Here is a 144,179-nt window from a genome sequence, read left to right as displayed (position 1 = left end):
TCTCGTTTCTGTGGCCCTAACTCTGTCCCTGTCCCTAGTACAGAGCGGTCTGCCTCTGTTCAATGACTGCAGGCAAATGAAGATTTCCAAAATGGCCGCTATATATACCTCGACCATTACACAGTGCTGGCTGGCTGGCTGCTGATTGGCTGATGCGATCACATGTCGTTGAGGAATGCATTATGGGGCAGCGCGCCTTGTCTGCGCGCCTTCCCCGACATCCCCGCTCCGTCGCCGCACATGTCAGCCGCCATTTTCGGAAAAATTTCGATTCGCGCGTCCGAATTAGGCTGTTTTTCGGATTCGGCACGAATCGAAATTTTTCCGATATTCGACTCGAATTCCACTTCGGATACTTCGATTCGCTCATCTCTACTTATAATACAAGAGAGGATTTTGCTCACTTTAGAAACTGCAGTTTAGGATTGCATGCCATTATGAAGCTTGTGATCTACCAGAACCCCCATATCCTTCTCCACCATTGATTCAGCCAATTGTACCCCCCCTAGTATGTATGATGCATGCATATTCTTAGCCCCCAAGTGCATAACCTTACATTTATCAACATTAAACCTCATTTGCCACATAGTTGCCCAATTAAACAGTGCATTGAGGTCAGCTTGTAAATTGAAGACATCCTGTAAGGACGTTATTCCACTGCACAGCTTGGTGTCATCTGCAAAGACTGAATGGGATTTATAATCCCAGATCCTATATTGGTTATAAATATATTAAAAATTAAGGGTCCCAAGGGTACTGAATAGCAAAAAATGGCCTGGTCATGAAGAGGGTAAGTTCTTCCAGAGCTTAAAGAACAACTAAAGGCAGCATGCTCAGTTTAGTAAACACCTCAAAGTTACACATGGTAATAAATATAAGAAGTGAGATTATGATTTTCCTAACATATCAATGCAATTGGGGTCTCTAATCCCCCCACCAATCCTCCTCTGTGTGATAATGCTAGTGATGGTGGGAGGAGTTCTGCAGAGCTAGCATGTCATTTCCTTTCACTGTGCATCTCCTAAAGGAAACTACAGTTCCCATGACTCCTTATGCTTTCCACCATGCTGCAGCAATGCTCTCAGTGAAAAGCAGAGCAGTCACTGATCCTTAAGTTTTTAAAGTTGATTTTCTTTTAATTTGACCTAATATTTTTTACGGTTTCAATATGTTTTATCAATATTTAAAGAGTAAGAATGAGAGAGAGAAAATATGAGAGGAAAAAAAAGAAATAAAAGAGGGAGAGAGACAGAAGGCAGGCGTGAGAGAAGGCAGGAGTGAGAGAAGGCCGGAGAGAGAGAAGGCCGGAGAGAGAGAGAAGGCCGGAGTGAGAGAAGGCAGGGGAGAGAGAGAAGGCTGGAGTGAGAGAAGGCTGGAGTGAGAGAAGGCAGGAGTGAGAGAAGGCAGGAGTGAGAGAAGGCAGGAGGGAGAGAAGGCAGGAGTGAGAGAAGGCAGGAGAGAGAGAAGGCTGGAGAGAGAGAGAGAAGGCTAAAGAGAGAGAAGGCAGGAGTGAGAGAAGGCAGGAGTGAGAGAAGGCTGGAGTGAGAGAAGGCTGGAGTGAGAGAAGGCAGGAGTGAGAGAAGGCAGGAGAGAGAGAAGGCAGGAGTGAGAGAAGGCAGGAGAGAGAGAAGGCTGGAGTGAGAGAAGGCAGGATTGAGAGAAGGCAGGAGAAAGAGAAGGCAGGAGAGAGAGAAGGCAGGAGAGAGAGAAGGCAGGAGAGAAAGAAGGCAGGAGTGAGAGAAGGCAGGAGTGAGAGAAGGCTGGAGTGAGAAAAGGTAGGAGAGAGAGAAGACAGGAGAGAGGGAAGGCAGGAGAGAGAGAAAAGGCAGGAGAAAGAAAAGGCAGGAGAGAGAGAAGGCTGGAGTGAGAAAAGGTAGGAGAGAGAGAAGGCAGGAGAGAGAGAAGGCAGGAGAGAGGGAAGGCAGGAGAGAGAGAAAAGGCAGGAGAGAGAAAAGGCAGGAGAGAGAGAGAGAGGGCAGGAGAGAGAAAAGGTAGGAGTGAGAAAAGGTAGGAGAGAGAGAAGGCAGGAGAGAGAGAAGGCTGGAGTGAGAAAAGGTAGGAGAGAGAGAAGGCAGGAGAGAGAGAAGGCAGGAGAGAGAGAAGGCAGGAGAGAGGGAAGGCAGGAGAGAGAGAGAAAAGGCAGGAGAGAGAAAAGGCAGGAGAGAGAGAGAGAGGGCAGGAGAGAGAAAAGGTAGGAGTGAGAAAAGGTAGGAGAGAGAGAAGGCAGGAGAGAGAGAAGGCTGGAGTGAGAAAAGGTAGGAGAGAGAGAAGGCAGGAGAGAGAGAAGGCAGGAGAGAGGGAAGGCAGGAGAGAGGGAAAAGGCAGGAGAGAGAGAAGGCAGGAGAGAGAGAAGGCTGAAGTGAGAAAAGGTAGGAGAGGGAGAAGGCAGGAGAGAGAGAAGGCAGGAGAGAGAGAAGGCAGGAGTGAGAGAAGGCAGGAGTGAGAGAAGGCAGCAGAGAGAGAATGCTGGAGTGAGAGAAGGCAGGAGAGAGAGAAGACTGGAGTGAGAGAAGGCAGGAGAGAGAGAAGGCAGGAGAAAGAGAAGGCAGGAGAGAGAGAAGGCAGGAGAGAGAGAGAAGGCTGGAGTGAGAGAAGGCAGAGAGAGAGAAGGCAGGAGTGAGAGAAGGAAAGAAGAGAGACCTTATTTGTATGTAGGGATAAAATATGCTCATTGTGTAAAAATGTGTTTTTTCACTGAAGTTTTACTAGACATATTTGTAGGCATGGAAGTAGCATTGCTAAGGAAGAGCTGCATTGATGTGCTATGCTCTTTTTGAGGCTAACTTTGCACACAGATTTTTCACTTCATCTTTATGCTTTTCTCAGCCTGTTTTCTTCTGTTAAATGGAAAAGCCAACCAGGAACTGGCTGTATACCTTTAGGTGGGAGCTGGCGAAACACAGGCACAGGCAGGAGTGGGTGGAATATAAGCAGGAGTTGGCAGGACATAGGCAGGAGTAGGCGGGGCATTGTATGTCAGTCGTGAAGGGGGAGTGGGCGGAGCCTTGGTGGGACCTCTGTGTTGATGGAGATACCGGGGCTTTTCATGGATGAAAGAGCAAGTCCCCTAATGACGTCAGGGTGGCAGGTTGTAGTCTGTACAGAGCAGCATAATGCAAAAGAGGACAACAAAGGCATTCAGAAAGAGAGGAAGCAGTGTTGTCTCCTGAATACAGGAAGTTTACATAACAGCTTTCATCAGCAGGAGAAAAGATAAATTTGTGAATATCCTTACTGTTATTTGCAAAACATCAGTGAGGTATTTAACAGATTACAGATTTACATCACATATTGATTTTTTCATTTTGACCATAGTTCTTCTTTAACTAGTTAAACAATTTAAAAGAACTGAACCTGGTAAAGAGAAGACTTTATTCTCACATACTCTCCATGGTCCTAGGATATTCGATCTATTCTAGAGATATAGCTACATGGGGACTCTTCAAATTCGACACTTCTGGTAGTGTCAAATGCCTGCATTCCCTGCACCGAGGATCCTTATTTTGACCACTACATCTCTAATGTCTCCTGTAGTTACACAGTGCCAATGGGATGAACGACAGCATGCAAGGGGGGGGGGGGGGGGGGGTTGTTGGAACAAGAATCCATCATAACCCCAAAAAAGTGTGTCATGTAGAAAAAGGCCATTGCTCTGCATGCGATTTAAGATCAGGATGTACAGTGGTACAAGTGTGTGTATAGCATCTTCTTTAAGAGATCTCATTTTTTCTCATTTTTCAACTTAGTGACAGAGTTGCTTTAAACTATAGACAGACATGTAATATACAGTATACCTAAATGCATATGTGGGAGTTGGTTTAACTGCAAAAGAAGTTGTATTTTTTTCCACCCAGTTATGAGATTTACTATAGATTTACTGTAGAATTATAGGCAAAACGTTTTTTTCACTTTGGATAGAGTAAGGGAGGGTTATAACCCCCTGTCTGATTTTTTTTGCCATCTGTGTCCAATTGGGGAGATTTGCCTTCACTTCCTGTCCCATAGCCAAAACAGGAAATTGGAAAATCTCTGTAAATTATGGGAATTCCTTGGGGACCCGACTACGTGTGATCAACTATGCCTGTCCTTTTTGACCAACTCCTCCATTCATTGGAATCATACTACAGCTTCTATAATTAAATCATGATCTATGAATGGATGACAGACAGGTGATTGAAAGGTCCACCCCCTCCAATCATACTGTAGATCCAGTTTCACAAGATCACAATGTAGGACCCATTTCCCCTGGATCCAGATGCTGCCAGCTGAGATAGTCTGCCTGCCAATTGTCCACACGTTATGTTAAAGGCAGACATGGATGGAATGTAAAATTCGGTCCAGGAGAAAATTATTTCTACCTTTTATTACAGCTGCAAAATTTCTGGTACGCCCCTGATAGTTGATGCTCACTACTTCTATGGCATTGTCTGATTGGATCCTGATTGGATGACCTGCCAGTCGGGTTGTCCAGCATTGTAAGGAAATATCTGTCTTTTCACAATGGTCTTTCTAAGCCTGGGAGCCATGGAAGGTGCTTGTGACTCCTCAGGAGCAACATCATTTATCAAGGTTTTCTGAAACTCCTTGTCAGACAGTCTTTGTGGCAGATGGCTTAGTGGCTGCTAAGGCAGCAGGCAAATCAGATAATGATTCTGCAGGGAAGACATAAAGGTATGCTTAAACCCTCTATGGTCAGTCAGCAAACAAAGATGCAATATGGCCCATGAAATTCTGCATAACTGCAGGTCAATCCTCCTGGGATAGAACCCAGGAGGTGGCCATGCCTGGCAGTGCTAAGGGAGACTCTGAAGTGTGTAGGGATTCAAGCAGGGAACAGCATTCCGGGGGGGGGGGGGGGCATGCCTGACAGGCCTTTAAGAGGGAGCACTGCGTGCCTTAAGAGGGAACCAGGGGCGGACTGACCATTTGGAAACTCGGGCACTGCCGGAGGACCCAGGGTCAGTAGGGGGCCCCATGAGATGCCCCTGGTACCTTTTTCATAGGCTTTTTTGAGTTTGGGCAAGGACACAGGGGCCCCATGATCCCCTATTTCCCGGGGGCCCCATGAGTTTTCAGTCCGCTCCTGGAGGAAACTAATACTGAATCATGAACTGGAGGGACACAGTACTGCGAGACTGCTGATACCAGATTGTTCACTGTTTTTTGTTTTCCAGGAGTCCAAATCCAAGTGGCAGTATAACCCAGTAGTCTCTGAATCTTGTGTCCTTCATTGATAGAGAAAGAGAAAAAACATTTTATTACATTCAGAATGAATAGTTTAAAAGAGATCCTTCAAACTCTGTGGAAATGCTCTAGACATTGATAAGCAACATTTAGACACAAACACGAGTCACTAACTTTCTAAAGCGTCATTTTATATATCTATGTTCCACCCATGACCTTGGACACCATAATAACCCAAAAGGTATGTTTTAGCAATTTATCACCAAAGTACAGAAAGCCTTTCTGACATTGTGAAAGCTTTTTCCATTCATTCAACTAAATGCAACATTCTCAATGAAGTATACGGAAAGTTACAAGGGTATGTGCGGCAATGTTTTCCATGTAATGATTGGTGCGAGAGTTTTTCTCATTGCAATCTAAAGTTTGCCCCATTGTATTTTTTAAGATTTATTACAAGTGTTACACAACATTGTACATACGCCATATTCAACAATTAACTTAGTTGTAGCTATGGTGTGATATATTCTACTTTTTCATTCTCCTTTTATTCTTTACCAAATATTTTCCTATTAAATGTCAAGAACTTGTCAGCCTCAGCACTTGCAATGACTCAGTGAGTTCTTTACTTGACTGTTTCATGACTTTGTCACATCAATATTTACAGTGCCTTGAAAAAGTATTCATACCCCTTGAAATGTTTCACATTTTGTCATGTTACAGCCAAAAACATAAATATATTTTATTGGGATTATATGTGATAGACCAACACAAAGTGACACATAATTGTGAAGTGGAAGGAAAATGATAAATGGTTTTCAAACTATCTTACAAATAAATATGTGAAAAGTGTGGCGTGCATTTGTATTCAGCCCCCGGAGGCAGTACTTTGTAGAATCACCTTTCACTGCAATTACAACTGCAAGTCTTTTTGGGGATGTCTCTACCAGCTTTGCACATCTAGAGATTGAATTTTTTGTCCTTTCTTCTGTGCAAAATAACTCAAGCTCTGTCAGAATGGATGGGGAGCGTCTGTGAACAACAATTCTCAAGTCTTGCCACAGATTCTCAATTGGATTTAGGTCTGGACTTTCTGACACATGAATATGCTTTGATCTAAACCATTCCATTGTAGCTCTGACTGTATGTTTATTGTCTTTGTCCTGCTGGAAGGTGAACTTTCAACCCAGTTTCACATATTTTGCAGAATCTAACAGGTTTTCTTCTAAGATTGTTCTCTATTTGGCTCCATCCATCTTCCCATCAACTCTGACCAGCTTCCCTGTCCCTGCTGAAGAAAAGCATCTCCAAAACATGATGCTGCCACCGCCATGTTTCACGGTGGGGATGGTGTGTTCAGGGTGATGTGCAGTGTTAATTTTCTGCCACACAGTTTGCTTTTAGGCCAAAAAGATCAATCTAGGTCTCGTCTGACCAGAGCACCTTCTTCCACATGTTGGCTGTGTCACCCACATGGCTGCTTGTAAACTGCAAATAGGACTTGTTATGGCTTTCTTTCTTCTTGCCACTCTTCCATAAAGGTCAGACTTGTGGAGTGCACGACTAATACTTGTCCTGTGGACAGATTCTCCTCCCTGAGCTGTGGATCTCTGCAGCTCCTCCAGAGTTACCATGGGCATCTTGGCTGCTTCTCTGATTAATGCTCACCTTGCCTAGCCTGTCAGTTTAAGTGGACAGCCATGTCTTGGTAGGTTTGCAGTTGTGCCATACTCTTTCCATTTTCAGATGATGGATTGACCAGTGCTCTGTGAGATGTTCAAAGCTTTTTTTATATTTAGTTTTTTTTATAAACCCTGCTTTAAACTTCTCCACAACATTATCCCTGACCTACCTGGTGTGATCATTGGTTTTCATGATGCTGTTTGTTCGCCAATGTTTTCTAACAAACCTCTGATGGCTTCAAAGAACAGCTCTATTTACTAATTAGGTGACTTCTGAAGGCAATTGGTTCCACTAGATTTTTGTTGGGGGTATCAGAGTAAAGGAGGCTGAAAACAAACGCACGTCACACTTTTCAGATATTTATTTGTAAAACATTTTGAAAACCATTTATCATTTTCCTTCCACTTCACAATTATGTGCCACTTTTTGTTGGTCTATCACGGAATTCTTCGAACTATGGCTCTCCAGGTGTTGAGAAACTGCAAGTCCCATGAGGCCTTGCAAGACTCTGACAGCCACAGGCAAGATGGGACTTGCAGTGCTTCAACAGGTGGAGGGCCATAGTTTGGAGACCCCTGGTCTATCACATAAAATCTCAATAAAATACATTTAAGTTTTTTGTTGTAACATGACAAAATGTGGTAAATGTCAAGCGGTATAAATACTTTTTCAAGGCACTGTATATGCAAGAAATATATACTATTTTGATGTGAATTTGTTTACATTTTTGAGATATATGAGCCATGACTTCTCTCTGGGGTCTCCAACCCTTTTAAACAAAGGGCCAGTTTTATGTTTTTCTGGCTTTATAGGGGCCAGGCTGTGGCCATGGCCAGTAGTTTTAGTGGGAGGAATAGTGCCCCATTGTTGGTATTGGAGGAATGGTGCTCCATCATTGGTGTCAGTGGGCACAATATTGTCTCAAGGGCTGGGTAATAGAAAGAAAAGGGCAACAGTTTGGAGACCACTGCTCTAGAGATATAAAACAAGGGATTTATCCAAATTCTGATGACCCCAGCAACTCCTCTATGACGTGTTTTCCTATTGGTGTGGCCAGTGCTGGGACAAGGTCATCCAATGCCCAGGCAAAGATGCCAAACTGCCCAGCCTTGTAATAGAACTAAGGAGGCTTACTTCTTTTATTATAAAAACACCGATCCAAATAGCCAAACAGTAAACAGCAGTGCAGCTATCTTTTCTCTTTGCGGCAGCTGTCAGTGTGTTTTAAATAGAGGCCACTCTCACAGTACCGGCCACTGCGGATACACACTGCTCGTCCCTGCTGTCAGACACAAGACGCAAAACCACGCTAATAACGCGCTTCACCGATCATAAGACGTTCTCATAGGCCTATGTTTGGGGGCTTGGTATTGCTGCATGTGTCTGAGAGAGGTTTGTTGCTTGGCAATTTTTTATAAAAAGAAAAGAAAGTTTTTTCTATTGTATCACACTATTGTAGTTTTAATATTTTTTGGGATATCCATGTCTGGTGCTTAATGAGATGGTGCTGTGACACACCTGGAGAGGAAGCAGAAGGAAGGTATGCTGTGAAACTTTGGCCTATCCATCCATTCATTTATGTGAAAGCTCATTTTGTTTGATCCTAAATTGGTTGACTTTGGGCACCTTTAGCTGGTGAGTGTATGTCCATGAGATGTTGGTGGGCTCCATTATTCACAATGGTGAAATTAAATAGGAATATAAGAACTCTAATCGAAGCTTTTGAACAAGGGGTTAACCACTTGAGCTCTGGAAGGTTTTACACCTTTCATGACCAGGGCATTTTTTGCTATTTGGCACTGTGATAATATAACTGGCAATTGTGGGGTCATGCAACACTGTCTGCAAATTAAATTTATAGCATTTTTTCAAACAAATTAAGCATACCTTTGGTGGCATTTGATCACCATTGGGCTTTTTATTATAAAAAATTAGACTGAAACGTATGAAAATAAATTATTTCTACTTTCTTTTATGAAACATCCAATAAAAAAATAAAATAAAATCTAATTTCTTCATGAATTTAGGCCAAAATGTATTCTGCTACATGTTTTTGTTAACCCCCCCCAAAACAATACGTGTATAATAATGGGTTTGTGTGAAAGTTAGTGTCTGGAAACAATGGTATATATACTGGAATTTGCCTGCAGTAAATATACTGCGTGTACATCTGCAAATAGGTAAAGTCACTCTCTTGCGGTAAATGGACACTTTGCATTTCTGTTTGCACAGTTTGTTACATGGTATATAGTGTGTCTCCATACACTGAGTGCTGTCAAACACAGTTATATGTAGTGAGGTTTTTTTTTCTTTTATATATAAATTGCTTTTCTTGTTTCCTTATTAATATTATTATATTATTTTAAAACCTATGGTGAGAGGAACATGTTGATTCCTACTGTTGAAATTTACCTGAAAAAATGCCTTACTGCCATGTGATGGCTTTGATGCTTTTTGAGTCACTGATCCAGAACAAATCAGGATTCCTGACTTCACTCTGACTTTACTGGCTGCATACTTACTCTGGATCACTCAGAAAGCACTCAAGCCAAGGACAGCGAAGCAACACATTTCCAAAAAAAAAAGTCAGCAGTGACAATCTACAGTGTGTATTTCATAAAGTTTGTTTCCTTCCTGACCTTATAATAATAGTCATTAATAGAATAAGAAACTCAACTAGTTTGTTCTTTAGGTTCCAGTCCTTTTAATGCTAACCAGTGTGTTGTATATATTTTGCGTTCTTGTTAACGCTCACTTCAGCAAAACTAATGAGGTTTACTGTTAGAACTGTAAACATCCATCAACAGGTTTATTTTGTAGCCTTGGATTGCAGTTTTTAAGTCACATTTGCAGCCAAATAATTACACAAATGCAACCGCAGCCCAGAAAGAGGCACGCTCCAATTGTGAAAGCTGCTGTTTGTTTGCATTGGATGGAGAACAATCCTGAGGTCTCACATTGTACCTTTTCTCCATCATTATTCATAGGATCTGGGAAGGCTTATTGTTCCGTGTTTTCACAAGAGACAAAGAGGCGCATGCCTGGAACAAGGTCATTTGTTGATGATAACTTAAGTATACAGTGTTGGATAACATTCTCATAACAATACTTACTTTCTGGTGGTCTTAATTAGGCTGGCCTTTTCCACTGGGTTCTAGAAGAACATGATATTTAGATATTTAAACCACTAAACGCATTCATTTAAAAGCCAATTCCAGGCAAAACTTTTTTTAGTTTTTGGAAAGGATAGAGAAGGGTTAGACTAGGAGTGTCCATCCTTTTGACTTTAAAAGAATGAACCTCCTGCGCTAGAAATGGGGCCCTATCGTTAAAGCTGCTGACACTTAACCTCCTACCAAAGTGAGTGAATGAACAATAAATAATATAAAGTGCAGCGCTAAACCTAAAATACTGTATACAATAATAGATATATATATATACGTGCTAAAAAACTGTGTAAAATATATATCTGTGCAATAAATAATACACAGTACAGCGCTAAACCTAAAATCCTATAAATAATAATAAATATATAGATAAGTGCTAAAAATCTGTGCAAAATGTGCCAATAAAGTAAAGTGCAACACGTGTATTCCCGCCGGGAATATTAAAAGTGTTCAAAGTGATAACAATCAATAATTCAAAATCACTGCAAATATAAGTTACTCAAAATAAGTCCATATGAAAAATAGTGTCCAAACAAGACAAACAAACTCTCAATCTTCATGCATGTGATAACAAGTGACCACACTGTGTGAATCCAAACAATGGCTGCAGTGGCCCCTCACCTCCTTACATAGACCCCATCCTTTTGACTTTCCTGGGCTGTATTGGATGAAGAGGAATTGCCTTGGGCCACACCATCAATAAGGGTACCTGATGAGCAGAAAAAGTCAGGCAGATCACAAGTTAATGAACACTGAAATAGATAATGTACCTATCTGAGTAATAAAACTTTTTTTTGTCAGATTTTTTTATTATAAAAGTAAGAGGGCAATATAAAACTAGTGCAATATTTACAGGTACTCAGGTAGTCCCTGAGTTTCAAACATCCGACTTACATCTGACTTGTACTTAAAAACGGAAGCAGCGTGGGCGTCACACTGATTCTGGAAAGCACTGGGTGGCCATCTTGCTGCTCACCGCATGCTGCCACCTACTGTCCAGCGGACCTGTCACCAATCACATCACTGCATGGCCATGGCCATGGCATTTCCTATGCTATCCAAAACGTAAAAATTTTTTTTGGCTGGAGTTACACTTAAAAAATGTACCTGTTACAACTTACATACAAATTCAGCTTAAGAACAAGCCTAAAGAACCTATCTTGTCCGTAAACCAGGGACTGGACTGCCTGTAACAGAAATTCTCAAGGTGCTCATTAGATATTTTGGCTCTAATTTTGCCCTTTGTGTGATTTATCCTTGAAAATAGTTGGCTCACAAATATAGGTGCTGCCGAAAACTGTTTAAATGAATACGGTGTGATTGTGGAGAGTGGGATATTTTTCTTTGGGAAGATAAAACTTATAAATGTTCAGTAAAGAGACAATTTTTCTTTGGCCGCATGTGCTCATTAAGTGTAAACGTATTTTTACAAAAAATTCCCCCCAAAAAATTTTTTTAGGAAAGGTTCCAATTTGGTGTTGGACTGTTCTCATTGCTGCCTTGGGCCACAGGCTGGTCACCCCTGGGTTAGACTTTCTGTCCTGCACCTAAATCTCTTCCTTCTTTAGAATGGGTGCACTACAGGGCGTAACTACAGATCATGGGACCCAATAGCAACATTTTGATGGTGTCCTCCGGTGACCTCCCTACTATTATTAATCTTTTTGGTATGCATCTTCCCTGGTGCTGGAGTGTTGCAGTTGACCATGCTCTTGGCTGGACCCATTTTAGATCTCTGGCCTCTGCATTTACATTTGTCACTTTTTCCCCTTTTGGGACCATTTTACAATGGGATCGCCACAATACCAGGCTTATTATTTTTTTAACCTTCATCTGTAGGCTTGCAACTGTTAACCTGTATGTTTTCAAGTGCATTTATGTCCCTGAAAAGGAGTGATACTCGAAATGCACTGGGCAGCTTCCACATCAGTAATATTACACTTAAATCTGTGAGTTGTATATGGGATTTTGTTCCTCTATGACCTAAGACTGCAATGTATGTTTTAAGATATGGTTTTATGTTTTGTAGTAAAGATGTAGTAAGCTGTTTTTGTATATTTTTCTGTTTTTGAATTATATATGGTGCTGGGAATGTCCCATACACAGACGATAAAATTTGTTGAAATATCTTAAAGTATGTCAAAATCAAGGGCAGGTAGCAGGAGAGCTGTCATTTATAGCCAGTACACTGAAGGGACTTCAGCTGTGGCCAGGAGTTGTTGAGGAAGAGAGGGGCAGCAGTGCAGGGATTAACTTTTAACCACTGACTTTTAATTTTCCAACCAACTACGCTGTCCTCAATAGCTAACCAACCTTTTTCAGCATGTCAGGGCCTTAGGCTGTAGATGGCAATAAGTCCTTGCTCACCAGCGATATTGCCTGTAGGGAATGTAAGTTTAATCCACAACAACGTGCTGCAGATATGATTGCTGGATTCCTCTCCCCCTAAGTTCTTAAAATAGAGTCTGGGCTCCCAGAATGCACCTGTTTCTTTTTCTTAGAAAGAAGGATGGTGGGAGCTTTTACTAAATAATAGATTCTGGTTTCTACAAAACAGTAAATATATTCTGGGTCCAATCTAGTGGCCACATTTAATATTACAGGCTGAATTTCCCTGCTGGAGGCAGAACAGTAACTATAGAAGCAACACTGCGCAGACAAACAATGGGAAGTATTTATTAAAACTGCAACATGTAAATCTGGTGCAACCATGCATAGAAACAAATCATCTTCCAGGTTTCATTGCCAGAGCTTGATTGAACAAACTGAAGTTAGAAGATGATTGGCTACTAGGCACCGTTGCATTAGATTCTGAGTGCTCCAATTTTAGTAAATCTCCAGAACAACCTGGCCAGGTTCACAAAGGACTTTTTTAGGCTTGAGGCTCAGCAAGGACCCACAGTCCTGCCCTGCCAAGTGCAAGACATTCTCCAAGTTCTTCTTTCAATATGCACTGTGCAAGAATGCCTCTGTAATCAGCCAATTTACACCCTTGGGTCACATTTAGAGATGAGCGAATTATTCAAAAATTCGATTCGGCTGATTCGCCGAATTTGAGGAAGAAATTCGATTTGATGCGAATTTATTCGCTGCAAATTTAACTTATAAAAAGGGTTTCTAGGCTTCAGAGAGCCTTTATATTAGTGCAGAACACTGTACCTTTAATTTAAATGCCCTTGGAGATGAGGAAGGAGAAGGAGAAGGAGAAAGAGAAGGATGAGAAGAAGGAGAAGGAGAAGGATGAGAAGAAGGAGAAGGATGAGAAGAAGGAGAAGGATGAGAAGAAGGAGAAGGATGAGAAGAAGGAGAAGGAGAAGGATGAGAAGAAGGAGAAGGATGAGAAGAAGGAGAAGGATGAGAAGAAGGAGAAGGATGAGAAGAAGGAGAAGGATGAGAAGAAGGAGAAGGAGAAGGATGAGAAGAAGGAGAAGGATGAGAAAAAGGAGAAGGAGAAGGATGAGAAGAAGGAGAAGGATGAGAAGAAGGAGAAGGAGAAGGATGAGAAGAAGGAGAAGGAGAAGGATGAGAAGAAGGAGAAGGATGAGAAGAAGGAGAAGGATGAGAAGAAGGAGAAGGATGAGAAGAAGGAGAAGGAGAAGGATGAGAAGAAGGAGAAGGATGAGAAGAAGGAGAAGGATGAGAAGAAGGAGAAGGATGAGAAGAAGGAGAAGGATGAGAAGAAGGAGAAGGAGAAGGATGAGAAGAAGGAGAAGGATGAGAAAAAGGAGAAGGAGAAGGATGAGAAGAAGGAGAAGGAGAAGGATGAGAAGAAGGAGAAGGAGAAGGATGAGAAGAAGGAGAAGGAGAAGGATGAGAAGAAGGAGAAGGATGAGAAGAAGGAGAAGGATGAGAAGAAGGATGAGAAGAAGGAGAAGGATGAGAAGAAGGATGAGAAGAAGGAGAAGGATGAGAAGAAGAAGGATGAGAAGAAGAAGAAGGATGAGAAGAAGGAGAAGGATGAGAAGAAGAAGAAGGATGAGAAGAAGGAGAATTCCAAGCCGGCAAAAAGTGTATCTGCAGAGCTCAGCTATTTCTTAGCGGAGCTCTGCAGATACACTTAGCGGAGCTCTGCAGATACACTTTTTGCCGGCTTGGAATTCTTCTTATTTTCATCCTACTTCTTCTTCTTCATCCTCATCCTCAGAAGAAGAAGAGGATGAGGATGAAGAAGAAGAAGAAGTAGGATGAAAATAAGAAGAATTCCAAGCCGGCAAAAAGTGTATCTGCAGAGCTCCTCTATTTCTGACAGATACACTTTTTGCCGGCTTGGAATTCTTCTTATTTTCATCCTACTTCTTCTTCTTCTTCTTCTTCATCCTCATCCTCTTCTTCTTCTTCTGAGGATGAGGATGAGGATGAAGAAGAAGAAGTAGGATGAAAATAAGAAGAATTCCAAGCCGGCAAAAAGTGTATCTGCAGAGCTCCGCTAAGTGTATCTGCAGAGCTCCGCTATTTCTGACAGCTTCAGAGAGGCTTTATATTAGTGCAGAACACTGTACCTTTAATTTAAATGCCCTTGGAGATGAGGAAGGAGAAGGAGAAGGATGAGAAGAAGGAGAAGGAGAAGGATGAGAAGAAGGAGAAGGATGAGAAGAAGGAGAAGGATGAGAAGAAGGAGAAGGATGAGAAGAAGGAGAAGGAGAAGGATGAGAAAAAGGAGAAGGAGAAGGATGAGAAGAAGGAGAAGGAGAAGGATGAGAAGAAGGAGAAGGAGAAGGATGAGAAGAAGGAGAAGGAGAAGGATGAGAAGAAGGAGAAGGATGAGAAGAAGGAGAAGGATGAGAAGAAGGATGAGAAGAAGGAGAAGGATGAGAAGAAGGATGAGAAGAAGGAGAAGGATGAGAAGAAGGAGAAGGATGAGAAGAAGAAGAAGGATGAGAAGAAGAAGAAGGATGAGAAGAAGAAGAAGGATGAGAAGAAGGAGAAGGATGAGAAGAAGAAGAAGGATGAGAAGAAGAAGAAGGATGAGAAGAAGGAGAAGGATGAGAAGAAGGAGAAGGATGAGAAGAAGGAGAAGGATGAGAAGAAGGAGAATTCCAAGCCGGCAAAAAGTGTATATGCAGAGCTCCGCTATTTCTTAGCGGAGCTCTGCAGATACACTTAGCGGAGCTCTGCAGATACACTTTTTGCCGGCTTGGAATTCTTCTTATTTTCATCCTACTTCTTCTTCTTCTTCTTCATCCTCATCCTCAGAAGAAGAAGAAGAGGATGAGGATGAGGATGAAGAAGAAGAAGAAGAAGTAGGATGAAAATAAGAAGAATTCCAAGCCGGCAAAAAGTGTATCTGCAGAGCTCCTCTATTTTTGACAGATACACTTTTTGCCGGCTTGGAATTCTTCTTATTTTCATCCTACTTCTTCTTCTTCTTCTTCTTCTTCATCCTCATCCTCATCCTCTTCTTTTATGGAAACAAATAGATACAATGTTTCAACCGCTGTATGGAGTGAATGTCAGAGAACTGTCAGAAATAGCGGAGCTCTGCAGATACACTTAGCGGAGCTCTGCAGATACACTTTTTGCCGGCTTGGAATTCTTCTTATTTTCATCCTACTTCTTCTTCTTCTTCTTCTTCTTCTTCTTCATCCTCATCCTCAGAAGAAGAAGAAGAATGAAAAGAAGAATGAAAAGAAGAAGAAGAATGAAAAGAAGAAGAAGAAGAATGAAAAGAAGAATGAGAAGAATGAAAAGATTCTTCTTCTTCTTCTTTTCATTCTTCTTTTCATTCTTCTTCTTCTTCTTTTCATTCTTCTTTTCATTCTTCTCATTCTTCTTTTCATTCTTCTCATTCTTCTTTTCATTCTTCTTCTCATTCTTCTTTTCATTCTTCTTCTTCTTTTCATTCTTCTTTTCATTCTTCTCATTCTTCTTTTCATTCTTCTTCTCATTCTTCTTTTCATTCTTCTTCTTTTCATTCTTCTTTTCATTCTTCTTCTTCTTCTTTTCATTCTTCTTCTTCTTCTTTTCATTCTTCTTTTCATTCTTCTCATTCTTCTTTTCATTCTTCTTCTCATTCTTCTTTTCATTCTTCTTCTCATTCTTCTTATCATTATTCTTCTTCTTTTCATTCTTCTTTTCATTCTTCTCATTCTTCTTTTCATTCTTCTTCTCATTCTTCTTTTCATTCTTCTTCTTCTTTTCATTCTTCTTTTCATTCTTCTTCTCATTCTTCTTTTCATGAAGAAGAAAAGAAGAATGAGAAGAATGAAAAGAAGAATGAAAAGAAGAATGAGAAGAAGAATGAAAAGAAGAATGAAAAGAAGAATGAGAAGAATGAAAAGAAGAATGAAAAGAAGAAGAAGAAGAATGAAAAGAAGAAGAAGAATGAAAAGAAGAAGAAGAAGAATGAAAAGAAGAATGAAAAGAAGAAGAAGAAGAATGAAAAGAAGAATGAAAAGAAGAAGAAGAAGAATGAAAAGAAGAATGAAAAGAAGAAGAAGAATGAAAAGAAGAAGAATGAAAAGAAGAATGAAAAGAAGAAGAAGAATGAAAAGAAGAAGAAGAAGAAGAATGAAAAGAAGAATGAAAAGAAGAATGAGAAGAATGAAAAGATTCTTCTTCTTCTTCTTTTCATTCTTCTTCTTCTTCTTTTCATTCTTCTTTTCATTCTTCTCATTCTTCTTTTCATTCTTCTCATTCTTCTTCTCATTCTTCTTTTCATTCTTCTTCTCATTCTTCTTTTCATTCTTCTTCTTCTTTTCATTCTTCTTTTCATTCTTCTCATTCTTCTTTCCATCTTCTTTTCATTCTTCTTCTCATTCTTCTTTTCATTCTTCTTTTCATTCTTCTTCTTTTCATTCTTCTTCTTCTTCTTTTCATTCTTCTTTTCATTCTTCTCATTCTTCTTTTCATTCTTCTCATTCTTCTTCTCATTCTTCTTTTCATTCTTCTTCTCATTCTTCTTATCATTCTTCTTCTTCTTTTCATTCTTCTTTTCATTCTTCTCATTCTTCTTTTCATTCTTCTTTTCATTCTTCTTCTCATTCTTCTTTTCATTCTTCTTCTTCTTTTCATTCTTCTTTTCATTCTTCTTCTCATTCTTCTATTCATGAAGAAGAAAAGAAGAATGAGAAGAATGAAAAGAAGAATGAAAAGAAGAAGAATGAGAAGAAGAATGAGAAGAAGAATGAAAAGAAGAATGAAAAGAAGAATGAGAAGAATGAAAAGAAGAATGAAAAGAAGAATGAGAAGAATGAAAAGAAGAATGAAAAGAAGAAGAAGAATGAAAAAAAGAATGAAAAGAAGAAGAATAATGAAAAGAAGAATGAGAAGAATGAAAAGAAGAAGAAGAAGAATGAAAAGAAGAATGAAAAGAAGAAGAAGAATGAAAAGAAGAAGAAGAAGAAGAATGAAAAGAAGAATAAGAATGAAAAGAAGAAGAAGAAGAATGAAAAGAAGAATGAAAAGAAGAATGAGAAGAATGAAAAGATTCTTCTTCTTCTTCTTTTCATTCTTCTTTTCATTCTTCTTCTTCTTTTCATTCTTCTTCTTCTTCTTTTCATTCTTCTTTTCATTCTTCTCATTCTTCTTTTCATTCTTCTCATTCTTCTTCTCATTCTTCTTTTCATTCTTCTTCTCATTCTTCTTTTCATTCTTCTTCTTCTTTTCATTCTTCTTTTCATTCTTCTCATTCTTCTTTTCATTCTTCTTTTCATTCTTCTTCTCATTCATTCTTCTTTTCATTCTTCTTCTTTTCATTCTTCTTTTCATTCTTCTTCTTTTCATTCTTCTTCTTCTTTTCATTCTTCTTTTCATTCTTCTCATTCTTCTTCTCATTCTTCTTTTCATTATTCTTCTCATTCTTCTTTTCATTATTCTTCTCATTCTTCTTCTTCTTTTCATTCTTCTTTTCATTCTTCTCATTCTTCTTTTCATTCTTCTTTTCATTCTTCTTCTCATTCTTCTTTTCATGAAGAAGAAAAGAAGAATGAGAAGAATGAAAAGAAGAATGAAAAGAAGAAGAAGAAGAAGAATGAAAAGAAGAATGAGAAGAAGAATGAAAAGAAGAATGAAAAGAAGAATGAGAAGAATGAAAAGAAGAAGGAAAAGAAGAATGAAAAGAAGAAGAAGAAGAATGAAAAGAAGAAGAAGAATGAAAAGAAGAATGAAAAGAAGAAGAAGAATGAAAAGAAGAAGAAGAATGAAAAGAAGAATGAAAAGAAGAAGAAGAATGAAAAGAAGAAGAAGAAGAAGAATGAAAAGAAAAAGAAGAAGAATGAAAAGAAGAAGAAGAATGAAAAGAAAAAGAAGAAGAATGAAAAGAAGAATGAAAAGAAGAAGATGAAGAATGAAAAGAAGAATGAGAAGAATGAAAAGAAGAAGAAGAAGAATGAAAAGAAGAAGAAGAATGAAAAGAAGAAGAAGAAGAATGAAAAGAAGAATGAAAAGAAGAAGAAGAATGAAAAGAAGAAGAAGAAGAATGAAAAGAAGAATGAGAAGAATGAAAAGATTCTTCTTCTTCTTCTTTTCATTCTTCTTTTCATTCTTCTTCTTCTTTTCATTCTTCTTCTTCTTCTTTTCATTCTTCTTTTCATTCTTCTTTTCATTCTTCTTCTCATTCTTCTTTTCATTCTTCTTCTCATTCTTCTTTTCTTTCTTCTTCTTCTTTTCATTCTTCTCATTCTTCTTTTCATTCTTCTTCTCATTCTTCTTTTCATTCTTCTTCTTTTCATTCTTCTTTTCATTCTTCTTCTTTTCATTCTTCTTCTTCTTCTTTTCATTCTTCTTTTCATTCTTCTCATTCTTCTTTTCATTCTTCTCATTCTTCTTCTCATTCTTCTTTTCATTCTTCTTCTCATTCTTCTTTTCATTCTTCTTCTCATTCTTCTTTTCATTCTTCTTCTTCTTTTCATTCTTCTTTTCATTCTTCTCATTCTTCTTTTCATTCTTCTTCTCATTCTTCTTTTCATGAAGAAGAAAAGAAGAATGAGAAGAATGAAAAGAAGAATGAAAAGAAGAAGAAGAAGAATGAAAAGAAGAATGAGAAGAATGAAAAGAAGAATGAGAAGAAGGAAAAGAAGAATGAAAAGAAGAAGAAGAAGAAGAAGAATGAATTGAAGATCTAGAATGAAAAGAAGAATGAAAAGAAGAAGAAGAATGAAAAGAAGAAGAAGAATGAAAAGAAGAATGAAAAGAAGAAGAAAAATGAAAAGAAGAAGAAGAAGAATGAAAAGAAGAAGAAGAAGAATGAAAAGAAAAAGAAGAAGAATGAAAAGAAGAATGAAAAGAAGAAGAAGAATGAAAAGAAGAAGAAGAAGAATGAAAAGAAGAATGAGAAGAATGAAAAGAAGAAGAAGAAGAATGAAAGAAGAAGAAGAATGAAAAGAAGAATGAAAAGAAGAAGAAGAATGAAAAGAAGAAGAAGAATAAGAATGAAAAGAAGAATGAAAAGAAGAATGAGAAGAATGAAAAGATTCTTCTTTTCATTCTTCTTCTTCTTTTCATTCTTCTTCTTCTTCTTTTCATTCTTCTTTTCATTCTTCTCATTCTTCTTTTCATTCTTCTCATTCTTCTTCTCATTCTTCTTTTCATTCTTCTTCTTCTTTTCATTCTTCTTTTCATTCTTCTCATTCTTCTTTTCATTCTTCTTTTCATTCTTCTTCTCATTCTTCTTTTCATTCTTCTTCTTCTTTTCATTCTTCTGCTTCTTCTTTTCATTCTTCTTTTCATTCTTCTCATTCTTCTTTTCATTCTTCTTCTCATTCTTCTTTTCATTCTTCTTCTTCTTTTCATTCTTCTCATTCTTCTTTTCATTCTTTTTTTCATTCTTCTTCTTTTCATTCTTCTTTTCATTCTTCTTCTTCTTCTTTTCATTCTTCTTCTTCTTCTTTTCATTCTTCTTTTCATTCTTCTCATTCTTCTTCTCATTCTTCTTTTCATTCTTCTTCTCATTCTTCTTATCATTCTTCTTCTTTTCATTCTTCTTTTCATTCTTCTCATTCTTCTTTTCATTCTTCTTCTCATTCTTCTTTTCATTCTTCTTCTTCTTTTCATTCTTCTTTTCATTCTTCTTCTCATTCTTCTTTTCATGAAGAAGAAAAGAAGAATGAGAAGAATGAAAAGAAAAATGAAAAGAAGAAGAATGAAAAGAAGAATGAGAAGAAGAATGAAAAGAAGAATGAAAAGAAGAATGAGAAGAATGAAAAGAAGAATGAAAAGAAGAAGAAGAAGAATGAAAAGAAGAAGAAGAATGAAAAGAAGAATGAAAAGAAGAAGAAGAATGAAAAGAAGAAAAAGAAGAATGAAAAGTAGAATGAAAAGAAGTAGAAGAATGAAAAGAAGAATGAAAAGAAGAATGAGAAGAATGAAAAGAAGAAGAAGAAGAATGAAAAGAAGAATGAAAAGAAGAAGAATGAAAAGAAGAAGAAGAAGAATGAAAAGAGGAATGAAAAGAAGAAGAAGAATGAAAAGAAGAAGAAGAAGAATGAAAAGAAGAATGAGAAGAATGAAAAGATTCTTCTTCTTCTTCTTTTCATTCTTCTTTTCATTCTTTTTCTTCTTCTTTTCATTCTTCTTTTCATTCTTCTCATTCTTCTTTTCATTCTTCTCATTCTTCTTCTCATTCTTCTTTTCATTCTTCTTCTCATTCTTCTTTTCATTCTTCTTCTTCTTTTCATTCTTCTTTTCATTCTTCTTTTCATTCTTCTTCTTCTTCTTTTCATTCTTCTTTTCATTCTTCTCATTCTTCTTCTCATTCTTCTTTTCATTCTTCTTCTCATTCTTCTTATCATTCTTCTTCTTCTTTTCATTCTTCTCATTCTTCTTTTCATTCTTCTTTTCATTCTTCTTCTCATTCTTCTTTTCATTCTTCTTCTTCTTTTCATTCTTCTTCTCATTCTTCTTTTCATGAAGAAGAAAAGAAGAATGAGAAGAATGAAAAGAAGAAGAATGAAAAGAAGAATGAGAAGAAGAATGAAAAGAAGAATGAAAAGAAGAATGAGAAGAATGAAAAGAAGAATGAGAAGAATGAAAAGAAGAATGAAAAGAAGAAGAAGAATGAAAAGAAGAATGAAAAGAAGAAGAATGAAAAGAAGAAGAAGAATGAAAAGAAGAATGAAAAGAAGAAGAAGAATGAAAAGAAGAAGAAGAAGAATGAAAAGAAGAATGAGAAGAATGAAAAGAAGAAGAAGAAGAATGAAAAGAAGAAGAAGAAGAAGAATGAAAAGAAGAATGAAAAGAAGAAGAAGAATGAAAAGAAGAAGAATGAAAAGAAGAATGAGAAGAATGAAAAGATTCTTCTTCTTCTTCTTTTCATTCTTCTTTTCATTCTTCTTCTTCTTCTTTTCATTCTTCTTTTCATTCTTCTCATTCTTCTTTTCATTCTTCTCATTCTTCTTCTCATTCTTCTTTTCATTCTTCTTTTCATTCTTCTTCTTCTTCTTTTCATTCTTCTTTTCATTCTTCTCATTCTTCTTTTCATTCTTCTTCTCATTCTTCTTTTCATTCTTCTTCTCATTCTTCTTTTCATTCTTCTTCTTCTTTTCATTCTTCTTTTCATTCTTCTCATTCTTCTTTTCATTCTTCTTTTCATTCTTCTCATTCTTCTTTTCATGAAGAAGAAAAGAAGAATGAGAAGAATGAAAAGAAGAATGAAAAGAAGAAGAAGAATGAAAAGAAGAAAGAGAAGAAGAATGAAAAGAAGAATGAAAAGAAGAATGAGAAGAATGAAAAGAAGAATGAAAAGAAGAAGTATTCCAGTACAGCAAAAAGTGTATCTGCAGAGAGGTCCGCTATTTCTGACAGTTCTCTGACAGTTCCTTCACATGTACAGCGGTTGAAACATTGTATCTATTTATTTCCGAATAAAAACATCTGTATCCTAAATGGAAACAAATAGATACAATGTTTCAACCGCTGTACATGTGAAGGAACTGTCAGAGAACTGTCAGAAATAGCGGAGCTCTCTGCAGGGACACTTTTGCCGGCTGATCGGGAAAAATCCGATTCGCGCACCCGAAGTATGCTAATATTCGGATTCGCCGCGAATCGAATTTTTCCTGAAATTCGAAACGAATTCCACTTTGCCTGGTTCGATTCGCTCATCTCTAGTCACATTCACTGTGATGACATCAGCAAAGGATGATATCCATGCTTAGCAACTGATAGCTGCAGTCTACAGCACCTTCACTGTTTGCCTTTGTCCCTTAAAAATTACACATCCATACGAAAGAGCATATTTACATATATCATCCTTGTTTACATATAGAACATTGTTGTTATATTATAATACATTACTGAATTAATATGTCTGCACCACTAAAGTGTGATATAATGCTCTCGCTGTCCAGTTTCAAGGTTATTTCAATCTATGAATCACAAATGTGAGCATAAGTGCAATGCCTAATTGAATTGTGGGACTTTGTGCTGCGACTGAGCTGCACTCTGCAGTGTCTCCCAGACCATGTTGATACAGTTGGCTGTAGGTAATAGGATTACAGCTGGATTATGGCTTGCAGACTTTATAGAGGTGCCAAGAGCTAGAAGGCAGCCCATGACTGGGTTAATGGACTCTTAATTTGGTGCCAATTTCATTTTATACCACCACCTGCAACGTGTGAACGGATTAGATCTTGTTTTAATGTACTGATCCTTTCGTGCCAGATACCAAAGCAGATCCGATTGATTAAGCAGTTCATGGCTGCCTGTAAGTGGTCATCTTGTAAAGTGATGTAATGCAATGAAAAATCCACAGAGATCAGAATAAAAAAAAAATAGGATTTATACTTTGCTATTTGCTTTAAAAGAGATGGATGGTGTTTTTAAAGTTTTATAATTATACATTCCGATATTATCTGCTCAGAGGAAACCTATACTGAGTGGGCATGAGCAAAATGCAGTTTTCACTTTGCTGAAATTCTGGTGAAAAATTAGGACATTTTAGTAAAACTTGGCTTTTTTTTGTCAAAATGTATCTGCCAACACAGAAGCGGAAATTAAGGTGTGTTTTAAAGTGCTTGTAAAACCCTGAAATAAAAAAATGAACAAAGCATATCCTTCTATAGTGTGTACTTAACTCAATCCAAACCACTAGCTTCTCTCATTTCTCTATCTGAATCAGTCACTTCTGATATTCTATATCGACATCAGACAATCCCAGGAGACGGCCCTGCCCTTTCCTACAGCACACATCAGGTGATTGATAGCCTCAGTTGTAAATGTTTCCCTATGAGACTGTGTAGAGGGGGGTGTGTCCTTACCCTCCAATCAGGTCTCTGATTCCCCTCTGCTCTCTACTCTATGCTGTGAAGTGTGTGACATCAACCCCCCCCCCCTTCTGAAGCTCAGAAATGCTGTGTAAATTCTGGACTTTAAACTGATGTAGAGCAGAGAGGGCTCAGATAGGCAGGCACAACCTATGTAGGAGGATTTGTTTCATCTCTGTGTACTGTGTGCGTTTACTTATTGTAACAGAACCGACCCCAGACAGCGCTTGGGTACTTCCGTTAGACTACCGCTTCCCCGTCCGAACACCGACAACAGACACCACAGCTGACCATACAAGACTAGATGACACCAATCTTGAAGTAAACCAGAAGGTGGACTACTTTATTTGAACACAGATACAAGATATATACACTCAGGGGGCAAAGGGGCAATCCCCCCTCCCTGCATAATGACACAGGACAGGGCAATCTACATTAAGTAACAAGAGACACACAGGTATTCAAACTTCACACCAGCAGACAGTTCCATCAGGAAGAAGGGCTGCTGGAGACACCCCCCCCCACACACACTAAGCTAGTACACATAAACACATACATCCCATAATAGTTTGCTCCCAAGCAAGACAAACAATAGAACAATGGGATGCAGCCACACAACACCAAACAATCCACAACCCCCACCCCACCTATCTCCTGTACATGTTTACACAATATTAGGACAGATCACCCTGCACCCCTAACAGGCACAGGGTGACTTACACATAAGAGGGATATGGGGAGCAGAGACAGGTGTCTCTCCACCTTTCCAAAGTGAGCTTGGTTCCATGGGCCCCCCACCCAAAGTGACTCCAGTCACACTTATAATGGCTGTGTTTTGTCAAGAGTAATGCCTGCTGAAGTGGAAATGGCGAGTTAAAACTAGTGTGCCGCAAAGAGACACAAGCATGCTAGTCTGAACTGTCCTATTCAGCATTAAAGCGCTAGTAAAGTCAGCTTTATAAATATTACCTACAGGTGAGCTTATAACAAAGCTTACCTGTAGGTAAAATGAATATCTCCTAAACGTGCCCCGTTTATGAGATATGCGCTCTTTCGGCACCCAGTGACGTCATGGACACACGCTCTGAAGGAAGTGACATCAACGCGGCTCGGCCATTCAAGCTGCTGGAGCCCATGAACCTGGAAGGAAGACCGGGTAAAGATGGAATGGTGACAACACACCATTGGAGGGCTTTGTACTAAGGTAAGTATTTCATAATGAGCTAGTATGCGATGCATGCTCTCACATTTAGCCATTGCCTTGCAGGGGATTTGTTTTTTTTATATGTCGCAGTTTACTGCCACTTTAAGATAAACAACAGATGCTGACAATTTAGATGCATTTTTTTTTTGCTGCAGCCTCCTGCGTGTGTGAACTCAGGCTAGGTTCACATCTATGCGTATCAGGAACATGCATAAAATCGCATACTTTCCCAACACACAGAAACAAACTGCATAGTGCTACAGTACCATGCGGTTCTGGGGGGTACGATTTTGTAAAAAGCAAACTTGGCAAACTTTACTATCTGTTCTGAACAAACCAAAGTCTGCTAGCTCCTTCCTAAGGCTTGGTTCACATCTGTGCAGTTGCATAGTGCGTGTAGGGCAATCCATTAATTTCAACAGGCTGCCCTACCTGCAGAAACATCATTGTCTCTTCCATGACCGAATGAAGAAGCATGTAGATATGGACTAATTACTATTGTATTTATGTTTATATTCATATTTAGTTTTGATTTTATTCACATTGACTAAGCAGCGCTTACACAGTCAATTCTAGTTTTTAGGCAGATGTTGTATATGTGTACAGTAAGTACAGGTCAATACATATCTGTACAACCTCGAATTAAACACAGAATCATAGCATGTATCCAGTACAGAAAACACATGACTATGCATACAGTAAATAACTGCAAGCTATACACAAAAACAAGCTTTTTAAGTGCATGTCGTTTACAACAAAGGGAAATTATACACTTTGGTAAACAAATATTATAGATATAATTTCTGTATGAGGCATATTTAACCACTTGCCCTCCAGAGGATTTACCCTCCTTCCTGACCAGGCCATTTTTTGTGTTACAGCGATGCGTTACTTTATCTGACAATTGCGCTGTCTTGCATCGTTGCACCCAAATGAAATTGACTGTCAGGGCTCCCGGTAAGACCAGAGATGCGTGAACTGACACAGGGAAACGCAGGCTCAAGTATGGTGTAACAATATAATTTATTAAGGGTTATACACAAATATAACGCACAATATAACAAAACCAAACCTCCAACTGATAACGGAATGTACACAGAGCAGTCAGGGCTGGTAAGGTGGAGTGGTCAGGCGGGCCGGGTCAGGAATCATCGGGCAGACAAGACACAAAGGAGTAGGCAGAGCGTAGTCAGACGGGCCGGGTCAGGAAGAATCAGGCAGACAAGGTACCAAAGGAGCAGGCTGGAGAGTGGTCAGGAATAGCCAAAGTCAGGACAGGCGGAGTTCATTCAGGATCAGGATCAAAGCAGAATCAGGAATCAGGCAGGAAGCAGACAGGATGCAGGTACAGGGGCTCATGGGAAACATACACCAAGGCACTGACTGCAGGTCTGGCCATTCCTTAAATACACCTCCTGCAATCAGCCTCAGGTGATGGCCGACTGCAGGAGTGAGCATCTGGTTGCTGAGAGCACCCGCTGGCCAGCCCTGGTACTGCAGCCCACAAGGCAGGTGAGTCCCACCACCATTGGCAAGTCCATTCCTGACATTGACGTACTTTTTTTCCCACAAATTTAGCTTTCTTTCAGCGGTACTTGATCACCTGTGCGTCTTTTATTTTTTGCGCTATAAAAAAAAAGACCGACAATTTTGCGGAAATTTTTTTTTTTACTTTTTGCTATTAAACATATCCAGTAAAACAAATCTAATTTCCTCATAAATGTAGGCCAAAATGTATTCTGCGACATGTCTTTGCTAAAAAAAATCCCAATACGTGTAAATGAATTGGTGAAAGTTGTAGCGATTACAAATGGCGGTATATATACTGTGATTTTTACAAATTTTTTTACTAGTAATGGCGGCAATTAGCGACTTATAGTAGGACTGAAGCGGGCATTCTGACACTGGGGGGAACTGACTTGGTGTCACTGACATCCCCAGTGACACCAAAACAGTGATCAGTGCTAATAAAAAGCACTGACACTGTACTAATGGCACTGGGCAGGAAGGGGTTAACATGTGGGGCAATCAAAGGGTTAATTGTGTGCTGTGTTTGTACTTTCAACTGTAAGCACACTGCTTTGCATGGCTCTGCTATACAGAGCCATGCAAAGCACTGTGCAGGAGCTGACAGAGGAGATAACTGTATTGTTTACATACAGTTCTCTCCCTCCATCGGTAATGCTCCGCAATCACCAGGAGCCGGCGAGTAATCACCGGCCGGGACCCGGTGATTGACAGCCACGGCCGCACCCCCTACCCGGAAATGCAAAATCACGTATATATATATATATATATATATATATATGTGTGATTTTCGCACCCCTGTCGCCCTGTAGCAGTATATCTATATATAGGGTGGCGGGAAAGTGGTTAAGGGATTTATTGTTATTTAAAGTGTATGTATGTCTCTCTGTATTCAGTTTTCTAATTTAAATTGTTTTTTTTTTTTTTTTTGCAAAGTTGCTTACCTAAGGACTCTGCCAGTAACAGAACTTCCCGTTTCAGGCTAACAATGATAAACCACCATCATGTGATTAGCAGCAAAGCAATGTTGTTGGGCTGCCATGTGCATGGCTACAGCTGCCCTTTGTACTACCTATCACAGCTGTCAGACTGGCATCCTAGTGGCTAACTGAAGGAGCTCACATGGCAGGCTGACAACCCTGCTGTAACTTGTGAGTCAGCGGCTTAGCATTGTCAGCCTGTAACAGGAAGTGCAGTAACTGATAGGATCTCCAGGTAAAAAACTTACAACAGATGGACAAAAAATGATTTGCTTAAAGCTCAACTCCATGCAGATGAAAAAATACATAAATGAATGCAGCCCTGTAATCTTGATTACATCATTAAATATGGTTTTTAAATTCAAGCAGTGTAAGTACTGGAATTTAACCAGGTATCAGGTTTTTGCAGTCCCTGTACAGCAGGGCTGGAGTGTAAGCGGGAGAAGCAGCACAAAGAAACAATCAGTTAATACTGTATGCTGACAAGAAGTATGGTAATAGAAGGAGAAAGCAAAGAGATAAGAGATGAGCTAATCACTGTGCTGCTTCTTCTTTCATTGTCCAGTCACAGGATAGGGGCGGGTACACGATCTGGGCTCAGAGGAAATGGGCTGAATGATTCTGGCCATCCAACAGCAACAAATATTGCAGGTGAAATCCCTGGCTTGAAGGTGAATGTTGCAGCAAAAGCTGGTTTATTTCTATATTAAGGCGGCTTAATTATTTTTATTTTGTTTTTTTTTTATGGAGTTTAGCTTTAATAAAAATGTGTACATTGAGGCATGATGTCAAACATACTGAAAACTAGATTTAGGGCTCATGTACACGGGGCATTTGAAAAACTTTTCTGACCGCTGGAAAATGACTTCTAGAAAACGTAACTTAAGAACGTCAGTTTAGCCACGTTTACCTATGTTTCTGCGTGTTTATGCACGTTTGCATTTAGAAGCGGTTTTAAAAGATAACCTCAGGAGACCCTCCCAAATGCCCAGAATGCACTGAAAAATAGTAAAGAATTAACTATTTCAGACATTTTGTGAGAAATAGAGAGAGCAGAATCAAGGAGAGCAGAATGATTTGAGATGACCTGTCTTTTCTGGTTGTATTCACTATGGATCCCATCATGAGCATAATGCGGCACGTTCTACCATTTTTTCCTTCACGCGAATCCTGGAACTGACTACACTGGTGTACTAGGCCCATTTGAATACATGGAAAACGCTTTACATGCATTTTTGATGAAGAAAAAAGGCTCTGGACAGCATCTGGACATGGACAAGCCCAAAAACGCATCTAAACGCAAACGCGCATAAACACGTTTACACGCATTTACAAGTGCCTGGCGTTTGAAGCTCTACTAAACGCGATTTTTGTGCTTTCAAAAAAATGCCTGTAACCTCAACTGCCTGTAAACGACTATATGTACATGGACACATAGGAAAACATTAGGGAGAGTTCAGGGGCTGCTGGGAAAAACGCAGAAAAGCTCCTGAACGTGAGTTTATCAGCTGTAGTGTACATGAGCCCTTAGTGTTTACATACACTGTAAAACTACCTATAGAAAGCATAGTTGATGCAGCTTAGAAGATAGTAAAATGCAGGTTAACTCCACCTGTGAATGAACTGTGAGTGATCTCAAGTGCATCTGATCTCAAATGCAGACTGAATGCATCAGAAAGCAAGCTGCATTATTCAGTGACACAAGTTCAAAGTCATCCAGTGATCTACAGGAAACACTGCAACCATGCTAAAATTAGAGTCCACTCAGGATGCAGCGGGATCATGTTCATCAGTATGATTGTAGTGAATGCTCCCCTGTCTTTATCAGGGATGTCTGCTGACAAATCACAGAATAATCAGTCCATTGACAATCATGCACATGAGCTTGATGCTGACTACACAGAGAAAAAGCAGTTGCCTTTAGCGCTCTCTAGTGTCTGTTTTGGGGTGCTGCAAGATATAGGTGAGTGCTTGCATTTCCACACTGATTCAGACAGCTACACGTGTTTGTAAAGCTGACCTAAGCCATTTGTTTTACTGTCGTTTGACAGATGTTAAAAAGAAATACATATTTTGCAGTTGTATAAATCCAGATCATAATGTTTATACCATTTTTCTGTTATAAACTATATATATAGTGATGTCAATTTTATCACTTCAGTTCAAATCTAAGGGCCCCATCCAGGGGCGGACTGACAAATCGTGGGGCCCCCGGGCAATAGGAATCATGGGGCTCCTGTGTCCTTGCCCAAACTCAAAAAAGCCTATGAAAGGTACCAGGGGCATCTCATGGGGCCCCCTACTGATCCCGGGCCGTGCCCGAGTTTCCAAATGGTCAGTCCGCCCCTGGCCCCATCTCACATTCATACATACACATACTAGGGCCAATTTAGACAGGAGCCAATTAACTTGCCATCATGTCTTTGCAGTGTGGGAGGAAACAAGAGTACACAAGGGACACCCAGGCAAGCACGGGGAGAAGTTGGAGACTCTATGCAGTGTCCCGATAAATCTTTTTAAATTCTGTCCTTTATGCTGGTTTTATTGCAAATTTTTGTCAATGTGTCCATTTTTTCACATTTATTTTTCACATCCTTCAGTTTTGTATTGAGCTTTATTAGGGGGTTTAAAAAATAAAACACATTGTAACAAAAATGCAATTCCTAGAGACATGTTCTGTCCATATTCTTATGCTAATGTAATATGGGAAAAGACAAAAGGGGGGATTTACTAAAACTGGAGCCCTCCAATTCTAGTGCAGCCAATCAGCTTCTAACTTCAGTTTGCTCAATTAAGCTTTGACAATAAAACCATTGGTTTCTATGCACAGCAGCACCAGATTTTGCACTCTCAAAGTTTTAGTAAATCTCCCCCATATGTAAAACTATCATGACACTCAGGACCTCATACAACAAAAGCTTTTACAATATGTAAACCGTCTAACAATATTGGAGTTGCCTAGTCTATTCATTCTTCCCATGTAAAAAGATACCAAATTTACAGTTGTATGAAATTCTGTTCCCTCCCAGTTGCCCTTTGACTGGGTCTTGATGCTGGGAGACAAGACGGACTTCTCAATCACGCGGATACTGTGATCACAGAGGTCCCATAATGGGGAGCCCATCCTGCTGACTCTCAATCACAGTTATTGTGCAGGGAGCACCCTCTCAGCACAGAACCTTCAACCACCATGGGCATTAAGTCTCTCCCTCCCTGCTGCTGCACGTATGTGTTAAAGCAGAGTTCCAGCTGAAAAAAGAAATAAAAGTCAGCAGCTACAAAACCTGTAGCTGCTGACTTTTAAAATACAGACACTTACCTGTCCCTTGGTCCAGCGGTATCCTCAACACCACTGGTTTCACTGGCCATCTTCTCTCCCTGGCATCTTCAGTGTGGGCACCCAGCTGTGGCAGCTTACGGCTTCACAGCTGGGTGCCCACTGCGCATGCACAAGTAGCGCTGCGCTTTGTGGATGGCCCTGTAGTCTTCTGGGACCTGCCATGTGTTCCAGAAGACTACGGGGAGGGGGGGGACAACTTTTGCTTCCGATTGAAACTGCAGTGGGAGCAGGTACCTGTCAAATTTGGGTACCTGCTCCCCAAAGGTGCCAATCCTTAATGGGGAGTGGGGGAAAAAGGCTTAAAATGCAACTTCCCCTTTTGGGTGGAGCTCTGCTTTAAGTGGTCGGCAAAACGTTAACATGTGATCAGGGGCGGACTGACTATTTGGAAACTCGGGCACTGCCCGAGGGCCCGGGGTCAGTAGGGGGTCCCATGAGATGCCCCTGGTACCTTTTTCATAGACTTTTTTGAGTTTGGGCAAGGACACAGGGGCCCCATAATCCCCTATTGCCCGAGGGCCCCATGAGTTGTCAGTCTGCCCCTGCATGTGATCAATTGTAAGCTTTTGCTGCCACATAATAGCATAATATTCACTTTGCTCTCTCTCATGCACCACTCCATTTAACCAGGAGCAAAGAGAACTCCTGGTTTGGAGCTTATACAGGACTGGGAACTCTCTGCTTCACCTGCAGCACACATGCAGTGCAGAAGAACCTGATTGGGTCCTAGTGCTGGCCTTACCTTTTTACAGTCTGAGTGCTGCTATGGAGTATTATAGGCAGCAGATATAAAGACAAATTCAAGTACCTTTACTAGTTACATTTAAACATGCATTTGAACCTGATTTCCTGGCAAATTTTACATAGTTACATTGGACCAGCTTGGATCAGTGTGAGTATGTATGTGCTACACCTGTTGGGTCCCTGTGGAAGTTGTAAATCGCCAATACTACAATGTACAGTGATTGCTGCTAGCTGCCAGGTCTTGTGCTGAACGACTGACTGCTGCTTAGTAATATAGGAGCAGGGGCGGACTGACCATTTGGAAACTCGGGCACTGCCCGAGGGCCCAGGGTCAGTAGGGGGCCCCATGACATGCCCCTGGTACCTTTTTCATAGGCTTTTTTGAGTTTGGGCAAGGACACAGGGGCCCCATGATCCTCTATTGCCCGGGGGCCCCGTGAGTTGTCAGTCCGCTCCTGTATAGGAGGTTACCTGCTTGGCATGGGTGCCGTTCATAGAACAATTTCCTTCTTTCTTGATGCAAAGTGTTCTCTGAATGGACATAGTGGGGACTGTGACATCACCAACCCACCTCTCCACCTCTTTCAGTCAGAGAATGCTTTGCTTTTATTGAGCAAATGCAAAGTGCTTCCAGAATGGTGTCCATGCTCCTGTGACCTCCTGTGTTTACAATGCAATAGATCACTGTGGTAGAGATGCCTACTACAGTGATTTCCAGCTTCTATGGGGATCCCACAGTTATGTTTCCAGTGGTGTAGCTACAGGGGTCTCAATGGTGGCACATACATACTTACACTGGTCCAATGTAAACATTGCCATATCTAAACTTCAGCTTTAATGGTTTTTAGAACATATAGGACTGCAAGTATGTTTGTGATGTCAGCAGTTCAGCTTTATTGTTTCCAGTGGTGTAGCTACAGGGGTCTCAATGGTGACTCCGCCCCTGCTCCAGAGGGCCCATGCAGCTGGTACAGAATGGCTGTCAGACCGAACTCCCCATTTTCAGCCAAACTGTACATTGGTATTGAGAGCTTGATCAGACCATGAATACACTCAGCAAAGTGAGAGCACAGGAGGGAGAGGAGTCTTCCTGAATGCTGGGCTCCTTGCCTCCCCTGCAGTGCAGTACCCGGCTGTGTGATAAGGCACTGTACTGCTGATTTTTTGAAAGGCTGTATATACAGCGGGTAAAATAAGTATTGAACACGACACCATTTTTTTTAGGTAAATATATTTCTAAAGGTCAATATGTGATAAAGTAGGTAGGTGCTACATATACAAATAAGTGAAAAAATGTGCAATCATTGGGGGGACTATTATCACTACATGCCCCTATATTAAAACCATTGAAACTTAAATGTATATCTCAAGGTGCAGACTATATTCCCATAATTTGTACGAATATCAAAAACAAGTGTAACAAATAAATATAAGTCCATGAAATAAAGTGACAGTCCTTGCGGCTTTTTAAAACTGTGACCCGAACCAAACAAGGAGAGAGTGACTTGAATCTTCACCACGTGCCAACAGGAGAAAGTAAAGATTGCTCACTCACCGGACCTTTTCACCCCAATCAAGGTGGTCCAATGCGCTTTTTGGTCATAAATGAGACCATCCTCTCAAATAATATCTCCCCTCCAGCAATTCTCCGCTTGTGACCATATACTAAGATATAGGGACTCCCAACATTCCTCCAATATTTATGATGTTCGATATGGATAATCCTCACGCAGGAATAGTGCCGGACCATTCAGATAAATCAGACAAGTGAAATACCTTGTGCAGTAATTTTATTAAATGAGCAAAGAAAATTAAAAGCAAACACTATTGCACTCACATGGTATGGTGCCTGTAGACCGGCACCAGTGTTTTCAGCCTGTGTGAATTTAAGATGGCCGACAAGCAATCCACGCCTCGCTCTCACTAAGCCTGGACGTTCCCAGACCCAGAAGTGACGTTGTGAAGCTTCGACGTATGTTTCACCCAGTGGCATCTTCAGGAAGTGACGACATATCCAGGTGGATTATGCAGGAGTGTTTGGCTTCTGATTGGATAACAATCAGTGATACCAAAGAAATTTGATTGGACGGCTCCGGGAATATGTTGATCATGTAGATTAGATATGAAGAGAAGGATTATATAGGTGTATCTGCAATATCAACTTAGATTATATTAGCAGGCTGAGTACACTGGTCCGCTATCCTGTAGCACCTTCCCTGGTAACTGTTGGTTATGTGTTAGAGAAGACACTAGTAGCTTGTGATGAGGCAGAACTTGGTTTACTTGTGTGGCTTAAGTTGCAAACATACAAAACATTTCAGCAAACTGTAACAGCAGACATCTTGGTTTTGAAGAGAGAGAGAGAAGAGAAAGAACCAACAAGTTTACAGATATGCACAACTGGTAACCTTAGTGTACAGTGCCATCTACTGGTCAAGTGATATTAACACACAATACTGTATATAGTACATGTTGTTGCAACCCCAACAGTAACAACTAAACTTCTAGTTGTTATTAGCCTAAATGTCATAATAGTATTCTCAATTTGTATGCACCGATTGTTGTACAGTTATGGCTATATTGTTAGCCTTATTACCAGGGAAGGTGCCACAGGATGGCGGATCAGTGTATGCAGCCTGCTAATATAATCTAAGTTGATATTGCAGTTACACCTATATAATCCTTCTCTTCATCTAATCTACATGATTTAGACTGTGAAGCCTGATGTATGTAATTCATACTCTGTATAACATTATAACTACTTGTATATACTGTAGCTTTTACAGTTTGAGGTCTCATGCATATGGTTGTTTATTAGCTCCTGTGTGCTTAAAGCGGAGTTCCACTCACGCTGTCAAAAAATAAAAGTCAGCAGCTACAAAAACTGTAGCTGATGACTTTTAAAAAACATCACTTACCTGCCCCTCGGTCTTGCGGTGTGTCCCCTGCAGCCCGTTTCACCGGCCGTCCTGGATTCCATCTTCAGTGTAGGCACCCGGCTGTGATAGCTTGCGGCTTCACAGCCGGGTGCCCACTGAGCATGCGTGAGTAGCGCTGCGCTTCATGAATGTTCCTGTAGTCGTCTGGGACCTGTTAGTGTCCCAAAAGACTACAGGGAGGGAGGACACCTTCCACTTCCGATTGCCTAGGCAATTGGACCGGAAGTGGGAGTGGGTACCTGTCAAATTTGGGTACTCACTCCCGCCCCCCAAAGGTGCCAATCCTTAATGGGAAGCGGAGGAGCAGTCCTTAAAGCGGAACTTCGCCTTTTGGGTAGAGCTCCGCTTTAAGCTTTCCTGTGTCTTGAGTACTGCAGGTACTGTGCTTGGCCAGCAATACAAATGAATGGCTGTATGTCCATCCATACCCCTTTAAATCCTGAACACTTCTGCATTTACCCACTCATGTGCGTATTTCCCTAAACACACCATTTTCACATTAGGGGAAATATGTCATACACGCATGTGTGGGTAAATGCCAATACAGAAGCAATCTGCGTTTACAAGAGTATGGCTTCATATAGCATTTACTTGTAGGCAGGTGCAGTTAGCTGCTTCGCCACTAGGTGGCTCTGCACCAGAATACTGTTTGGTACAGCAGGTAGTGATACCAGGTGTTAGGCTCCTTTTGGGTACAGCCTTCCCACAGTGATGTCAGGGTCAGCACCCACCTATAGGCCATGTGGGGAGGAGCACACACACACACTTGGGGCATGGGAGCTGAACACCTCACATCTATGAGAATGTAGCCAGCATACATTGGCCCTGGACAGGGCAAGAGGCCAGGTTGAGTGGACCTGTACAAAGGAGGGGCTGGCTGTAGTCTTTATCAGCCTTATGGAGATGGGCTCTAGGGTGGATTGCAAAAGCCCTTTTAGGTCAGGCTGGAGATCCCTGTGGAGGATTCCTGGGAGAGATGAACCTATCAAGGAGGCGACTACTGAGAACACAGTACTATAAGTTCTAATTACCCTAGGCAAAGAAGAGACCATAAGGGAGATGGCTGCTAAAGTGCTGCACATGCTTTCACTTGTGACTACTGCAGACTGTCCACTAAACACATCTGACTGTGTAATATCAAGTCACTCAGGAATGTACTCTATGTCCTTGAGGTTTGACTGTAAGGCTGTTTCCTGGATATCACCAGTAAAGTGCAGTAAAACTATTTCTTGTGTGGACATTTCTTTTTTTGGGGATACAAAGGCCTATTGCAGGCAATGTCGTGAGCGAGCTTATGGCAAGAAGCAAGGCACAAGATGGTGGAGGGTTTGGCCTCAGGAGGAGGACAGTGCTCTAGCAAGGCTCAAGACTTGTGCTCTTGGCGCCAATACTAGCTAACCACTAACTTGTTTTGGCGGCTGTACATGGGACCTGTAGCTCCCTGGGTATGGGAAAGCACCAGGGATTTTATGCTTGAGGCCACAGGAACTAATAATCATCCATGTGCATTAGGCTTAAATTGTCTCTGGCTCTATATTTGAAGACGAGTAGGTGGGATTAATATCACTGTGGACATTTTTCCCTATTGATGGCAGGAGTGTGTAGTGTACTTAAGGCCTGCTTACGGAACATACACAATTTAATTCAGTTATAATGATATACAGGACAAAAAGAAAGAAGGCGATTCTCCCTATTGGGGACACAAACAGCAATAAATACCTGACAGATATTTTAATCTCTCTCCACTCTATCCACTCTAAAACAAAGTTTTACCTTTAGCCACAAGGCAAGCGGCTGCAGCAGGGGTTGATCTGTGTCAGATATTTGTGAATACAGCTAAATTTCTACAGTTGCGTTCAAAATAATAGCAGTGTGTTGAAAAAAGTGAATACAGCTCAAAATCCTTCTAATAGCTTTTATTTCCATACACACAAATGCATTGGGAACACGACACATTCTATTCCAAATCAAAACATGAAGAAAAATATATCACATTTGTGTTGTTCCTCTAAAAAAATTAAAGAATAGTGAATATTAGACTGTTCAAAAAATAGCAGTGTTTGTATTCTTCTTTACAAACTCAAACATTCACTATATAAACTGAAAAATGTTTGAAGATTTTGCTTTCCTTTGAATCACTTAATGAATATTTGGTTGTAGTCGCACTGTTTCTGAGAACTGCTGTACATCTGTGTTGCATGGAGTCAACCAACTTCTGGCACCTGTGAACAGGTATTCCAGCCCAGGATTATTGGACTACATTCCACAGTTCTTCTCTATTTCTTGGTTTTGCCTCAGAAACTGCATTTTTTATGTCACCCCACAAGCTTTCTATTGGATTAAGATCCGGGGATTGGGCTGGCCACTCCATAACGTCAATTTTGTTGGTCTGGAACCAAGATGTTGCACGTTTACTGGTGTGTTTGGGGTCGTTGTCTTGTTGGAACACCCATTTCAAGGGCATTTCCTCTTCAGCATAAGGCAGCATGACCTCTTCAAGTATTCTGATGTATTCAAACTGACCCATGATCCCTGGTATGCGATAAATAGGCCCAACACCGTAGTATGAGAAACATCCCCATATCATGATGCTTGCGCAACCATGCTTCACTGTCTTCACAGTGTACTGTGGCTTGAATTCAGTGTTTGGGGTCGTCTGACAAACTGTCTCCGGCCACTAGACCCAAAAAGAACAATCTTACTTTCATCAGTCCACAAAATGTTGCACCATTTCTCTTTAGGCCAGTCAATGTGCTCTTTGGCAAATTGTAACCTCTTCAGCACATGTCTTTTTTTCAACAGTGGAACTCCCTGCCCCAACCCATCAGATTATCACCTACTCTCCTCTCCTTTAGGTGCACCCTAAAAACCCATCTCTTCAGGGAAGCCTACCCCACCCCCTGCTAACCTGCTGACCTCCTCCACTCTTCCTACCACTCCATCCCCCACAGCTAACTCCTCCTGTACCACTATCCCCTCCCTCCTAGATTGTAAGCTCCAAGGAGCAGGGCCCTCGATCCCCTCATGTTTTGCATTGTATTGGTATTGTTCTGTCACATGTTCTGTCCCCCTTTGTAATGTACAGCGCTGAGCGAACTATTGGCGCTTTATAAATACTGTATAATAATAATAATAATAATAACAGTGGGACTTTGCGGGGGCTTCTTGCAGATAGCTTGGCTTCATATAGGCGTCTTCTAATTGTAACAGTACTCACAGGTAACTTTACACCTTCTTTGATCTTCCTGGAGCTGATTGTTGGCTGAGTCCTTGCCATTTTGGCTATTCTTCTATCCATTCAAATGGTAGTTTTTCGCTTTCTTCCACGTCTTTCAGGTTTTGGTTGCCATTTTAAAGCATTTGCGATCATTTTAGCTGAGCAGCCTATCATTTTCTGCACTTCTTTATATGTTTTCCCCTCTCCAATCAACTTTTTAATAAAGGTACGCTGTTCTTCTGAACAATGTCTGGAACGACCCATTTTCCTCAGAATTTCAAAGAGAAATGCACTGTAACCAGCATGAACAAAATTTGCTGCCTTCCTTCCTTAAATAAGGGCAATAATTGCCACCTGTTTTTCAAAGAATGAATGACCTCACTAATAGAACTCCACACTGCTATTATTTTGAACATGCCCCTTTCAATTAGTGATTCAATTACACAGAATCAGCAGCATGCATGTCATGACTGTTGGGTCTGTTGGATTTCTATTACTCTACTACACCTGCTAGTAAATTATCTGCCATGTAGAAATATCATTTCTACCAAAAACAGTGATTGACCAGGTTAGTGATGTCTGACTGCTATTATTTTGAACACAACTGTATGTGTCCCTGTTGCAGTTTTTCCCTCATTCCCTGTCTGGTGAAACTCTGGTCAGTAAGACAGGAATTGAGGGTAAATTTCTCTAATGGAGCCCCAGATAGCAGCAGTAAAAAACAAACCACAGTTCTAATCTTACTCTGATCCATCTAAAACATGTTTTGGCTTGACATACACTTTAACATGGAGTATACATTGATGCTATGGCCACTTTAACCGCTTGCCTACAGGGCACTTGTACCCCCTTCCTGCCCAGGTCAATTTTCAGCGTTCAGTGCTGTCACACTTTGAATGACAATTGCGTGGTCATGCAACACTGTACCCATATTACATTTTTATAATCTTTTTGAGACAGATAGAGCTTTCTTTTGGTGGTATTTAAACCCCTCTGGGTTTTTTATTTTTTGCTAAACAAACCAAAAACAACTGAAAATTTTGAAAAAAAAATTTTTTCTTAGTTTCTGTTATACAATTTTGTAAATAAGTGATTTTTCTCCTTCACTGATGTGTGCTAATGAGGCTGCAGTGATGGGCACTGATAGGCGGCACTGATGAGGAGGCACTGGTAGGTGGCACTGATGGGCATTGACAAGCATCACTGATAGGCGCTGAAAGGCAGCACTAATATATGGCACTGATAGGTGGCACTGACTGGCACTGTTAGGCAGCACTGATGCGCACTGATAGGTGGCACTGATAGGTGGCACTGATTGGCAGCACTGATAGGTGGCGCTGACTGGCATTGATAGGTGGCACTGACTGGCACTGATAGGTGGCACTGAAAGGCAGCTCAGATGGGCACTGATATGTGGCATTGATGTGAACTGGTAGGCACTGATATGTGGCATTGATGTGGCACTGATGGGCACTGGCAGGTGGCATTGATGAGCACTGACATCTGGCATTGATGGACACTGACAGGTGTCACTAATGGGGCTACACTGATCATCAGGGCACACTGATCATCAGTGCCCTGATGATCAGTATACATATACCCCTCTGAGGAATGCCGATTACCGGCTCTGCTCTCCTCTTGAGCTGTCAGAGTAACAGCTGGTGAGGAGAGAAATGGCGATAACTGTCATTTCCTTATTTACATGCGATCAGCTGTGATCGGACATAGATGATCACATGAGAGCCGTCTTCGGCTCTTTCCGCTGATCTGTGATACGCTGTGTCCAAGAGACACAGCGCACCACCGATCGCCGCGCTGTGCTCCCCTGGAGCCACGCGCGCACGGTTAGAGTGGGAGGACGTCCTATGATGTCCTCCCAGAACGAGAGAACTGCCTTGCGACCGTCTTTTCCTTATAAGGCGGGCGGGAGGCAGTTAATGACATTAAAACAGAACTCCAGACTAAAATAGTTTGGTCTAAATACCAGAGGGATATGTATTCTTACTCAAATCTTGGTGTCCTTTGTGTATTTGTAATCCAGCATAAAACAGCTTCTCTACTTTCCTGAAGCTTCCTGTAATAAAGACCGGTCACTGCTGCTCTCTCTCCTTGTGCAGGGTGACTGGTCTTGTATCCACCTCCTTCTGTAGTTTTCTACAGTCAGCCTGTAGGCAGGTGCAACTAGCTAGTCAGCCACTAGGTGGCTCTGTTTCAGAACAAGACAGAAAGCAGTGCCATCAGATGTTGAGCCCTTTTTGAATAGACCTTTCCTGAAGTGATGTCATAGGTGAATCCTTCCTACAGTGATGTCATAGTTGAATCAGTACCCCGTTATAAGTCAGGTTGGGAGGAGCTCTAGTGCCGATGAGACATGGAAGCCAAATACCAGCACAGATGTAACCAGCTTATGGAGGCACTGGACAGGGCTGGAGGCCAGGAAGAAGTAGACCTGCACCCAGGAGAGCCAGCTGTAGACTTCTTATACTTATGGAGGGGGGGGGCTAGGGTGGGTTGCAAAAAGCCTTTTAGGCCAGACCAAGAGTGCCCTGAGTAAGGCTGTTACCCTGGAGGGTCCTGGGAGAGGTGTACCCATAGAGGAGGTGACTACAGAGATCCTATTGCAGTGAGTACTAATGACCCCAGGTGGAAAGTTACTGTTACGGGAAGATTGCTGTTACGATCCACCTGGTGGAACCTCTGGCAGGAATACTCAGAGCGTGGAGTCTAAGCCCTGGACTGCGTTTTCACCAGGGCCCCTGATGGTGGGCATGGACTTGAAGCAGACCAGGACCAGGTCACGACCTCCGAGCACTCCTACCTGTGGCAGAGGGGTCCACCGGGGACGACTACAGGGGAGAGCCTGATGTGAAGAGACCGGCAGGGCCCGGCAGGATGGATGGATGGATAGATCACTCGTGGTCAGACAGGCCAGATCGTTACCATGGGAGCAGCGAGGTACAGAATCGGCAGGCAGAGGATAGTCAGGGCACACGCAGGGTCAATACCAAGGTAGTCAATCCGAAGGGAGATCCAAGAGAGAGGTCAGACAAGCCAGGGGTCAGGACAGGAGAAGGCAGCGTAGTCAGGGCAATCTGGGTCAGCAAACAGCAGAATAGTACAGGCACAGAGCACAGGAACGCAGGGGAACACAGGGAGACCTAACGGCAATTGGTGACAGCACAGGGCATCTTTAAATATGGCGCCCTGCGCTGTTATTGGTGCTCGGCGTGCACCCGCGGCGCCTAGTGCGCATGCGTGAGTTTCCCCCTGCCGCGGTCGGCCGGGACCTAGTGCCTGTGTCCCGGAGTGAGCCGGCGAAACTGCGCATGTGCCGGGACGGACGCCGCGACGGACCCTGACAATTGCTTACTGAAAGTGCTGCATGATGCTTTCACATGTGACTGATGCAGATGGTCCACTAAATGTGATTGACAATGTACTGTCAAGTGACCCGGATTGTATGTCGATGTGATGTGACTGTTTATGATATTTTCCAAGTACCTCCAACAAAGTGCAGCAACCCAATTTATGTGTGGACATTCCTTCCTTAGGGATATAAATGTCAATAGCTGGTAATGTCGTAAGATGCCTCTGGCATGGAGAGGGGCACAATGTGTGTCCGAGGGTACAGCCTCAACAGGAGTGTTAGTGTTCCAGAAAGGGTAAGAGTGGCACAGGGACTTTGGCACCAACGTCTAGCCAGTTGAAAGCCCCTACTTACAAGCCAGTATTGGATGGGCCTACCAGGTCCCTTCCAAAGCTTTGCTCTCTGCATAGGCTCTACACAGCACAGTGATTATGTCACTGCTACCTTTACAAGGTACTGTCTGGGTATCTAAAGTCATTTGATGCACAAGAAGTAGCTACTGAAGAATACACTTACATTAAAGTTTTTGTGCCTGGAGTTCAGCTTTAACATAGTTTGCATAGGAATGTTATATTTTTTTCTATAATGCTGAGTTGCCCTCTAAAAAAATTCCATCCCTTCATCTGATGAGAATTTATTACATCCTGATCTCAGGTGAACCAGGTGAAGCATTTTTCCATCTATAAAACACTGCCAATGTATTGGTTTATCAAAGATTTGTGTGTCTATGCTGACAGCTCTGCTGCAGGTTAGAACCAATCTCCAGGGCTTTAGGGCTGGTTTCTGCCGAATGAGCCAAACAAGTCCCCACAAGTCAGAAATGAAAACTATTTTTTTGTTTATCCAGAACTGAAATGTAATTGATAAGGAGACCTTTAATACAAACTCTGACCGCCCTTTAAACAGCCAAAGAATTGAGTTACACATTGGCAGCGCTGCGACTCTTAATGGACCTTTCGCAGATGGTTGGAACACTGGACGTCTCTCAGTTATACAGTGCCGACTCAGAATGCCGCTTGTTTCCCAAAGCTCAGCCTATTGTTTGTACAGTAAATGACCCCTTTCTTTTACATGGATAATTCTTTAAATCCACTCTTTGTTACTACGGAAAGCCGTGGAAGAGACATTGCCGAGAAAGATCACTAAATTCTGTTTCTATTGAGTGCAGATTCAAAAGGCTGGACAGAAGTAATTTTAAGGCTGAACTCTAAGCCAAAAACATAGATTGAAATATATTCCTCAATAGCTAGAAGGGATATAAATCTACTTTGTATGCACCAAATACCCTTAAAAACTCAGATATCACCTTGTAAAACTGGCAATAACATCATCACTGTGCTGTACACACAGCAGGGTGAGTAGAAGTTTAGATTTTAGGGCGTTGTCTCTGGGAAAACATTTCTTCAATTTCATCCTGGTTAAAAGAATGTGTCCACGGTTTCTTTCTGGCTTTAATAATGGAATCCCCTGCCTTGGCGGCTTCAGAGTAATCCATCTTAGTAACATTTCTGTCATTGGCCTGGAGCAGGAGGAAGGGTGTGTGTGTATGTCTTCTCCCAGCTGTGTTTGGAGTTACTGATGATGCCCCATGCCAATATTAGGTGGTCTTCCCAGTCTGACCCTAATCTGCTTCTGCAGATTTCCTTGTGGAAGAGAAGGATGTGGATCATTTGCCATCTTACCCTTGCTTGTGATGGTGGCCTACAGTGGACACTTGGGCCTGCACTCTTTACTTGAGTTAAACCATACCCCTTTAAGCCTCTCCCAATGTTAGCACAATTTTCCACACACATTTGGTGTGGCATGCTTTGCCCCCACCCCTGCTCCTACCCTGTCACACATCCAGTAAAAGTAGGAATGGTCAGTAGGGTGTCCCTGGATTTTATTTTGGTCACCTTAGTACATAGCTGGTGCAGAAATCAGATCTCAACAATATAGGAACTTCAGTTAGGAAAAAAAAAGCTGTGCTGAGAAGAAATACAGAAGGCATTGCTACCCTCCTTCTAAATGTCGGTCACCAGAAATTACTGAAACATTTTGAACATGACAGCCAGATACTTTGATTTTTTAAAAGGAATGGCAGCCTACATATTTTCTCAGTTCTTTTCCTTTAAATATGTAAATTGACACAGGGATCTCGCGTGCCTGCTTTTCATTTTTGGTTGCATAATTTCAAAGAATATTACATGAAACCTTTTTCAAGTGATGCAATGCATGGAGAAGAAAATAGAGCCTGTGACAAAATTTCGCCCTGTGGGTTTTGAATAACCAGTTAGCTCTAGCTTTGAAAGAGCTAAGGCTAGCCATATATGAACTACTGTTTCACTGAGAATGATGTGCAGTGAGGTATCTGCCCATTCATGAGCCATGGGAACACCAGGTCCTTCCAAAATCTTCTTCCATTCTCAGCTATTAGTCATTTCTTGTGTACTGAGAAGCATCTAAAAGAAAGATTCATCCCACTTGGAGGACTTTTTGAAAAGCTGTATGTGATGCTCTTAAACTATCAAATGTTTCAAAAAGTCCTTCAAGTGAGATGACCTTTTGTACCAGGCGCTCCTCGGAACACATCCAAGAATTTACCATCTGGCAAGTGCTTCCTTTGTCGCTGTCGGAGAGGTAGCGGACTAGGACCAAAACACAGTCCACCTATATTATATTTCAACCATGGATCTGCTTCTTTGACGGAAAAATCACTTTATGCTAGATTGCCTGGAACCAACTATTACTTCTGTTGGTCCAGCGCTATCACACATGTAGCAGGCAGCTCTTAGTAATGACCAACCTGATAGTTCCAGCTTTGATAGAACTAAGGGTATCCATATATGAACTGTTGTTTCACTGAGAATGAGGGGCATTGAGACATCTACCAATTCATGAGTCATGGATGTACCAAGTCCTTCCACAATCTTCTCTCATTATCAGCTATTAGTAATTTCTTGGATGCACATCGAGGAGCACCTGGTATGAAACTTCATCTGACTTAAAAGGACTTTTTGAAACATTGAACAGTTAAGAGCAGGAAATATAGCCAAAGGCTGAATGTTGGGGATTGTTGTCAATTCCCAATTCCTAGGGATCAAGACTCCACCTGCAGTTAGGAGGAAATGGAGGAAGCCCTTCTTGGCAGTGGTAATTGACCCTGAGAAGATAAATAGTAAGGCCACTTCTTGGGTCTTTGGCCACGCAGTACCTATGATCATGCTGGAAATATTTTCTCTACCTTCTTTTACATTGACTGGGTGTCCCACAGACCTGATTAAGGTGAACGGATATCTCTCTAAAGAGACTGTAGATGGCAACATAAGCACCTTATTTTCCCTACCCCTGGGAGCAGATGTTAACTCCTAGTGGTCTGGTAGGCTGACATTTCATCTCTGAGCAGAGTGCTTGATGTATAGTACGGTTGTGGACAGATGAGATTCAGTCATTTTAAGATGTATAAAGAGTTTAACAACCACCATAAAGTTATGGGATTAGTGAACTGGACACACATACACACTTAGATTCTCATAGTCTTTACAGGTAAAGGACCTTTAAGCTAGAATGGCATCCTGTGACTCTTGAGCACATGACTGTAGAACATATGTTCCATAAACTCCTTGGGTGATACACCAGACTCCCTGTAAGGTCCAAGTCAAAATCCAGCTTTTCAGACACCTCCAGTCAAAGTTTTGCCCTTTTGTTCCTTCCTAGGATTGGTTCCACTTTTCCTGGGAAAAGTCACCTCCAGCAAAGCAGTGCGAGCCTAGACTCCAGACTCAGGCCTTGTCTCACAAGTACATGGGTGCCCTCCTCAGCAGGTCTAAGATGACAAAACTTCCAGCAAACACTGTCTACCAAGGAGGGAAGAGTGCTTCACCAGTTCACACCCAAGGGAAAGGTTAGAGCATCTGCCAGGATTTTACTGCTCTCTTTCTTGTCCCGATGACACCTGTGTCCTTCCACGTACTGGTGTCACTTAGTGAGGAAAAATGTCATTATAGAGTCATTATATTAAGAAAATAGGTTGGAGTTAGGCCTTTGTAAAGGTTTTGTGAAGCTTGGAGACATTTCTGAGCTTTGTAAATGCTTGACTGATAGACCAGAGATGCATCAACATTCTTTTAATGATTTTAAGTGGCTATCACCATGAAAGCTGGGAGGCAAAACCAGTGGCAGCAGCCAAGATCCCTTGGGGATTAGTGATCTGTTCCCAATAAATAAGCTCATACTGATTGGGGGTGTCCATGTCCCCTTTATGTAATTATCTATACACCAACAAACAGTTCTGGGACTTTGAAGGACATCCACAGTAAGTATAAGATTTTACAATCATAGTACATGCACACACAATGTATTTACTATCTTTCAATTATCAAAAAAATAAAAAATATAAAAAGTTAACATTCTCTAGTGTCTAAATAGACATTTGGGATTAATTAGAAGTGAGACTGCCGTTTATTTTACAATCTCCAATCATAATTACCAAAATGTTCATATAGCACCCATGGCTCATACCCAGGCTTGTGAACATGATTTACAATCATTAATTTTGATAGAATGTAGATTATGTCCGAATAATCTTAGGAACCTCTGAAGAAGCTGTTGTGGGCTGCGAAACATGTCAGAACAAAAATATCTTGCGATCAGCCACCATTACCTCCATGTTAACACATTTTTTTTTTGTCAATGCTTAATTGAACATGCTGAAGTTAGAACCTGATTGGCTACCATGCACTAGATTTTGTACTCTCTAGTTTTAGTAAATCAGCCCCGCTGTATGTATATTTAAGGTCAATCCGATTAAATTCAGATGTACCTGAATATCTACTGAAGAAAATGACAAAAACTTTAGTTTCTCAATAAAAAGTTTACTGATAAGAAGATGAATGGTGCTATCTAATAGTCAATCTCCCAGACATATATAATGAACTTGCTGTAATTAGCTATCTATGCTATTTTCTGTTTGGCTTAATATCAAATGACTCATAAAATTAATTTGTGTGTACTTAGATGCACCCGTACTGTAAGAACATGTAAAGTTAAAAGTACACATCTATTCAAACATGAGAGATTTGCATTGAATTTCTCTCAGGGGACACAGCTTATCTCTGGAGTGGCTCTTATTCTCTCCATGACATAAATGTTATGCGTCTTTGCTGAATTCCTGCAGTTCTCAGTAATTTTATTTTTGGAATAACCCTTAAAGCATATTTCCACTTTTGCAGCCAAATTGGGATAACACCTACTTTATATTTATTGCATGTCCCCATTCACTTAGCATTAATTTAAAAAAAAGAATTAAAATATTGCAGCTTCTTTTTTTTATATACTCTATTCTAGACTCTTCAACAAGGAAAAATTGAACATAGTTCTCTTTGTTTAAAGTTGTAAATTCTATATATTTTTTTAACTACTTGAAGTCCGCCATATAGTAGTTTTACTGCTACAGGGCAGACTCCCTGCGCAAAATCACGTATATAAACGTGATCCGTGTTCCCGGGCCTGGACCTGCTGATCAGTTGTACCGAATCAGAAATCATCCTGTGCCCATATTTACAGAACACAGGCACAGGAAATGATGCAATCTTCTCTTCCTGGAGCACATTCCATTCCAGAGAGAGAAGAAAGCAGATCTATTTGAGTATAAGCACTACACTGACATCTAAAACGCATAGTTAGGCACATTTTAACCCCCTGATCGCCCCTATTAACATTTTCACTATACTATCATCAGTGTCATTAGTACAGTGTACAATTTTTTTTTTACTGATCACTGTGTTAGTGTCACAGGGGACTTCAGAGAGCATTAGCACCCCTCCCAGATAGTGTCAGATTGCCTGCCACTACATTACCATCACATTTAACCCTTTGATTGCCAAGAACACTCGTACATACACACTATAAACCTCCATTGCTAGTATAGTGTCTGAGCAGATCAATATCTTTGATCAGATCATAACTATACTAGCATTCACAATAGTTTAGTGTCCCCAAAAACGCAGTGTTAGCAGGATCAGCCACGACACCTGCCAGCACCTGCATTTAACCCCTACGCCCCCCCCAAGCAAATGCAGTGTCAGTAGATCACTGTCACCTAATACATTACACACAAAACTGCAGCATTAGCAAGATCAAGCCTGATCTCTTCTAGCACTAGCAGGTAATTTATTTTGTAGTGGTTCAAGCAGTCCCTGACAGCCAGGTGCACTTTTTCCCATGAGTCACACTAGATACCTATAAATTTAGTGGCCAAAATGTCCTGGGTTTTACAGATCTTAGGGCTCAGTGAAGATAAGAAGACAGGCACATAATCTAAGGACCAGGAGCTGCTTTTGGGAAGTAATAACCTTTAATTCTTAGCCTGAGAGTTTATTTCCAGGTGTCCTGATCACTCCCTATAAGTACTCCTTACAGATGGAGGTTTTTATTTAGCCATTTTCCATGGTCATATAGCAGCAACATATTATGCAGAGTACATAGAGCTGTCCTTCATCTAACAGCACACGTTCTTCTAAAGCTAGAAAATCATCCTCATAGATAAGGCTCCACTAAATGGCGGACCATGTCAATGTCCTGCCCAGACCACCATCCTGCCTTTTAGGAGCTGGCTGTTCCCCTCAGCCTTTGTCAAAGCTGATTTCCCCACAGGCTGCCATCAGGAGGCATGACATTTCTGGGCGACGGCGGGAGCAGGTGAGCTTAAGCAGCAGGTGATTGGTTGCTAGGACACAGGGTGGTCATAGCAACCTATCACAAGCTAGTTTACAGGAAATGTGCAGCTCCGGTGCTCCACCCAGAACTGTCCTGCCTCCTGATGTCACCTTTGGACTTGCTGTGTCTCATGTCCTCAGCCCTTTGTAAGATAGGACAGGCGAGATGAGGGCTACTGCTGTGAAGGATGGGGAGGAAGCCGGAGGTGATATAAAGAGGGGGGGCTGGAGACAGGAAAGTGAAGGGGGGGGAGTGATACTGTATTAAAGAAGGCTGAATACTGGAATGCTAAGGAACTGGGGAGTGATTTAAAGGAGGGTCTGAGGACAGAAATGTGAAGGAGGAGGGGGGTGATATAAAGGGGGGGTGGGGAGGGTGAGGACAGGAATGTGAAGGGGGAGGGGTCATAGGGAGGGGGGAGGAGGGTGATGTGCAGGGGATACTGAGAATACTGATGTACTAATGGGATTGTGATATGAAGGATGAAGGATCTGGGGGTATGTTTACATCATTGCAACCTCTGTTGTGCGTGTAGGCAGCCCATTCGTTTCAATGGGCTGCCTTACTTGCAGAAACACAGAAAAAGAAGTCCCTAACATTATTTTATATTGGAATATAGGAATAAAATTTTACTCACTGGACCTCTGTGGATTCTAATTCAATACCCCTGTCATAGATGAATTACCGGTCTGTGACAACTCACAGGCCATAGACTTGCACACGTATCTTGCACCGTTTGTGCTTATTAGTATTAGTTGGAAGCTTGTGCCAAGAAGGCCTCTGAGGAGGCATGGGGCCTCAGTTATACAGGAATTTCACCTTTATCATATAAATTACAACAAAGGCACCTTTAGAAATGTTTAGTAATAGCAATCTACAAACAGATAATCACAGGTAATTGCAGGCTTTTTATTCATAGCATACCTCATTTTTCTTTTCCTCCCCATTCTTCTCACAGTGGCCATTTTCACTAAGGGAAGATGAATCCATCCAATACCTTTATATCCTGGAACACTGGTTGTGCCGCCTGGAACATGTGACAAAACAGTAGGTGAAAAAACAGTAATTGTAAGTAAAAGCAATAAAAAAAAGTAAGATGATTTTGTATCAGCAAGCAGAGCTGTATGTTGTTGTACCACTTAGTGAGCCTAGGTTCATGCTTATGTGGGTGGCTCCGTACCCGTTCTCTCAGCCGCAACCACCTGCACAGTGAAACGCAAGAGATGCGTGTGGGTGCCATTAATCCTAATGGCACGCCACATGCACTGGAAATCACTCTAGTACTGGGAACCACACTGCACTTGCAGTTCCTGTGCGAGCAATTTCTGAAATGCTGCTGAGACATTTTCCTTGCATTTCATAAGGCATAGCAGCCCACTGAAATGAATGGGCTGTGTGCCCGTGCATATCCCAGCTTGCAGATCCATGATAGTGTGAAACTAGCCTCAATAGGGTAAAACATCCACTTTAAGGTGAATTATATCATGAAAGCCTGTATCCTGCAAAAGCTTTAGCTTTTGAAAAAAAAAGAAAAAAAAAAGGAAAAACCAGGACTGAATAATTTTTAAGTTGTGTAAAAACTCCATGAAGATATATGTTAACGGTCATAGAACATTCTCCAGTAATATTCCAGGAATTTCCATCCTCATGTTAACTAATGTTTGCAGCATCTGTTTCCTGGTATCATTTTTTGCCTAATCTCTGTTTGTGGTTTGTTCAGTTGCTGTGTCCCACGTATCTAGGTCTTTTCTGCTCAAGGGTCATTCCTATGCTGTCTTCTGATTGACATTTCCTTCAAGATATCAAGCACAGAGTTACAGTATACTGCATTGATTGCAGAGTCATTGTTCTGAAGGATTGTTATGCCTGAGCTGCTTTTTAACGTAAAACTAAATACAACAGGTAAACCCAGTTGTGCAGCACAAACACAAATATCACACACAAGAACATTACAAAGTATAAAAGCTGTAAACGTTATGCTCAAATATCTACCATGTAATCCATATGTAGCGCTTTCCCTACCTTAGGGGCCATTGATTTGCCCAAGGTTTTGTTCCCAAGCTAGTGTATCCGCAGCCAGCCACAGTCTCAGTCACTCTTCTGGCTCAGTAAATAGTCTTGGAGCAGGGGCAGACTGACCATTTGAGCACTTGGGTACTACCCGAGGGCCCGGGGTCAGTAGGGGGCCCCATGAAATGCCCCTGGTACCTTTTTTATAGGCTTTTTTGAGTGTGGGCAAGGACACAGGGGCCCCATGATCCCCTATTGCCCGGGGGCCCCATGAGTTGTCAGTCCACCCCTGTCTTGGAGTATCCTTTTTGATGTTTTATTATAACTTGAACTTGGATGGGGTGTAGGGTAACTGTGGGATACTCCAATAGCATTAAGTAGTAACTTAAGGACACTTGTCTCCTTAAAGCTGCCTAGCACATTCCTTGCAGCAGCAAATAATGGAATGAGCTACACAGGGACACCATGAGGAATGTACACTTTTAAGCACAGGCTGACACTGATGCAAGAGAGATAGAAGCACTACACAGTCACTGTAATTTCACACACCGGTCTGTATTCACAAATATTCCTGGATATTTGGATGCCTCCTTTCAATATCTGTCAGACATGTCTCCTGCTGATGCTTCAGACCACATTCCCAGAAAAATCTCTCAATCAGCTCCAGCAAAGTTCAGTAGAATAGGCCCCCCAGTTAACTCAACTGGGACCTCGATGAGCAAAGCAGAAATGCAGCTGGATAGCCTAGAAGGGCAGTAGCCCTTTAGCTAGGTTCACATCTCCGTGCTCCTGCGGGACGAATTTTGCGCGGGCACAAGAGCCCATTCATTTGAATGGACTCTTGTGCCCCGGGACACGCAGGGAAGAAGTCTCTGCACTTCTTCGGAAAAGGCAGCCCGCACGGGAACCTCAGTTCCCAGTACAGTTGCGATTTCCAGTATGGGCGGCGTGCCAGGTCCGCATTCCTCTGTGCGGGTGCACGGATTTTAGCGGCACCACCTGCACAGATATGATCCAGGATTAAGGTTGGGATTTCCTCCTGGACAAGAACCCCTCTGCTCTAGGGGTTTACAATTTATGCACTCTCCCATCCACCATTTGGGCACCCTTCCCCAGGGATTGGCTGAGACAACAAATATTCTTCTGCTGATTTGCTTCATCCAGCCCGCTATTTTACGGAACTCTCCTAGATTGTAAACTCCAAGGAGCAGGGCCCTCCTATCCCTCTTGTATTGAACTGTATCATTGCTGTATTGTCTCCCATTATATTGTAAAGCAAACTGTTGGCGCTATATAAATCCTGTATTATAATATTAATAATCCAGAAGGCAGGGAGAAGCAGTCAAACCCACAACCAGTGAAACTAGCGCAATCAAAAGTAGCTCCACTGATTACTGACGAGCTACAGAACTAAATTTACCTAATCTAGTTGGCACCTACAAGTAGAACTTCACTTTTTCTTTCAACTATCTCTACTATTTTGAATCCTTATGCTGCTAACATTAATAGATAGATAGGTAACTGTATCATACTTACTTGTTTTGAACTGTTTTTTTTTCTACCTTTCTTTAATTACTTCCTGGTTTCCATGTCTAGGCAAATGATGTCATACATCCTAGGAGTCTTTCGGAGGGGAGGAGGGGTTTTCTCAGCCAGGCACATCCTCCTGCATGCATGCCTGAGCCAAGGACAGATGGATTCCTGAAAATAAATTTTACATAAATCATCTGCCCCTACTAAATGATGACCACAGCCAGAAATGCTAGGGAGTGTTTTTTTATGTGATTTCTCAGCAAAATAAAGCATGGAGACATGAATGGATGGGGGAAATTAACTTTAAATAATAAAACTGAAATAAATAGCGCGTTTGGTTTGTGGTGCTCAGTTACAGTGTAGTTCTGCTTTAATTTAACTCGGAGGGTGCTACACATAAATAATATACTTCTCCAAAAGGAATTAAAACACCAAACCCTAATGGTCCATGTATCAGTTTCTGGTTTAAAAAAATGGTGAACCTTCTGCTTTAGTGTACGAATATCAGCATTATCATATATATATATATATATATATATATATATATATATATACACACACACACACATACATATGCTGCTCAAAAACAATTAAAGGAACACTTTTTAATCAGAGTATAGCATCAAGTCACTTAACAGACCAGTTCAATACCCCATGAGTTTAAGTAGCAGAGGGGTTTGTTAATCAGTTTCAGCTGTTTTTGTGTTAATGAAATTAACAACAGGGCTCTAGATGGGCAACGATGAGACGACCCCCAAAACAGGAGTGGCTTTACAGGTGGAGGCCACTGACATTTTTTTCCCTACTCATATTTTGGCTAGGGTCAGTGCCACTACTGGTAGCTTGAGGCAATACCTGGACCCTACAGAGGTTGCACAGGTAGTCCTACTCCTCCAGGATGGCACATCAATACGTGCCATTGCCAGAAGGTTTGCTGTGTCTCCCAGCACAGTCTCAAGAGCATGGAGGAGATTCCAGGAGACAGTCAGTTACTCTAGGAGAGCTGGACAGGGCCGTAGAAGGTCCTTAACCCATCAGCAGGACCAGTATCTGCTCCTTTGTGCAAGGAGGAACAAGATGAGTACTGCCAGAGCCCTACAAAATGACCTCCAGCAGGCCGCTGGTGTGAATGTCTCTGATCAAACAATCAAAAACAGACTTCATGAGGGTGGCCTTAGGGCCTGACATCCTCTAGTGGGCCCTGTGCTCATTGCCCAGCACCACAGAGCTTAAATGGCATTTGCCATTGAACACCAGAATTGGCAGGACCGCCACTGGCGCCCTGTGCTTTTCACAGATGAGAGCAGGTTCACCCTGAGCACATGTGACAGATGTGAAAGGGTCTAAAGAAGCTGTGGAAAACATTATCCTGCCTGTAACATAGTTCAGCATAACCGTTTGGATGGTGGGTCAGTGATGGTCTAGGGAGGCATATCCATGGAGAGACACACAGACCTCTACAGGCTAGACAATGGCACCCTGACTTCCATTAGGTATCAGGATGAAGTCCTTGGACCCATTATCAGACCCTACGCTGGTGCAGCGGTACTGGGTTCCTCCTGGTGCATGACAATGCCGGGCCTCATGTGTCGAGAATATGCAGACAATTCCTGGAGGATGAAGGAATTGATTCCATTGTCGGCCCCCATACTCCCCTGACCTGAATCCAATAGAACACCTCTGGGATACCATCATTTGGTCCATCCAATACCTCTAGGTTGCACCTCAGACTGTTCAGGAGCTCAGTGATGCCCTGGTCCAGATCTGGGAGGAAATACCCCAGAACACCATCTATCGTTTCATTAGGAGCATGCCCCGACATTTTCAGGCATACATACAAGCACATGGGGGCCATACAAACTACTGCACACCATTTTGAGTTGCTGCAATGAAATTTCAGCAAAATTGACTAGCCTGCTGCATCATTTTTTCACTTTGATTTTTGGGATGTCTTTGAATTTGGTCCTCCGTAGGTTGATAATTTTCATTTCCATCAAACACATTACCCAGTCCATATCAGTATAGATATCCAGCATGATATTTTTCCCCATTGAGATCTGATGTGTTTTCAAAGTGTTCCTCTAATTTTTTGGCTGTCAGTGTTTAAAACATAACAGCCTCTGCCCCTGAGAGAAAAGTCTTTGTATGAAATGGAGATCCATATTTACATCCCACAGATTCCGTCCGTTCGTTTACATATACAGAATTAAATGATGGATACGTCTCAGCAATAAGTCTGCATATTCATAGTGGATTGAATAATATTGTATATGAGGTGATTCCTATCTGGAAGGACAATACAGGATACACATATGATTAATCTAGGAGCAGGCTAGAGAATTTTGGGGAAGAGAAGCTGTTTGTGTTTTGTTTGTTTTTGCATTGCGTCTATGTGTAAAATAGGTATTGAACACGTTACCATTTTTTTAAGTAAACATATTTCTAAAGGTGCTATTGACATGACATTTTCACAACTTGTCAGTAACAACCCATGCAATCCATACATACAAAGAAACCAAAACAAATTGGTTCAGAAATTAAGTTATGGGTAATAAACAGGAATGACACAGGGAAAAAGTATTGAACACATGAAGAAAGAGAGGTGCAAATAAGCATGAAAAGCCAAGACACCAGCTGAAATCTATCAGTAATGAGAAAGCAATCCTGCCCCTTGTCAGCACAAATTAATATTAGCTGGTTCAGTCTCAACCAATGACCTGGTCTCAACTGATGGTGCCACACAAGAAACATCTCATGATGGGTAAAAGCATAGAACTCTCTTAAGACTTTTGCAACTTTATTGTTGCAAAACATACTGATGGCATTAGTTACAGAAGAATTTTTAAACTTCTGAATGTTCCAGTGAGCACAGTTGGGGCCATAATCCGGACGTGGAAAGAACATAATTTCACCATAAACTGGTCACGACCAACTGCTTCTCGCATGATTTCTGACAGAGGAGTGAAAATAATTATCCAAGAGCCAAGGTGTCAGGGATCACGGCAACGAATGGCTCCACGCATGCGCAGAGCGCCGATCCATTCTAGCCAGCGGACACTAGGACCTGGACAGCGGCGCCCGCGCATGCGCACTCGCGATCGCGGCTGCTTACCTGGCACTAATGGCAGGGCACACTATTTAAACCTGCCCTGCACTTACACTCATTGCCGTATGGTCTTATTCCTGTGTTCCTGTATTCCTGTTGTTTGAGATTCGTTGCTGACCTGCCTGGACCTGACCTCTGCTGACTTCTCCTGCTCTGACCCCTGGCTAGTTTGACCTCTCTTTTGGATATCCCTACCTGATCTGAACTACTGGTACCAACCCCGGCGAGTGACCTGACTATTCTTCTGCCTGCTGCCTTGTACTACGCTGACCTCTCTGTTACCGACCTGGCCTGTTGACCACACTCATCCATCCATCCATCCATCTGGCACGGATCCAGCCATCCCTGCTTCCGCCTTCTGCCTCTTCACATCAGGCTCTCCACCTGCACAGACCCCCGGCGGATTCCTCTACCGCAGACGGTTGTACTCAGGGGCCGCGACATGGTTCCAGTCTGCTCCAAGTGCATCCCCACCATCAGGGGCCCTGGTGAACAAGCAGGCTGGGGCTTAGACTCCGCGCTCTGGGGAATCCTGTCCTGTGGACTGCTAGAGATACCGCCAGGCGGTTGCTAACACAGGGACCACTTGTGGAGAGCTTCAGAAAGACCTGGAATTATCAGGTACAATTGTTTTAAAGAAAACAATAAGTAATGCACTCAACCGCTATGGCCTGTACGCACGTTCCCCATGCAAGACTTCATTGCTGAAGAAAAAGCATGTTGAAACTCGTTTAAAGTATGCTGCACAACCTTTATACATGCCTGTGAAATACTGGGAGAATATAGTCTGGTCAGATGATATCAAAATTGAACTCTTTTGATGCCATAATACACATCATGTTTGGAGGTCAAATGGCACTGCACATCACCTCAAAAAACACCATACCAACAGTGAAGTTTGGAAGTAGGAATATGATGGTGTGGGGCTGTTTTTCAGCATACGGTTCTGGCAAACTTCATGTCACTGAAGGAAGGATGAATGGAAAAATGTTTCAAGACAGTATTGATAAATAATCTGCTGCTATCTACCAGGATGATGAAGATTAAACAAGAGTGGACATTTCAGTAAGACAATGATTCCAAACACAAAGCTAAGGAAACTCAATTGATTTCAAAGAGAGAAAATAAAGCTGCTAGAATGGCCCAGCCAATCACCTGACTTGAATACAAGAGAAAATCTATGGAAATAACTAAAGAGTTCATAGAAGAGGCCCACGGAACCTTCAAGATTTGAAGACGGTTTTTGTGGAAGAATGGCTCAAAATCACACCAATGCATGCAACTAGTTTCTCCATACAGGAGGAATTAAATACATTTCAGTTAACATGTTCAATATTTTTTCCCTGTGTCATTTCATTTTATTACACATAACTTCAATTCTGAACTTATTTGTTTTGGTTTCTTTGTATGTATGGATTGCATGGGTTGTTGTGAACATGAGGTGAAAATTTCATGTCAATAGCACCTTTAGAAATACACTATAGTCCGAAAAGTTTTGAGACGCCTGCCTTTACACGCACATGAACTTGAATGACATCCCAGTCTTAGTCTGTAGGGTTCAACATTGAATTGGCCCACCCTTTGCCGCTATAACAGCTTCAACTCTTCTAGGAAGGCTGTCCACAAGGTTTAGGAGTGTGTCTATGAGAATGTTTGACCATTCTTCCAGAAGAGCATTTGTGAGGTCAGGCACTGATGTCAGACAAGAAGGCCTGGCTCACAGTCTGCACTCTAATTTATCCCAAAGGTATACTATTGGGTTTGTGTCAGGACTCTGAGTGGGCCAGTCAAGTTCCTCCATCCCAAATTCACTCTGTCATTGTGACGATCGCGGCATCAGACCCCAGCCCTTCTCACCAAATTCGTGACCGAAGGACTAACCAATCTAAAACCGCGCTGTCACGTGCGTAACAATGCCATGTCCAGCTGCACTCTGCACAAAGATTTTCCAGCTAATGGACCACAATCTGTGTATCTGCAGCCTGGAAGCGATTGTTACTGGGTCAGGTTAATTACGCAATTAACCCTTCACACTGCCACCACCTCCTTTTTGTACAAAGAAAGAGGAAACTCGGCAATATCAGCAATAACACTATGATGTTTGAATAATCTTCAGTATACCACTGTCACCGCAGGCAGAGATATACTGAAGTTTAAAACACACACACAGTAGCGCTTTTCAGAGGCAGGGATTCTTAGTTCGCATTAAAGAGCTTTAGAAACAGCTCAATACTTTCAGAAAGTAAGATTTATTACTAAATGGTCAAAAGGGTGCAATAAAAATATTTACAAAAAAAGATGTAGCCAATATATATATCTAAATATACAGAGAACAATAGCACAGCAAAGAGATAACAGAAAGGAATTTAGATAGATAAAGTACTTGCCGTCAGCCTGGGTTAAGCAGATCAGGTTTAAGAGCAAAAGGGCCGTCTCCCATGTGGGTTCCGATGTTAAAAAGGGAGAATTCTTCAACTTCAACTCAGCTTAGCTTAGCTTTTTCTAGGAACTCCACAGGGTGTCTCCCTGAAGCAGAGAACCAATCGCCTCATTTGGGGAGGGAGTTGTGTAGGCGGGGAGCTCAGGCTATGACCAAAGCCTTCACAAATTATACTATGGCCAATAACTTTTCCTAGGTACATATACCATTCTATCCACAAATAGATTAATACCCAGAATCATCAGCTGAACGGTTAGATATGAAATATGACATACCTGCTTGAATGGTTAAGGAGATATAATTTTCTGCTCTCCTGTGTATGACAGATAGGGGGTGTAATATACCAGGCAATTTGTATTAAAGTGAGCCATCCGAATATGTGCTCCATGTTTGTATAATTATTTCCTATTTGGAGATATAAAATTATATGGAAAACTGGGTTTTAAAATGTAAGTCTGTTTTACGACTCCCTGGAATGTCTTGAAGCTCAGTGAGGGCTCGGTTTATGGCTTTACGACCCCTTCTCCAGCAAGAGTCTCTCAGACAGAGGGGCACCAGCTAGGTGTGGGATTTATAACCATGATGCCCTCCCAATGAGTTTGCTGTCTGTGATCTGCATCAAACAGACCACATGCAACTCAACAGAGAGGGAGCGGGATATTGGAAGAATCTGATTTGGGAGAGAGAGATACAAAATGGAGGGGTTTGGAGCAAAATGGATGATCACGTCCATCTCTGTGTGCATGATTGCTACAGTCATGTCTTTATGGACCTTGATTTGTGTGCTGGTGCGCAGTCATGTTGGAACAGGAACGGGCCATCCCCAAATTGTTCCCACAAAGTTGGAAGCATTAAATTGTCCAGAATGTCTTGGTATGCTGACATCTCAAGAGTTCCCTTCACTGGAACTAAGGGGCCAAGTCCAGCCCATGGAGAACAATCCCACACCAAAATCCCCCCTCCACCAAACTTTACACTTGACACAGTGCAATCAGGCAAGTACTGTTCTCCTGGAAACCACCAAACCCAGACATGTCCATCGGATTGCCAGACAGAGAAGCTTGATTCATCACTCCAGAGAACACGTCTCCAGTACTCTGGAGCCCAGTGGCGGGGTGCTTTACACCACTGCATCTGACGCTTTGTATTGCACTTGGTGATCTAAGGCTTGGATGCAGCTGCTCAGCCATGGAAACCCATTCCATGAAGCTCTCTACTGTCAAGGTCCTACCTTTTCCCAGAGGTTATGTTACTCCATGTGCTGGCATCCATCTTGGATTTCTGCTGAGCATGGTGGGAATCCTTTATGCCTTCAGGTCTCTGAGGTCCATCCCCCCGAGGGGTGTGGCTGATGACATATAAGCCTGTGGTCCGCACATGCTCTTTGCACTTGTGTCTTGTGTCTTTGTGTTGCTATAACTCTGTTCTGACTCTCTTGACTCTCCTGGAATCTGACTAAGCTTGAGACTCGACTATTCTTTGTGTTCTCCTTTGATCTGACCCTCTGTTGCTGAACCCGGCTCGTGACCTGTGATTCTCATCTGCTGTCCTGTACCGTTTTGTCCCGTTGTTGTCGACCCGGCCTGCCTGACTACTCTATTGTCTTTTCCAGCAGCTACACGCCATTGGCGGCGGCCATTACTGCAACTGAGGTGTCTCGGGGGGCCCGACCTGGTTCCTGGCTGCGTCAAGTCCATCCCCACCATCAGGGGCCCTGGTGAAGGGCATAAAACATAGCAGCATGACAAGTGCAACACTGCTCAAAAAGAGTGGTTATTAGAAATCCAAGCAGAGTAATGTAATTTAAATGTTTAACAAACACATTTTATTTGATCACATGGATCATATTGAGGTTAGACAGAGACATGGTAAACAAATCTTTATAAAATCAACCATGTCTCTGTCTAACCTCAATATGATCCATGTGATCAAATAAAATTTGTTTGTTAAACATTTAAATTACATTACTCCGCTTGGATTTTCTAATAACCACTCTTTTTGAGCAGTGTTGCACTTGTCATGCTGCTATGTTTTATGTTGAGCTTTTGGGTTTATAAATCCACACTAATTATCAGTGAGACGGAGATATCTATATGACACATATCCACGCCCTGAGGAACTTCGGTCTGTGGGTGGTGGTTGTCGTCAGCCAGTGCGTTACATTGTTATTAGGCATGCCTGTCCGTTCCTCAGCTCCATTTATTAAGTGAAATGTTGCTGGAACTTGTATACACATAACCTTGAACTTTATAGGAGATAATTTGGCAGACCAAGCCTTTCCATGTTATTGGGATGTCCTTGTTGCTGTGGTCTTCTTGCAGGAACATATACTATTTAGTGTGCTCTTGGGCCCTCCCAGGATGGAGGCCCTTGGATGATTACAATACACCAGCAGTGGGATCTCAAGATACTAACATGCAATCAAGATAAAAACTGGAACAACATATATGAGATCCACAATTTTTCTTGCACGTGTGACTGTCAGCACTTGAAACATAACTGCCTCTGCCGCTGAGAGAAAAGTCTTTGTATGAGTTGGTGATCCATATTTACATCCCACAGATTCCATCCGCTTGTTTACATATACAGAATTAAATGATGGATACGTCTCAGCAATAAGTCTGCATATTCATAGGATTGAATAATATTGCATATGACAAATTTTTTATCTGGAAGGACAATACAGGGTACACATACGATTTATCTAGGAGCAGGGTAGAGCATACAGGGGAAGAGAAGTTGTTTGTTTTTATATATTTCTTGGCGAAGTATTGTATTATAGTGAATTTTGTTTTGATTTATAAATGTTAATAAAATTGTATTTTTATATAAGATTGCATTGGTCTGCATATTTATTTAAGCATCTATTGAATTCAATACATAGGGTGTTTGAGTTTCAGTCAGATTTTCATTATTTTTTTTCTTCTGGTTGGTTGGTATACAGATACTGTATATACCCGCAACTCCATCACCCTTAAGAGAATATGTTATATAGTCATACGTTGGGGAACCTTGAAGAATTGAACAGATTGTTGGGTAAAATATATATGTGGCCTTGTGACAATCAATCCTAGACTACATATCTAAAAATATGTGAAAACTCACATATGCACAAATTTTTAAGGTGTTTCCAGCGAAGGGGACTGTTTTAGACAGTTTGGCACTGTGCATTTCCAACCTTGTGGTAAAAGTTTGGGCCAGGCCCTTTAGTGTTCCAGCATGATGATGTCCTGTGTTATAAGCCAGCTAAATAATCACGAGTTTGGTGTGGAGGTACTTAAGACAGAGGGATCTCACTGTTGGAGTAGCCAAGACATACAGGAAACCAGGGGCTCTCTCAGCTCACCAGCTAATACTTTTAAATATTACTTTTAAGCAGACGGATCCTTTAAAATCCACCACACTATTAACTGCTTTAGGATCGCCCCATAGCAGATATACTGCTACAGGGCGACACCTGTGTGCAAGGTCACGTATATATACGTCATTCTGCATTTCCATGTAGGGGGCGCGTGCGAGCCGCGCACATGCCCTACCCACTCAATCATTCGCAGCTGCGGATGTCAACCACTGGGTCCCGGCTGGTAATTACCCACCGGGGCCCGGTGATTACTGAGCATCTCCGACGGGAAGGAAGTTTGTTTTGTTTACAAACAATCTTCCTACCCGTCAGCTCGAGCACACTGCTCAGGATGGCTGTGCACAGTACAGCCATCCCGATCAGTGTGCTTACAGTGACAAACACCCCCCCCCCAGTAAACACTCCCAGCACACAGTTAACCCTTTGATTGCCCCTCACATTAACCCCTTCCTGCCCAGTGCCATTAGTACAGTGTTAGTGCTTTTTATTAGCACTGATCACTGTGTTGGTGTCACTGGGGTGTAATTTACAGTTGGGTGCAGCATTGCATGACCGCGCAATTGTCAGTTAAAGTAATGCAGTGCTGTAACGCAAAAAATGGCCTGGTCAGGAAGAGGGGTAAATCCTCTGATGGGCAAGTGGTTAAATAGTGATATTGCCAATCATGGTGATGACAGAAGGGGTTCAGTGGATAAGTTCACCTTTTTTTTTTCTAAATTCCAGCTCCTCTATGTACCAACATAGCATTAAACTACTATAATCTACTACTTATATTGCAGAAATTCAAAAGCTTTCCATTTTCTCTACCCACCACCTTTATGTCAATGTCCAGATGGCTGTCCAAAAAGCTTCTCTATTACTTCTGCCTTACTTCTGGGAGAGACTTTAGGTCATGACACAAGAAGAAGTTCACCAGCTGACCGCATTGGCACACACCCTGCATTATCTACCCTCCCACCTCCCTTCCACTTCCCGGTGCACAAATATTAAACAAAAAGCAATCAATCAATCAGTGATCACTGGAGATATAACACAAGATATGAGGAGAGCGCAGATAATATGGTAGCCGATAGCACAAAAGGCAAGGTAACAAACCCACAGTAATCAATTCAAATGTAAGTGCAGTGCTAAAGCATAGGTGACAAATGCAATCATAAAGTGCTTATGTGAATAGAAGTGTTCATACAATATTCCAGTGAAATAAATCAAACGTCTCAGATTACATTGAGTCATAAAAAAGTCTAAAATTCTAAATATAAATAGTGGATAGTCCGTGGCACTGCAGGTCACAGAAGTGCCAAGTGATATATGTGTGCTTATTTAGCAACAATAATGGTGATTATACATAGTCCGTGGCACTACAGGTCACAGCAATGCCCGGCAGTCGTAGAACTACAAGTTGCAGCAATACCAGCTGGGATGCTCGAGTGCTTATGATCCAACATAGGAATCCTATGGATGTGCACTCACCAGAATGCTACTTGTATGATAGCGTTAATGCTGATCCTTATGGGGGGGTCTCAAGAAGCCACAAATAGGGACCGGACTTCTCCAGGTTCAGGATCCTCCTAGGGAGAGAAACTCACCACAGGAGCCAAAAGTATGGCAATATAGTGTAGTATTTATTGTAAATATTTAAAAACAATCCATGTGGATACAGCAAAGAGTTAAATGCATACCAAAATGGCCACCGCAGGCTCCAACCAACACGTTTCGTGCACATGCACATCTTCAGGGGCACACTTACTGGTACTGTACAGTACTGTTACAGTACAGTAAGCACATGCACGTATTCACGGGCACACTTACTGGTACAGTACAATAAGCACATGCATGTATTCACGGGCACGCTTACTGGTACAGTACAATAAGCACATGCATGTATTCACGGGCACGCTTACTGGTACAGTACAATAAGCACATGCATGTATTCACGGGCACGCTTACTAGTACAGTACAATAAGCACATGCATGTATTCACGGGCACGCTTACTGGTACAGTACAGTAAGCGTGCCCCTGAAGACGTGCATACGCAGGAAATGCGTTGGGTGGAGCCTTACATGCTGACGTCACGCCGCTGCGGCCGAAGCTTGGATCGGGTAGATAGGTGGGTCCTCGGCCGCATCAGAGTGATCGGGTAGATAGGTGGGTCCTCTTATTCCATAGTTCTAGAAAATCAAAAAGAAATTGAACAGAGAGTATAATCAGACGACATAGTGTATGGCCGTCTTTATACAAGTACATAGGAGGGAGTGGATGGAAACATTCAGCTGTCAAGCACTGTTCATATCCCTGCATAGCAGAGATGTGAACAGTGCATCAGAGATGTGAACATTGCATCACATTCCCGCATTTTTTCTTTGTTTGGCGTTGTAGTGCATTTTTGCTTGTCACGCATAGGGCAGCTCATCCACTTGAATGGGCTGCCGTATGTGCAATAATCGCTCAAATAAAACTCCAGAACTTTTTCTAAGAGTGGAGTGAGGTGTTTTTCTTACTGTGATTTTTGGTGCAGCGCATTTCTGAAATGCAAGGCAAAGCGCGCATTTTCTGTGCAGTATGCCATGCGTTCGGAAAAACACTGATGTGAATGGAGCCTCACTGTTCTGTGTAAACACACTGATTTTATTAACAAATAAAATATGCAGCGCTGCATATTTTATTTGTTTATTTATTATTAGCGCTGCATATTTTATTTGTTTATTTGATATTGGGTTTAGAGGTTCTTATTCTAAGTCCTCCTGCGCTTCTATGGAACACCCCTCCTAATTATAAGCTGCTAACACTCAAACTGATACCCAAAACAGTGCTCAAATATATATTTAAATTAGTGTAGCGCTAAACATTCATTAAATCAAAAAGCCAATATAATAAAAAATCATATATAATACATATACTTTGTGATTAGTGCTATAATCCTCTCAGTGCTCTTATATGCCACTTAATACACACACATATATTCCTATATCCCAAAAATCAATAAACTCATATTCCATTAATTATATATGGGTATTGTGATAGTGCCACTTCAAAAAATAGTAAATAAATAAATGGATAAATAAATCAATATCATGTGATGGTGCCACTTCAACTTAATTCAACGTCCAATGTTCAAATCCAAATCAATATATTCCAAGTGATCTTTATATACATGCAGTGTGTCTTTATATATATAGTGCCACTCGTGAAAAAACACACTCCTTTCCCCTTCGGCTGCAATGCCTGCTCACCTCCTTCCAGCGACCCCTAGGGGCCCACAAGCCTTTAGGATCACTCTGGATCCTCAAGAATCCTGGTTTGGTACCTCTCTGATACTCCTCCTATTAGGCCTCCTCCACACCTTCACTGCTGTGCCTCATAGGATCCTCACCAGCGACTTTCTGCAAACTCTCTCTCACATATTAGTGAGTGAAAAAAAGATCCTCCATAGTGTAGTATTTCCAATATGTCAGAGTTTAATTTAAAAAATAGCAAAAGGTAACTCACATTCGTTTGTACAGCGATTTTTCTGTCCCTATATGGGCAAACTGCACACATTTGTTTTTGCTTCCTGATAACCAGGAAAGTGGTGTCCCGCACCGGAAGTGCGTCACTTCGGTTACCGGAAGTTGTGTCTTAGCGTGCCTACGCGTTACGTCACATGGTCTCGAGATGTATTTCCTTCTGTGTTTGGTGTTCCATTAATAATTAATGACACTGAAAGCGCATCTAGTGTATAAAGGTGGCCATACGCAATGCAATCTGATCTCTGTACAATTTCCAGAACTATGGAATAGGAGGACCCACCTATCTACCCAATCACTCTATATCCAATCGGGCAGGCCCTTGCACTACATAGTTGATGGTAGATCTAAAGGAGATTGTATAGTGTATGTGAAATTTACAGAACCCAGAACACAATTCTCCTGTTTTCAATACTACAGCTCTATCCACATAGACTATTATCTGTTCACTCAGCACACTCTGCCAAATGAACAAATCTATGCAAGATGAAAGTTAAGGTAGAAAATTAAAAATAAAACTCAATGTCTGTGTGTTTAGTGAGAACAGCGATCACTGATAGATTGCATTTCAGTTAATAGTCGTGCACCTGGGGGAGGGGCTGGAACATGGCGCTCTGAGCAGCTCCAGGTGCTCGCCACTGACTAGTGCCTAGTCCCACTAGTCAGTGGCGAGCACCCACTGGCTGCGGTGCTCGGTGGTCACATGGTCCTGGCTGCGGCCTTGTGGAGGTGGGGGACCCTGCTGGAGCCGGGTCCCTGTGAGGCAGGATGGCCGGCGGTCCACAGGAGTGTTGGGATCACGGTCAGCTGGGAGCAGGAGGTGGCGGTTGGGAGTGCCCAGGTGACAGATGACTTCCCATTTGACAGAGACAAGGTCCGGGAGAGCAGGAGGCTCCATGGATGAAGAGGAAACGGCTCTGATGGGATTCCACCCTGTGCGGAGTCACTAACCTCAGGAGACCCAGAGACACCCCAGATCTTTGCCAAGTCATAGAAGCCCCCCCACAGGAGTGCATGGAAGTCTGGCTGGGACGCCACGGTTGGAGCCGAAGTGTAAACAGGGACTGAAGGGTTGGTCCGGAGGGTGATGGTGAGTTGCCGTGGGCAACAACAGGACATTTACATTTCTGTTGATCTGATGCATGTATGACAAATATACCTGAGCAGTAAGGGTGACAGAGGACTATATTGTGGGGTGTTCTCTTGGGTCGCTGGAACTGTTTAACTAATGTGGGCCCCAAAAGAAGTTGAATAGGGGCGGTAAAAATCACAGAAGGAAAAAGAGAGACTCTTCTAGGGGATGATAAATTTGTATTTTAACAGAGAAACTAGTGCCGGGATCCTCAGGCGATCATTTATGTGACAACTACTGGAAGCCTGTGATCATAGAAAAGTAACAAGAGTACCGAATAGTAATGAAGAGTAAATCAGCTAAAGGAGGGGGCTTAAAAACCCCCCAAACGAATGCAAATGACAGTACAATTAAAAAATATATGTCCCCTCAGGAGAAAAGCCCGGAGAAGCAAACCCAGGAAAAGCAACAAGAAAGAGTTAGAAAATTCAACGGAGATCAATCCAGATTGTCATCTGTGTCCCGGGAAGGGAACCAGACCAATGAATCGATAAGTCTGGACAGTGTCACAGAACAACAAGGAGCCATGTCACAAATACCTACAAAAACTGAGATGGTGGAAATGTTTGCGAAATTGGAGATGTTTATGAAAAATGAGATGGGGACACTACGCAAGGACTTGGGTCGGATATTAACGCGAGTGGAAGAAGTAGAGGGGAGAATGGAGATGCACTCTCAATTAATCAATAAATTAGAAACACAGTTGGAGTAGAGAACAGAGAAAGCTCTCATTTAAATTGGAAGACCAAGAGAGCCACAATAGAAGTAATAATCTAAGGATTCGGGGTCTACCAGAAGAACAGGGAGAGGATTTACGGGAGAAAATAGAGTGTGTAATCCAATAATGGGAAGATCGGTGACAGAAAATCTGAAAGTTGAGAGAGTACATAAGATCAGACGACCGCAAGGAGTGTCGGTGGAAAGCCCCAGAGATGTGATAGTTCGTTTTCATCACTATGAAGACAGAGAAAGGATATGGAAAAATTTACATGATATTATCGAAATAAAATACAAGGAGACAAAGTTGCACATTTTCGCGGGCATTGCTGCAGAGACACTAGCTAGAAGAAGATCGCTGAAACCGCTGCTGGAACATATGAGAGAGAAAAAAGTTTGATATAATTGGGGCTTTCCAGCATGCTTGATCGGATGAAAAGAAGGAAAATCAGCAAGACTGAGGTTCCCAGAAGACTTTAATGATTTTTGCGAGAAACTAGATTTACAGAAAATAGACCTTGAAGGGTGGTCAGAGGAGCCTAAAGAGAGTGGAGGGCAAGGAAAATGGCAATGGGTATCTAATAAGAAAGTGTAGGGGGGCATAGGGTGGTTGAGGGGGTGCGGGGAAGGGAAGACTTCGGGGATGGGAGAGGAGATTCCCTAGGTGTCACCCGGAGTGGGGTATGTCCTGGGGTGTGTTTGTGTGTTTTTTTTTTTTCTCCTTCTCTCTCCACCCCAACCCCCCCAGTCCTCTCCCAGCTGCACCGTGGCTCCTTAGCAACCGCTCCCTTCCTTCCCGGTTTGAGATAACGGGTGGGAGGGGGTGAGAGGAAGAGAGAACCTTTGATTTGGCGGGTTGCTTGGAGGCCGAACATGCTGTCAAACTCTAATCAGACTAATTACATGAGTTAGAGATTGAAGGGGGCGTGTGTGGTTTGACTCTCACTCCAACTTAGGAATCGCTAGTGGGAATAGCCCACGACAGATTCCAGGGCTACAGGTAGGAAATGAGGGTTTTAGGGGAACAGGTGGGAGCAAAGTGGGGTGGTGGGAGGGTGAACAGAGGGATGTGGGAGGGGTAGGGAGAATGTCCATATCTTACGTTTTCTATATCTGTGCCCCTCTGATGGTAAATTTGGTAGGGTAGTGGAATACCACCAGAAATGAGTTTATGACCTACAATGTGAAAGGATTAAACTCTCCGACAAAACGACATAAGATAATGAGGGAAACTCACCAACACTCCATAGATGTAGTGTTTCTACAAGAGACACATATAACTCCTGATACAAATGTTAAGCTGTATTCGAAGTACTATCCAATGTGGTACTATGCTGACTCTCCAGTAAAAAGGGCTAAAGGAGTAGCAATCGGGTTTTCAAAAAATGTTAGTTTCACCCTGTAGGGGAAATTGGAGGACCCAGAGGACTGGTTTCTATTCCCGAGAGGAAAATTACAAGAACTTGAATATACATTAGCTAATATTTACTGTCCGAATAAAAACTCAGTAACATTCTTGGAGGACTTTCTGATTTAAGAAGGGTAGTCTGGTTGTGGCCGGAGATTTTAATTTGTGTCTGGACCCTCAATTAGATACGTCATCCGGTACGCAGAGAGAAGGTGGTAGAAATTTAAAAGTATTGAAGAGTATATTATATCAATTTCAATTGGCTGACACTTGGAGAGTGAAGCATCCAAGAGAAAGAGACCACACCTTCTTTTTTGCAGTACATGGATCGTATTCATGACTGGATTATATAATGGACAACTGGACGCATTGGTCAGTTCTAACATAGAGGTTACATACAGAGTTTGGGTTTGCCTATTATTAGGAAATATTATTTAGCAGTAATATTATCACGAATAGTGGATTGGACATATATTGCACAAGGGAAAAGCTGGGTAAATATGGAAGGGTTTTTGAGTAAGGCACAGTTAGCGAAGATTGTTTGGATACCAAATAAATTCTGGATATTGGATGTGAATATTAGTTGATTGACAAAGAAATTTTAAGTGTGTGGGATATAATTTATAAGCAAAAGGGATGGAAATATAATTCAGTATTGGTGGGAACGGAGTATTTCCCCCCCAGGGAAGGACAATATTTCCGGGAAATGGATTAAAGATAAAAATGCACGTTTGAAGGATATATTAAATAAAAGGAAATTGTACACTTTTCATGATTTAACCACTTGTCTACAGGGCACTTATACCCCCTTCCTGTCCAGGCCAATTTCCAGCTTTCAGCGCTGTCACACTTTGAATGACAATTGCGCGGTAATGCAACACTGTACCCATATGAAATTTTTATCTTTTTTTTGAAACAGATAGAGCTTTCTTTTGGTGATATTTAATCACCTCTGGGTTTTTTATTTTTTGCAAAACAAACCAAAAACAACTGAAGATTTTGAAAGAAAATACATTTTTTATTAGTTTTTGTTATAAAAGTTTGTAAATAAGTGATTTTTCTCCTTCACTGATGTGCGCTAATGAGGCTGACAGCTCGTGAGGAGAGAAATGCCGATAACTGGCATTTCCCTATTTACATGCGATCAGCTGTGATTGGACACAGCTGATCACATGATTGAGCCGACATCTTCGGCTCTTTCCATTGATCGGTGATCCGCTGTGTCCGAGGGACACAGCGCACCACCGATTGCCGTGCTGCGTGCCCCCAGAGCCGCACATGCACGGTTAGAGTGGTTGGACGTCATATGACGTCCTCCTAGAATGAAAGAACCACCTTGTGCCCATCAGGAGCAGGAGGTGGTTAAAGAAGAAAAAATATTTATTTTTCACATTAGATGAGTGGCAGTATTGTCAATTAGGTCATTTTGTCTCAAGGCTCCCACAACCACTGAGGACGTTGGAGGATCTGTATCCATTTGAAAAATTGTTGAATGTAAATATAGCTCCAAAACAAGTCAGCTCTACGATCTATAAGATTCTTATAGATATGGAAGGAGCTGATCCTCCCCTGTTCCTGGAAAAATGGAAAAAGGAACTTGAAACAAAATTGAATGAGCAACAAAAGAATAAATTATTTAAACGATCACATGAGGTAATGAATATGAGCACAGTTGAAATGAATTACAAATGTCTGGCGGGATGGTATATTACACCGAGTGTGGCACATAAGTAACAAGTAGATGTTTCACCATTATGTTGGAGAGGTTGTGGGAATAAGGGAACAATGGCACATATATGGTGGGATTGCCCGAAAATACAGGATTTCTCGAAAGAAATAATTCAGTATATTCAGGAAATATTTGGGATTACCATACAGAAAGACCCATGGATGTGTTTATTTTATAACTTCGAGCCTTCAGTGAAACTACATAAAAATGGTGAGTTATATCAATTGATCAGTGCAGCTAAGGGCTTGATTCCCAAGTTTTCGCAAGCTCCGGAGCCACCAAGAATAAATGATTGGATGAATAGAGTTGAAAATATCTATAGGATGGCGGAGTTATATCATATAGAGGAGGATAAAATAGAAAAATTTAGGGAAAGGTGGAGGAGTTGGTTAGACTTTAAAACATCTAAAAGATATCTGGAACTGGTTGCAGTTTAGGGGGAAAAGTGTAGAGAGAGTTTGGCGGAGTGTTTGAAAGGGATGGTGGAGGTGGAAGGGAAGGAACATAGATATAGAAGTATGAAAAGAGATAGATATTAGGTAAGGGGATGTGGACAGGGGTAACTGAATGGGGGGGGGGCAGGTGGGAGAAAGGAGGGGTAGGGTATAAGGTGATGTAAAATGGAATTCATGTATATATAAAGTTTTGTGTGTGAGGTTGTTCCTTTTTTCTTTTGTACTGAAAAATTTCAATAAAAGATATAAAAAAAAAAAATAGTTGTGCACCTGGAAGTGGGTGAGAGGTAGGAGGGTAGATGATGCAGGGTGTGTGTTAAGGAGGTCGGTTGGTCAACTCCTTCCTGTGTAGTAGTGGAGAAACTTTTTGGACAGCCATTTAAACACTGACATAAAGGTGATTAGAAAAAATGAAAAGCTTTTGAATTTCTGCAAAAGAAGTAGATTAATGCTATATTGGTACATAGGGAAGCTGGAATTTAAAAAAAAAAGTTAACTCATCCTTTAATCTTCAGTAAGGACACATGAAGCTAGAAAAAAAAAAAGTTTGGGCTGCTGTTTCAGTTTAAATGGCCACAGAACATGCTTTTTATGGGTCAATTTGCATACATTTTAAGAGTTTACTGGAACGGAAGAGGGTTAAATATAAATAGTGGGAAATGATATTTTCCAGTAGACGCCTAACTTCCTGTTCACCGATTCCAAATTCATCTTCCAGATTTCCTTTACTAACCTACGGTTTAGCAAAGAGAACAGTCTGAACAGCAAAGTTACGCAAGTGTCAAATATTTTTGCTCAGATATGGGAACTCAACACAAAAGAGGTGAAAAATGTCAATACAAATTAAATGAGGTCACCTGTCTGAAATTCTTTCTCTGGTTTCTCGGAATTTTATGGACCACATTATGTGCAAAAATTATTTATGAATTGGTAAAAATCTAGAAAATTGCTGCAGCTTTTTTATTCACTATTTAAAGTCAACCTTTCCATTTGCCAGTCATGTAAACATTGGGGTACTTTTATGAACTACTCCAACAGATGTGTCAAGCTGACCATAGATGGATCAAAATTCCTTAGATTCAGTAGTTTTCATCCATCTATGGGCAGGTTGGTTCTATTGATCGACTTTAGTATAACCAGCCTGTCGGATTTTTTGGGTACGATCACTGCTATAACCACTAGCAGTGAGCATTGTATTCTGATGGCAGGGAAACCTCCCGGAGTCAGAATGCGATAGCGCAGCTGGAGGGAATCAAGCAATTTACTTTCCTTCAATCCATGGTCGAAGGAACAACAAATGCATAATGTTTGGCCAGAATAAAACACACACAATGCAGTCTAAGCAGAGTAAACAGATCCATTACTGATATGCAAATTTTGACATTTTGTCAAGTCAACAGCTAAACCTCCATTGCCATCTCTAATGATATTGTCCGGCAACCGATGTATGTACAGCACGTATGACTGTCACAGGAAAAGCAAAAAAAAACCCATTTTATATGAGGAGGCGTTCAAGTCAAACCAGGACTTTTGAGTTTATATAATAAAAGAAAAAAAAAAATAGGATAAAAAGGACAAATTTCAAGGAGAGGAGACTGCATTTATTTTTCAACATACTCCCTTGCTACATTTATACACTTATCCCAGTGTTTAACCAATGCCTGGAAAGCTTCACCATAGAAAGATTTGTCAGTAAACCTGAACCTTCCTAGGACAGTCGGCTTCACTTCGTCATCAGTGCTGAAATGCTGACCTCTGAGGAACTCTTTTCGGGGTCCAAACAGGTGGAACACACTCAGAGTTAGGTGTGGGCTGTAAGAGGGGTGTGGCAATACCTCCCAGCCGAGTTGGTGTAATGTGCACGTAGTGCAGAGAGCAGTATGTGGACGCCCTTAGTGATCAAACCAGGCTATTTTTTCCCCAGATGCGCATGCACATCACTCAGAACACAACAGTAATATTTGTCACGATCGCGGCGTCAAACCCCAGACCTTCTCACCGAACTTGTGACCGAAGGACTGGCCGATCCAAAACACAATGTGACGTGTGTAACAATACCACACCCAGCTGCACCCTGCACAAAGATTTTCCAGCTAATGGACTACAATCTATGTACCTGCAGCCTGGACGCTATTGTTACTGGGTCAGGTTAATTACGCAATTAACCCCTTCACACTGCCACCACCTCCTTTTTGTTCAGAGAAAGAGGAAACTCGCAATATCGCTATAACACTATAATAAATGAAATTTATTGACACAGGCCGGTTATACAGAGAGTTAAATCAAACAGTAGCGTCTCTTTAAAGGCAGGGATTCGTAAATTGCAATTAAGGGCTGTAGAAACAGTTCAACACTTTCAGAAAGAGAGATTAATTACTAAAAGGGTCAAACAGGTGCAATAAAATATTTACAGAGAAGATGTAACTAAGATATATATATATATATATACATAAAAACAGCACAGCAAAGAGATAACAGGGAGAAGTTAAAGGGTTAAGTTACTTGCCATTAAGCCTTGAATGGAAGCAGATCAAGTTTCAGAGGGAAAGGTCTCCCCAGGTGGTATATTAATGTTAGGAATGGGAGACGTCTTTTTTCTTCCTTTCTTAGGCCTGATAGCCTGTTTTAAAGTGTCCCAGCAGGGGGGTGGTTCTGAGTAACTGACCAATATACTGTTTAGGGAGGGATCGGCAGGCGGAACCCGAAATTGGAACCAACATCTTTCATAATTCATATTCTGGTCTATAACTTCCCAGCTGCACACGCGACAATTTACCCGTGGGTATATTATTATGCAGACAAGTCTGAGGATTATCTAGATATGAATTATGAAATTATATGTTGCACGGTTCACGAGTTATATGTTTCGGCTCCCCTGATGGTCCGAGATAGTTCAAATGACCCATGAAACTGTTCGCCTGCTCCTAGCTAATCTGACAGGATGTCTGGTTTTTATGTAAGTCTCTCATATTCCAAGATATGAGACATAGTGGAAAAATAGAGTTTAACAGAGTTTATGTCATTCTGTCACCTCCACTGAGTTAGGCTCATCAGGTCAGTATTTCTTTCAATTTCTGGGAAGGCTCGGTATCTGTTTTACGAGGTGTGAAACTACACAGGCACCTTGGTCAGTAAGGCTCCAATTCTCTTGGGAACCCTTGCCTTATCCTGGCCTAGGTGAGGCTACACTTTCGCAGACCGCTCGGCACCCAGCTAGAAATGCCTTGCCTGGCCAGTGACCCATAAACAGTACACATACACACACTGGCCAGAGGTCTCCTCTCAGTGAGAGGGAGAGGTGGAAAGATGAGGGGAGAAAATGGAGATGCCTAACAAAATGGTTGAACCGCGTCCATCTCTGAGGCGCACGTTTGTGACAATATTCACTGTTGATAGTGGCACCATGGGGTAGAAAATTGACATGAATAACGCCATGTTTCTCCCAGGAACCCACTTTAACTACAGAGGCAATCGTTCGGAATTGTTAAAAAAATTTTTTTGGTGGTGCTGAGTCTGCATACTTCCACTGCTTTGATGCTTTTTTGATTTTGGAGTGAAATGATATGCTGTGGGCTGGGAACCACCATGGCCAGGATAGTCACTGATGGACGTACGGCCATCTTTGAAACGTCTACACCATTCAAATGTCTTACTGCAGCTGAACGTCTTATCACCGTACTGTGCTTGAAGTCTTCTGTAGATACCTGCGGGTTTTACACCTTCGTTCACAAGAAACTTCATCACGACACGCTGTTCCATGCATGCACTAACACTGTTGTCTGCCATCTTGTTTAACAGTTTCTGGACTGGCCTGTGACATGTGTGACACCTATCAGTAATAGGACACACTTGCCACTTACTACTGCATGTAGTACTGCCATGCTGGCATCCCCAGGGGCGGACTGACCATTTGGAAACTCGGGCACTGCCCGAGGGCCCGGGGTCAATAGGGGGCCACATGAGATGCCCCTGGTACGTTTTTCATAGGCTTTTTTGAGTTTGTGCAAGGACACAGGGGCCCCATGATCCCCTATTGCCCGAGGGCCCCATGAGTTGTCAGTCCGCCCCTGAGCATCCCTTTTTATACTTGTAAAATTAAAAGTCCTGGTTTGACTTGAACATCCCTCATATATTTCAACTTTCCAGTTCTTATAATATGTGGCAGCTGCATTAGTTTTCTTATTTTTAACCTTTACTTTCACCTGGTAATTCAGCAAGTAGAGTTAGGACCACAGACACTCAGGGTGCCGTGATGTGGCTCTGTGGCTTACGTATGTATTTGCAAATGTGTGCTAACTAAACCCCTGTTTTTAAACGCATGTTCTTAGGTTAATTTGGTTTTTGATAGTTGGCTAACTGGCTGGCAGTTTGAACTGGCTTTCCTATCCCTCTCTTTTGATAGGTTATACTTATCCATGTTCCTTGCCGACAATAGCCATTATTAGACTGGGGTAGGCTGGCAAGTTGAACTGGATAGTCTTATTTTTTACTTTGTGACGCCTTCCATGTTCACTGTTTAAAAAGCCAGTTATAGACCTGGGTAGGTGACCAGTTTTTTCTTTGTAATTCAGCAAGTAACATATTCTGCCCTAGGGTGAATTTACTCACTCCCTGCACCCTACTGTATCAGGACAACAAAAACAAAAGAGGACTACAGACACATCCCCTTCTTCTCTTCTTCATAGCATTGACGTGTGGGGTTCTGTAGGCCTCAGACATAACTGGGTAGGAAACGTATCTGATAACAGTCAGCACAAGTAGAGAGCACAGAAAGGTATAAGCTGATTTCTGGTAATGTTAAGAGAGTTTGGAGGAAGAGGGTATATCCCTTGAAATGCATTATCTTCTTCCCAGATCTCCAGGATACCTTTCAGCAGTGAAGTTCCTTCCCCTGGTGCTTTAACAAGGCTCCAGCGTCATGCCTCCTGCATGGATCTTACAGAACAGCAGTGCAATCCCTTTAGGCCCATACTTGACTTTGCTCTCCCAAGGCAGCAGACCTGGGAGGCAGAAACCTCTGACACAACCTCATCTACTGGCAACAGCCCAGTAGGAAAGGGCAAAAGACCTTTCTGGAAGGTCAAATGTATATTATCCCCCAGGTTATAGCACTGGCAGGGGAATGCAAATATTCATAATTCAGAAGTATCTTATTGCCAGGTATACTCTCCAACAGCAGGCAGAAGCAAAAATAGTCTGGGGTAAAGGAAAATCCAACAAAAGAATGAACTATAACAATTCAGAGCTCAGGGTGGCAACAGAACTAAATTTAGGTTTGAGGTACCTCTACGTAGGGGAGGGTTCCTACCAGGGGCGGACTGACCATTTGGAAACTCGGGCGCTGCCCGAGGGCCCAGGGTCAGTAGGGGGCCCCATGAGATGCCCCCGGTATCTTTTTCATAGGCTTTTTTTAGTTTGGGCAAGGACACAGGGGCCCCACGATCCCCGATTGCCCGGGGGCCCCATGAGTTGTCAGTCTGCCCCTGGTTCCTACACACTAAAATGGGTTCTGCAGTCTCCTGTAAAAAAATAAAGTCAGCAGCTGTGATGGGGAAGGAGAACTACCACTTCCAGGCGAGTACCTGATATAATCGGGTTCCCACTCCCCAAATGTGCCAATTCTTCACGAGGAGCAGGGGACCTTAAAGCGAAACCTCACTTTTTGGGTGGAGCTCTGCTTTAACATGAAAAAAAATTTAATTTATGATTTAGGGTCACGGCTGAGTTTAGTATTACAGTAATTTTGCATTACTTTTTCAGATGTGAACAATCACCTTTTTTGGGTGTGAAAATTCCTGGGAGTGTAAATATATGCACCCAATAGTACCGTGGCAACTTTCTCGCCAGGAAAACTAATGCATCATGCCGAACTTTATATGCTAGTCAAAGGCCAAGAAATAAATTCTGTGTACTATTTTAGAGAAGGCAGTGACAATTACCCATGTATAGCTGTTGTGCTCATTAGAAATCACATTATACATCTCCAATAATGACAAAGTGCATTTTCTTTAATTGAATTGAATACAAATGAGAATAACACATTTCCTAAATGAGTAGATTTTTCATCACAATGACAATTATGTATAATGTTGTTGTGACACATAGAGAGGTTTTTAGTAATTCCTTATTTACCATAATTATAGCTCATGTCATCTATTCTTAGAAGGAATCCTTCTGGCAGGTTCGTTTTACTTTGTTATTTTTTTTTTTTTTTTACATTTGTAGAAAAAAAAATGTTGCTTTCTTTTTCTGATGCACAACTATAAGCAAGTCTGGGAAATATTTAATAATTGAAAAAATATATATTTGCAGAAGAAAAAAATATATACATAATGGGGTTTATTTACTAAAGCTGGAGAGTGCAAAAATCAGGCTCTCTTCTGCATAGAAAACAATCAGCTTCCAGGCTTTATTGCCAATGCTTAATTAAACAAGCTGAGATTAGAAGCTGATTGATATCTATGCAGACGTGAGCCTGATTTTTTCACTTTGCAGCTTTAGTAAATGAACCCAATATGTCATAACAGTAACAGCATTAGCAAATGGTACAAAAATAGGTTATTTTGTAAGATATCCAATGCTACTGTATATGCAGTACATTTAATTTACAATCAGAACCCTGTGGTATTTTAGAGGCTGCTCCAATGTCTATCATTCGCCCAGGACCAATAATGTATATGTGATTGATGCATGAACATATTTATGCGCCCACAATTAGCTGCGAGAGCCCTCAGCCTACCATTGCTTTCAATGAGGCTGCATCTTGCAGCTAACTGTGGGAACCCCTGCTGGGTTTCTTACATCTAATCGCAGTGTGGGTACATTTGCAGGTGTGAATGCACCCTAAAGTGACACTAAACCGTAATTTAAAAAAAAAGTCTATTTGTGTATGTATTTCCAACTCAGAAAGCACCTTCTATTGCTCTCAGTCTCCCCTAAACATGCAAACTCCATGCAGTTAGTGTTGTGATTGGGATTCAAAATGACTCTAATCCTAACCCCAAGTAAAAATACTAACCACTAAGCTACTGTGCTTCTGATGCTTAGGGCAAGTTTCCTTTAATGGGCATATCCTTTAAAGTGGTTGTAAACCTCAAACATGAAATATGAACAAAACATATCCCTCTATAGTGTGTATTTCTCTCAATCGAGAGCACTAAGTGTAATTTCTGTTTTCTGCCCCATTCCTCTGCTATCAGCTGAATCACTTTTGAGGGCTTTTCCTGACACCAAGAGAAAAAAAAGGTGACAAAGGAGGGAGCTCCAGCTGATTGACAGCCTTGGCTCTGTTCCTGCGTGAAGAGGGTGTGTCTTTACCCTCCAATGAGCTTTCAGAGCTCTCCCCACTGATGTAACTTCGGATCTCCACCCCCTGCTTTTCAGAGCTGAGAGATTCTGTTTAAATTCTGCACTTTGAATGGATGTAGAGGAAAGATTTCTATAGATAAACAGGTACAACTTATGTAGGATGATTTGTTTCATCTCTGTGTATCACCTGAGGCCAGTCACTTCACTGTGTCAATGTAAGGGTACTGTGAATCAATGAGCAGTGGGTTTATGGAGCTATTAACTTGAAATATGAAAAAACAAACATTTGTTGACTATTGCATTTATTTAAAAAAAATCCACAGCTCTCTATGCAACTAAAATTGTTGATTGCTTTTATTTTGTAAGTGCCCCGTAGCCTCACAAAGCAATTTTACAACTCGCCACAATTTTTTTTGAATGACTGGTCTGCCGAGCCAGCAAATTAAAGAGTAAATGATAATTGAAGTATGGGTTTTCTTGGTTTTAGATAACAAAACTTGAAATGATCAGGTTTTTTTTTTGTAGAGAAACTTCAGCTCTACATTCCATGGATACAGTTAAAATTTTAGTTTAAAATGAAATTGAATTACATTTGGTTTGCCAACAAACTGGGGTTGATTTACTAAAGGCAAATGGACAGTGCACTTGCAAGTGCAGTTGCACTTTAAGGGAATTTGCTCCAGGGTATAGTAAATGAGGGGAAGCTCTGCTGACTTCCATTATCCAATCATGTGCAAGCAAAAAGAGCTATTTTCTTTTTTTTCTTTGTCTTGCATGTGATTGGGTATTCTTTGCAAAGTGAAGCTTCCCCTCATTTACAAAGCTCTGGAGCAAATGCTCTTGCAAAGCTCTCAGTCTATTTGCCTTCAGTAAATCAACCTCACTGTGTAATTTTAATGCCTAACCCTGGCAATGCCCCCCCTCAGGGGCGGACTGACCATTTGGAATCCCGGGCTCTGCCCGAGGGCCCGGGGTTAGTAGGGAGCCACATGAGATGCCCCTGGTACCTTTTTCATAGGCTTTTTTGAGTTTGGGCAAGAACACAGGGGCCCCATCATCCCCTATTGCCCGGGGGCCCCATGAGTTGTCAGTCTGCCCCTGCCCCCCCACAAGGGTTAAATGTTCATTACCTTTAGGGGATGAGGAATGAGGTGTAATAATACCCAACCTACTCCTCACTCCATCAGGCTCCTTCCATCTGTGCAGCCAGTCCGCCAAAGCCTCTTTGCTAAGATCCTCTGAGCCGCCGCCACACGATAATGTCATCATGCATACCTTCAATCTTCCCTGGATTCCTTGAGACTGTCCCGGGATGTCAACAAAATCCTGGTGTCCCATGGATCTTAGGCTCCACTAATTCACCTGGCAGGGGTATGTTAGCACCAGGCACCCAAGGTGGGTGCCAGACAGCCCTGATCGCCCACTCTTTGGCGGCTGGCAACTCTCTCCTGTTACAAAAATGTAGGTTAGAGCCAAGGGAAGCTTCCCCTAGACTCCTCCTCAGCTCTGACGTTATGGTCCACAACAAAAGGGAGAGTCCAGGAGCAGGGACACCCTCCTGTATTGAGCGCACTGATCTGAGAACTGTAAACTAAGAGGGATGGAGACTTGCACTGGGGGGGGGGGGGGGTCACCTAGTACTTATTAACTTTCTCTCATTCTTAGCTGCATACCAGTGTTGCTAATCCTGTGCAGCTTCTTTGCAGCCATTTACATCTACATGCACTCCAGCAAGGGCCACATGGCAATTCTTAGGGTGGTTTCCTGATGGGCCATGCATGAAAAATGTGTGCTGTTTATTATTATTATTATTATTATTATACAGGATTTATTTAGCGCCAACAGTTTGCTCAGTGCTTTACATTATAACATTATAATGGGAGACAGTACATGAGACAGTACAGTAACAATACGATTCAATACACGAGGGGTCCGAGGGCCCTGCTCCCTGGAGCTTACAATCTAGGAGGGAGGGGATAGTGGTACAGGAGGAAATAGCTGTGGGGGATGGAGTGGTAGGAAGAGTGGAGGAGTTCAGTAATTAGCTGAGGGTGGGGTAGGCTTCCCTGAAGAGATGGGTTTTCAGAGTGCGCCTAAAGGTGAGGAGAGTAGGTGATAGTCTGATGGATTGGGGTAGGGAGTTCCAGAGGATGGGGGAAGCCCTGGAGAAGTCCTGGAGATGGGCATGGGAGGAGGAGACCAGGGAACTAGAGAGTAGGAGGTCTTGTGAAGAGCGGAGAGTACGTTTGGGTAGTATTTGGATACAAGATCGGTGATGTAGCTTGGGGCAGTATTATGAAGAACCAAAACAAAAAAAAAAGAACACCATAAAAGCAAATGCGGTGCGTTTTGCCATTCATTTTAATGGCAAGCTGCATTTTTGGTTTTGAAAACTAAAAGATCCACCAGGCAGGACCTTCCAAAATGCACCGCACCCGCAGTACAATAGTGTGAAGAATCCCATAGTATTTAAAGTGAAACATTTTTGTTGTAAGGTAAAAACGCAGGAAAAATGCATCAGTGTTAAAGGGCCCTAAAATCTCACATACAAAGATGCATTGTTTATTCTGATGTCAACCTTAAACTAGCTCAAAAAGGCATTAATATGTTTCAGATTATTAACCGATCTTTTGTCAAGTCAGGGTAGCAAAGGACTTTTGTAGCTCTCACGTGACAAAATATCGGTTAAAGAGTATTTATACTTCAAACATTTCTGATTGGTTTTGAATACTAAGAGTTAAAACCTTTAACACTTCAAATACTGTATATATTTTTTTGCTGTTTCCCATTGGTGATATTTCCTCTCATTTCCTGTCCCTAAAATGCAATATGAAGAGGGAAGAAATTAATATAAAGTGAGGGTATCACCCCTCTTGGACAGTCATCATTAAAACAGAGGTCACTATTGGATGATTTGCCCTTTGTTTTCCCATCATGTTCCATCTTTGAGATAATGATTCCAGGACAGATGTGGAGGGTGGATCTACTTTAAAAGAACACAGGCAGCAATAGGAAATTGGCAAGGGTATATGAGGGCCCCCTGTTGCCTGGGTTGTTACTCCAGTTCTGAGGTGGGGGGCCAATGAAACCGCAGCTTTACAGGGATAGTGAGCCAAAACTCTGACTTTGAACAACTGGTTACTAAAAACACTCAGGCTAAATTTTCTGGCCTTAGGACAGGCCAGGAGTTCTAGATAGATTCTACATGAGAGCTCACGGCTTTTTCTGTGGTTCCGGATTCAGTCCCTAAGTGATCACATCCTATGTCTGGGAATCATGCTACACAGGTGTCCAGGTGGTGTGGCAGGTGCACCGGAGGAACCTTCCAGGTCATCGACTGATGGACAAAAATCTATGTGATCATTTTTTGGTAACAGGTTCTCTTAAATAAGAAATCCAGGGTCCCCTGTGCTCCATTGAGTGTAATGTAATGCCGATCGCATTGCTTTACATTCTTTCCCGGGTATACTGGCGGGGAACACCAAGGCACAGACCCAGAAGGGATGTCAAACACGTCACGTCGCTTTCCGGGTCAGCAACAAGGAGCGGAGGAGAGCGGATGTTACCAAGAGGGGTGAGGAAGCAAATCGGGCAGCAGTGCAGCTGCCCGAATGTTTCCACTTGACAGGCAGGAGTCTGCTTGTCAGATTTACACACAATCCTGGTGGCTGGGGCCACCAAGAATGTGTGTAAAACCTCCCCCGCTGTCAGGTCCGTATGACGTGTGGACCTGGCAGCGAACGTTAATACCATTTTAATTGCAAACATTCAAAGCATAGACCAGATCCAAACTTAAATAGGTATGGTCCTAATCACATGGTCAAAACAATCCCAAATATAGTAATAGCAATAATAACAAATTATATAGAAAAAGTTCCAACTCAAGGCAAATTGCTGTCCTAACTGTCCCAATGTGGGTGCTACAGAGGAGTGCTGCATAGATCTCAATGCTTTTTCTATGTTTGTTATTCTATGGGTTCAAGGCCAGATTGCTCTATTTTTCCTCTCTCTGGCCGTGGACCTCTAACTAAATTCTCCCTCCATTAAATATCCCAGGGGTTGGACCTCCTTAAGCAGACAGAGGTAAGCTGCACTGCCCCATGGTGCGGATAAACCACAGCACTAAGTGTGAAAGCAGCCCTATACTATTATGCTCAGTGTATTGCTTCACACTGACCTGAAGATCTCTTTTCCTGCTGCTGGCACCACTCTGGAGACCGTTAGCCAGGGTAAGAGGTGGAGTGCAGTTGGTATCACTCGGCATGGGACAGGAGCCATCCCTACAGAGGAGGCATCTGCTTATACGGTTCTTGCTCCCTACTACAACTACAACTTTACAAGTAGTCCCTCTGCATTGCACTCTTAGATTGTAAGCTCCAAGGAGCAGGGCCCTCCTAACCCTCTTATATTGAACTGTATTGTTGCTGTATTGTCTCCCGTTATATTGTAAAGCGCTGAACAAACTGTTGGCGCTATATAAATCCTGTATAATAATAATAATAATAATAATTGCACTCTGTTTGATGCTCTGGGGTGGTGGGTTAGCAAGCCCAGACCACGATCTACCAGTCGCCTGGCCGCAAACTACTGGTAGATCCCGATCTATGGGTTGCTGACCCTGGGGCTAGAGCCTCTGCTGGGCTTTTTTTTTCATTGTAAAATATCAGCTCACTTCTGGTTCGGACAAGAAGTGATGAAAAACCTCTGCAACAGGAACACATTTATAGTTCAGTGAAGAACGATTAGAACTTTTGACTTTTTATTTATTTCTGTCTGTGTGATAACTCCACCCCCCTTATTTTGTACTTTGGTCATAGGCACAAAATGAGGACAATAGACAATGGTAGGTAGCCACAGTGCATGATTACATAGATGGAACCAAGGACAGCTGTGCAAAAATGTGGAAGATATTCAGAGCTGGTTTTGTTTTTCCTTTCTTTGTTACCTGGAGTGTCATCATTTTGCATAAATCATGAAAGGATAACTAAAAATACTGCATGGTTTTCCCTGCGTTATGACAATAGTTAGGGGAACAATGTGTAGCTTGAGCAGGGGCTGACTGACAACTCATGGGGCCCCAGGGCAATAGGGGATCATGGGGCCCCTGTGTCCTTGCCCAAACTCAAAAAAAGCCTATGAAAAAGGTACCAGGGGCATCTCATGGGGCCCCCTACTTACCCCGGGCCCTTGGGCAGTGCCCGAGTTTCCAAATGGTCAGTCCGCCCCTGAGCTTGAGCAACTTGCTTCTATTCGCACTCGGGGTACATTTATTAAACAGGAAATGCAATTTTAACCAAGCATTCACTGGTGGTGAATCAATCACTGTCACCTAAAACACGTGCATCAGGAAGATTCCCCTGCAGTAAATATTTGATGAATGTCAGAATATTTGCTTTATATATACTGTATGCGCCTTGCTGTTCATTTTGGTATGAATGTCCTAAAAAGCATCATGATTTTGTCTTGCTAGGAGAGGGCTCCCCCAGGTGGTAAAAATGTAAAATGCAGCACAAAAAAGCTCCAATTCAAGCATTTGTAAACCAATTTACCTAAAGGCTAAGTCACCTTGAAGAAAACAAATTGCAGGTAATGCTACAATGGTGTTTCTTCCAATTCACCTAGGGACAGACCTGCCCACTGTTGCCTCGGGCCACTATCTACCAGTCATAGCTGCGGGAAGGCTTGGGGCCTCCCCACGTTATTAAATATTACAACACAGCCCAAATGGCCCAGCTAATCAAACTCCATGCAACTACTGAAACCCCATTGTGGGTTAGTATAGAGACCTTGAAATGTGACCTGATAGCTATAACTACATTCCTATGGCTCCCACAACAGGCTCGCAAAATCCTAACCCAACCTATCACTCTGCATTCTCTCACCTTATGGGATCTCCTTAACCACTTGAAGACTTAGCCTTTTCTGACACTTCTCACATGTATGTAAAAATCTGCATTTTTCATTTTGAAAATTACTTGGAACCCCCAAACATTATATTTTTTTTATAGCAGAGACCCTAGATAATAATATGATAGGTGTTGAAATTTTTTTGGGAAAAAATACACTTTAATTAATTTTAGTGCATACAAGAATATAATAACCCAATTTTTGGTAAAAAAAGAAAAGATCACGTTACGCCGAGTAAACAGATACCAAACATGTCATGCTTTAAAATTGCGTGCATTTGCCTTGGAGTGTGAGCATAGGGAGACGGGGGTACTTTAATATTTTTAAAAATGTTATTATATATTTAACTACTTCCACTCCAGGCCAGTTCTGGCATTTCTCTCCTACATGTAAAAAAATAAAATAATGTTTTGCTAGAAAAAGACTTAAAACCCCCAAACATTACATACATTCATACATATACATATACACACACACTATATTGCCAAAAGTATTGCGACACCCCTCCAAATCATTGGATTCAGGTGTTCCAATCACCTTCATGGTCACAGGTGTATAAAATCAAGCACCTAGGCATACAGACTGCGTCTACAAACATTTGTGAAAGAATGGGTCGCTCTCAGGAGCTCAGTGAATTCAAGCGTGGTACCGTGATAGGTTGCCACTTGTGCAATTATTATACAGGATTTATACTGGCAATCTGATGGACGTATCTAGGGTTGGCGGTTGCCAGGAGAGCGATACTTGAAAGGAACTCTTAAGGTGTCAGCATACCAAAATATTTTTGACAATTTCATGCTCCCAACTTTGTGGGAACAGCTTGGGATGGCCCCTTCCTGTTCCAACATGACTGCGTACCAGTGCACAAAGCAGGTCCATAAAGACATGGATGAGCGAGTTTTGAGTGGAGGAACTTGACTGGCCTGCACAAAGTGCTGACCTCAACCTGAAAGAACATCTTTGGGATGAATTAGAGTGGAGACTGCAAGCCAGGTCGTCTTGTCTGACATCAGTTCCTGACCTCACAAATGTGCTTCTGGAAGAATGGTCAGATATTCCCATAGACACACTCCTAAACCTTGTGGACAGCCTTCCCAGAAGAGTTGAAGCTGTTATAGCTGCAAAGAGTGGGCCATCTCAATGTTGTACCCTACGGACTAAGACTGAGATGCCATTAAAGCTTGTGTGCATGTAAAGGCAGGCATCCCAATACTTTTGTTCATGTAGTTTGTGTGTATATAATACACACACACACAAACACACACAGTGGGGAAAATAATTATTTGATCCCCTGTAGATTTTGTAAGTTTTCCCACTTACAAAGAAATGAAGGGTCTATAATTTTTTATCATAGGTGTATTTTAAATGATAGAGATAGAATATCAACCACAAATCCAGAAGAAGCAAATGGTATAAATTGAGTTGCAGTTCAGTGAATAAAATAAGTATTTGATCCCCAAGACTTAGTACTTGGTGGAGAAAACCTTGCTAGCAAGCACAGAGGTAAGGCGTTTCTTGTGGTTGGTTACCAGGTTTGCACACATCTCAGGAGGGATTTTTGTCCACTCTTCTTTACAGATCTTCTCTAAATCCTTAAGGTTTCTTGGCTGGCTTGGCAACTCGAAGTTTCAGCTCCCTCCATAAATTTTCTATAGGATTAAGGTCTAGAGACTGGCTAGGCAACTCCATGACCTTAATGAGCTTCTTCTTGAGCCACTCCTTTGTTGCCTTGGTGGTATGTTTTAGGTCATTGTCATGCTGGAAGACCCATATTCTGTGTTCTGGTTGAGGGAGGAAGGTTCTCATCAAAGCTTTTACAATACATGGCCCCTCAATGTGCCAAAGTCAGCCTGTACCTTTAGCACAGAAACAGACCCAAAGCATAATGTTTCCACCTCCATGCTTGATTGTAGGAATGGTGTTCTTAGGGTCATAGTCAGCATTTTTCTTCCTCCAAACACGGTGAGTAGAGTTAATGCCAAAGGGCTCAATTTTAGTCTCATCTGACCACAGCACTTTCTCCAAACCATTCTCTGAATCATTCAGATGTTCATTGGCAAACTTCAGACAGGCATGTACTGAAGTACCCTTCTTGAGCAGGGGGACCTTGCAGGTGCTGCAGGATTTTAATCTATGCTGGTGTATTGTATTACCAGTGATTTGTTTGGTGACTGTGGTCCCAACTGCCTTGAGATCATTCACAAGCTCCTGCCGTGTAGTTCTGGGCTGATTCCTCACTTTTCTCATATTCACCTTTACTCCATTAGGCAAAATCTTGCATGAAGATCCAGACCGAGGGCGATTGATGGTTATTTTGTAGTTTATCCATTTGCAAATAATCACTCCAACAGTTGTCTCCTTCTCACCAAGATTCTTGCTGATGGTCTTGCAGACCATTCCAGCCTTGTGCAGGTCTACGATCTTGTCCCTGATATCCTTTGACAGCTCTTTGGTCTTGTCCATAATGGTATCCAAGAAAGAGATTCTGTGGACAGGTGTCTTTTATACACATAACAAGTTGTCGTTAGGAGCACCTTCTTAAATTGACAGGACTAATCTATGTACCACATAGCCAGTCTGTGGGAGCCAGAATTATTGTTGGTTGGTAGGGATTTAAATACTTATTTTACTCACAGAACTGCAACTCAGTTTATAACATTTGTATTGTGGTTTTTTTCTGGATTTTTTGTTGATATTCTGGCTCTCATTTAAAATACATACAAGGAGCTTGCTATGGGGGCACTCAGTGGGGGGAATCTGGGGGGGTTGCTCTGGTTACGGGCCAGAGGTGCCAGTGGCGGACCTGAGAAGAGGAAGATTGGGGCCGCTCTTTGAACCTTTGCAAACACTCTAATTTTAGTGTGTTTTTTCCCCTAAAAATATGCATTGATAAACAGTTGTGGAAATATTAAGCAACAAAAGAAAAATTGCAACTGCCACTATTGTATCTGTGCACATTATTTGAGGCTTCTCAGTAATTTGATTTAGCAAAAGAAATGTGGATTTTAACGTTTGAAGGATTTAAAAATTGTCCAGAATGCAAAGGATTTAAGGAGAGCCTGCCATCACCTGCTAAACTGCATACTAAAGACAGGCAGGGAATCTATATTAGGAAAACTTACAGAAACTGTACCTGCTGGAGCCATGTTGCACTGCTCAGCGGCATCTTAGTGGCAATCCTACAGCAAAATCATCACTTCTGGAAGTGTCAGGTAGGAAGCATTTCAGGGGCCTTCCATATTCTTTATCTAAAATTTCCGGAAGTGTCAACTTTTGCAGCAGGATTGCCACCAAAATATACAGGAAAACAAAGTCTAGCAGTACAAAGCAGGATAAAACATGTTACCTTTAGTTCTATATTAATGCAAGAAGTCACATACGGCAGTGAGAACACCCTGACGCTATGGGATTGATTTACTAAAGGTGGAGAGTGCAAAATCTGGTGCAGTTGTTCATAGTAGCCATTCAGCTTCTAATTTTAGCTTGTTCATGAGCCCTTAAGCTTTGACAAAAAAAACCTGGAAGCTGATTGGTTTCTATGCAGAGCTGCACCAGATTTTGCACTCTCCAGTTTTAGAAAATAACCCCTATGAGTATGTAGGTTTATGAGCGCGCACTGTAAAGCAAAACTTGTCCAAGCATACTCACCGCTGTTGTGGACCCTTTTTCATATTTGGTGTGTATACTGAGCTGAGCACTGATGTCAAGTCGGAGCAATCTGAAGGGGTGGATGCATACTGTTTAACTGAGCAACAGCACTTTCTTTCCTCTGCACACCAAGATATCTCTGCAACAGAGTTTGTAATTTCTCCTGGCAGCGGAAGGGTTAAAGGACCCTAATCAAGTTACCATATTCAATGTTTCAATTGTAAATACTAAAGTCCAACTCCAGCTAAAACTTTAAACAATCTATTTATCCAATGTGCAGTGCATGACATGTTTGGTAGATTTAAAGTAGATTGTACAAATTTGTGTTCTTTTAAGCAATTTTGGTAAGTTTAAAGGAGAAGTACATGAATTGAAAAAAAAAAATTAGACACACCTCCACCAGTTGATTGAGGTGGATGGGAGAATCCTCCCTGCTGGGCTATTGTCTGACGGGGTGGGGGCACTCCTCCATGTCAGAATACACAGATGATTGAGCGCTGCAGCCACTGATCAATCTGCTTTTTTCCAACAGGTCCATCTAACAGAAGTTGATCGATAGATCATATTCTGTTGAGCGGCAGTGGTCACACATGGATCGAAATTCGGCCGCTCCCTGCTGAACCAGCCGAATTTTGATTGTAACATGTATGGTCACCATAACACTTGTGTTCTTGTTGCGTTACAGACATCTAACCTGTATAAAGATGCCTCACCTGTTTCCACAGTGATGTTTCCTCTTTGGCCACATAAGTGAGTTGCAACTCTGTTGATAGAAACACTGCACAATTGTCCTTCACCAACGAGGGAGAGCATTACCGTCATCTTCCAGCCAGTGAGGGAGAGATGCTGCAGAAACAGGTGAGAAGTTCCTCTGTCCTCTAGTAACCCTGTGTGCAGGGGTGGACTGACCATTTGGAAACTCGGGCACTGCCCGAGGGCCCGGGGTCAGTAGGGGGCCCCATGAGATGCCCCTGGTACCTTTTTCATAGGCTTTTTTGAGTTTGGGCAAGGACACGGGCCCCATAATCCCCTATTCCCCGGGGGCCCCATGAGTTGTCAGTCTGCCCCTGTCTGTGTGACATCAGTACAACACTGCAAGGGGGGCGTAAACAGTTGCAGAAACATTTTTTATTATTTAAGTGGAAATAAACCCATCGATTTCACAGTTCCCAAAACAGATACATTCAAGGCATGCTGTGGAATAGCAAGATCACAGTTGCTTGTGCTCTAAACCAAACTGTCAAGCCATCAAATGGCTGGTGACATAACTGATCACGTGTAACACTCAGGCAACTTGCAGTTCCAACAGAGGCAAAGATAGCAGCTTCCCTGGCTGTAAACAACCAGGGAGTTTAACTCTTCTTTAGCGTCCAATCAAGAAACGTCCTCAATTGACAACCATAAGTGGTGTCCAATCAAGAAACGTCCTCAATTGACAACCATAAGTGGTGTCCAATCAAGAAACGTCCTCAATTGACAACCATAAGTGGTGTCAAAACAAAAAACGTCCTCAATTGACAACCATAAGTGATCTTTCATTTCGTCCTGGCTCACCAGGTGCAAAATTTTCAAATCTTCCAAGTGATATCATCCTCTTCCTCTTTTAGTCCTCAAAGAAATGTGTATAAACCACACATAGTGCATTACCTTTATCACATAAAATAAACTATAATAAATTACACTCACAAAAAGTGCTCAAAACCGTGACAAAAAAACTCAACCTACTGTCAGCATATAATATCTGTAATTCCTACCCTTACCCTCTGGGTATGCCTCGCTTGCTTTGTATATAAATTTCCAATGCATGGACTCTTCCTTGAATAATCCTCCTTGTGGATAATCATACCCTCCGAGAGATTTAAGAAATATAGTGTAATACTGTTAACAAATAGATTTCATATCATGCCACTCTGTTTCCTTTATTCCCAACAAGTGACCACCAGTATGAATAAAACAATAAACTGATCCACCACCTCACAGTCCATGAACCTTACCAAATTGTATAGAAAAAAAAGCCTTGAGCAGATAAACTCCTTCCAGACCAACATCGCTCTTGTCACTCCCACCACAATGCCAGTATGTAAATCAAAACTGAATGGGCAAACATCGCATAGCAAATCACAACCAGCAGATTTATTAATGTAAAAGTGCTTACAAGCATGGGATCAGCATTTGGTATACAGTTTCTATGGAACGGACCTCATCCAGAATGGTCACTGCACAACTTCCGGTTAGCGTCTGATGTCACTCCCTGCTGCGTTTTGTCATTACGACTTTGTCAAAGTCCGTCAGACCTGTGGCCAGCTTATATAGACTGTCCTTCCACCCTCTCATGGGTGAAGATCGCTATATTATTTGAGGGCTAAGGCAAAGAGATCATTGATAGCCTGTCCTACACATCTCCAATTTATTAAACAAGATATATAATAACACAGATAATATAAAAAAACTAACTCTAAACATTAAAATCAATAATAAGAGTAATAACAACCCCAATTTGTGAGACATATTGGGGGCAATTACCACTGATCTCTTTCTACTGACATCTAATGGTGAAATAAAAATCACCACAAAATATTATTGGTTAAATAAAAAAAAAAAAAAAAATCAACAATATAAAATGAATAAAATAAAATGAATAATAACTGGGTAATAAAGTAATCCCCTAACTTAAAAATAAATAGACCCCTTGGTTCTCCAAATAGGGTGTGGCACATAAAACTAGCCACTCCTCAAAATTAATTCCTAGTCTAGTGTAGACACCTATGTTAGTACTTAGTGCCAGGCTGTCATACACTAAATCTCCCACTCCATTATCTATAATGAGTATGACATTTGGACGCAAATATAATTTACCATGTTCTATTCTGTAAAGGACCAAATAAATAAGTAAATTAATATGGGCCATGAGGACGGGGAAATTACATCCTCTTAACTATAATAATATCCAACATAGACATCATATGGGTGAAACACATTATCATACGATGGTATCCTAGCTATGAATATTATCTATTCCTAAAACCACCTATGAGTTAACCCAGTTAACCCATAGTTTAACAATATGCACTGCGATGAAATGTTGGAAATAAAGCAGTTCAAGTCTAAATCTACATTTAATCCCTTAGGTTTCAAGGTATCAATCTCATAAATCCAAAAGGTTTCATGTTTGGAAATTTCCCTAGTTTTAATAAACCTCCTCCAATGATCCTCAGTCTTATCGATCCCACAAACATTTTAACAGAGAAGGGTCACAATTATGGACATCTCTAAAATGCTTAAATAATTTACCCTTCGTAATATAAGTCACATGTTCTCTTAATCTAATATACAACTGTCGTGTGGTTTGACCCACATATTGAAATTTACAGGGACATTCCAACAAATAGATAACATAAGGGGTAGTGCATGTAATACATTTCTTGATGTTATATTCCTTACATGCCGTTTGAAATATAAAGCTTTCTATCTGTCTTGTTTTATTCCTGTTGTTCTACAGATGGTAGATTTTCTACAAGGAAAAAAAACCTTTCAGGTCAAACTTCCTGTTATTGCATTTTTTAGGTGGTGAGGCAATGCTCTTTACTGTTTTTTAGGGAGAAGGGGACCCAGAATTCTATCTCTTCTTAATATAGGCCAGTGTCTCTTAATAATCACCTTCATATCCTTAAACTGACAACTGTAACTGGAAATAAATGCATAATCTAATTTATCTTTTTTATTATGTTTGTTTTTAGCCTTAATTTTTGCTCTTCTACCCCCTATATACTTTTTACTCACTTCAAACTGAACTTTCTCCAACTTTTCCGAGCCATTACCTTTTTGGATAAAGCACAATTTGATTATTTCTGATTGTTCTATGTAATCTACTAATCTGGAACAGTTTCTGCTAATCCTACAAAATTGACCTTTAGGGACCCCATTAATCCAAAGGGGATGGTGGCAACTGAAAGTTGCAATATAGCCATTATGGTCAGTGGCCTTGAAAAACGTTTTATTATATAACTTGCTATCCTCCTGGAATATGTTTAAGTCCAAAAAGTTAACCGACTGAGTGTCAAAGGTCTTAGAGAACCCCAGGCCATAAGGGTTATTCTCTATGTGTCTCAAGAAATCATTTAACAAATCCATAGCACCCTCCCAAATTACTAGAGTATCATTGATAAACCTTTTTCATAATTTTAACCCTTTCCATTCCTTTCCAAAGATTTCCTCATACTCCTATCTCGACATGAAAATATTTGCAAGGCTTGGTGTGAATTTGACACCCATTGCTAGTCCTTTCTTTTGAATGTAAAATTCACCACCATACCAAAAATAGTTGTTATGCATTCCAAATTTCAATAGTTGAATTATAAATTTCCTTTGTATTCTATGGATCTCTGTATATCTTCTCAGGGCCCATTTAACTGCACTAACCCTATCTACATGTTTGATACTTGTATACAGGAAATTGACATATATGATGACTAATATAATATCTTTACCTTCCTCCATATTCTCAATTATGTCAATTACATCCTGTCCATCTTTAAGATATGCTGGCATCTGTTTAACTATAGGCTGTAGAAACATATCAACATATTCTCCAGTTGTGGAGTGTACCGAGTCTATACCACTCACAATGGACCTACCCGGAGGTTGGGTCACATTTTTATGAATCTTTGGTAAAAAATAGAATATAGGAACTTTACAACAGGAGGGGATGAAATATTGTGCTTCCTTTTCATTTACTATTTTCATATTCTTAGCTTTAGTTATTAAACCACTTAATTCTTTTTTAAATTCTTTTGTAGGGTTACCTCATATTTTTTCATATTTATCTACATCACTCAAAATCGTGTCCATCTCTGTTTCATAGTGCTTTCTATCTAGAAGGACCACCCCTCCCTCTTTATCCGCCAGACATAAAATAACATTTTTCTTTTTTTCAAGCTGTTCCAACCCCTGATGAATTATGTATTAATCTTTATGTTTTTTAATGTTTAATTCTTTCAAATTATATTCACTATTTGTTTGAATACTTCAACATTTTGATTAGATGAAATAATTGGATTAAAGGTAGATTTATTCCTAACAACTTCATGGTAAATCTTTCCTTATTAATCACATTCGTAGATCCTGGGAGGGATGCAAAATATTTTTTAATATTGAGTTCTCTAACATATTTGTTAAGATCTATATAGGTCTGAAATTTGTTCAAATTGGACTTAGGTGCAAACTTCAAACCTAAATCCAAAACAGCTATCTTTTCCTCGGATAATGGGGCTGAACTAAGGTTATATATACCTTTTCCTATGTTTCTTTCCTTTTGCTGCTGCCTTCTCCCCCTCTTTTCTCCTCCCCTTGCTGTACTCTTTCTGGAGTTCGCCTGTAATCTCTCTCTTCTCCCCTCTGATACTGATGTTCTTCTCTGGGAACTTCTACCCTCTGATAATATTGTTGTTCTCTGAGGACTTCTCTTCCCCTACCTTGATGATAATTATGGGTTCTGGGCTGATGTCCTCTGGGTCCTCTGTAATCTCTCCGAAAAAACTCCCATTCTTTCTGAGGCTTTTCCCATAGTTAGGGTATTCCCTTCTCAAATCCTCCAATGGTTGGAATCTATTCTGTACTGGAATGTTATAAAAATGTCTCCCCTCCTTCTGTCTTCTAATACCCATAGGGCTTCCATATAGAATTCTATTATCTCCTTTCCACCCTACATCACTTCTGTGAGGTATCTTAATTTTTTTTGTTCCTGTGTATAAGGTTGGGAATCTTCTAAAATTCTCCTCCCTTTGTGGGATTCTGGGAGTATTGGCATTGTGATATACAATATCCCTAGACTTTAATGGAGACCTCATAAGGGATGTGTCATAGCCTGGGATCGAAGCTGGGCCTTCTGCAGTGGGAGGCAATGTCTCTTCTCACTGAGCTATCTGGAATGCTGGACAGCTCCCTTGACAATTCTTGGATAATCCTGCCTTGTGCCTTGATTTCTCTTGAACCTTGAACTCCTTGCTCCTCCCATGAACTTCCTTATAAAAGCCATGTCCATGCACTTCCTGGTTGCCAGATTATTGTGCCTTACCAGCCAATATCCCGCTTACTGTTCCTGCTGCTGTCTTCATCTACGTTACCGACCTTTGGCTTGCTACTGACTACGATTCTGACTCATCCTATCTACTACCATTGGTGACCAATCCTTGGCTTGTGACTGACTCCGCTTCTGTTTGATCCCTGAACTGTTTGATCCGCTTTTGGTTTCCAGCCTACTCATTCCCTGGTGGGGTGATCCTGAGATCTGCGACCTGGCATTCACACGCAGCCAAATCCATCTCCACCATTAGGAGCTCTGGGGAAGACCGGTGGATGCTTAGACCCTGCACCTCAGGTGAGCCTGCGTCATTCCCAGGGTGGGCCGCTGGTGTACCAATCCTGCTGGTTTCAGGTAAGCCTTGCAACTGCTGTAGCAACTGGTCTCTGAACCTGACCATATATCGTGACAGAATAATCTGGCCCAAATATGGAGGCCTCTATAGCAAATGCCATGGCTCCTGTCAGGCAGCAAATTTCAGAGCTGCAAGAGTTTGGTGTTACCTACCAAGAGAAATTTTCTGAACTGCAAGGTATAGTAGAAAGGCAACAGGGAGAGATTCAGTCTCTACAGAGACAACTGCTGAACCGAGATGATACTAGTTCACATATGCCCCAGCCCCAACCATCTAAGTTTAATGGAGACCGCCGCCACTACAGGGGTTTCTTTAATCAATGTCGTGTATATTTCCAAATGTACCCTGCTGCGTTTCCTTCAGAGAAAAAGAAGGTAATGTTTATTATTGGGCTTCTGACTGGGGAAGCTCTAGCTTGGGCCTCCCCTTATATAGAGCAGAACCATAGCATTCTGAATAATTTTGATACCTTTTTGACCGCAATGAATCAGGTTTTTGATGATCCCAACCGTTGTGCTACTGCCGAAGCAAAATTGCATAGTCTGCGGCAGGGTAGACGCTCAGTCACTGAATATACAGCCGAATTCAGAAGTTGGATGGCAGATACCACTTGGAACCCTGCAGGGTACCCTGATGAAGTCACGACGCACGTGACGCAACGCGTCGGAACGCCATTCCCAGTTCGAGATTACGTCACTTCCGGTCACGTGGGAACGTTTGTCCGGACGGAGCGGCCATATTTGTTTTCCCTCCCTGTATGTGAATGAGAATACACCCATGATGTGAGGTGGAAAGCGCTGTATTCAAAGACTACATGTGAGTGGGAATAAGTTTGTTATGCCGAATTACTCCTAAATAAACGGTATTATACTATGGGAAGCTTTTTGTTTGTGTCCTATATGACGAGGTGAGAGGAGGAGGAGTGGAAGTCCAGAGGTCCCCTGCTGAGCTATTTGGAGGAAAGGATTGCCTTTGAGGGGAGTTTTTTGCCTGGTGGCCCTGTGTGGGTCAAGGAGGGGAGGTGAGCAGGCATTTCTGCCTTTGGAGGATTCCTTTTGAGCACTAGAAGTGGAGATCACAGAGTGTTTTTCACAAATTTTGCATGGACTTTTTGAGTTTTCTTTGGACACTGAGTTCATTTGTTTATCACAGTATCAAGTAGCAATTCAATTTCATTTTGCTATAGGTTTATCACAGGATATATGTATTATATTATTTGTTACAGAATCACTGTTTTTTGATTTATAGGTTCTTCACATTCATCACGATTTGTCACCATTTATTATGTTATTTATTATGATAGTAGTATTATTATGTTAAGTGATGTATCACTGATATTTGAGGATTTATTATGATTTTTTATCACAGATTTTTTAAAGGCAAGATTAATTGATATATGAGAGGTGTTTATGTAATTTAAGTTTTTTATCACCGTACAATATTGATCGTTTTAAGTTCAGTTGGTAATTTAGTTACACACAGAGGGAATTGTTTTAGATAATTTGGGAGCGCTTCACTATGTAATGCATGTTATCCATTACCCTTAATCTCGGAAATGTTGGAAAGACTTCGTTCTGCTAAGATCTTTACCAAGCTTGATCTACGAGGGGCATATAACCTTGTCCGCATTCGTCAAGGAGACGAATGGAAGACTGCCTTCAGAACCAGGTATGGGCATTTTGAATCCTTGGTGATGCCGTTTGGACTCTGCAACGCCCCTGCAACATTTCAACACTTTATCAATGATGTCTTTCGTGATCTGTTGGACCAATTTGTAATTGCCTATCTGGATGATATCCTTATCTTTTCTGATAATTGGGAAGAGCACCGCAAACATGTTTGCACAGTTTTCGAAAGATTAAGGAAAAATAGACTTTACATTAAATTGGAGAAATGTGAGTTTGAACAAACCCGGATCCAGTTCTTAGGCTATATCATTTCTCCGGAGGGAGTGAGCATGGACCCCGAGAAGGTCAAAGCAGTGGTAGATTGGTCAGCACCCAGAAATGTTAAGGAAATTCAACATTTTGTCGGGTTTGCCAACTTCTACAGAAAATTTATAAGAAACTTCTCTAGAGTGATAGCTCCAATCACACAACTTACAAAGAAAGGGGTACCCTTTGTTTGGACCTCTGAGGCACAAGCTGCATTTGAAAAGCTGAAAACTCTTTTCACTTCCGCACCAATCTTGGTACATTCCGATCCTGAACTACCCTTTATAGTGGAAGTAGATGCTTCCAATTCTGCCGTAGGAGCGATCCTGTCTCAGCGAAGTGATGAAAAGATGCAGCTTCATCCTTGTGCCTATTTTTCCCGTTTTGATGTCTCCAGCCGAAAGAAATTACAACATTGGGAATAAAGAGCTACTGGCAATTAAGGAAGCCTTTTCTGAATGGAGGCATCTGCTAGAAGGGGCTAATCACCCTGTAACTGTTCTCACTGACCATAAGAATCTGGAATTTGTTCGCTCAGCCAAGAGAGTGTCTTCTAGACAAGCACGCTGGTCTCTATTCTTTTCTAGATTCAATTTTATCATTTCATATCGACCTGGATCGAGGAATGGCAAGGCCGATGCCTTATCAAGGATGCTGTCTGAGCCTCCCCAGGAGGGTAATTCCGAATGTTCGATCCTGACTCAAAAGAACTTTCTAGGGCCACAAGTGCAAAAACATTCTTGAGTCTTCTCAAAGAGGGGTATGAGAACGACCCACTTCTCAGTGATCCTCCTAGAGACATTAACCTTGAGTACAAGAACGGGTTTTGGACTCTAGAGCATCGTCTCTATGTTCCTGAGTCGGCTTGGGTGGAAGTCCTCAAATTAGTGCATGACTCCAAACTGGCGGGACACTTTGGGATGTCAAAAACAGAGGATCTTCTGGCACGTTCCTTCTGGTGGCCTTGTTATAAGAAAGATATCAAAAGCTACGTGGCCTCTTGTTTTACATGCGCACGTCATAAGACACCCCGAGCTTCTCCTTTGGGGTTGCTCCAACCACTTCCAGTTCCATCAAGGCCTTGGGGGTCAATTTCTATGGACTTTATAGTCGAATTACCTCCTTCAAGAGAAATGACTACGATCTTGGTAGTTGTCGACCGCCTTACTAAAATGGCTCATTTCATACCGGTTAAGGGGGTACCGTCTGCTGAACAAACTGCGGAGTTTATAGTTCGAGATGTTTTTAAATTACATGGAATACCTGATGATGTGGTATCTGATAGAGGAGTACAATTTACTTCAAAATTTTGGAAAAGCTTTTGTTCAGCTTTAGGGGTAACCGTTAACCTGTCCTCTGCTTTTCATCCACAATCTAATGGTCAGACTGAGAGGACCAATCAAACTTTGGAACAGTACCTTCGGTGCTTCGTCAGTTATCTTCAGGATGACTGGGTGGACTATCTACCTACGGCAGAGTTTGCCTATAACAATGCTAAATATAGCTCCACTTCCCAAAGCCCCTTTTTCCTCAATATGGGGTATCATCCAGTTTTTATCCCGGATCTCCCTATCACAACTCAAATTCCTGCTGTTTCCTACAGATTAACTACATTGCAGGAGATTCAGGCGAAGTTGATCGAGACCTTGGGGAAGGCTCAGGAAAATTATAAAAGGGCTGCCGACAGTCATCGCAGATCACTTCCTACCTTTCATGTGGGTGACAAGGTTTGGCTATCTACCAAAAATATGAAGGTTCATGTTCCAGCTGCAAAGTTGGGCCAAACGTTTGTGGGACCTTTCCAAATTTCTGCTCAGATCAACCCAGTCACCTTTCGCTTAAAACTTCCTGACAGTATGAAGATTCACCCTGTGTTTCATGTATCACTTTTCAAACCATTTCATGAAAATCCTTTCTCTGGAAGAATTCTTTCTCCTCCTCCACCTGTTGAGGTACAGGGTGAAGAAGAATATGTGGTAGAGAATATTCTTGATTCTAGGATGTTTAGAGGAAAATTGCAGTATCTTGTCCAATGGGAAGGATATGGGCAAGAGGAAAATTCTTGGGAGCCTGAGGAAAACGTCCATGCTCCTAGATTGACAAGAGAATTTCACCAGAGGTTTCCTCACAAGCCTGGTCCTAAGACGTCCAGGGGACGTCCTGTGAGGAGGGGAGTACTGTCAGAGCCTGGGATCAAACCTGGTCCTTCTGCAGTGGGAGGCAATGTCTCTTCTCACTGAGCTATCTGGAATGCTGGACAGCTCCCTTGACAATTCTTGGATAATCCTGCCTTGTGCCTTGATTTCTCTTGAACCTTGAACTCCTTGCTCCTCCCATGAACTTCCTTATAAAAGCCATGTCTCTGCACTTCCTGGTTGCCAGATTATTGTGCCTTACCAGCCAATATCCCGCTTACTGTTCCTGCTGCTGTCTTCATCTACGTTACCGACCTTTGGCTTGCTACTGACTACGACTCTGCCTCATCCTATCTACTACCATTGGTGACCGATCCTTGGCTTGTGACTGACTCCGCTTCTGTTTGATCCCTGAACTGTTTGATCCACTTTTGGTTTCCAGCCTACTCATTCCTTGGTGGGGTGATCCTGAGATCTGCGACCTGGCATTCACACGCAGCCAAATCCATCTCCACCATTAGGAGCTCTGGGGAAGACCGGTGGATGCTTAGACCCTGCACCTCAGGTGAGCCTGCGTCATTCCCAGGGTGGGCCGCTGGTGTACCAATCCTGCTGGTTTCAGGTAAGCCTTGCAACTACTGTAGCAAGTGGTCTCTGAACCTGACCTTATATTGTGACAGGATGATTCAACAGATGGACAGTTTCCTGTAATAGTATCTTGCCATTTATAGATCCTATTGGCTTAATAATCTCCCATGTCTCACATATTTTTATGGTTTTTCTTTTTTACTTCAAGGTCCTTTTTAGCTATTTGTTCTTGTAACTGTTGCATCAGATCTCCATACTCTATTTTCTTTCAAAAATTCAATTTTACTTTTTAGTTCTACTATTTTTCCCTCCACTTTATACAATTTTCTCTTTTTTTTTCTATCAGTAAGCAGATTGAGTAATTGCCTCTCACGGGATTGGAAAAACATTTTCCATTCCTTATCAGACTCTTCATCCAATAAGCCATCATTAGGAGCCAAATCCCATCTTAGGTGTCTCGGTGTTATATTTTTAAAGTAACATTTGGGGTTAACTTGGTTTTGAATTTACACAACCAGAGGGTTTAATTCTGCTTTAGGCCCCTTACACATGGGAATTCCAATCAGATCTGCCTGTCAGTTTTTCAGGACTTGATTGGAAGGTCCATGCAGCCCTATGGAAAGGTGAATGTAAACAGACTTCTGTTCTTTTATACCCGCCTACCACCATATGTGTCCAGGTCCAGCAAAAACAACCAAAAAAACCCCACTAGATCAAAAAAGACTGCTCTTACGGTCCCCGTTTCCTCTCTTGGTCCCCATCCCCTCACTTGGTCCCTGTCCCCCTTTCTCGCAGTGCTCGGTCTCCGTCTCCACTCTTGGTAATAGTCTCCACTCCTCAGTTTCCTCTCTGTCATTGTCCCCCTTTCTCTTGGTCCCTGATGTCCTTTCTTGTTTCTGGTTCACTCTCTTCGTCCTCCCTCTCTCTCAGTTCCTTCTGTGCCAGCCCCCAGCTTCCCCTCCTTTGGTTCTCGCCCCCTCTCTTTTGGTGCCCAGTCTCCCCTCTCTCAGTCCACAATCTCTGTCAGTTCCCTCTGTCCCAGTCCCCCCTCTCTCTTGGTCTCTGGTCTCCGCTCTCTCTCAGTCCCCAGTCCCCTCTCTTAGTCCCTGTCTTTCCTCTCGGTCCCCAGCTCCCCTCTCAGTCGCTGTCCCCTTCTCTCTCAGTTCCCCATGTGCCAGTCCCCAGTCTCCTTACTCTTAGTTCCTGTCTCCACCCCCCCAAGTCCCCATCCCTGCCTCTCTTTCAGTCCCCTCTGTCCCAGTCCCCCATGGCTCATGGTCTCTGGTGTCCTTTCTTGGTACCTATCCACTCTCTTGTCTCCCCCCCCCCCTCTGTTCCCTCTGTCCCAGTTCCCAGTCTCTCCTCTAACTAAACTAATTAGGCTATGGAGGACCCAAAAGAAAAAAAAACCCATACTAGTCTGATTGACCCTTCTCAATGCATCAAAAAGCTCATGGCAATTGACCAAAACAACATAAAATGGATAGAAATACTTTTTCAATAATAATAATGATAAAAGAAAGCAATGACAGCCATGTGATACATATGATCCAGAGGTTAATAAATTAAGTGAAGATCTAGCACTAGCATGAAGGAAAATAATGTGGGTGCTGCTCTTGGACCAGAGTGTGTGCTCTCTTGGATCACTGGGAGACAAAACAAAGACAAAAGCGCAAAACCCCACAGTGTAGTATATTAAGCAGAAAGCATTTATTAAATGAATAACATTGCAGTCGCAAAATTAAAAATTTAATAAATGGCATATGGTAGGTTTAACTATCTGGGTTGCCTGGAAGCTGGGAGTGATGAAGTGTGAACTAGGACCCTTGCCTTGGTCACTTGCAAGGGCCCCTGTCATTATCTTCCCCATGTCACTGCCCCCCTTATGTCATTGTCCTCTCTCCAATCCATTATGTTCCCCAATCCGCAGATTCGATTAGTGGTTTGCAGCCTGTAAGGGGTTAACTGTGGCAGCTCTGTGCTAAAGTCAGAGATCGGCAATCGGCTTCTTCGGCCTGAAACTGGCACATGCGCAGTTGCTGCAGGGGATATGGGAGGACTGTTCTACTCAATGTCACTGCCCCTGCCCCCACCATTTCACTGACCCTGCACCCATGTCACTGACACTGTGCTCGCCCCCACCATGTCACTGCCACTGTCCTTCCCCATGTCACTGTCCTCCCCCATGTCACTGTCCCTCCCCATGTCACTGTCCTCTCTCTGATCCATTTTGCTCCTCAATCCGCAGATCCGATTGATCTTGCAACCCAAAACTTCAGCGGTTTGCAGCCTGTAAGGGGTTAACTGTGGCAGCTTTGTGCTAAAGTCAGAAATCGGTGATTGGCTTTTTTGGCCTGAAACCGTCACATGCGCAGTTGCTGCAGGGGATAGATATCTTCACGGAATACTCATTTTACTGCTACACCGGCAGAGAGCAACCAATCATCTTCTGTTTAATAAGCCGATATCTAGGCACACAGCGACATCTCACCTGCGATCACTACATGTCCAGGAACACCCACCAGAGGGCGGAGATATAAAAACACCCAGAAAAATGACTGTAGGTGGGGGAAGTCCTAGCAGAGGTACACCCCAGCATTTTTCTCCCTCAGAACAGAAACATTCTCCTCCAATCGAAGAGATTTCTGTTCAGTAGGCGGGGTGAGGGAAAGGTTTTCCTGTCATGTGACCAGAGAAGGTGTATTTGTAGGAAGTGCCATCCAATCACATCTCTCCTATCCTTCTCCAATGACAATTCCTAGCCTGCCCCTATTCTCACAAGGATTACATGTCCCAGCATTACACACTTGGGGCAAAAGGAGTGAACTTCTAGGGGGCATACAAAAAGGAATGACAGAATGGAATACCCATAGACTTTAACAGGGCGGTGGAATGCCCACAGAGAGTAATAGAACAGAAAGGCATGCCCATCGAGAATAATGGGGCAGAAAGGCATGCCCATAGAAAATAATGGGACAGAAAGGCATGCCCATAGAGAATAATGGGACAGAAAGGCATGCCCATAGACAACAATGGGACAGAAAGGCATGCTCATGGAGAGTAATGGGTCAGAAAGGCATGCCCATAGAGAATAATGGGACAGAAAGGCATGCCCATAGAGAATAATGGGACAGAAAGGCATGCCCCTAGAGATTAATGGGACAGAAAGGCATGCCCATAGAGAATAATGGGACAGAAAGGCATGCCCATAGAGAATAATGGGACAGAAAGGCATGCCCATAGAGAATAATGGGACAGAAAGGTATGTCCATAGAGAATAATGGGACAGAAAGGCATGCCCATAGAGAATAATTGGAAAGAAAGGCATGCCCATAGAGAATAATGGGACAGAAAGGCATGCCCATAGAGAATAATGTGAAACAAAATAAAAACTCATTTGCTAGCAAATCTGAGAAACAGCAATTTCGTCCTTCCCACAGGTGTTCCTTAAGTAGAGTAACAGATTATAAAATGGAAATAATGTGGGATTATTATTGTTCTCTAATAAATGTTGAAGGTGAATGACAGAAGGGAATGCCCATAGAGTATAATGGGAAGCAAGATGTGTCCTGCAGTCAGAACCATTCACCATACCAAATGAATCCTTAGCAGACATACTCTCCAAGGTCAGTGGGGATGTTTAAAATTGCAATGAAGTGGGATTATTATTATTTTCTAAGGAATGACAAGGGTGAATGGCAGAAGGGAATGTCCAGGATGTAAAATGGGATGCAAAATATCAACTCGTTTACAGGCAAATCTAACAGACAAAGCAATTTACCTTTTCCAACAGGTGTTCTTCAAGTTAGAGCAGAAAATTGTAAGATTGAATTAATCAGGGATTATAGCTGTTTATTATGGAATGACCTAAAGGAATGTCCCTAGAATATAATAGGAAGCAAGCTTGCCCTCTGGAGGATTTACCCCCCTTCCTGACCAGGCCATTTTTTGCTTTACGGGCTGCGTTACTTTAACTGACAATTGTGTGGTCAGGCAATGCTGCACCCAAATTAAATTTAAATCCTTTTTTCCCACAAATAGAGCTTTCTTTTGGTGGTATTTGATTGCCTGTGCTGTTTTTTTATTTTTTGAATAAAAAAAAAAATCAACAATTTTGAGAAAAATATTTTTTATTCTTGCTATTAAACATATCCAGTGAAAAATATAAAAAATCAAATTTCGTCATAAATTTAGGCCAAAATGTATTCTGCGACATGTCGTTGCTAAAAAAAAAAATCGGAATATGTGTAAAATAAAGGAACACCTGCGGGAAGGATGAAATTGCCATTTCTCACATATGCTCGCAAATGAGTTTTTATTTTGTTTTCCATTATTCTCTGTGGGCATTCCTTTCTGTTTCATTATTGTCTATTGGCACTCCACCACCCTGTTAAAGTCTATAGGCATTCCATTCTGTCATTCCTTTTAGCATAACCCACTTCTAGCGCCTGATATACAACCCCATGTCTGTGCTCAGGATAGATGGGAGGCGACACTACTCTGCTGTAACATTACTAAATATACTTCCAATCCGATCATTTATATTTCTAATGAGAGAGATAGTCTCCCCAGTCTGTGTGTGTGAATGTAGAGTCCAGATAAATATCAAACTACTGGCAAATCATCCAGGAACTGCAGCCAGAGAGTGCGGGATGCTCTAGTGAAACATTTGCAGGTCAGTAGCCAGGCCTAAGCCTAGTAGCTCTCTCCCCACTTTGTGTCTTTTTTCCCCATGTTGGCATTGTGTCCACAGTAGCATTTGTGTAGGTAGAGTAGGACTGGCCAGAAGGGATTACTATGATGCAGTTGGCCACCTTAAATATGTTTTGCAACATGTCTGAACTAAAAATCTGTAGCCCCCCTAGACCCCAGCTAAAGAGCACAGGATGCCCTAGTGAAGCATGCTTCTCACATCCTCTACAGCTTTGCAGGACAGTAAGCAGGCTTAAATCTAGCAGCTCTCTCCACACTTTGTGTCTATTTGCCCCATGTTGGCATTGTGTCCACAGTAGCATTTGCGTTGGTAGAGTAGGACTGGCCAGAAAGGTTTACTTTGATGCAGTTGGCCAGCTTAAACATGTATTGCAATATGTGTGAACTAAAAATCTCTATGTTTATGGCAAAGTTTGCTGGAAAGGATATAAAGCAGTGTGCAGAGGGTTCTTTCTGGATCTTCCCGTGTCTGTGTGGTGCACTAAGGTGCCATTTTACAAATGTGACAGTGGTTGCACTGTAGGCCCTAGTGGAGCACTGACAGAGTCCCCTTTCGGCTTCTTGTTGGGATTTCCTGAATGTGAAAGTCAAGCTTTCACCTGTAGCCTCTAGAGGTGCTCTAAAGGTTGGATATTTCTCTGGATAATCTGTTGTAGAGAGGAGGAGAGCTTGGTACCAAGGCCAATGTCTGAGACAGGGAACGAGCTCAGCTCCAGCGTCCGAGGCCCTGAACTAGGGGATAAAACTCCACGCTAATGTCGGAGGCACGCAGAGACAGAGGAGTGGCAAGCCCTGAATATAGGGTATGAGCCCAGTATCTGGTCCAGAATAATGGCAAGCTGACTGTCCAGGAACTGCAGCAAAAGAGCGCAGGATGCCCTAGTGAAGCATGCTTCTCAGATCCCCTATAGCTTTGCAGGTTAGTAGCCAACCCCAAACCTTGTAGCACTCCCCCACTTTGTGTCTTTTTGCTCCATTTTGGTGTTGTGTCCACAGTAGCATTTGCATTGGCAAAGTAGGACTATCCAAAAGGGATTACTTTGACTCAGTTGGCCAGGTAAACATGTATTGCAATATGTATGAAGAAAACTCTCTGCAGGTCAGCAGCCAGACCTAAACCTAATAGCTATCCCCTACTTTGTATCTGTTTGCCCCATGTTGGAATCATGTCAATATGTGTGTATTAAAAAGCCCTATTTTTATTGCAACGTTTGCTGGAAAAGATATATAGCAGTGTGCAGAGGGTTCTTCCTGGATTTTCCCCTGTCTGTGTGGTGCACAAAGGTGCCATTTTACAAATGTGAACCCTAAAAAAGAGAGAAGCAGCATTATCTAAGTGCAGCAATATAAGCAAAAAATTTATTTCCAGAAAATTGGCAACTCACAATAGTAGTAGTCAAATGAGCACTTGTCAAACTGGTGTCAATCACTGTGCACCTCCTGGCTGGTCCCTCTTCAGGCAGATCTCCAATGCACTGTCCTTGGCTGTGCTGGTGGTTCCCAGTACTTCCCAGTCGGTGTGGATCCTCAGGGCAGGAGTGATGTCAGCTCCAGGTACAGCAGCAGTAGGCATGGCACACATTTGGAGCATGCATACTCCTTCATCAGGCGACAGAGGGGGCATATATTGTGAAATGATATTGATGGACTATAGGGCCCAGCCAACTCATGGAGAAGCCCACGTGTCATCATTGGTTAGTACGAATTAGACTAAGTGCTCTTAAATTAAATTGCAATGGATAATACACAATCATATAAGGAGGATAATAAGGGAAAATTATGCAAATTAGGCATATTTTTCACTATGCACCATAACAGAGACCATATGGGTCCTGTATGAATAAATAAATACATATGTAAAAATATACATTTTTATATATAAACAGGTGCTTGCATATTATTGAAAATGTGTATACAAATATTAATAATAATGCTACTTTGCCATTTGGGAAAATAAAAATAAGGTATCAAGTGAGTAGGTGTAATCGTAGAGTATGTGATAATCACTAGCCGGCACAAACAAGGCATATGGTGTACAAGCATACAGGTAACGTATGAATCCATTATTGTGTCTAGAAAATGAGGGCAAAAAACAGCACAAAGAGACAGACAGGAGGGGCGGTGGAATCCCCCATACAACTCCACCACTAAATGATTGCCTCCCAAAAAAGAGAGAACAACAATGGAGGCAAAGCCAGGGACACATCCGTAAAATATTTAGAGAACTGTGCTGACTTCAAGTTCCTCATTAAATATGTTACTATGGCCCAAGCCCTGGCATTCGCCTGCATTGCTAGAAACGCTGATGCTTGGATGCACAGAGTAATTGACCATGTCTCGCAAGGTACATAGAAAAAGGGGAAACCCAGTCAGAAGAGATCTTGGATTCCCTGGAGGTGGTTGGTAAGGCAGTGGCCTACCTGGCAGACACTGCAGAGTAGATGGTCAGAACATCGGCTAAGACCGCAGCCCTCCATAACTTAGCCAGGAGGGGAGAGTGTGTTAAAACCTGGGAGGGCAATCAAGCGTCTCTGTGATTTGCTCTTTGAGGGTTCCTTTATATTTGGCCCAGGGCTGGACCAGGTGTTATCTAGTCCACCAAAAAAGGTAAAGATGTTCTCTGCCAAGGCCAAAAAGGATAAGGAAAAAACTTTTTTCATGCCCCCCTTAATCAGGGCCAACAAAGATTTAGGAATGACTCCCCTAAAAATGGGTCAACAAAGGGAGACAAAAAGGAAGTTTCCTTTTTTTCTGGCTCCAAACCCACCAGTATGGACCCCAAATGACATAGATTGCAGGGTGGACGGAAGGTTGTACAGATTCCTTTAATGGTGGGGAAAGATTACAGTACATCCTACAGTTGATAAGGGAAGGGTAACAGTTGGAATTCTCCTCTCTCCCCCCTCATACCTTTGTGTTGACTTATCCCCCAGAGACAGGGCAAAGGAAGAGAGTCTCTTGGGAGGGATAAGGGATTTAGCAGAACAGGAAGTATTCGTCCCTGTGCCAGTGGACCAACTGTTTCAGGGATTTTATTCCCACATGTTCGTGGTCGCGAAGCTTTCAGGGAACTTCTGCTGGATCATAAACCTGAGAAAGTTGAACGGTTTCCTATGGTGCAAGAAGTTGCATATGGAAAGTATCTACAGTGTAAGGAAGCATATGCTCAAAGAAGTCTTTATGGCCACTGTGGAACTCAAGGATGCCTACTTCCAATGTTCCCATTGCCCCAGAATACCAAGCCTTCTTACGCTTTGCCATCCTCACGGAGCAGGCTATCAGTCACTGGCAGTTCCGAGCTCTCCCTTCTGGACTAGCGGACAGTCCAAGAATATTTACCAAAGTCTTGCCCGAGGTAGTAGCCTTTTTACACCTTCAGGAAATTTCCCTCATTACCTACGTAGACAATCTAATGACCTACGGAGTATCACGGCACCAAGTCCTGAGAGACCTGGAAAAGGTGTTCCTCACCTTGGAATCTTTGGGGTGGATTGTCAGTTTGGAGAAGTCCTTGTTTACTCTCTCCCAAACAAAGGTGTTTTTGGGGTATGTAGTGGACTCCAAAGTCCAAAAACGAATTTTACCCCAAGAGAAGACCGAAAAGGTAATGAGAGCGGTCTCCGCTTTGATAGAGGATTCAGATTGCTCCCTCAGGCACATCATGACAGCCTGCAATCTGGCCTTGGAATGGGCACTGCTCCATTCCAGGGAGTTTCAATTCTTCCTTCTATCCTCCTGGAAAAGGAAAGAGGAGTCGCTGGATGAGAGGGTTTCCCCTCCCAGAGAGTGTAAAGACTTCTCTAGGATGGTGGCTCAGGGCCCAGAATTTGCAGGAAGGGAGACTGTGGTAACAGTAGGACCCAGTTTGGGTAACCACAAATGCAAACAAATGGGGCTGAGTGGGCTCATCTAGAGAACCATCAAGCCCAAGGCTCTTGGGAGCCAAACCAAACAGGGACCTCCTTCAATTGCAAAGAGCTGTTGGCAGTAGATCAGGCCTTGAAGGCCTTTGCAGACAGGATCAAAGGAAAAGAAATCCAAATTCTGTCAGACAATAAGTCGACAGTGGCATACCTGAATCATCAGGGGGCACCAAATCCCAGCATCTCCTGGACCTAGTACAGGAAATTCTGGGATGGGCAGAGAGTACTTTCGGTGTCGGCAGTCCACATAAAGGGGACGGTCAATGTTAAGCCGCCTGGCAGAGTCTCTAGCAGCCCACCGCACGGACGCTCCCAGGGCGCGGGGTCTAAGTCCCAGCCTGCTGTTCACCAGGGCCCCTGATGGTGGGGATGGACTTGGTGCAGACTGAAACCAGGTCGCGACCCCCGAGTGTGTCCTGCGGTGGTAGAGAATACTGACAGGGGAGTGCAGGAACGGAATCTACTTTGGAAGAGGCAGACAGATACACAGGTCTGATCCAACCCGGATGGATGGATGGATGGATACGGTATGCGTGGTCAGACAGGCCGGGTCGGTATTATGCGGGCAGTGAGGTACAGAGGAGCGAGCTAAGAATGGTCAGGTCACAAGCCAGGTTCAGCAGGATGCGGGCAAATACAGTACCAGGGATCAGACAGAAGAGTAGTCAGGCAAGCCAGGGGTCAAACAGGAGAGAGCAGGATCAGGAACAAGCAGAGGTCGGCAACGGAGTATACAGCAACACAGGAACAGGATACAGGACACAGGATACAAGACCAAACGGCAACTAACATACCTGTTCCTACGTTTAAATAGCCCGCCTCCCGCTGTCATTGGTGCCAGGCGCGTGTCCGTGATCCCGAGTGCGCATGCGCGAACCCCGCCGCTGCCATGCGCGGCCAGGTCCTACCGCCCGCCGGGTAGAGAGAGTTGGTGTTCTGCGCATGCGCCGCCCGACGCGATGCCGCAGAACACCTGGATCCTGACATTGCCCCCCCCCCTACGGGCAGCCGCCGGATGCCCAACAGTTCTCTCTTGCGTGGGTGGTTGTCAAAAAAATCCCGAATCAATCTAGAGGCATGAATGTTCTGGGAGGGTTCCCATGAGTTCTCCTCTGGACCATACCCTTTCCACTTAATGAGAAACTGGGTCTGACCTCCCCTCTTCCTACAGTCTAGAATTGTCTCAATCTCGAATTCCTCCTCCCCATCAACGTTTATGGCGTCAGGAGGCCTAGATCTCCGGTTCGGGAATGGGTCCGGTGCCGCGGGTTTCAACAGAGACACATGAAATACCGGGTGTATTCTAAAGGATTCCGGGAGTACGAGCTCGTACGCCACTTCGTTAACCTTCCTCTTTACCTGGAATGGGCCCATAAATCTCGGTCCCAATTTCCGTGATGGGCATGTCATCCTAAGGTTTGTTGTGGCCAACCAGACCTGGTCCCCTGGGTGTAACATAAGCTCCCCTCTTCTCCTTTTGTCAAAGGCTTTCTTACTGCCCTCCTGGGCCTTCAGGATCGCCTCTTGCAAGACCCTATTGTTTGCAGAAAGGAAGTGCAACATGTCCTGTGTAGCTGGCACCGAACTTTCAGGAATTGTGTCAGGTAAAAAGGTCGGGTGGAAGCCGTAATTGGCAAAAAATGGGGATTGCTGAGTAGTCGAGTGGCTAGCATTGTTGTAAGCAAATTCGGCCAGTGGTAAAAGAGTTAGCCAATCGTCCTGAAGGAATGATGTGTAACATCGGAGATATTGTTCCAAGGTCTGGTTTGTACGTTCGGTCTGTCCATTGGTCTGTGGGTGATATGCCGAGGAGAGAGAACTTGATTTCCAAGGTCTCGCATAGTGCCTTCCAAAATTTGGAGGTGAACTGGGCACCCCTATCCGAAACTATATCCTTAGGAATTCCATGGAGTCTCACCACCTCTCTCACAAAGATTTGCGCTGTCTCCGCAGCGGATGGTGTGTCTTTGAGAGGCAAGAAGTGAGCCATCTTGGATAGGCGGTCCACAATCACGAAAATGATGGTATGGTCTTGAGATGGAGGAAGTTCCACAATGAAGTCCATTGAAATCATTTCCCACGGTCTGTTAGGTATGGGTAAGGGTCGCAGGAGCCCCCAAGCCTTGTTCCTGGAAGGCTTATTCCTTTGACAGACCGCGCAGGTCTTTACGTAAGCCTCGCAATCTTTGGACATGCTGGGCCACCAGAACATACGTTGTAGAAGTTCCAACGTCTTCCGGGTCCCGAAGTGCCCAGCCAGTGGATGGTCATGGCAATGACCCAAGACCGTGGTGCGAGATTCGTCAGGTACCAAGATTCGTTCTCCTTTCCACCATAATCCGTCTCTATTCTGTAGTGGCACCCCTGGAACATTTGGAGCCCCTATGGATGCTGCCTGTAGTTGGGAACGTAGCTCAGTCTGTAATGCCAAAAAATTACCAGACAACAGGATGGTGTCAGGTTTGTGGGCCTCCTTTGGGTCTTCGAACATCCGCGAAAGAGCATCTGGTTTCGTGTTTTTTGATCCAGGCCTATAAGTAATATGAAACACAAACCGAGAGAAAAAAAGTGCCCACCTAGCCTGTCTTGGTCTCAAGCGCTTTGCCGTTCTTAAATATTCAAGGTTCTTGTGATCCGTAAAAATCAATATCGGGTGCACGGCTCCTTCCAGCAAGTACCTCCATTCCTCCAATGCTGCCTTGATGGCCAGGAGTTCTCGGTCCCCTATGTCATAGTTCTTTTCGGCCGAAGACAGTTTCCTGGAGAAAAATGCCACGGGATGCATCAGTTCCTTGATGCCCTTCCTTTGGGAAAGCACAGGCCCAACCGCGTTTTCGGATGCATCCACCTCCAAGATGTAGGGTAGTGAAGAATCAGGATGGCTCAATACTGGGGCCTCGGTGAATAACCTCTTTAGGGACTCAAAGGCTTCCTGCGCCTCAGATGTCCACTTGAAACGCACTCCCTGCTTGGTAAGTTGCGTGATGGGGGATACTAGGCCTGAAAAGTTCCTAATGAATTTCCGGTAAAAATTGGCAAAGCCAATGAACCGCTGAACCCCTTTTTTATCTAACGGCACCGGCCATTCCAGAACTGCGGAGATCTTCTGTGGATCCATCGCTATTCCAGTAGTAGAAATAATTAAGCCTAAGAAGGGGATACTGTGCTGCTCAAAACTGCATTTATCTGCCTTTGCGTATAACCCATGCAAACGGAGCCTTTCCAGCACTACCCTGACGTGACCCCTATGCTCCTCCAGAGATGCAGAAAAAATTAAGATATCATCAAGATAGATGACCACAAAGATATCCAAGAAGTCCCTGAACACATCGTTAATGAAGTGCTGGAAGGTGGCGGGGGCGTTACACAGACCGAAGGGCATTACCAGGTACTCGAAGTGCCCGAACCTAGTACGGAAGGCAGTCTTCCACTCATCACCCTCCCGAATACGGACCAGATTGTAAGCCCCCCTCAAATCCAACTTCGTAAAAACAGATGCAGTCCTGAGTCGCTGAAACAGTTCTGGTACTAAAGGAAGTGGGTAACGGTTCTTTACCGTGATCTTGTTAAGCTCCCTATAGTCCACACAGGGCCTTAAGGATTTATCCTTCTTCTCAACAAAGAAAATACCCACCCCGGCCGGGGACGTGGAGGGGCGTATGAACCCCTTCTGAAGATTTTCCTCAATATATTCCTTTAGTACCCCCAGTTCCCTTTCTGACAGAGGAAAGATCCGCCCGAAAGGTACCTCAGATCCCGGGAGCAGATCGATTGGACAGTCGTAGGCCCTATGCGGAGGAAGATTGTCAGCTCCCCGCTTACTAAATACGTCAAGGTATTTATGGTAAACTGAAGGGACGAGTTGTGTCAGCTCCATGTCAGTATCTACGCAGAATAGTGTGCGTGGGGCCTCCGGCTCATGTGGACAACAATGCTCTTGGCAGTATGGAGAGCCGAACCGGAGGGTACCGGCTTTCCAATTAATCTGGGGGTCGTGGGCCCGCAGCCACGGAAGCCCCAGAATAATTGGAAACAGAGGGGAGGAGATAGCATTCAAACACAGGAATTCCCGGTGAGTCTCGGATATAGTCACACAGAGAGGCGGGGTCTCCCGATCCACCACCCCAGACTTGATCCGAGATCCATCGGCTAGGAAAATATTAAACCCACATTCTTTAACCTGTAAGGGAATCTGGAATTGAGCCGCGAAGTCCAGATCCACAAAACAGCTACAGGCCCCGGGAATCAATGATCGCTGTTGCCGTCACGACCCTTCCGGGGAGCTGGAATGAAATGGGTACCGCTAAATAATTGACATTGTGACTGGCTGTGGTAGGTGTGGCAGAGTAAACAGAAGTGCACTTACCAGCCTTCACCGGACAGGAACGTACCATGTGGCCAGCTTCCCCACAGTAGAGGCACAGGTTGTTGCGGCGGCGTCTTTGACGCTCTTCAGGTGTTAGGGAGGGACGAGCTAGCCCAACTTGCATTGGTTCCGGCGTATCCAGGGGTTCTGGATTGCGATTCCCAGTAGGGCTACTGACTGGTCCTGGAGCATGGGGAAACATTTAAGCAGGCCTCAGGCCCTGGCCTGACCTCTCCATCCTGCGTTCCCGCAAGCGTCGGTCGATCTGAATAGCCAGGGTCATGAGATTTTCTAGTGTGGCTGGTATGCCTACCCTGGCTAGTTCGTCTTTCAGGGACTCAGACAGGCCTATGCGGAACTGGTTGCGCAAGGCAGCATCGTTCCATTGCGTGTCTCCCATCCACTGCCTGAACTCACCCGCATACTCCTCTGCAGGCCTACGACCTTGCCTGAGAGACTGAAGGGCCGATTCAGCTGATGCTGCTCGTTCGGGATCATCGTAAAGGAGGCCCATCGCTTCAAAAAATGCTGCCACAGATTCCAGCTGAGGTGGTTGCTGGATCTCTAATAGTCGATGCGCCCATTCTTGGGGTTCATCCAGTAGTAAAGAAATAATAAACCCCACCTTCACGGTTTCTGTCGCGAATGTACGTGGCTGGAGCCTAAAGTACAACAGGCAGGCATTACGAAATGCTCTGAACTTGGTGCGATTCCCACTGAATCGTTCTGGGACAGGAACATGAGGTTCTGGCATAAGTGTAGGTGTAGGTGCTGCTGGTCCGGCCAGGGTTTCTGGGGTACCACTGGCCGGAGCTGAGGGACTATGATCTTGGGGGGCCGAAATAGTGGTGGTTAGGGTCTGGATCCGACCATCCAGGTGATTATAGCCCTCCTCCAGCGCCCTTACCGCCTGAGTAAGAGCCGCCAGATGCTGGCACATATTTTCCAGGGGGGATGGTCCTCTTCCAGGTTCCGTCATTTTTGGCCGTTTGGTACTGTTAAGCCGCCTGGCAGAGTCTCTAGCAGCCCACCGCACGGACGCTCCCAGGGCGCGGGGTCTAAGTCCCAGCCTGCTGTTCACCAGGGCCCCTGATGGTGGGGATGGACTTGGTGCAGACTGAAACCAGGTCGCGACCCCCGAGTGCGTCCTGCGGTGGTAGAGAATACTGACAGGGGAGTGCAGGAACGGAATCTACTTTGGAAGAGGCAGACAGATACACAGGTCTGATCCAACCCGGATGGATGGATGGATGGATGGATACGGTATGCGTGGTCAGACAGGCCGGGTCGGTATTATGCGGGCAGTGAGGTACAGAGGAGCGAGCTAAGAATGGTCAGGTCACAAGCCAGGTTCAGCAGGATGCGGGCAAATACAGTACCAGGGATCAGACAGAAGAGTAGTCAGGCAAGCCAGGGGTCAAACAGGAGAGAGCAGGATCAGGAACAAGCAGAGGTCGGCAACGGAGTATACAGCAACACAGGAACAGGATACAGGACACAGGATACAAGACCAAACGGCAACTAACATACCTGTTCCTACGTTTAAATAGCCCGCCTCCCGCTGTCATTGGTGCCAGGCGCGCGTCCGTGATCCCGAGTGCGCATGCGCGAACCCCGCCGCTGCCATGCGCGGCCAGGTCCTACCGCCCGCCGGGTAGAGAGAGTTGGTGTTCTGCGCATGCGCCGCCCGACGCGATGCCGCAGAACACCTGGATCCTGACAGTCAACACAAAAGCAGACTTTCTCAGCCAACAGTTAGTGCACTAGGGATAGTTAGAACTCGATCCTCAGGTCTTTTTTCAGATAAGTAAGGTCATTGGCTGTCCATAGATAGACCTTTTTGCCTGCAGGAGAAACAGGAAGGTGAAACAGTATTTCTCCTTGGCTTGGGAACAGGGATCTGAAGGCCTAGTTGCATTAGCACAGGAATGGGATTTTGAGCTGGCAAATGCCTTTCCCCCTCTGCCACGGGTACGCCAGAAGCTGGCCCAACTAGGCTGCAGACTGATCCTGCTAGCCCCGTGGTGGCCAAGAAGAGCTTGGTTTGTCACCTTGAAGAGGTGGGCTGTGGCCCCCTTGCAGTGTCTCCCAATAAGGTGCAATCTTCTCCTACAGGGTCCAACTCAGCAGCCCAATCCGGAGTTTTTTCAGCTAATGGCTCGGCTCTTGAAAGGGAGATCCTTAGATAAAGGGGGTGCTTGGAGAGAGTGATAGACACTCTTCTCAGTAGGAAACCGGTCACCAGAAAAATATAACAAGGTGTGGAAGGTGTTTTCCACTTGGTGTCAGGACAAAGTGGTTTTCCTTCCAACGATACCGGTGATCCTATACTTTTTCCAAGCAGAGGTGGATAAAGGTATAGCTCTAAGTACCTTAAAGGTGCAGATGGTGGCCTTGTCAGTCTTTTTGAATCAAAGGCTCATGTCAGAGCCTCTGGTTAGATTTTTAGGGGCCAGAGAGAGAGTGACCTCAGTTAAGTTAGATAATTTTCCGGGTTTGGGATCTGACCTTAGTGTTAGAGGCTTTTTACCAAGCCATTGTTTGAGCCAGTGGCACAGATTTTGGTTAAAATTATATCTTTTAAGTTAGCTTTCCTATTAGCCATCGCAACGGCAAGAAGTACAGGCGACCTGCAGAGCCTGTCAATTAAGGTTCCCTTCCTGGTGGTATTAGAGGACAGGGTAGTACTTAGACAGCACCCTCTTTATTTACCCAAAGTGGCCTCAAGGTTTCATAGGACAAAGGAGATTATCCTACCGTATTTCTGTCAAAACCCCAAGAATGAAGGAGAAAAGAGTTTTAATTTATTAGATGTCAGGCGGTGTTTACTGACATATTTGAATAGAATAAGTGACTTCAGGAAGTCAAGTGGCCTTCTAATTTTGTTTAATGGTCCAAGGAAGGAACAGCAGGCATGAAAGCCAACAATAGCTAGATGGATCAGACAAGCCATCTCTTTAGCTACTAGAGCACTAGCGAGATCTTGGGCGGAGAGGGCTGGAGCTTCGATTGAGCAGATCTGCCGAGCAGCCACATGGACAAGCCAGGACACCTTCGTGAGACACTACAGGGTAGAGTTGTTTTCACTTCATGACCTGGCGTTCGGCAGGAAAGTATTACAGGCAGTAATGCCTTCCTAAGGTAGGCCAGGGTTCCTTACTTATCGTCTCAGGTGTGCCGTCCTGGAAGATGACTAGAGAAACACTTACCGGTAACGGTATTTCTGGGAAATCTTCCAGGACAGTAGGCCTACTTCCCACCCGTGTCTGTTGTTGATTATTTCAAGACAGATTGCCTTTCGTGCACCAGGGTGTGAGAATACTCTTATATAACTGAGGAGTGGAGGGAAAGGCAGGGAATTTAAACTCCGTCAATTGTTGATTGTGTTTCCTGTCATGTGGAGCTAGTCATCTTAGGTGTGCTGTCCTGGAAGATTTCCCAAAAACACCGTTACCAGTAAGTGTAACTGCTCCTTTTCATGCTTATCCCATGTCCTGGGTGGATGAGTTGCTAGAAGGGCTGGGTCCCACCAGTAACATTACTACACTTGATCTTACTAATAGAATTGGAAAGTTTCCTTAACAGCTATGGCAAACAGAAACGTTTTTGCAACATCTGATTGGCTGCTTCAGTACATGGTCCTCTCCAGGGGCGGACTGACCATTCCGCCACTCGGGCATTGCCCGAGGGCCCAGGGTCAGTAGGGGGCCCCATGAGATGCCCCTGGTACGTTTCATAGGCTGTTTTGGATGTGGTTTGAGTGTGGGCTAGGACACAGGGGCCCCATTATCCCCTATTGCCCGGGGGCCCCATGAGTTGTCAGTCCACCCTTGGTCCTCTCTTTTGGCTTACATGGAGTCCTGACCTCATTCCAAAAAATTATAGACTGCATAAACCCCACAAAGCATGCAGTATCTTTCGGCATATTTGGCTGTTGTAATTTTTAGTCTTGACTGGGATTCCCATCTACAGAAGGTCCTGGCAGTTCTAGATTATATTTGTATGGCTGGGTTTGTAAGATGGGGAAACAGCTCTCATTGTTTGAACACTGTTTGGAGTAAATCAAATGTTTTGACTGACATTCTGCGGTTTAAACAAAAGATGTCACTGTTTTGCTAACACAGCCTCAGACTGCATAGATACTTCAATATTCATGAAGAGGTGGAGTTTTCACACAGGAGTTGAGTGAACAGGAAGAGGAGACAGCAGCCATGCTTTGGAGAATGGGGCTGTGTGTGAGCTGAGAATCCGATGCCATCCAGGTTTGAGAACATCCCTCCGTAATCAGAAATGCAGCTAAATGAAGCTGACGGTGTTCAAGATGCTGATCCTGTTCAGAGAAAGGAAGATTGCTGCCAGGAATGCTGATGAGATTGCTGCTTGTTGGAGAGACATTTGTTCTGTTCAGAGTCACCAGCTGATGCAAAGCAGACCTGGGTCAGTAAGATCGTGCACGCAGCTCATTTCAGTGTTGGCGCCTTGAGATTGAGACATGCCTATAGTTAGTTAGTTAGGGTCTCTGTTTGTGTCAGGCCACAAGTGTTGTTACTGATCATTGGAAGGACTCCACAACTTAAAGTGACATTTCACATTGGAGAGCTGATAAAATCCCACAAACTCAAGCCAGACTGGCGTTTTTCTCAGAAGGAATACTCAGGCACATGCTACAGGACCAGTTATGGGAGGGGGAATACTGTAGATTTGTGTAAGATTGTAAGCTGTTGTGCTGCACCGCAGGCTAGCCCATACCGTACACCCATACACTTGATTCCTGCTCTTTTAGGGTAATAACAGGTAAGGTGTGGCAGCTTAGTTTTGCCCGCCAGTAGGTAAATTACTACACTTTCTACCTTCATCCATCAGAAGGCGCCGTGCTGTGCAGCACAAGGGTCTCAGCCTTTGGGCTGGGTGTATGTAAATTTATTGTATGTTTCCAGCATTTCTGGTTGTGTTTATTTGCCACATCTAAGTAAAATTCTGTTGTTGCAAAAGCTGGTGTTAGGGTTGCTTTCCTCGTTCATGACTTCACTGTATCCTGGGGAGCCCACCCCAGTACACGGCTTACAGGTTAACAGCCAATCCAAAAAAACTGCACAATAGACGTGAAAGAAATCCAGTATTTGGGCTACAGCATTGGCAGGGATCATACAACCTCTAATGGACAAGACCTAAACAATAAAAATTGGCCCCAGATCAAAAACGGGTTAGATCCTTTCTAGGAATTTTAGGACACTACTAGAAGTTTATGCTTAACTTTGCTACTTTAGAAGCTTTACTTTCTGATCTCACCAAAATAAGAAAGTTCACCATGATGAAATAGAATAATGGAACAGAGAGAATTTTTCAAGAACTGAATGTAGTTACTCTCCTCCAACTTCACTCATTCATTTTTTGTACAAAGAGATTACTTGGATGTTGTCCTGAGAGAAGTTTTGCCTCAGGAAATGCATGCGGAAGAGCATTCAGCTGCATACTTTCTATACCTATCTATAATACAGTAAGTCTCCTGCTGTGCTATTGTGTTTAGACAGGGTGATTCCCCCACCAGAACACATTGATCAGTGCTGGCAGTCTTTGTCTGCAAGTGGTGATCTTTGTTGGACTTACAAAAAAGTTGGACTTATGAACAAGCTCCCAGAGCGGAAGTTGTTCGTAAGTAGGTGACTTATTGTATATGCAATCAAGTGCTCTGCTAACACTGCATCCACTCATTTCCAACCTCCCTCCCCATTTCCGCTGCTGTGAGCTGCCAGCTGATTTGCACTTGCAGTCACCGCACTGGCGATCGGGTCAGCTGTGCTTAGTTAAGGAGGTACAGCCATGGACTACGTCTTTCCACCTGCTCACCACTCCATTTCACACTGAGAGCGGCAGTAAGCAGCAACAGTGGGCTGCATATGTCTGTTTGATTCCCCGCTCCTCCTCCCTCCTGGCAAGTGGCCAAGGGGCCAATTCGGAAGAGACTAAAGGAGGATGATGGGACATGTGGTCCCAGGGAGTGAGCTGCCTGTAGAAAGCAATGGGGCCTGGACTGCAGCTCGCATCAAGCCTTGGGAAAAAAAGTAGTAGAGAGGAAGATTTGTCTGGGCAAAATTTTCATGGGCCAGTCAGTGCAGTGTGGGGAGAGAAGCTGAAATGACTATGCTTTGGGGAATTCCCTAAAGAGAGAGAAACTGAGAAACTGTAATGCCATTAAGCAATCACCATGTGGGGAACCAGAGAAGAGAGTACAGAGCTGTGACCTGAGTGCAGAGGGACGGAGCCACTGCCAGGATACCGACTTTGCTGTGCTACAGACCTGAGTTGCCCTAGGCATCTACTGGAATGTTTTTGGGTCTCATGGGAGGTCCTGGTAGCCATTGACTTGTTGCTACCACTAGAGACTGAGCCCTTAGGAAATATCTAAAGAGCTACCTTATACAGTGCATTGAAAAAATATTCATACTCCTTTAAATTTTCCACATTTTGCCATGTTACAACCAAAAAAGTAAATGTATTTTATTGGAATTATATGTATAGACCAACACAAAGTGGCACATAATTGTGAAGTGGAAGGAAAATGATAAACGGTTTTCAACATTTTATTTACAAATAAATATCTGAAAAGTGTGGTGTGCATTTGTATTCAGCCCCCTTTACTGTGATACCCTAAATACATTCTAGTGAAACCAATTGCCTTCAGAAGTCACCTAATTAGTAAATAGAGTCCACCTGCGTGTAATTTAAAGTGTTACTAAACCCAAGACCCTGCATTCACTATATCTAGTCTCCCGCAGTACATAGAATATGGAAGTACAATTATTTTAGTAAACAGAACTGCTAAATACCTTTTCACATCAGCAGTATATAGCAGTCTTGTAACTTCTATCAGTGCCCAGCAGAGCACAAGTTAAAGCGTGTAGGAGGGGTTTTTATTCTGCTGTAGGAAGAATGCATGACCCCTGACCTCTGTCTGGACAGTGCTGATTGGGCCTGTGCTGATCACATGCACTCTCCCAAGAAAAAAAAAAACCTCTAGCAATACACACCAAACTGAGCATGCGCAGAATGACTCCAAACAATATGTCTTATCAGGAGAAAAGACACAGGAAAAAGGAGGAGGATCAGAGAGGTCAGGATCAAACATCCTTTTTACACAGTGCAGAGGATTAACCCCTTAGGTTTCACAGTGAGCAAACAAGTATGCTTTACTGCATATATAGACTGATTTTACTTTTGTGGGTTTAGTAACTCACACTTTAATCTCAGTATAAATACAGCTGTTCTGGTAAGCCCTCAGAGGTTTGTTAGAGAACATTAGTTAACAAACAGCATCATGAAGGCCAAGGAACACACCAGACAGGTCAGAGATAAATTTGTGGAGATGTTTAATGCATGGTTAGGTTATAAAAAATATCCCAAGCTTTGAACATTTCATGGAGCACTGTTCAACCCATCATCCAAAAATGGAAAGAGTATGGCAAAAATGCAAACCTACCAAGACATGGGCGTCCACCTAAACTGACAGGCCAGGCAAGGAGAGCATTAATCAGAGAAGTAGCCAAGAGGCCCATGGTAACTCTGGAGGAGCTGCAGAGATCCACAGCTCAGGTGGGAGAATCTGTCCTCAGGACAACTATTAGTCATGCATTCCACAAATCTGACCTTTATGGACCAGTGGCAAGAAGAAAGCCATTGTTGAAAGAAAGCCATAAGAAGTCTCGTTTGCAGTTTGCGAGAAGCCATGTGGGGGGCACAGCAAACATGTGGAAGAAGGGGATCTGGTCAGATGAGAAAAAAATTAAACTTTTTGGCCTAAAAGCAAAATGCTCTGTGTGGCGGAAAACTAACACTGCGCATCAACCTGAGCACACCATTCCCACTGTGAAACATGGTGGTGGCAGCATCATGTTGTGGGGAAGCTTTTCTTCAGCAGGGACAGGGAAGCTGGCCAGAGTTGATGGGAAGATGGATGGAGCCAAATACAGGGCAACCTTATAAGAAAACCTGTTAGATTCTGCAAAAGACTTGAGACTGGGGTGGAGGTTCTCCTTCCAGCAGGACAATGACCCTAAACATACAACCAGAGCTACAATGGAATGGTTTTGATCAAAGCATATTCATGTGTTAGAATGGCCCTGTCAAAGTCCAGACCTAAATCTAGATGAGAATGTGTGGCAAGACTTGAAAAAAAATTGCTGTTCACAGATGCTCTCCATCCAATCTGACAGAACTTGAGCTATTTTGCAAAGAGGAATGGGCAAACATTTTACTCTCTAGATGTGCAAAGCTAGTAGAGACATCCCCAAAAAGACTTGCAGCTGAAATTACAGCGAAATGTGCTTCTACAAAGTATTGACTTGGGGGGGCTGAATACAAATGCACGCCACATTGTTCAGATATTTATTTGGAAAAAATTTGGAAAACCATTTATCATTTTCCTTCCACTTCACAATTATGTGCCACTTGTGTTGGTCTATCACGTAAAATCCCAATAAAGTACATTTATATTTTTGGCTGTAACATGACAAAATGTGGAAAATTTCCAAGGGGTATGGATACTTTTTCAAGATGCTGTAGCTCTATTACTGTCTGCAGGCCTTTGTTGACGGTTTCCAAATGTGCCAACTGTTAATGGGCTCCAGCTTTTAGCTGGCTGAAGAGTCAGGGCTAAAAACTGCCCCTTGACATTGCTATACAGAGACCTATATCCCTTGTGTTTAGTAGAAGAGATACCTATCAGCAGATGTTTTCCTATTTCCTAACCAATCTCTTAGAGTGCACTCTAATGCAGTGTAGTCATACTATTCATATTGCAGTTAGCATTTCTTTGCATCATTTATTGCTGATTTATGTGCTGATCCCAATTTAGTGGTATAGAACCTGATTCATTGTTACTTTGTTATAGTTATTACTCTGTCTAGCAGACTGTGTCAGAATTTACCAACTGTGTGTTAATGTATGTTCAAACTGCTATTTATTCTAACCCGTATCAATACTGTATATTAGACTCATGTACCACTAAACAGGTGTGTGTCTATTTTCTGGTAGTGACCCACAGCCAGGTTGAAGGTATTTATACTTGTGTCTTTATACGTGCATGCAGTGAGTTTTATGCTACTAGTTGTCTTAGAGGGGTTGAGGTTGTTCTTGGAGCCGCGGCACAGAACCGAGAACCAAAAATTACCATGTGGCTCCTTCAGAGGTAGTGCTACACATCTCTATCTATCTATCTATTTTTTTTTTTTCAAGAATGGAGCAGCAGTTTGGGATTATGCCTTCAGTGTGCAAGAGCATCAGTGGATGTCCAGTGGTCAAAAAGCAGAGATGACAGACCAGGAAGAAGTGTCAGAGAATATGGTGATAGCAGACAGAGTACTGAAGGATAGCACTGAAATGTTAGAAATGGATGAGGGCGATCCCGAAAGTATGCTGTGAAGACTTGTACATTATACAGTAGCAAGAGCCCACCATTGCAGATGGTTATTTAGTTCCAGTTATCCATTGAAGTCACAAGACTCATATTGTATTATGGTCACAACTTGCTTCTGCTTCCTGAAAAATCAGCTTTATTATGAAATAACTTTGCTGTAACAAGATCGATATTTGGCATTAATTTGGTTTGGCCAGAAAAGTAGGAATTTCGCTGTCACTTTGATGCTTTACATAACTGAAATGTTTCCCTGATTGGAAATCAATGTTGTATTTTATGAAATGGGCTCATGTGCCTTACATTGGTGTTTCATTATGTGCAGTTTTTACTATTTCAAAAGTTAAACATTTTTGGTTGATGTATTAAGACTTTTGCTTCAAACTTTTGGTTTCTGCTCTCCGCCCTTTAATGTTGGCTCACTTTTTTTGGCCTTTCTTCTATTTTTCCTCCCCTTGTGTGAAAAAAAATCTTTTTATGTATTTATCAAAAAATCTGAGCTATCTTTGAAGGCTAAAAAGCTCCGTTCAGGAGAATTTGCTTTGAACAATTTTAGCCTTTAATGAGCCCAACAGCACTTCAGAGGTTCCAAACTTTTTCTGTTTGTTTCCGAGGTTTCAGCAAAAATATTATGCTGTATCCCCATTATTTTTGAATATTTGAAAAGTGTTTACTTTTCAAAATTTGAAAAAATATTTCCATAATCTTTTATTTTGCTGTTTTGATATCATTCTAAAATGATAAATAGGGACACCTTTTAGCACACAGTATGTAGGCAAAGAACATGTCCCTGCCACAGTCCCGATAACATGAACTACAAAGATCTAGTATCCAGAAAATAAAAATTGGCTAAACCACACAAGTGCTTTTTTGACCTCCATTTTTCTTTTATTTTGGCTTTTCAACATAACAAATGCAGTAAAATAAAGGTTGGATAAAAGCATAACACTTTTGGTAGAAAAATAAGACATTTAATATAGAAATGTACACATCAGACTAAGAGGGACAACTGAGGCTGCATGAGGGATAGAGGTCTCAAAAGCACAGCAGGCAGCTATGCTCTCCCCCTCTCTCAGTCCGAGCTTTTCTGTACAGGGACTGCAACATGGAGGCAGCTATTCCTAGCTTCCCATTCTGCCAATGTTAGCAGCCCAGATGTCACGTTCACCCTCCAGCTTTAAAGGAAATCTATGGTTACAGCATACACTTTAATTATACAACATCAGCATTGCAATAGCAATACAAATACAATATTTTTACAATCCAGTCTAAGGTTATTTGAAAAATTTCCTTTCATGTTGTTAGTGGATTCTCAGCATGCTTTGCAGCCTCTCTATTGCTGTTTGTTTTCATTTTCTAAGGACTACAAATCCCATGGTACCTTGCTGCCTGCAAACAGTGATTCCTGTACTGACTCCGCCCCCTGAAACTCCTCCTCTCAGCACCTCTGTGGTTCAGAAGGCAGGTTCTGTAAAATGGGTGACACAGCAGTGCCTAATCACAGGTAATAGTGAATATGTGTCCCAGAATTCAAGGAAGTAAATGTGTGGGGGCCTTCACAGTGTAAGTGAATTAAACTTCTAGATCATTCAGATAATTCTGTGTCTTATAAAAGTAAAGAGCCACTGAATTACTGTACAGGTGGTGGAAGAGGGTCCACTTCTTTCCTCTGCCCTTACCAGACTCTCCCGTGTAATCGAGGAGTTAGGTAAGGATGCCGTCTGGTGGCATCCTATTCCTGAGACACAGTGGAAGGAACGGATGTTATTCCCCCCTCTGTGTGACATCAGAAAGTGGAAGAGATGAGAATTTAGTCATGTCTGGTTTCGGGCTCAATAGACAAGACATTTTACTGGCTTCAAAAACCAATCTTGGTGTAATCTGATGCTTTGGAGGCAAGAAGAGAGCTATGGGGTCTAATAGACCCCGAAAATCTCTGCAAAAAGAGAACCTGTCATGCTTTATTGTTCTCACAAGAGATGTGTACATTCCTTGTGATAGCAAGGGAAAAAAACTAACATTACAGTGTAAAAAAAAAAAATCCAAGAAAATAAACAATGAAATAAAAAAAATGTAATTATTTCCCCTCCCACTGTGTTCGCATGCAAAAGCAAACACATACGTAAGATCCCATGCATATGTAAAGGGCAATTGCACAAAACGCAATAGATCCTAGATTGTAAGGAGCAGGGCCCACCTATCCCTCTTGTATTGAACTGTATTGTTGCTCTACTGTCTCCCGTTATATTGTAAAGCGCTGAGCAAACTGTTGGCGCTATATAAATCCTGTATAATAATATCGCTGCAAATGCTAGATGTCACCAGACCCCCTGTGTAACTCTAAACCAGTAACCTTGTAGGCTTTTAAAGGCTTTTAAAGTGTTGCCTATGGAGATTTTTAGGTACTGTAGTTTGGCGCAGTTCCACCGGTGTTCGCAATTTCAAAGTGTGACATGTCTGTATCTGTCTCCTATGAGGATCTGTCCCCCTCGACGTATCTGCGCATGTGCCGGAGATCACCGATCGGCTGCTAATGCCTGAAACTGGCACATGCGCAGATACGTCGAGGGGGACAGATCCTCATAGGAGACAGATTTTCATGCTACACCGGAACGGCGCGGGAATACGGCGAGAGGTACGCGCGGAGCAAAGGTAAGTGAATTGACACAGGGGGGACTTGGGGACTTAATATGGGGGATGAATTAATATGGGGAATGAATTACTATAGGGGGGATGAATTACTATATGGGGGATGAATTACTATGGGGGATGAATTACTATATGGGGAATTAATTACTATAGGGGGGATGAATTACTCTATGGGGGATGAATTACTCTATGGGGGATGAATTACTATATGGGGGATGAATTAATATGGGGGATGAATTACTATATGGGGGATGAATTACTATATGGGGGATGAATTACTATATGGGGGATGAATTACTATAGGGGGGATGAATTACTATATGGGGGATGAATTACTACAGGGGGGATGAATTACTATGTGGGGGATGAATTACTATGTGGGGGATGAATTACTATGGGGGATGAATTACTATGGGGGATGAATTACTATATGGGGGATGAATTACTATGGGGGATGAATTACTATGGGGAATGAATTACTATAGGGGGGATGAATTACTATAGGGGGGATGAATTACTATATGGGGGATGAATTACTATATGGGGGATGAATTACTATGTGGGGGATGAATTACTATGGGGGATGAATTACTATATGGGGGATGAATTACTATATGGGGGATGAATTACTATATGGGGGATTAAATACTATGCTTACTATGGGGGAATATTACTATACTTACTATGGATGACACATACACATCATTCATCTACTCTTGGTCCGGCCCCCAGGTCCAATATATGAACCCATTGCGGCCCTCAAGTCAAAAAGTTTGCCCACCCCTGCACTAAAATATGCAATACACACCCACCATTTTATTCTCTGCTTTAAAATAAAATAAAATAAAATTTATGTGTATATACATATATATGCACGCACACACACACACACACACACGTTAAATGGATAGCACTTACGCCTGGCAGTACTAGGGTCGCTGGTTCGAATCCCAACCATGGCACCACCTGCCTGGAGTTTGCATGTTCTCCCTGTGTCTGCGTGGGTTTCCTCCGGGTACTCCTGTTTCACTCCAAAGACATGCTGGTAGGTTAATTGGATCCTGTCTAAATTGGCCCTAGTATATGAATGTGAGTTAGGGACCTTAGATTGTACACCCCTTGAGGGTTAGGGACTGATGTGAATGTACAATATATATGTAAAGCGCTGCGTAAACTGACGGTGCTATATAAGTAACTAAAATAAATAAATATGTATATGTATGTATGTATTTTTGGGGGTTCTGAGCAGTTTTCTAGCAAAAAATGTTTTTTACATGTAGGAGAGGAATGTCAGAATTGGCCCAGACAGGAAGTGGTTAATAGGAGGAGAGAGATAATTGAAATGCATTGTGGAAATGAATAAATTGGTTTTACATTTTTACTATATTGTAGGTACACTTTAAGTCACTGACCTGGAGCAAGCATACATATAGATAAGGACTTCTGATGTTACTCTGACTTTCCATTTCTGCTGAGTGCTTATAGGCCAGTGACCCAGAAGGTAATGAAGCTAGTGGATCAGCACAGTCAGACAGCATTTTCAGAGGAAAGTCTGCAATAGCAGCCTGTGTGTTTTTCTGGAGAACTGTTTACTTTAACACATGAAATTAGGAAAATCATTGTGAATGATGTATTGAATCGGAAGATATATGGATAAAACAAATCTAAAATATATATATGGTAACTCAGTGGTGTTGCTATGGGGGTGTGGATCGCACCTGGGTGACACCTAACAGAGGGGTGATCAAGGCCGTTGATAAGCAGGACAATCGGCCCTTAGAGTTAAGTTCCCATGAAAAAAACTACAATTCAGGTGGAGGTACATGCTTCAGCGCTGCAAGTTGCGCTGCTCAGTTGTAGGTTGCCCACTGCCTTTCATGGCAGAGTGATCTCCATAAACATGCTCTGCTCCGGTCCCTCAGCCAGATGCCAAGACTGATGTGAGGTGACTGACCGGGAGCAGCAAGTCTATTGTGGCGGCGGGTGGCGTGGCTGCACTGTGAGTGACACTAATATCTGTTTCATCAGAACAAACAGAATCCTCACTGTGCTTATGATAATCAGAATTTTGGTATGTATGGCTCTGCCAGTGTCACATGGCTGTTGGGTGTGACACTGGCAGAGCCATACAGCACCTAATGTGCTGTGTGATTACCAAAATTCTGATTATCATAAGCACAGTAAAATGTTATTTTATATCTGTGGGTAAAAACAAACAGCTGAGCTGTGTTTCTACTGCCCCCCAACCGATCGCAATTAACCCCAGGGGTGGGGTCAAGGGCAGTATTGAAGGAGGCCCTGTCAGGTAGAGAAAAAAAGGGAGTTAAACCACAATAAGTAAAGGACCTATGGGTTAAAGGGGTCCAGATGAGGACAAACTGCAGCTTCTAGTAACAAAACATTTATTGCAGTACAAAAGTATAAATATAAGTATAAAAAATCATGCTAGGCAGAACAGGCCAAGACATGAAACGTTACCTCACCATCACCAAGAAGAATATTCTATGGCACTATGGCAGGCTGTACAGGTGAGAGCCTGATGCACTACCCTGCCCAGTGTCTACGGCTCTGTCCTGCTGTCACTCTGAAGCGGCAGGACAGAGCACTGTGCAAGGCTAGGAAGAGAGCAGTGTTATATGAGAAAAAATATTGAGAGGGGTGACACCATGTTTTACTGCCCCAGGTGACACCAACCCTAGTGACACCACTGTGGTAACTGCCACAGGATAAATTTATTAAGCTGCGTGTGTGATGCAAATATCCCTGCCACACAGAACAGCCAGATCTGAAACTCCCTGAGACCAGACTAGATTGTAGTAAAAGAGGAACTTCAGTCTCCTTTAGCTTTTACTGCATTCCCCTTTCGACGCCAACATCTTTGCTACTCTGGCACAGGGTAAGATGTGCCTAAGGGCTCTGCCAGCCTTCGGGTCCCAGTAGTGGTAATGAGTTGTTATGATGTCACAAGAAGTAAAAGCCGCAGGGATAGCTGCCTAAAGGTTAGTTCCTATTGATGTAGACACCCCAAAACTACAGTACTGTACAAAGTTTTAGGCAGATATGGAGAAACGTAAAGTAAAAATGCTTTCAAAAATGTATATTTTAGTTGTTTATTTTTATCAATTTACAAAATGCAAACAGAAGAAAAATCTAAATCAAATGAATATTTGGTGTTAACACCCTTTGGCTTCAAGACAGCATCAATTATTTAGGTACATTTACACACGGTTTTTAAAGGAACTCGGCAGGTAAGTTGTTCCAAACGTCTTGGAGAAATAACCACAGATGTTCTGTGGATTTAGGCTTCCTCAAATCTCTCTCTTTCTTCCAGGACTCCTTTTCTTTATGCTGAAGATAGTTCTTAATGGCATTTGCTGTATGTTGGGGACGTTGTCCTGCTGCAGAATACATTTGGGGGCAATCACTCTCCTTCCTGATGGTATGGCATGACAGATAAGCACCTGCCTGTATTTCTAAGCATTGAGGACATCACTGATTGGGCAAGATTGAGAACCATAGACTCAGTGGTCAGTCAAGGAAACAATGCAGCTGAAGAAAGACACATCATGCTTACTTCCCTCTAACACTGGAAACTGTCCAGTAGTTCCATCAGCACAGAACTGGCAGAAAGTAGTGTGGCTCAGGTACACCCATCTACTGTCTGGAAAAGTCTGAACAGATACAGGTGAAACTCGAAAAATTAGAATATCCTGCAAAAGTTAATTTATTTCAGTAATGCAACTTAAAAGGTGAAACTAATATATGAGATAGACTCATTACATGCAAAGCAAGATAGTTCAAGCCGTGATTTGTCATAATTGTGATGATTATGGCTTACAGCTCATGAAAACCCCAAATCCACAATCTCAGAAAATTAGAATATTACATGCAATCAATAAAACAAGGATTGTACATAGAACAATATCGGACCTCTGAAAAGTATAAGCATACATATGTACTCAGTACTTGGTTTGGGCCCCTTTTGCAGCAATTACTGCCTTAATGCGGCGTGGCATGGAGGCTATCAGCCTGTGGCACTGCTGAGGGGTTATGGAAGACCAGGATGCTTCAATAGCGACCTTCAGCTCTTCTGCATTGTTCTGTCTCATGTCTCTCATCTCTCTCTTGGCAATGTCAGGCGAGTTTGCTGGCCAATCAAGCACAGTAATCCCACAGTCATTGAACCAGATTTTGGTGCTTTTGGCAGTGTGGGCAGGTGCCAAGTCCTGCTGGAAAATGAAGTCAGCATCCCCATAAAGCTCGTCTGCGGAAGGAAGCATGAAGTGCTCCAAAATCTCCTGGTAGACGGCTGCATTGACCCTGGACTTCATGAAGCACAGTGGATCAACACCAGCAGATGACATGGCTCCCCATATCAACACAGACTGTGGAAACTTCACACTGGACTTCAAGCATCTTGCAGTGTGTGCCTCTCCATTCTTCCTCCATACTCTGGGTCCTTGGTGTCCAAATGAGATGCAAAAGTTGCTCTCATCAGAAAAGAGGACTTTGGACCACTGAGCAACAGATCACATCTGTTTTTCTTTAGCCCAGGTAAGATGCTTCTGACGTTGTTTGTTGTTCAGGAGTGGCTTGAAAATAGGAATACGACATTTGAAGCCCATGTCCAGGATCCGTGTGTGTGTGTGGTGACTCTTGATGCACTGACTCCAGCCTCAGTCCACTCCTTGTGAAAGTCCCCAACACTTTTGAATGGCCTTTTCCTGACAATCCTCTCCAGGCTGCAGTCATCCCTGCTGCTTATGAACCTTTTTCTTCCACACGTTTCTCTTCCACATAACTTTCTATTAATGTACTTTGATACAGCACTTTGGAAACATCCAACTTCTTTTGCAATTACCTTTTGAGGCTTTCCCTCCTTATGGAGGGTGTCAATGATGGTTTTCTGCACAACTGTCAGGTCAGCAGTCTTTCCCATGATTGTGATTCCTACTGAACCAGACTGAGAGACTATTTAAAGGCTCAAGGACCATTTGCAGGTGTTATGGCTTAATTAGCTTAGAGTGGGACACTTTGAGCCGAGAATATTGCACTTTTTCACAATATTCTAATTTTCTGAGATTGTGGATTTGGGGTTTTCATGAGCTGTAAGCCATAATCATCACAACTATGACAACACGGCTTGAACTATCTTGCTTTGCATGTAATGAGTCTATCTCATATATTAGTTTCACCTTTTAAGTTGCATTACTGAAATAAATTAACTTTTGCACGATATTCTAATATTTTGAGTTACACATGTATGGTCTTCATGGAAGGATTATGGCCAAAAAGCCATACCTCCGACATGGAAACATGTAGGTAGGTGCCTACAAGAGGGTTCATTCGTTTTTCTGTGTTCCTGTTTTTCTGGTCCGTGCTCGTACCTTCAAGTTAATTAAGCCAGGCAGTGCAAATTGTTACAGTAGGGGAGATTTACTAAAATTGGTGCACATAGAATCTGGTGTAGGTGTGCACAGTAACCAATCAGCTTCCAGGTTTTATTGTCAAAACTTAATTGTACAAGCTGAACTTAGAAGCTGATTTGGCTACCATGCACAGCTGCACCAGATTCTGTTTGCACTAGTTTTAGTAAATACCCCCAAATATCTTGATGTTGCACTGTGTCCTCTGGTTGACCTGCTGAATTGGGGGTAATAGAGCAAAAGGGGTAACATTTTTCCTGCCATTTTTTTTTTTAGCAAGGTTACCACCCCATACAGGTCATACCATATAAAAAGGGCTCACTGAAATGACCTAGACGAGTTCTCGAAGAAAGGCTGTTACTCTGTCGGAGTGGATCACCCCCTGGGGGAAGGAGGGGGTGATGGGAGCTCATTCAGGCTCTCCTGCAGGGTCTGGGGCTTGGACACCCTTGTGGACATATTGCTGCCAATCATGGACTTTACTGCCTTTGTGGGTTATCACCAAATCATGGACTCCAAGGGAATTTCATTGCCTGTTGTAGATTATTGCCTACATGGACTTTTGCCTTGAAAGGATTGCTTTTATGCCATCTGCCTAATGTACAGTCATTTTGTGGGGCACTTATAGAACTTTATAGAGAAATGTGAAGATGTTCCTCTGTTATTCTAAACTACCTCAGTAAAGGACCTTTGTTGTTCATCTGAATTGCCTGGTCTGAAGTCTTTCTAAAGGGGTGCATGCATGGTGTATGAAAGAACTGGGTTTACATCAGGGGACCAGAGAGCTGAAGAGGTACAGTACATTTAGTCCAGCTTGTAGGATGCTGACTTGTGTAGGCTACATTGCCATTGCTAGGAACAACTGTACTACTGTACTTGTGTCGTTTCTTAAGGTAGTTAACCAGCCAGGGAGCAGGTGACAAATATTATCATTATTTGCAATTGCACCACTGGGTCCTGTCCTTCCCTCATACCTCTACATATCCTTACCGCAAAATGCCCTTTGAACATGTCTGTCAACATTCCCCAGGGTCCCCTGGTCTCATTTCTGTATTTTATGCCTCTCTTAACAATAGGCCCTCCTCACCACCTCTGTCTTTTGTCTCTCAATGGGAGCGAGATCTAGGCTTCTCGACTGCGGCGGAGGATTGGCGTAAGGCCTGGTGGATGGTGGCAAAATGTTCCTTCAATACCATCACTCTTGAGGCAGCCTACAAAGTTCTCCTGCAGTGGTACTGGGTCCTGGCTCGGACTGCTCACTTTAATCCGACTAGCGGAGATAGGTGTTTCCGGAACTGTGGTCTATGTGAGGACGTCTTGCACATCTGGTGGTCGTGCCCTCAATTGATAGGCTTCTGGTCTAGGGTTTTTGGTTTGCTGCAAACGTTATTTCATATTATGGTCCATAAGGATGTAAGAGTGGCCCTCCTGCATTGCCGAATTTTTGGTCTTTCTAGGTCTCAGCAGAAATTGGCATCCTATCTATTAATTTCGGCCAAATGTGCTATAGCTCAAGCTTTGGTTGTCTTCCAGGGGGTGAAGACCCGGATGAATGCTATGCTGATCAATGAACAGATGTCTAGCGTTCTTCAAGATTCACAACCAAGATTCCTTAAGTTTTGGGAACCTTGGATACATTATTCCCTGCCGTCCCTGCCTCCTTCTAGCTATGGCCTCTTAAAGTCGTTGCCTGTGCTAGCCCTGGATCCGTTACTCTTCTAGTCCTCCTTTCTTCCATGTGTTCTCCCTGAATCTTAATTCCTTCCTTATTTCTTTCTATGTTCTTATATTTTCTTTTTTTTATCAGTTTGGGGTTTTTTTTCCTCGTATGTTCTGAGCTGACACTTCTCGGTAGGGGTTTTTCCTCTTTTTTTTTTGGTAGTATGATGGATTGCTGCTGCTACTATGTGGTTCGGCTTTTTGCCGTCCCTCCTTGGTGTCATTGGACATTCCGTTATTTGGCTAATACACCCTGCTGATTTGTATCTGCTTATGTATGCTATTGTTCCGCTCTGCCCCTGTGTGGGCGTATCATGAGCTTGTATTATAAAAACAAAAACTTCTTTAATAAAAATATTGAAATAGAAAAATAAACAACTAAAATATACATTTTTGAAAGCATTCTTTACATTTCTCCACACCTGCCTAAAACTTTGCACAGTGCTGTAGTTTTGGGGTGTACCACCAGAGAGGCGTTTGATTTGCCACAAATATATTCTGCAGCAGGACAACGACCCCAAACATACAGCCAATTTCATTACGAACTACCACCCATTACATGTAAAAGCAATCCAGAGGCTATTTAGCTGCTAGGATTACTTTTGCATTAAAGAGAAATACAGCTGAAAAAAAAGATACCTGGATGATGCCTGTAGCTACGGGCATCATCTAGACATCACCACTCAAAATCCAGGATGTCATATGAAGTCTTACTGGCGGGAAGTGAGTAGCCTCCCTGGTGGTATTCATGAGTGTAGCTTGGGGAAAGTTTCAATACCACAAGCGGTAACCCCGAGCTACACTTGGGCTTACCATGTGGCGCTGCTCCGGGACCTGTTCTTCTCTTACCTTGTCCTGTGCTCCCGCGATGTCCCTTCTGAAGTGTCCCCTGTAATGTCCTCCGGCGGATGCCGGCATCTGTCTTCTGGGTTCCGTCCCCTGCAACGTCAGGATGTACGGGGACGGAACGGCGGGAAATTTGAAAATGACAAAAAGTGACATTCACTAAATTCACTAAAATAGCATAGTAAAACATTACTGTATCAAACCATTTCACATACATTTTGTCCCGAGTGCTTTGTCCTGCGCCCTGCCTGCATTTTTACTGTTCTTTCTGCCTGGAAACTGAGAAACGTCCATGGCGTCCAAAAAGCATCCCTTTAGGTCAAAAGCGGTTTTAGACCAGCTAGAGAACAGTGATAGTAAATCAGAACGACTTGCAGAATTGAGTGATAATGATTCATGGGGAAATTCGTCAACAGACACTGAAAACGATTTTGCGACTTGATGTGCGAACTTGGCACTATATTTCAAATTTCAGTGTTTTTGGTTTGATTATATTATTGAATAAAATTTATTATTATTATTTTTTAGGATTATTTATTAAATTATAATTTATGATTTCGTGTTTCAAATTTTAACATACCCGGGATGTTTACTAGACTCTTGTTCGGACAGATTTCAGTGAGTTATTCCTAAAAATTACAGGCCTACAAGAAAAAAAATACATATTTCCATGCAAAAAATTTACCGCTTTGAGCACATAAATATGGACATAATCAGACTGCTAGGGAGGTTAAAGCTGAACTCCACACATATACAATAACACAAATTTTTGCAGCCCTGTATTCATTAATAGATCATTAACCACTTGTAGCTGTAGTCACATGCACACTTGTGCGCTCCCAGGGCATGCAATGATGTGATCTCTTGACTGCTGTGTCCGGGGGACATAGCAGATTGTGGCGCTCGGTTGGTCACTGTGACCAATCATAGCAATTACATGTAAGCAAAACAATCATGAATGACTTCCATTCATGACTGCTTGCTTACTGTTGTGATGCTGTGATTGGCCCACAGCAATCACATTGTACCTAGGCCAATCACAGCATGCTGTACCAGGTGATTAATTGTAGCTGATTACAGATCACAATAGTGAGCAAGGTGTCGTGAATTAAAACCATGCATGACAGCGAAAACTAATGTTTATAACAGTGATCATTGCTTTTTTGGCTTTCTCTCCCCCCAGGTGCGCTGTCACCCTGGAGGTCTGTTGTGGTGTGATTGCTCTCTTCTTGGCCCGTGGCTCCCTCCATCTGATTGCGGGGTTCCCCTGTGATCTGGTGTGGTTGGAGTTATGGCACTGTCGGCACTTCGAGTTCTTGACAGTGATGCAGCAGTTGGGTTGTGCTTTGTGGTCTTTCCCCCCCCCCACTGGGTGGTGCTTGTGACACTCAGTTCTTCCTCTCAGCCTTTGTAGTTGTCAGGTGTTTCACGATAGCTGCGGGGGGGCTGTCTGTGCTTCCTGCAACACCATGTTGAGAAAGAGGGGGGTGATCTGGGCATCCCACTAGTGACATCAGACGCTGGCTGGGAAGGAAGGACATAAATAGCTGCCGGCCATCTTGCTGGAGCCCTTGAGGATGGCCCATACAATGTCAGCTCCATATTAAGTAAATGTAGATGACCATTGTTACTGGGAATTTCCTTTCTTTCGTTTCACCGAATGGTTCACGAAATATCAGTGTTTTTGTGGTGAAATTGGTCCTATAGGAATGAATGGTGGAATGTTCAAAACTAGAGTGGGAGCTGACAAAAGCTAGAGTGTGAGCTGAAAAATCAGGACATGATTTTTAAACTGCCATCACTCCCTCATTTTCAAGCCCACCTACACAGATCTTATATCAAAACGTTCAGCTATCCCTGCTGCCACTAAAAATGTCCACGGCTAAGCCATAGTCCTGATAGTTTTCACAATATGACCATTTCTTTGCAACTCATGTCGCCCATTGACATTCATTGAAACTCCACTCTAACCACCTCAAAAGCTCTTTGGTGTAGGATTTATAATTTTTAAACTACAACCGTTTGAACATGGCAACCGCCAGTGAAGTGAGCATGTTGGAGCAGTTTGTTTTTAACCGCTCTTCTCTGCCCTTGCTGTAGAGTGAGTTGCCATAGGAACCCAGATGTGTGAGCAGCCAGCAAAGTGACAAAAGCTAGAGTGTGAGTTGTGGACTACTGGTGGAGGCAAGAACACTTCACACAATTTCCCCAGAAATTGTAGCTTTTCTAGTTAGTATCTGGTCTTTGGCAAATAAAGTGATACATTTACAGGAACCCCAAATCATTTATATTTAAAGGGGAGCCTTTAATATCTCTCTGTTTGTATATTTCCACATACATTATACTTACAATTCTGGGGCAAATATGGAGCCATACTTTCTCTTGTTTAAAATTTTGGTAATTATAGTTTTTTCACAAACAGGGATGTTGGCCACCTTACAATCCTTTAGAACCGTCCAGGCGTCTAGAGAGATGGGTACTCGGTGCACTGGGGAGGGCCCGTCTCCCCTGGAGGGGATTTTGTCTGGGAAACAGGGAGCGGGTTTGGGCCCCTCATTCTTGCAGGCCACAGAGGAGGAAGACTTGAAGGAGGCTGAGGTTTCGGACCAAGGCTCCCTGGATGAGGGGGATGATTTGGAGTGTAATAGCCAGGCCAGTAAGGAATTTAGGCCAGGTAGACACCTTTTTGCAACAGATGAGATGGAAGGGCTCCTAAGGGCTATTTACACCTCAGAAAACATCCCTGAGCCACCTACGCAGGCCTCAGCCCAGGACAGGGAACTACCCGTACACCAAACTCTCAAAGATATTATTTTGAGAGAATGGAAGGATCCTGAGTGGAGAGTCTTAACACTAAAAACCTAGAAAAGAAGCTACCCCTTTGGGTAGGAGGAGAAAGAGAAATTCTTCAAAACCCCAGATTGGACGCGGTGCTGTCGCAAGTGTTCAAAAAGTTGGACCTGTCCTTTGAGAATTTGGGTAACATCAAGGATCAGATGGATTGTATGTCTGAGGCTCTGTTGTGTAGAGCCTCGAAAGCTAATGCAGCTACCATGGCCCCTGCCTTGGCATCTGTCTGCATCACTAGGAATACAGATGCCTGGATGCATAGAGGAATTGAACACGTCTCTCAGGCTTCCAAGAAAAAGGGGGAAGCCCAGATGGAAGAGGTGTTAGAATCCATGGAAGTGGTCAGTAAGGCAGTCGCGTATTTAGCGGATGCTGTAGTAGAGAAGGTCAAGACGTCATCTAAGACGGCAGCTTTGGTTAACTCAGCCCAGAGGGCAGTTGATAGAGGATTGGTATCAGTTGGAGTTCACTTCACTCCCCCCTCAGGCCTTTGTGTTGACTTACCCATCAGAGACAGGGCGAAGGCAGAGGGTTTCTTGGGAGGGATCAGGGATTTAGCGGATCAGGAGGTAATTGTCCCGGTACCAACGGAACAGCTTTTTTTGGGATTCTATTCCCACTTCTTCGTGGTCCCGGAAAATTCCAACTGATTATAAACCAGAAAGGTTGAACAGGTTCTGTATGGAGACTATTTACAGCGTACACAAGCTTCTACTCAATAATGATATAAAAGTGCAGTGTATGTATATGTATGTGTATATATATATATATATATATATATATATATATATATATACCCTCTTGACCTGTCCTTGCTGGCTTTTCTCCACTTTCAACTCCCTACTCTCTCCCCCCCACCTCCACCCAGTACCTCACTCACCACCCACGAGATTGCCAACCACTTCCATAACAAGATTGACGCAATCCGTAAGGACATCGCCAATGTTCAATCTACCTCCCCACCTAGCCTCCCTCCCATGATAACCCCCTCAACTCTCTCCTCCTCTGACCTCGCAACCGCCCTGACCCCCACCACACCTAAGATCCCGCACACTAAAACCCCCCCAACACTCCACTCCTTTGGCCTTGCTACCACTGAAGAGGTCACTAAGGTCTTCTCAGAAGCCCGCCTCACCACTTGCCCGCTCGACCCTGTCCCCACACAACTCCTCCGGTCACCCTCCTCCTCTATCCTACGCTCCCTCACCCACATCTTCAATCTCTCCCCCTCTACTGGCATATCCCCGCCCCCCCCCCAAAGCACGCGCACATCACTCCCATACTCAAAAAACCCTCCCTGGACCCCACCGACCTGAACAACCTTAGACCCATCTCTCTGCTGCCATTTACATCAAAACTCCTCGAGCGCTTAGTCTATAATCGCCTAAGCTCCCACCTGAATGACAACAACCTCCTTGATCCCCTACAGTCTGACTTCCATCCCCTACACTCCACCGAAACCGCCCTACTCAAAATCACCAACGACCTGCTAATTAATCACCAAAGCTAATGGCCACTACTCAGTCCTCCTACTCCTCGACCTCTCCGCAGCCTTTGACACAGTTGACCACCCCCTCCTCCTTAATAAACTGTACTCCCTTAGCATCAGAGACTCCGCTCTCTCCTGGCTTTCCTCCTATCTATCCCAGCGCTCCTTCAGTGTTACCTATAACTCTGCCACCTCCCCCTCTCTCCCACTCTCTGTTAGGGTCCCCCAAGGCTCTGTCCTCGGGCCCCTTCTCTTCTCCATCTACACCTCCTCCCTTGGCCAACTGATACACTCCCACGGCTTCAACTACCACCTGTACAACACGCAAATCTACCTCTCTACCCCTCGCCTCACCCCTTCAGTCTCCGCCCAAATCACCTGCCTACTGAACGACATATCAGACTGGATGTCACTCCACTTCCTCAAATTAAACCTTTCCAAAACCAAGCTCCTAGTTTTCCCCCCAGCCCGCGCCCCTTCCCCTACCCTCTCCATCATGACCAATAACGCCACCATCAGTCCCAACCCACAAGCCAAAGTCCTAGGTGTCACTCTAGACTCAAACCTGTCCTTTCTACCCCATGTCCAATCATTGGCAAATTCATGCAGGCTCCATCTCCGCAACATCTCCAAAATACGTACGTTCCTAACCCCAGACACTACTAAACAACTCATTCACTCCTTTATTATCTCACGACTCGACTACTGCAACTCCCTCCTCACCGGCCTACCTCATCACAGACTATCCCCACTTCAGTCTATCCTGAACTCAGCGGCCAGACTCATCCACCTTACCAACCGCTCCGCATCTGCCACCCACCTGTCATTCCCTCCATTGGCTTCCGATTGCCCAACGCATAAAATTAAAACTTCTAACACTGACATACAAAGCCATTCATAACGCTGCCCCAAACTACGTCACCGACCTGATATCCAAATACCACCCAACCCGTAATCTTCGCTCCTCACAAGACCTCCTACTTTCTAGCTCCCTGGTCTCCTGCTCCCATACCCGACTACAGGACGAGTAGTGGATGAGTCTGGCCGCTGAGTTTAGGATTGACTGAAGCGGAGATAGTCTGTCATGAGGTAGGCCGGTGAGGAGGGAGTTGCAGTAGTCCAGGCGTGAGATAATGAGGGAGTGAATGAGTTGTTTAGTAGTGTCTGGGGTTAGGAACGTATGTATTTTGGAGATGTTACGGAGGTGGAACCTGCATGAGCTTGCTAGCGATTGGACATGGGGTTGGAAGGACAGGTTTGAATCTAGAGTGACATCTAGGACTTTGGCTTGCGGGGTGGGACTGATGGTGGCGTTCTTGGTCGTGATGGAGAGGGGGGGGGGGGCATGGGCTGGGGGGAAAATTAGGAGCTCGGTTTTTGAAAGGTTCAGTTTGAGGAACAGCGACATCCAGTCTGATATGTCATTCAGCAGGTGGGTGATATGGGCGGAGACTGAAGGGGTGAGTTGAGGGATGGAGAGGTAAATTTGTGTGTCATCGGCGTAGAGGTGATAGTTGAAGCCGTGGGAGTGTATCAGTTTGCCAAGGGAGGAGGTGTAGATGGAGAAGAGAAGGGGCCCAAGGACAGAGCCTTGGGGGACCCCAACAGAGAGGGGGAGAGAAGGGGAGGTGGTAGCGTTATAGGTAACTGTAACGGACCGCCTGACAGTACCTCTATCAGTCCCCTGATAGAGCCTCCCCAGAGTGCGGAGTCTAAGTACCGGAGCACTTGTTCACCAGGGCCCCTGATGGTGGGGATGGACTTGGAGCGCTCCGGGACCAGGTCGCAGCTGCTAGGTATCTCTACCAGAGGTAGAGGAGTCTGCCAAGGGCTCCAGCGGGTTAAGAGTCTGATGTGAGGGAGCCCAGGGATCCCTGAGGGATGGATGGACAGATGAGCAAAGTCAGAGTCAAACAAGCTGGGTAGGTAACTAGCGGGTCGGTGAGGTACAAGACGATAGGCAAAGGATAGTCGGGTCACACGCAGGGTCAATACCAAAAGATCAGATCTATAAGGGAACATCCAGTAGCAGAGTCAGGCAAGCCAAGGGGTCAGGACAGGAGAAGGCAACAAGGTCAGACAATCCAGATCAGAGTACTCACTACACAGGCAACAGGATACAAAAGACCATTCGGCAACAAGCATCTGTGCAGGGCTGGCTTAAGTAGCCCGCCCTGCACCTGACAGTCGCCGCCTAGGTCCCAGTGCCTGCCTAGTACTGTCAAGATGACGGGTGCGACTGGGTCCTAGTGCCCTGCTACCTGTATGTCTTGACAGACGCCTACGCATGTGTAGACCTATGCGTCGCGATGGTCCCTGACAGTAACGCTGAAGGAGCGTTGGGATAGATAGGAGGAGAGCCAGGAGAGAGTGGAGTCTCTGATGCCGATGGAGTGTAGTTTATCGAGAAGGAGGAGGTGGTCAACTGTCTCGAAGGCCGTGGAGAGGTCAAGGAGTAAGGGGACCGAGTAGTGGCCATTAGCTTTGGCAGTTAGCAGGTCATTAGTGATTTTGAGTAGGGCAGTTTCGGTGGAGTGTAGGGGACAGAACCAGACTTTAGTGGATCGAGGAGGTTGTTGTCAGTGAGGTGGGCGCTTAGGCGATTGTAGATTAAGCGCTCAAGGAGCTTGGAAGTGAATGGCCGCAGGGAGATGGGTCTAAGGTTGTTCAGGTCAGTGGGGTCCAAGGAGGGTTTTTTGAGTATGGGGGTGATGTGCGCGTGCTTTAGGGGGGAGGGGAATGCGCCAGTAGAGAGGGAGAGATTGAAGATGTGGGTGAGGAAGCGTAGGATGGAGGGGGAGGGTGCCCAGAGGAATTGTGTAGGGACAGGGTCAAGGGGGCAAGTGGTAAGGCGGGCTTCTGAGAAGACCTTGGTGACCTCCTCAGTGGTGGCAAGGCTGAAGGAGCGGAGTGTTGGGGGGATTATGGTGTGCGGGATGTTAAGGGTGGTGGGGGGCAGGGCGGTTGTGAGGTCAGAGGAGGGGAGAGTTGGAGGGATTGTAGTGGGAGGGAGGCTAGGTGGGGAGGTAGGTGAAGCATTGGCAATGTTCTTACGGATTGCGTCGATCTTATTTTGGAAGTGAATGAGTGAGGTACTGGGTGGGGGTGGGGGGGAGAGAGTAGGGAGTTGAAAGTGGAGAAGAGCCGACGAGGATTAAATTGAGATTGGAGGAGAGGGTGTTGATGAGGGTTACGAAGTAGGTTTGTTTGGCGGTGTGGAGGGAGGAGGTGTAGGTGAGGAAGGCGGATTTGTGGGGATTTGGTTTTGCGCCAGAATCGTTCCAGCGCGCGACTGCATCGTTTAGGATGTTTAGTGTGGTCGTTCTACCAGGGTTGCTTGTGAGCAATCAGGGGTCTCATTTCCTTTACACCTGTCGACTCACTTCACTAGATCGTTGGTGACCTCTTGGGCGGAGAGGGCCGGAGCATTGATCGAACAGATCCTGCTGAGCAGCCACATAGACAAGCCAGTACACCTTCGTGAGACACTACAGAGTAGAGCTGTTTTCACCCCAGGACCTGGAGTTTGGCAGGAAGGTATTACAGGCAGTAGTTCTGCCCTAAGGTAGGCCTGAGCTTGCTTATCATCTCAGGTGTGCCGTCCTGGAAGATGACTGGAGAAAAGTACCAGTTACACTTACTGGTAATGGTGTTTCTGGGAAATCTTCCAGGACGGCAGACCTTCTTCCCACCCGTATCTGGTGTTGATTAAATTGAGATAAAATACCTTTCATGCACCCAGGTTTGGGAATACTCTTGCATAAACTGAGGAGGGGCCACTATCAGGCCTGCCCCGCAGGCCAGAGTACTTGGTGTCATTCTGGACTCCAACCTATCCTTCCAGCCCCAAGTCCAATCACTAACAAACTCATGCAGACTCCACCTCCGCAACATCGCCAAAATCTGCACGTTCCTAACCCCAGAAACCACTAAACAGCTCATCCACTCCCTCATCATATCACGACTCGACTACTGCAACTCCCTCCTCACTGGCCTGCCTCGCCACAAGCTATACCAGCTTCAGTCGATCCTGAACACGGCAGCCAGACTCAATTAACCTTACCAACCGCTCCGTTTCCGCCACCCCCCTCTGCCAATCCCTCCACTGGCTTATGATTGCCCAACGGATCAAATTCAAAATCCTAACACTGACATAAAAAGCTGTTCATCATACTGCCCCAAACTACATCACCGACCTAATATCCAAGTACCACCCAACACGCACACTCCGCTCCTCTCAAGACCTCCTTCTCTCTAGTTCCTTGGTCTCCTCCTCCCATGCCCGCCTCCAGGATTTCTCCAGGACATCACCTATCCTCTGGAACTCTCTACCCCAATCCATCAGACTATCACCTACTCTCCTCTCCTTTAGGCGCACCCTGAAAACCCACCTCTTCAGGGAAGCCTACCCCACCCCCTGCTAATTGCTGACCTCCTCCACTCTTCCTACCACTCCATTCCCCACAGCTATCTCCTCCTGTACCACTATCCCCTCCCTCCTGGATTGTAAGCTCGAAAGAGCAGGGCCCTCGATCCCCTCGTGTATCACATTGTATTGTTTTCGTACTGTTGCATGTTCTGTCTCCCATTGTAATGTACAGTGCTGAGCGAACTGTTGGCGCTTTATAAATACTGTATAATAATAATAAAGGGCGGGGAATTTAAACTCTGTAAATTTTTGATTGTGTTTCCTGTCAGGTGGAACTAGTCATCTCAGGTGTGCCGTGCTGAAAGATTTCCCAGAAACACCATTACTGGTAAATGGAACTGGTACTTTTTAGTGCAAACAAGAGACACATAGAAATATGACTGCAGAAAAGGATTATCCATTCCCCTTAATTTATTTTTCCTTCTTTGCCAGAGTATAGATGTGTTTGTCCCAAGCATGTTTAAAGTGTTCAGCTTTTCAGGAAAAATGAAAAAGTGAACCAACACCCTACACCTTCCCCACCCTCCTCCCTCACTGTACTTGTGGGTGATGAGTTGTCGGTGTCATTGCTGACAGATCTGAGGTGTTTTTATCCATCCTGGAAGTCCTGCAGAATGAAAAGGGGGAAGCGCAGGGATTTTATAACACCAAGACGTCTACACTGGCTACATGGACAATGACAGTACAGTTGGATCAGAGGCACGAGGAAGGTCTAGGATGTTAATTCACTTTTTCAGAAAAAAAATGCATAGGTGAATTAACACTTTAAATTCACTTGACTGACTCACTACCTCTGCTGGAAGTCTGTTCCAAGCATCAATAATTCTTTCAGTAAAATTGCACTTTTGGAGGTTAGTTTTGAACTTTTCTTTTACTAGTTTGAGGTCATGCGAAGTGTAAGTACCTGAAGTTGACTTGGCATCAGACTCCTGCAATTCACTTTACAGCAGAGTGGATACTAGTGGACACTTGCACCAGCTTCCTGCCCAGGACAATTTTCAGCTTTCAGTACCCTCACACTTTGAATGACAATTGAGTAATACAACACTGTACCCATATGAAAATGCAAATAAATCTTTCTTTATAAATTAAGGCCAAAATTTGTTCTGCTACATTTCTTTGTTAAAACAATAACATAACGCAGTGTATTAGTCTGTGTGAAAGTTAGAGCATACAAACTATGGTATATACTGTATATTTTAAAACTGATAATTTCTGATGTACTGATGGCATATCTCATTTTTTGAGGCCCTAAAATGCCAGGACAGTACAAATACACCCAAAATACAGTAAGAGGCATGGTGGTTTTTTGAAGTTGCAAAATTGTTTTACAATTTTTTTGGAAAATGAAGACATTAAATATTTTTTTTTTTCACAAAGCTGGCATTTAAACAAAACACATTCTGATATGTCTCCAGAGTGTGGGGTAACCACATTTGTGAGACTTTTTCACAGCCTAGATGCAAAGAGGGGCCTAAAATCCAAGGAGCACCTTTCGGCTTTCAAGTAGCTTAAATTGCGCATCTAATTTCCTGACTACCTAACACATTTTTGGAGGCCCTGAAGCACCAGGGCAGTGGAAATACCCACAAAATGACCTCATTTTGGAAGGCAAACACTCTAAGGTAATTTCTGAAAAGCAGCATAGTGAGTCTTTTTAAATTGTATTTTTTTTCCAAAAGTTTTTAGGCAAAATTCAGGAAAGAAAATAAAAATGTATTTTTTTCCACACAAAGTTCTCAATTATTAACCACTAGCCTACAAGGCACTTATACCCCCTTCTTGCCCAGGCCAATTTCCAGCTTTCAGCACGGTCACACTTTGAATGACAATTGCGTGGTCATGCAACACTGTACCCATATGAAATTTTTATCATTTTTTTGAGAAAGATAGAGCTTTTTTTTGGTGGTATTTAATCAGCTCTGGGTATTTTATTTTTTCTTAAACAAACCAAAAACCACTGAAAATTTTGGAAAAAAAAACGGTTTTTCTTAGTTTTTGTTTTAAAATTTTGTAAATAAGTGATTTTTCTCCTTCACTGATGTGCGTTAATGAGGCTGTAGTGATGGGCACTGATAGACTGCACTGATGGACACTGATAGGTGGCACTGATGGGCACTGATGAGGAGGCACTGGTAGGTGGCACTGATGGGCATTGACAGGCATCACTGATGGGCACTGAAAGGCAGCACTCATATATGGCACTGAAAGGTGGCACTGATAGGTGGCACTGATAGGCGGCACTGACTGGCACTGTTAGGTGGCACTGACTGGCACTGTTAGGCGGCACTGATAGGCAGCACTGACGGGCACTGATAGGCGGCACTGATGCACACTGATAGGCAGCACTGATAGGTGGCACTGATGGGTGACACTGAAAGGCAGCTCAGATGGGCACTGATATGTGGCATTGATGTGCACTGTTAGGCACTGAAATGTGGCACTGATGGGCACTGGCAGGTGGCATGGATGAGCACTGACATATGGCACTGATGGACACTTACAGGTGGCACTGCTGGGCCTACACTGATCATCAGGGCACACTGATCATCAGTGCTTTGATGATCAGTGTACATGTCCCCTCCGAGGAATGCCGATTACCGGCTCTCAGCGTGACAGCTTGTGAGGAGAGAAATGTCGATAACCGGCATTTCCCTGTTTACATGTGATCAGCTGTGATTGGACACAGTTGATCACATGACCGAGCCGACATCTTCGGCTCTTTCCATGGATCGGTGATCCACTGTGTCCGAGGGACACAGCGCACTGCCGATCACCGCGCTGCGCGCTTCGGGAGCCGCGCATGTGCGGTGAGAATGGGAGGACGTCCTCCCAGAATGAGAGAACCGCCTTGCGCCTGTCATTGTACTATATGGCGGGCGGGAGGCGGTTACGATATTTCTAACACACATCATAGGCATACTTAGAATTACACCCCAAAACGCATTCTGCTACTCCTCCCTTGTTTGGCGATACCACATGTGAGACTTTTTCACAGTCTAGCCACATAGAGGGGCTTAGAATGCACCTTCAGGCATTCTAAAAGCATAAATTACACATCTACTGTAATTTCCTTACTACCTATCATGTTTTTGGAGGCCCTGAAGCACCAGAACAGTAGAAACACCCACAAAATGACCACATTTTGTAAAACAAATACCTCAGTGTATTTTTTTAAGAGGAATAATGACTTTTTTGAAGACTTGTTTGCCACAAGTTTTTGGAAAATGCCGAAAAAAAAGAAAATTATATTTTTTACACAAATTTGTCAATTTAATAAGATAATTCTCACACGGAGCATGGGTATACTGAGAATTACACTCGAAAACACATTTAGCTACTCCTCCCAAGTATGGTGATACCACATGAGTGAGACTTTTTCACTTTTTGGACTGACTATATACCGGACATTGTATCTTGTGTATCACACAAATCAACTATTTGTATAAAAAACAATGTACTGTAATGGTTGCCTCTATATGAGTGATCAGGGAATATAGCTTAGTGTAGCATCCAGGGGTGGACTGACCATTCGAGCACTCTGGCACTGCCCGAAGGCCCGGGGTCAGTAGGGGGCCCCATGAAATGCCCCTGGTACCTTTTTTTTATAGGCTTTTTTGAGTGTGGGCAAGGACACAGGGGCCCCATGATCCCCTATTGCCCGGGGGCCCCATGAGTTGTCAGTCCGCCCCTGGTAGCATCACCTATAGCAGTCCCAATTCCTATAAGCCAAGCAAGCCTAACAGTACATGTCTGCTCCCAGGAATGTCATGTTTGAGTGGGTACATCCTCCCAGAACAATGCTTGTCCTGACTGGAGACTAATGACACAACAACCGTAGGAAAATCTGGGACATGTAGTCCTGGGAGGAGCATTGTGCCATACAAGCTAATGGGGCTACAAACTACAATGACCAGGAGACACTGGGATATAGGGAGAGAGAGCAGAGCTTTTCCTGAGCTTAGAGGAGGAAAACGAGCTCTTATGTGCGGGGAATCAGAGAGTGCAGACCTGTTGCCTGTGATGTCTGTGCCTAGCACCAGGGAAACTGAACTCATGCAGAGACTGGGGTGCCATTGCTGAGCCTGTGCCAAAACTGGAGTACCAGGACTGAGCCTTGAGAGGACCAGAATGCTGAGACTGTGCTGTGAGGACCTGTTCATAAAGACTATGCTACCGGAGACTTGACTTCTGAGGATAGCAGGCTGCCAAGCACTCAGAACAAGGTTTGCTGAGCTACCAGGACTGGTGAGCAATTGCTGTTGTGTTTATTTAATCACTGTCTAGCAGTTTATTGCCAGAGGAGGCTGTCCATTTACATAGCAGTCCCAACAGCCCTTCAATGCATGCAGGTTTAAAGAGACTGTAACAATTGCACCACCGTATAGATCAAGCCCCAACATTAACCAGCCTAAGTTGCAAGTTAGACACTAGGTAATGTACAACCACATCACAGGGGTACCCACTTAGAAAATAATTCATATACCCAAACCCTGAAGTATATACACAGAGTGCACTCTGGGACATTTTTTGACCAGCTATTGCTGAGAGTGAATGTGAGAATTTTTTTTATTGCTGTTAATGTTTCCCACTGTTTTATATCAATGCTGTATCTATCAGGTTACCTTGTTTTAGTATTATTGTGATCTAGGTTAACTGGCATATCATAGCCTAGTATTCACATCAGTTACTTTACTGCCTACCTGCCGTCCTTACCTGTTTATTATTGTTGGAACATTGTTTTCTACTTTGCCTTTTTTCAATATACTTTGTTTACAATCCAATAGCCTGGTGTTTATTTTCCATATACCAATATAGTTGGTAATATTCTAATACTTGAGCTAATATAGGTCTTTGTAGCATACAACAGGTAACCAGGTGTGTCAGACCCAGGGGCGGACTGACCATTTGGAAACTCGGGCACTGCCCGAGGGCCCGGGGTCAGTAGGGGGCCCCATGAGATGCCCCTGGTACCTTTCTTATAGGCTTTTTGGCGTTTGGGAAAGGACAGAGGGGCCCCATGATCCCCTATTGCCCGGGGGCCCCATGAGTTGTCAGTCCGCCCCTGGTCAGACCAGAGTCATGGCATAGAGCAGAGAACCCATCATACCACATGGCTCCTTTGGTGGTAAGCTCTGTAGACATTAATAAAATTATTAGCAAGGTAACAAAGCTCCCATAGATTTATTTAATCTGTATATTTAACCGCCGGAAGTTCAACTTTAAATGCAGCTGCAGTCCACATTTAATACCCATTCTAGATATAAAAACATACGTTTAAAAAATATCTGCACCATTTTCTTCATTTTAACTGCAAAAAGCATTCAATACATAAGCCGTCCATAATTACAACTCTGACATATTGGCTTGGGAAAAGTGTCCGCGTTAATACGCTCGAATTATACATCGTGGTAACGGTTTAAATGACTGAAGTGTTTTTAGACATAATATCATGATATTAGTACATTATTTCAGTCTCCAAAAAGCTTGTCAGCTTTGTAAAACCTTTAATCATTTTGAAGGCCATTGAATCTAACATATTGACATTGATTAGTGGCACCGCTCTCGATATATTGTTGTCGGAGTGACATACATAAATACTTCTGCATTGGAAATTTCTCCTGAGAGGCAAAGCTGCGTGAGATCCCTCATTGATATGAAGATTACAGCAGCTAGAATTTTTTCAAGGGGAGTTACGAGTAGAAAAAGCTACGGGATTTGAACAGATCTGATTGAGCTGGTAAAATGATTTTTCTCGGCTATTGTT

At 43.0% G+C, this 144,179-nt stretch overlaps 1 protein-coding gene across 1 annotated transcript; it reads left to right on the top strand.

Annotated features, from left to right (window-relative positions):
- Positions 1-65,174: 65,174 nt before the first annotated feature.
- On the top strand, positions 65,175-96,828 carry LOC149460950 (uncharacterized). The gene is made up of 4 exons (XM_089679042.1): positions 65,175-65,441; positions 94,629-94,872; positions 95,422-96,032; positions 96,802-96,828. Exons 1-4 carry the CDS (start codon positions 65,175-65,177, stop codon positions 96,826-96,828), a joined length of 1,149 nt encoding a protein of 382 aa, XP_089535168.1.
- Positions 96,829-144,179: the final 47,351 nt, after the last annotated feature.

Source organism: Staurois parvus, unplaced genomic scaffold (assembly GCF_062004578.1).
Source record: "Staurois parvus isolate SC_StPar_1 unplaced genomic scaffold, SC_StPar_1.0 ptg000216l, whole genome shotgun sequence".
Lineage (NCBI taxonomy): Eukaryota > Metazoa > Chordata > Amphibia > Anura > Ranidae > Staurois > Staurois parvus.
Note: the sequence above shows the minus strand (reverse complement) of the source record. Positions and strands in the feature narration are given on the sequence as shown.

Coding starts and splice junctions, on each gene's coding strand:
- LOC149460950 (XM_089679042.1), top strand. CDS start 65,175: ATGGGAAGATCGGTGACAGAAAATCTGAAAGTTGAGAGAGTACATAAG. Junction 94,873..95,421: donor CAAAAGCTACGTGGCCTCTT/GTTTTACATGCG, acceptor GGTATCATCCAG/TTTTTATCCCGGATCTCCCT. Junction 96,033..96,801: donor AGACGTCCAGGGGACGTCCT/GTGAGGAGGGGA, acceptor TTTTACTTCAAG/GTCCTTTTTAGCTATTTGTT.